At 34.4% G+C, this 144,179-nt stretch overlaps 13 protein-coding genes across 28 annotated transcripts; 6 read left to right on the top strand and 7 right to left on the bottom strand.

Annotated features, from left to right (window-relative positions):
• Positions 1 to 12,823: 12,823 nt before the first annotated feature.
• On the bottom strand, positions 12,824 to 14,351 carry LOC142505809 (uncharacterized). The gene is made up of 3 exons (XM_075618916.1): positions 13,790 to 14,351; positions 13,456 to 13,681; positions 12,824 to 13,308 (listed from the first exon to the last, which is right to left on the bottom strand). Exons 1-3 carry the CDS (start codon positions 14,312 to 14,314, stop codon positions 13,079 to 13,081), a joined length of 981 nt encoding a protein of 326 aa, XP_075475031.1. The 5' UTR covers positions 14,315 to 14,351; the 3' UTR covers positions 12,824 to 13,078.
• Positions 14,352 to 30,052: 15,701 nt separating this feature from the next.
• LOC142504745 (putative sulfate transporter 3.5) lies at positions 30,053 to 38,802 on the top strand. 3 transcript variants are annotated; one of them, XM_075617528.1, is made up of 13 exons: positions 30,053 to 30,304; positions 32,348 to 32,699; positions 33,407 to 33,614; positions 34,164 to 34,335; positions 34,500 to 34,565; positions 34,725 to 34,838; positions 35,681 to 35,797; positions 36,639 to 36,765; positions 37,216 to 37,502; positions 37,575 to 37,765; positions 37,836 to 37,918; positions 38,327 to 38,403; positions 38,491 to 38,802. In XM_075617528.1, the coding sequence occupies exons 2-13, from the start codon at positions 32,375 to 32,377 to the stop codon at positions 38,665 to 38,667; spliced, it is 1,944 nt and encodes a 647-aa protein (XP_075473643.1). In that variant the 5' UTR covers positions 30,053 to 30,304; positions 32,348 to 32,374; the 3' UTR covers positions 38,668 to 38,802. The 3 variants fall into 3 exon arrangements, with proteins under 3 accessions (XP_075473643.1, XP_075473645.1, XP_075473644.1); XM_075617530.1 differs by having other exon boundaries at positions 30,058 to 30,304; positions 32,366 to 32,699; XM_075617529.1 differs by having other exon boundaries at positions 30,058 to 30,304; positions 32,373 to 32,699.
• Positions 38,803 to 39,874: 1,072 nt separating this feature from the next.
• LOC142506247 (uncharacterized) lies at positions 39,875 to 53,073 on the top strand. 3 transcript variants are annotated; one of them, XM_075619443.1, is made up of 10 exons: positions 39,875 to 39,994; positions 40,309 to 40,370; positions 41,466 to 41,586; positions 48,019 to 48,055; positions 48,204 to 48,273; positions 49,398 to 49,502; positions 50,673 to 50,823; positions 50,902 to 50,984; positions 52,588 to 52,681; positions 52,756 to 53,073. In XM_075619443.1, the coding sequence occupies exons 2-10, from the start codon at positions 40,340 to 40,342 to the stop codon at positions 52,835 to 52,837; spliced, it is 774 nt and encodes a 257-aa protein (XP_075475558.1). In that variant the 5' UTR covers positions 39,875 to 39,994; positions 40,309 to 40,339; the 3' UTR covers positions 52,838 to 53,073. The 3 variants fall into 3 exon arrangements, with proteins under 3 accessions (XP_075475558.1, XP_075475559.1, XP_075475560.1); XM_075619444.1 differs by lacking the exon at positions 52,588 to 52,681; XM_075619445.1 differs by lacking the exons at positions 39,875 to 39,994; positions 40,309 to 40,370; positions 41,466 to 41,586 and adding an exon at positions 41,962 to 47,184.
• Positions 53,074 to 55,031: 1,958 nt separating this feature from the next.
• On the bottom strand, positions 55,032 to 61,090 carry LOC142504860 (uncharacterized). The gene is made up of 6 exons (XM_075617708.1): positions 60,887 to 61,090; positions 60,669 to 60,801; positions 58,670 to 58,773; positions 57,765 to 57,909; positions 57,527 to 57,667; positions 55,032 to 56,820 (listed from the first exon to the last, which is right to left on the bottom strand). Exons 1-6 carry the CDS (start codon positions 60,925 to 60,927, stop codon positions 55,336 to 55,338), a joined length of 2,049 nt encoding a protein of 682 aa, XP_075473823.1. The 5' UTR covers positions 60,928 to 61,090; the 3' UTR covers positions 55,032 to 55,335.
• A 1,457-nt stretch (positions 61,091 to 62,547) lies between these two features.
• LOC142505883 (uncharacterized) lies at positions 62,548 to 65,899 on the bottom strand. Of its 7 annotated transcripts, none has more exons than XM_075619020.1 (11): positions 65,804 to 65,885; positions 65,545 to 65,692; positions 65,380 to 65,451; positions 65,118 to 65,197; positions 63,816 to 63,948; positions 63,656 to 63,709; positions 63,443 to 63,520; positions 63,231 to 63,328; positions 63,101 to 63,158; positions 62,897 to 63,001; positions 62,548 to 62,793 (listed from the first exon to the last, which is right to left on the bottom strand). In XM_075619020.1, exons 2-11 carry the CDS (start codon positions 65,641 to 65,643, stop codon positions 62,593 to 62,595), a joined length of 978 nt encoding a protein of 325 aa, XP_075475135.1. In that variant the 5' UTR covers positions 65,644 to 65,692; positions 65,804 to 65,885; the 3' UTR covers positions 62,548 to 62,592. The 7 variants fall into 7 exon arrangements, with proteins under 7 accessions (XP_075475135.1, XP_075475134.1, XP_075475129.1 ...); XM_075619019.1 differs by having other exon boundaries at positions 65,761 to 65,866; XM_075619018.1 differs by having other exon boundaries at positions 62,549 to 62,793; positions 65,801 to 65,899.
• A 1,219-nt stretch (positions 65,900 to 67,118) lies between these two features.
• On the top strand, positions 67,119 to 68,747 carry LOC142504770 (uncharacterized). The gene is made up of 2 exons (XM_075617571.1): positions 67,119 to 67,467; positions 67,694 to 68,747. The coding sequence occupies exons 1-2, from the start codon at positions 67,333 to 67,335 to the stop codon at positions 68,339 to 68,341; spliced, it is 783 nt and encodes a 260-aa protein (XP_075473686.1). The 5' UTR covers positions 67,119 to 67,332; the 3' UTR covers positions 68,342 to 68,747.
• Positions 68,748 to 69,159: 412 nt separating this feature from the next.
• LOC142504769 (thioredoxin-like fold domain-containing protein MRL7L, chloroplastic) lies at positions 69,160 to 72,312 on the bottom strand. Of its 3 annotated transcripts, none has more exons than XM_075617570.1 (6): positions 72,090 to 72,312; positions 71,538 to 71,738; positions 70,926 to 71,449; positions 70,013 to 70,094; positions 69,828 to 69,939; positions 69,160 to 69,754 (listed from the first exon to the last, which is right to left on the bottom strand). In XM_075617570.1, the coding sequence occupies exons 2-6, from the start codon at positions 71,733 to 71,735 to the stop codon at positions 69,618 to 69,620; spliced, it is 1,053 nt and encodes a 350-aa protein (XP_075473685.1). In that variant the 5' UTR covers positions 71,736 to 71,738; positions 72,090 to 72,312; the 3' UTR covers positions 69,160 to 69,617. The 3 variants fall into 3 exon arrangements, with proteins under 3 accessions (XP_075473685.1, XP_075473683.1, XP_075473684.1); XM_075617568.1 differs by having other exon boundaries at positions 72,152 to 72,311; XM_075617569.1 differs by having other exon boundaries at positions 72,148 to 72,310.
• Positions 72,313 to 75,234: 2,922 nt separating this feature from the next.
• Positions 75,235 to 76,130, top strand: LOC142504772 (dehydration-responsive element-binding protein 3-like). The gene has a single exon (XM_075617572.1). It carries the CDS (start codon positions 75,389 to 75,391, stop codon positions 76,127 to 76,129), a length of 741 nt encoding a protein of 246 aa, XP_075473687.1. The 5' UTR covers positions 75,235 to 75,388; the 3' UTR covers position 76,130.
• Positions 76,131 to 92,542: 16,412 nt separating this feature from the next.
• Positions 92,543 to 96,415, top strand: LOC142505421 (putative glycosyltransferase At3g07620). 2 transcript variants are annotated; one of them, XM_075618403.1, is made up of 5 exons: positions 92,543 to 92,667; positions 92,976 to 93,883; positions 93,963 to 94,093; positions 94,863 to 95,211; positions 95,398 to 96,415. In XM_075618403.1, the coding sequence occupies exons 2-5, from the start codon at positions 93,029 to 93,031 to the stop codon at positions 96,064 to 96,066; spliced, it is 2,004 nt and encodes a 667-aa protein (XP_075474518.1). In that variant the 5' UTR covers positions 92,543 to 92,667; positions 92,976 to 93,028; the 3' UTR covers positions 96,067 to 96,415. The 2 variants fall into 2 exon arrangements, with proteins under 2 accessions (XP_075474518.1, XP_075474517.1); XM_075618402.1 differs by lacking the exon at positions 92,543 to 92,667 and having other exon boundaries at positions 92,691 to 93,883.
• A 5,500-nt stretch (positions 96,416 to 101,915) lies between these two features.
• Positions 101,916 to 104,683, top strand: LOC142505229 (sugar transport protein 14). Its single transcript, XM_075618118.1, has 4 exons — positions 101,916 to 102,282; positions 102,943 to 103,265; positions 103,345 to 103,974; positions 104,059 to 104,683. Exons 1-4 carry the CDS (start codon positions 102,141 to 102,143, stop codon positions 104,506 to 104,508), a joined length of 1,545 nt encoding a protein of 514 aa, XP_075474233.1. The 5' UTR covers positions 101,916 to 102,140; the 3' UTR covers positions 104,509 to 104,683.
• Positions 104,684 to 123,526: 18,843 nt separating this feature from the next.
• LOC142505511 (E3 ubiquitin-protein ligase ATL42-like) lies at positions 123,527 to 124,863 on the bottom strand. Its single transcript, XM_075618523.1, has one exon. The coding sequence runs from the start codon at positions 124,842 to 124,844 to the stop codon at positions 123,867 to 123,869; it is 978 nt and encodes a 325-aa protein (XP_075474638.1). The 5' UTR covers positions 124,845 to 124,863; the 3' UTR covers positions 123,527 to 123,866.
• Positions 124,864 to 127,232: 2,369 nt separating this feature from the next.
• On the bottom strand, positions 127,233 to 128,995 carry LOC142505319 (E3 ubiquitin-protein ligase ATL42-like). The gene has a single exon (XM_075618259.1). It carries the CDS (start codon positions 128,743 to 128,745, stop codon positions 127,531 to 127,533), a length of 1,215 nt encoding a protein of 404 aa, XP_075474374.1. The 5' UTR covers positions 128,746 to 128,995; the 3' UTR covers positions 127,233 to 127,530.
• A 9,978-nt stretch (positions 128,996 to 138,973) lies between these two features.
• LOC142504835 (ninja-family protein mc410-like) lies at positions 138,974 to 143,725 on the bottom strand. 3 transcript variants are annotated; one of them, XM_075617672.1, is made up of 3 exons: positions 143,605 to 143,725; positions 140,867 to 141,955; positions 138,974 to 139,723 (listed from the first exon to the last, which is right to left on the bottom strand). In XM_075617672.1, exons 2-3 carry the CDS (start codon positions 141,888 to 141,890, stop codon positions 139,224 to 139,226), a joined length of 1,524 nt encoding a protein of 507 aa, XP_075473787.1. In that variant the 5' UTR covers positions 141,891 to 141,955; positions 143,605 to 143,725; the 3' UTR covers positions 138,974 to 139,223. The 3 variants fall into 3 exon arrangements, with proteins under 3 accessions (XP_075473787.1, XP_075473788.1, XP_075473786.1); XM_075617673.1 differs by having other exon boundaries at positions 138,974 to 139,720; positions 140,867 to 142,000; XM_075617671.1 differs by having other exon boundaries at positions 140,867 to 142,000.
• Between the last annotated feature and the right edge of the window lie 454 nt (positions 143,726 to 144,179).

Consider the following 144,179-nt stretch of genomic DNA (forward strand, 5'->3'; position numbering starts at 1 on the left):
GTTGTCTTCCCCATTTAAGAACGAATCGGACTTTTTTCAGAAACCAGCACCTTGACAAACCAGTTGCGTAAATCTGGTTTTAGATTTGCGAGGATTATACATTTCTCTTCCAATGACCTGAATGTAAAGAGATAAGAAAAATAATGAGCATGAGTAAATACACATTAATATACGAAATTGACGATAACGTGTGAGCAACCAATAAAAATCATTACAACTTATGCCCTTGTTAAAATTTACACCGAAGTATAAATAAAATTTTTTTATTCTCCCCAAGGGTTAAATTCAAACAACAGGTTTGGATGGAGAGACAATTCTAATTTCAATCAACAAAAAACAAGTTTTTGTTGTCTTCCCCATTTCAAAAAACGAATCGGACTTTTTTCAGAAACCAGCACCTTGACAAACCAGTTGCGTAAATCTGGTTTTAGATTTGCGAGGATTATACATTTCTCTTCCAATGACCTGAATGTAAAGAAAAATAATGAGCATGAGTAAATACACACTAATATATGAAATTGACGATAACGTATGAGCAACCAATAAAAATCATTACAAGTTGTGCTCTTATTAAAATTTACACAGAAGTATAAATAAAAATTTTTTATTCTCCCCAAGGGTTAAATTCAAACAACAGGTTTGGATTGAGAGACAATTCTAATTTCAATCAACAAAAAACAAGTTTTTGTTGTCTTCCCCATTTAAGAAAACGAATCGGACTTTTTTCAGAAACCAGCACCTTGACAAACCAGTTGCGTAAATCTGGTTTTAGATTTGCAAGGATTATACATTTCTCTTCCAATGACCTGAATGTAAAGAGATAAGAAAAATAATGAGCATGAGTAATTTACACACTAATATACGAAATTGACGATAACGTGTGAGCAACTAATAAAAATTTACAAGTTGTGCCCTTGTTAAAATTTACACAGAAGTATAAATCAAATTTTTTTACTCTCCTCAAGGTTTAAATTCAAACAACAGGTTTGGATGGAGAGACAATTCTAATTTCATTCAACAAAAAACAAGTTTTTGTTGTCTTCCCCATTTCAGAAAACGAATCGGACTTTTTTCAGAAACCAGCACCTTGACAAACCAGTTGCGTAAATCTGGTTTTAGATTTGCGAGGATTATACATTTCTCTTCCAATGACCTGAATGTAAAGAAAAATAATGAGCATGAGTAAATACACACTAATATATGAAATTGACGATAACGTATGAGCAACCAATAAAAATCATTACAAGTTGTGCTCTTATTAAAATTTACACAGAAGTATAAATAAAAATTTTTTATTCTCCCCAAGGGTTAAATTCAAACAACAGGTTTGGATTGAGAGACAATTTTAATTTCAATCAACAAAAAAACAAGTTTTTGTTGTCTTCCCCATTTCAGAAAACGAATCGGACTTTTTTTGGAAACCAGCACCTTGACAAACCAGTTGCGTAAATTTGGTTTTAGATTTGCGAGGATTATACATTTCTCTTCCAATGACCGGAATGTAAAGAGATAAGAAAAATAATGAACATGAGTAATTTACACACTAATATACGAAATTGACGATAACATGTGAGCAATCAATAAAAATCATTATAAGTTGTGCCCTTGTTAAAATTTACACAGATTTATAAATCAAAATTTTTTATTCTCCCCGAGGGTTAAATTCAAACAGGTTTGGATGGAGAGACAATTCTAATTTCAAATCGTGCAACCTGTGTCAGAAACTTTTTTAAAGAGCTAATTACGATATCTAAACAAATAGTACAAGGTATACATAAAAATATTTAATTTACTTGTGTACGTAATTATTTTTTAGTAACAAGATAATCAAGATAAAAGTTATGTGCAGCGTCCAAAACCTCACGATATACTACGTTTTTTGTGTAGTTATTACTTTGAACTATTGGTGTTGATGGTCTAACAAGTACTTTTATTTGATCTATATTCTTAGCTCTTGATAATGCGAAGTACCTAGAAGGACACCGAAATCAGTAAGCTCAGCCACATCGTCACCACACGGACAAACAAACGTTAAAACCACGGGCGCCACATGTAATCGAAGACGGAAAACGAATCATGCGGGGAAAAATTCCGTACGAGGGTTTCAATTGCCCAAACAGTAGTGTGCCAAAATGTCTCTTTCGGTAGCTCAATAACTTAACAAAACAGAAGCGAGGTCCCTCAACAAACAGACGAAGAACACAGCCTTAAATTAATCCCAACCGCCCGAAACTTATCGAAACGCTAAATACAGCTGTAGGAAAACAGCAACATAAGTGGCACAACAGAATCGAACAAAACCATGGGGAAGACGCACCTAGTCGACGCTCTCGGAGGCGGAGGAGACAGCACAACGCGCAAAACGGTTGAGAGAGAAGTTGGTAAGCAGATAGAATCGGAAAGGAATGAGACGAAGGAGAAAACCGGATGTTGTAAACGTACACAAGCGCTCATTTTGTGACAGCACAAAGTCTTGGTATGTTGGAGAAAGCAATGTCATCCACGTGTATTTTACTTGACCTGCAACTGTATCAAAACTGGCTCATTACAACTTATCCGTGCTTTCATATGAGTAGATAGATAGATAGATATATAACATTTACACTATTACTTAATTTGATATATTTTTTTAAGCATAATTTTTAATAGTTCTTTATAATTTACTTATATTTTCTATTTAGATGAATATTTTAAAAATAAGATTTTAAAAAATAATCAAGAAGCATATTATATATTGGTGATCAAATTTTAAATCAATTTATATATATATATATATATTCTTTACAATATTTTAAACCAATGATATTGCTATGATACTTTGTTAGTGGTAGAATTTCGGAGTTTTTTAGTTATAAACTCTTTTAGTTATGGAAAAAAATTCTATGTAAGCATGCATATATTTAAAAAAAAACTTTATTGTTAAAATTTTCATTTTTTATTCTCATGTCATTTTCTAAAAAATGTTTATTTAAATATTGATGACATTTATTGCGAGGTATACAGATTACGTAATTAGTATTTATTGTGAGGTGTAAGATTACATAATAATTAGTAAATATGATATTGAAATTTATGAATTATTTAATTTTTCCTCGCTTTTGTTTTAGTAATCTATATCAAGGATTTGAAAATTTGAATTTTATATGCGTCAAATGAATAATACTGTTCGCACTTGGCATGAATTTTTATTAAAGAAAATATGGAATTGATGAATGTATAAAAAAAAAGAGTTGATTAAAAATAATTTTCTAAAATGTATATTATATCATAAAATTAACAAGTAAAATTAAGGACAAATTTTGTCAATCTTTAATGTTACAATCAAAGCAAAGTGTATTTAACCATTTATGAAGTGTAAATATCACAAGTGTATTGGATATATATACGAGTTTCGATATGATGAACACTCTTCATAGACATATATGTGAGCACCAGTGGACGAATTTCACATAGATACACATTATGTCTGCTCACCATATCAAACCTATATATATGCACATCTGTAGTTTATTTAAAGTTGGTTTTATATGATTAGTTTACACTTTACAATGAGAGAAAATATAAGCAGTAAGTTCTGTGGATAAAAAATGAGTATTTGTTATTACATTCTTTCAGTCGGATATATTAATGTGTGTATGTGTGAAGATTATTTTGACTCATTTGTGATAAAAGGGCTTAGATGGCACAAGGATGTGATGTACTCATCCAACGGTTGAGACTAAGGCTGCGTTTGGTTCAAGTGATAGGATTACTGAATGATTAGCACGTAAATGATAAGAAAAATGATTATTTACAGGTTTGTATGTTGTGCTCAACAAAGTGTTCTGTTTGGTTTGATTTTGAAGGGTGTGATAAACTAATGAATTAAGTTTTCAGTACCCAAAATACCCTTTCACATATTTTTTACATGATTAAATTAATACCCACTTTTTTGTCCTTCCCTCACACTTACATCGACCACGTTCATCCAGAAAATATCTTCCAAGACAACCCTAGGCCACATCACCGTAAAGAGGTCCGCATAGATCTAAGAATTCTTGCCCAAAATGTGTGGATCGTGATGCGTTCCAGGTGAATCACATCTCCGAAGGGTGCACATATCTCTTCCGCACGTTCATACTCCGTGTAAATCGAGAGAAAATTGTGGTCCGATAAATTATCTTGGTGAAGGAAATTCGATCTCCAACCTTTTCAGCGGCCGTTAATGTGAGTATTTTTGGGTGAATTGTAGTGTTTATGTGTTTCAGAAGCCTGTTATCATTTTCGTTCGGTTATGTGCAAGAATGTTGAATAAATATAGGTTTGCGTTAAAAAGCAACCTTAGTTTCGTCTTCTTTGCTTTCGTTTGGGAAATAATGTTCAGTTTATCTGTTTTATTTTGACAAAATATTACTAGTTATTTGTCATACGAAATTGGTTGTAGTTTCGAAAGGATTATTTATGTTATAACTCTTGTGCAAAGGCATGAGTGGAGCTATTTCACTAATTGTAAATTCTTTCAATTCGTCTATTCAATAGTTGGATTTGAAGACAACACCACAATGCGAGTGCGGGAATGGGTATATGATTTTACGTGAAGCTGGTCAATACTCAACCCGGCCGGGCCAATCTTACTTCATATGTCCTGCCGGTTTGAAACATCGGAACCGATTCATTTGGTACGATGAGTATAATGTTGAAAAAGTTTGTGGGAACAATGAACCATCATCTAAATATGAAAAGGGTTCAAAATCATCACCCACTCCCACTTTTCCTTCAACATTTCGTAGGCAAACACAAGCATACAATGTAGCTTGTTGTTCACAATCTTCTACTCTGAATAATGCCGATACAATTGACACGAAACAACAAGTTACGACGGAGTCGGTTATGGCATCGACCACATCCGGGATACCAAATAATGCAGTGGAACACACACCTTTATCCGTTGAACAAGTTTGTTGTTGTTTTGGATGCTTCTGCCTATTACTGTGTTTAATCATGTTTTTCATGCTAATTATTATTATGTCGAAGTAATTAATAGTAAGTTAGTGTTAATTGTTATGTAATATGTGTGTGCGAAATGGACAAGACCGTGATCTTAGATATCGTAAATGTGAGTTAGTTCTTGTTGTCGATGTTTTGTTATGGAATCTAAAATTATTCGGTTTCGTAATTTTTAGGCTGCTTTCATTGAAATAGTGTTTATCCTATATTTCATTTTAGTTTATATTATGATGTTCAATCTAATTTACAAACCACGATCATCATTCCATTCGGTTACTTACCTTCACCGACCGATGTAAATTGAGCACTAACCCCATCGACAGCATGCGTTGAAGCAAAGGTAAGATGATCGTAAGGAATCCTATTTTTTAATTTTCATATTTGTACATTTTTTCGAAATTTAACATATACTCATTTCACCAACTTTTTGTAGAGTATTTCCCGTAGGCAAGAGGACAATTAATAGGCAGGGATGACGGTGCAAGAATGTTCATGAGTTGTGCTTCTTTATTGCTATGCATTGTTGTAACAAGTGATGTAATCTGAAACATCAATCCTACTGCAGCCGAAGGTAAGTATTGAGATAAGCTTTGGATGCACTTGTGAAAAAAAATTCCTTATTTTCTCTCAACTTACGGCTGTCTGATTTTATAATTCACATATACACACTTGTAATGAATGTGTATGTGTAGTGGTTGACCTATGCTGCCTAAAACTTCCAATCACATAAATTCGCAATCTGAGATGATATGCAATTAGTTGTGGTAGATTGGTGTGTAATAAATACTTGTTGTTGTCTATTTAAGGCCGTGTGGTACCATTACTTGCTGCATCTGAAATGAACACTGCTCTCCTATTTGTAGGCCAACAAATGTGTCACTTTCCCTACCCACTCTGATGTTTCTGTTACGAGCAAGTACAAAGTACCAGTGGTATCCCTATTATCAGATGAAGAAATCGAAGGTGCTGATCATCCTCTACAAGCATCACCTACCCAGAAACGTGTTTCTATGTCTCCTACTATGTCGTTGAAGAAAACAGCTGCCCGCACAACGCGTTTTGACCCTGTGGCCGACTCCTACTACAAAGAAATAATGAAGCAACTCAATACCAAGAAACGTGGCTGTAATGCAGAGAGTACGTCGAGGAAGAAGCGTGTCGCAAATGATAAATCGGTGCCGGTTGTTATTATCGAAACATCGGAGGAGTCAAGTGGCTGAACATGTTACTTAGTTCCGTAAGTTAGCCGGTCCTGCAACCACCTTTTTGTGTATTTTGGGGTGTATTATAGTTGTATATGTGTAGCCCATGGTTAGGTTTGCAAGACTCGTTTGCTTTTGGGGTGTATCACAATGGGTTGTTTAATGATCTTATGATATTTTCTGATGTAGCACACTGAATCAATTTATATATATATATATATATTCTTTACAATATTTTAAACCAATGATATTGCTATGATACTTTGTTAGTGGTAGAATTTCGGAGTTTTTTAGTTATAAACTCTTTTAGTTATGGAAAAAAATTCTATGTAAGCATGCATATATTTAAAAAAAAACTTTATTGTTAAAATTTTCATTTTTTATTCTCATGTCATTTTCTAAAAAATGTTTATTTAAATATTGATGACATTTATTGCGAGGTATACAGATTACGTAATTAGTATTTATTGTGAGGTGTAAGATTACATAATAATTAGTAAATATGATATTGAAATTTATGAATTATTTAATTTTTCCTCGCTTTTGTTTTAGTAATCTATATCAAGGATTTGAAAATTTGAATTTTATATGCGTCAAATGAATAATACTGTTCGCACTTGGCATGAATTTTTATTAAAGAAAATATGGAATTGATGAATGTATAAAAAAAAAGAGTTGATTAAAAATAATTTTCTAAAATGTATATTATATCATAAAATTAACAAGTAAAATTAAGGACAAATTTTGTCAATCTTTAATGTTACAATCAAAGCAAAGTGTATTTAACCATTTATGAAGTGTAAATATCACAAGTGTATTGGATATATATACGAGTTTCGATATGATGAACACTCTTCATAGACATATATGTGAGCACCAGTGGACGAATTTCACATAGATACACATTATGTCTGCTCACCATATCAAACCTATTTATATGCACATCTGTAGTTTATTTAAAGTTGGTTTTATATGATTAGTTTACACTTTACAATGAGAGAAAATATAAGCAGTAAGTTCTGTGGATAAAAAATGAGTATTTGTTATTACATTCTTTCAGTCGGATATATTAATGTGTGTATGTGTGAAGATTATTTTGACTCATTTGTGATAAAAGGGCTTAGATGGCACAAGGATGTGATGTACTCATCCAACGGTTGAGACTAAGGCTGCGTTTGGTTCAAGTGATAGGATTACTGAATGATTAGCACGTAAATGATAAGAAAAATGATTATTTACAGGTTTGTATGTTGTGCTCAACAAAGTGTTCTGTTTGGTTTGATTTTGAAGGGTGTGATAAACTAATGAATTAAGTTTTCAGTACCCAAAATACCCTTTCACATATTTTTTACATGATTAAATTAATACCCACTTTTTTGTCCTTCCCTCACACTTACATCGACCACGTTCATCCAGAAAATATCTTCCAAGACAACCCTAGGCCACATCACCGTAAAGAGGTCCGCATAGATCTAAGAATTCTTGCCCAAAATGTGTGGATCGTGATGCGTTCCAGGTGAATCACATCTCCGAAGGGTGCACATATCTCTTCCGCACGTTCATACTCCGTGTAAATCGAGAGAAAATTGTGGTCCGATAAATTATCTTGGTGAAGGAAATTCGATCTCCAACCTTTTCAGCGGCCGTTAATGTGAGTATTTTTGGGTGAATTGTAGTGTTTATGTGTTTCAGAAGCCTGTTATCATTTTCGTTCGGTTATGTGCAAGAATGTTGAATAAATATAGGTTTGCGTTAAAAAGCAACCTTAGTTTCGTCTTCTTTGCTTTCGTTTGGGAAATAATGTTCAGTTTATCTGTTTTATTTTGACAAAATATTACTAGTTATTTGTCATACGAAATTGGTTGTAGTTTCGAAAGGATTATTTATGTTATAACTCTTGTGCAAAGGCATGAGTGGAGCTATTTCACTAATTGTAAATTCTTTCAATTCGTCTATTCAATAGTTGGATTTGAAGACAACACCACAATGCGAGTGCGGGAATGGGAATATGATTTTACGTGAAGCTGGTCAATACTCAACCCGGCCGGGCCAATCTTACTTCATATGTCCTGCCGGTTTGAAACATCGGAACCGATTCATTTGGTACGATGAGTATAATGTTGAAAAAGTTTGTGGGAACAATGAACCATCATCTAAATATGAAAAGGGTTCAAAATCATCACCCACTCCCACTTTTCCTTCAACATTTCGTAGGCAAACACAAGCATACAATGTAGCTTGTTGTTCACAATCTTCTACTCTGAATAATGCCGATACAATTGACACGAAACAACAAGTTACGACGGAGTCGGTTATGGCATCGACCACATCCGGGATACCAAATAATGCAGTGGAACACACACCTTTATCCGTTGAACAAGTTTGTTGTTGTTTTGGATGCTTCTGCCTATTACTGTGTTTAATCATGTTTTTCATGCTAATTATTATTATGTCGAAGTAATTAATAGTAAGTTAGTGTTAATTGTTATGTAATATGTGTGTGCGAAATGGACAAGACCGTGATCTTAGATATCGTAAATGTGAGTTAGTTCTTGTTGTCGATGTTTTGTTATGGAATCTAAAATTATTCGGTTTCGTAATTTTTAGGCTGCTTTCATTGAAATAGTGTTTATCCTATATTTCATTTTAGTTTATATTATGATGTTCAATCTAATTTACAAACCACGATCATCATTCCATTCGGTTACTTACCTTCACCGACCGATGTAAATTGAGCACTAACCCCATCGACAGCATGCGTTGAAGCAAAGGTAAGATGATCGTAAGGAATCCTATTTTTTAATTTTCATATTTGTACATTTTTTCGAAATTTAACATATACTCATTTCACCAACTTTTTGTAGAGTATTTCCCGTAGGCAAGAGGACAATTAATAGGCAGGGATGACGGTGCAAGAATGTTCATGAGTTGTGCTTCTTTATTGCTATGCATTGTTGTAACAAGTGATGTAATCTGAAACATCAATCCTACTGCAGCCGAAGGTAAGTATTGAGATAAGCTTTGGATGCACTTGTGAAAAAAAATTCCTTATTTTCTCTCAACTTACGGCTGTCTGATTTTATAATTCACATATACACACTTGTAATGAATGTGTATGTGTAGTGGTTGACCTATGCTGCCTAAAACTTCCAATCACATAAATTCGCAATCTGAGATGATATGCAATTAGTTGTGGTAGATTGGTGTGTAATAAATACTTGTTGTTGTCTATTTAAGGCCGTGTGGTACCATTACTTGCTGCATCTGAAATGAACACTGCTCTCCTATTTGTAGGCCAACAAATGTGTCACTTTCCCTACCCACTCTGATGTTTCTGTTACGAGCAAGTACAAAGTACCAGTGGTATCCCTATTATCAGATGAAGAAATCGAAGGTGCTGATCATCCTCTACAAGCATCACCTACCCAGAAACGTGTTTCTATGTCTCCTACTATGTCGTTGAAGAAAACAGCTGCCCGCACAACGCGTTTTGACCCTGTGGCCGACTCCTACTACAAAGAAATAATGAAGCAACTCAATACCAAGAAACGTGGCTGTAATGCAGAGAGTACGTCGAGGAAGAAGCGTGTCGCAAATGATAAATCGGTGCCGGTTGTTATTATCGAAACATCGGAGGAGTCAAGTGGCTGAACATGTTACTTAGTTCCGTAAGTTAGCCGGTCCTGCAACCACCTTTTTGTGTATTTTGGGGTGTATTATAGTTGTATATGTGTAGCCCATGGTTAGGTTTGCAAGACTCGTTTGCTTTTGGGGTGTATCACAATGGGTTGTTTAATGATCTTATGATATTTTCTGATGTAGCACACTGAATGAAGTTGCATCAATTTTTGTTCACTTATGCTGTTTAGATGTTTTTCCCTGTTAACAACCACGTAAAATGGTAGTAAAAAAAACAATCCTACACCACAAAAAAAAAAAATCTTGATTTGTTCACTTGCATCATAGTTCTTGATGTGTTCTGTCCGCATACATGGCAAAAAATTTCGAACTTATACACCACAACTTCGAACTTATACACCACAACTTGCTTGTCACACTAAGTTTGGTTGATACAATCCTACAAAAGCAATTGGTGGAGAGGAAAAATCTTATGCTTGTTGGCTTGAAAAAAAAGAAACTGTAATGTTTTGGTAGGGTGACAATATGTCAGACAGGGAAGGAGACGAGATTGGCTGTCAAATTTTGTGTCTAAATTTTTCCAAGACTCGGGCCGACATGTTCACAAATAATTGCAAATCTTAGTTGGCTTACGAATGCAAGTAAAATAAACCTGGATGTATTTTCTCGGATTCATGTACTATGTCTCGTTGTCCAACGTCTTTAAACCAACAACTCAAAATACATATATGTGGCCAATTGTGAAATTTTGAAGCCTTTAACAATGCATTCCTTGTCTAGGATACAAAATAAACCCAATATTTTTGTTTACAAGAAGCGACACATAGTAGTTTGGTTTAATTACTAAGAGCTGGCAAATTAAAATAATTTTACATTGAAAAAAAAACATAAAGAACTTAAAATTCCTTTCAATAAGTAGAGTCACACAGGTCCGGTGACCAAACCCCATCCATTCAGCAGCAACTTTCATGAATCATGGAGCTGTTCGATGGGGAATATCGTCCGATTCAGTAACAGCCTTGCCGATGCATCGTGCTGCTATTGCGGGCAAACGTTCGATCTAATTACATGAAACAAATCAATCATATTTGCGGCATTAAAAATACGCAACAATAGCAGGAAACTATTTTTTCCAATATTGGAAATATAGCATTGGTTTTGTATGATCTATTTGTATTACTTCTTCTTTAAACCGCACATTTATCCAACATAAATAATCGGCGTACCTTCATAACCTAAGTCAACAAATTATTTTCCTTAACACATTTGATATCATACCATGACAATTTTTTTAGTAGATGTTACAGAGCAATTGATGCAAGAAGTGATCGGATTCGCTACCACATTTCTGCTTGAACAGCGTCGGGGATAGATCCTGCAAGCCAAAACAACCCATATTCCGTCAGTATCAAAATGGAGAAGAAAAAATCACAATGCCATAACTAGTGGATCTCACCAAAACGAAGAACGAGCCATGTCCTCCAATGTCACCTGTTCAGGTGTATGACATGAAGTTTTGAAACTTGCATATACGAGATGGTTGCGGGCGACATAATGATCAACCGAAGATTTTTAAACTTAATTTTTCAATCTTCATGTCCAAATTTAAACTACATTAATTGTTAGTACACAACAACATTTGTGTCAACAAACTTCGTACAAAGTTGTAGACGCACACAATGTCATCAACTCCCAAAAAAGGAATGCGTGGAAACAAAACATTAACCCAAAAGAGCCGCAACTAAAGGCAGTCCTTCAACCACATTTTAGCAAACGTCGCGCTAAGCTCAATCTTCCAGCATCACCCAGACGCAGAAACAGTGATAACTTTGCAGGGTTGTCCACCAATCACTCAATAACAGTAACTTTCTCGTCTTCGCTCAACTCTGTAATTGTTTCCAAGACCTTCAACACATTGTCTTGTGCATTGCGCATCTTCTTATCTTCTACATCTTTCTCTTTCGCCAATTGTTTGATGAGGTCCGTCATTGTATTTTTCGTGATGATGGCGAAATTATTTATGGCTTCCACTATCGCATCATCATCATCATCCACCTGCTTCCTTTTTTTACCCTTCGACTTTGCATGTGATGTTGGTCGCGACGATGGTGTTACAGACACGGACATTGACTCAGCACCTCCCTCATCAACAGAAAACAATTCATCGAGACTCATACCTACATTGTTGGGTAGTTCAGGTGTCATTGTAAGGACCTCTTGGACTGCTGCTGCAAAATGTTCAGCTTTGTCACCGATAGCCGATCATTACCGAATATTTCACACCAATCATGGTAATACATCCACCTTTTGTGTCTCATTGATCGTGCATTGTTATCTGCCTACAAATATTTAAACAAATAAATTATGTGCACATTTTTCTGTGAAGAACATAATTGGAAAACTTGTCGAACCCAAAAAATACCTTAATCAGTGATTCTCATATGTCGTTCGAAGCTTCAATGTTCTTCTCTGTGTCGTTCCATCCGACACCACTCTTGGTTAATATTGTCACCAATGATCCATACAATTTCTTCCATACATGCACCTTCGAGTTAATATGTCGGTTGCCACGTAAGTTTGTGTTAGGGAATGCAACTTTCATACGATTCTCAAGAAAAGATAAATAGCCGGGCCGAAAACCATTGCCGCTCTTCCAACCTTCTGTGGTAGCCTCTTTCAGTGCTTGTATCAAACACTCTTCTTCACGTTCAGTCCAAGTACGTCTAGTCTTATCAGTTTTTTCGCTTTGCCGACAATACTTTCAGAAGTTGCTCCAATTTCCATAATTACGATGTTACCACTGCCGTCCTCGAAATCCTGCACATGGTACAGACCACCAGTGAAGCAGGTAAAAAGAAACACAATGAATGACAATCAGATTTCGGCAGTGAGAAGAAAATTACATATGACGCTTTAAAAATTCGAAACAAAATAACATAAAATGCAATCATGTTTTGAACATAAAAGCAATGAACGTCAAATGCGAAAAATACATCTCGTTAAAAGCTCGAACAACATAAGTACACTAATCCGAACGTTTTAGTTAAAATTGTTCCACATCGACATTGCGAGGTTCTCCCGCCACGTATCCCACTCATCCGATGATTCGAAGATGTTGATGAAATCATCTTGTGTGTCATTGGGCGGACTCAGTACATCGTCATTCAATTCCTCAATTGGATCATCGGGCATTTCAGACCTGATGAAGTTATGCAACAACATGCATGCCATTATTATTCTGTTTTGTGTCTTCAATGGATAGAACGACGGACTTCGAAGTATGGCCCATCTTTTTTCAGCAAACCGAAGGCTCTTTCTATTACATTACGGGCTTGCGCGTGTCTCCAGTTAAATAACTCCTTGTAATTCTGTGGGCCATTTGCACGGTTTCCCCAAGCATCCCTATGATATCTTACTCGCCTGTACGGAGTCAAGCATCCCTCGACATTGGCATATCCATTGTCACAAAGGTAATAACAACCTGGAAATAATAAATTAGTTATTACGTGTTTAACAATATGTAGTTGCGAAATTTAGGAATAAATAAATCACAATGGTTCCAACAAATCTACAAACACATGAAAACCAAACGTATCATTTAATAATGAAGAACCATAGTTACAAAAACCTCTTGGAATTCTCATTGTATCGTCACGAGTCAATGCATCTCTAAGAACTCTAGCATCTGCTGCATATCCCTCCCACCCCGTAAGTGCATATATGAACTTCATGTCTCGGTCGCAAGCACCAAGAACATTTACTGCAATAGTACCTTTTCTTGTTCTATATCGTGCCTTCTCCATGGCCGGTACATGTACACTTATATACGTTCCGTCCAAAGAACCAAGACATCCCTGAACAAGTTATGAATAATACGTTCATATTGTTTAGGTAAGTATCACCATTTATATACATGCTTACTGTTTACTTCGTACACGTACTTAACACGGGATTGAGCTCACCTTGAACCATTTCCAGGAATCGTTGCTGCAAGCATCATCGACAGGGGCTGGTTTCACCAGTAATATAGGATGTAACATGAGAATTGATCGGAGTACTTGGTGGAAATGGGTGCTGATTGTATGGCCACTACGTATGTAGTCATGACCAACTAGTCGGGTTTTCTTGTGATGCGCCAATATAGATAGAAACATTGTGACTTTCTCTTCAATACGAACGTAAGTAGAGTCAACTAGTCCTCCAACATTAGTTAACAAGTAACACAATCGTGCAAATGCATTCCTATTCATTCGCAAGTTCACCACACATTGAACATCTCCTATTTCAATGATACGGTGCAAATGGTTCAGTTGCAAATTTATTCTGTCTGACATGTTGTAGCTCACTGTTGTTGTCCGCGTATGGCGTACTCGTTTCGCACGTAACTTCATTCGTTGACGTCTCAGTAGTAACATTAACAAAAAGGAGCGACACATGATTTGGTGAAGCATCACAACAAGTAGAATGCGTCTACTCATAATGGTCATCGATTCAAGGTACTTCAAAAGAAATTACAATTTCAAATGTGTTTATAAATGCATATACAAAAGCACAATAGAATTTCATATAGTGTAAACGAAACCAATACAATATGGTCGACAACATAATTATCTTCTTGCTTTTTTTGCTGCCCAAAGAATTAGGAAAATATTACGCAATAAAATTTAATGCAGTAAAAACATAAGTTACTTCTTCAATGTCACCGAAATCACTGACCGTAAAGACTCGAGTCTTACACGCACATCTACGACACTGTCCGAAGTAACTAATTAGAAAATTATTAGTCAGTTCATGTTGCCGAATTTCTAAAAAAGTACTTACTTTATCGACTTCAAAATGAAGCCGAAGAGAAATAAAAAAAAAGGACAAATACTAGGGTTTCGTCAAAAGGGAAAAAAAACAGAAATCAGAATACGACTTGAAGTGAACTACGTGAACCAAAAGTAGTTAAAACAAGATTTTTGGCAGAGAAGCTAAACATAAAGCAAGCTCATTTACCGACACATCGAGTTTGTCTTCAGATTGGTGCAAAATTTTGCGAAGTACAACCAAAAATTTAACCTCAAAAAATTTAAACTCCACAACAGTTGATGCAAATTGAAGTCTGAATGAAAGAAATGTAAACATTACAGTTAACCTGATAACCGAAGATTTGAACGGGGAAAGAAAAAATCGCCGACAGACTCCTTCTTCCTTCGTACGTTGTGGCTCAGTTGGGGGGAGACTTTTTGGTTGGGCTTCTGGGATTGATGAAAGGGTATTGTAGGGAAAATACACGTTAGATACAAAGCAGGACTAATAATAATGGGCTATTGGAAGGGTTTATTTTAACTAGGCTACTACACTTTAGTCCATTGGACATGGGATTGGGTGGGGTTAATTAAAAATGAACCAAGCAGTTGATAGTGCTGGACAAAATTACACAAACCTATTTAATCAAGCCTACCAAACACAACGTAAGTCTTGAAAGTTAATGGATTAAATGAGAATAGAATGGTTAAAGGGGTTGGTTAACTCACTTAACAGGAAAAAGCTCTTTCTTCGTCTTCTTCCTGAAATTCTCTCTGTACACATAGCAAAGAAAACACTCTGATCCTTCTACTCTCCTGGGAATAATTCTTGAGCCAAGAATTGCTGTGATTCAGGGAGACCGAGCACTATACAAGCTTGGCACTCGAATATAGTTTGTATTGGGAACTCGGTTGTAGTGTGGCTTTGTGAGATCAGTAGAGAATTGTAATCGTATCAAACTTGTTCATTATAGTGAATTCTTTTGGGGTGTTCCCAGAACCTTGGATGTATGATTGATCTCAATCCGAACCAAGTAAATGCGTGTCGTTCTTCTTGCTCTAATTTCTTTCTTTGATCGTGCTTGCGGTTTATATTTTTCATTCTCAACAAACTGGTATCAGAGCCAGGTTCTTGCCCTACTCTTGGATCTTGACTGAAACAGGAAGCCGCCGTATTGACTGCTCGATCAAAGCTTTGTGTTGATTTCTTGTGGATAGTCTACTGGCCAGGGGCAAATCTTCAATATGTCAACATCAAGATTCGAGGTGGAGAAATTCGATGACAAGAACGACTTTAATTTGTGGAGGGAGAAAATGATTGCACACCTGGGAAACTTAGGGCTAGATGAGGCCCTAAACGGTGAATCAAAAATGCCCGACACAATACAAAACAAAGCCGAGATTCTCAAGAAAGCAAGAAATACGATCGTTCTGAGTCTGAGCGATCAAATTCTCAGAAAAGTTGTAAAAGAAAAGTCTGCTTCTGAGATGTGGACCAAATTGGAGCAACTATATATGACGAAAGCACTTCCCAACAGAATTTATCTGAAACAACGGTTCTATGGATTCAAGATGGAGGAGAATAAGTCCATAGATGAAAACATCGATGAGTTCACCAAGTTACTCTCCGATCTTGAAAACATAGAAGTAATGATTGATGAAGAAGATCAGGCTATTTTCTTGTTAAACTCCTTGCCGAAGCAGTACGATCAATTGAGAGATACTTTGAAGTATGGTAGAGATACTCTCACTCTTGAAGAAGTCACAGGTGCTGCTTACTCGAAGGAGCTGGATCTCAGGGCTGCAGGAAAACAATTCAAATCATTTGGTGAAGGCTTAAATGTAAGAGGCAGATCAGTTGAAAGAAGAAACTATGGGAATAAACAAAGACCTCAAACCAGATCGAGATCAAGAACCAAGAGGACTTGCTGGACCTGTAAGAAAGAAGGTCATTTCAGGAGAAATTGCCCTCAAAGGAAAGCCAATCAAATGACTGATCTAAGTCCAGGAACCGAAAGAAGTAAATGTACTCCAAGGATATCAAGATGCTGAGGTTCTAACCATATCAACTGATGATCCTAAAGAACAATGGATCATGGATTCAGGGTGCACCTACCACATGTCTCCAAGAAGAGAATGATTCTTTGACTTCGAGGAACTAGATTCTGGTCAAGTGATAATGGGAAACAATCAATCATGCAAAGTTCATGGTGTTGGCTCAATGAAACTTAAAATGTGGGATGGATCAATGAAAGTAATCACTGAATTTCGATTCATTCTCGACCTAAAGAGGAACCTAATCTCTTTAGGCACACTGGATCAAAAGGGCTTCAGTTACAAGGCTCAAGATGGTGTATTGATAGTTGCGAAAGGATCCCTGGTAATCATGAAAGGAATCCTGAAACTAGGATTGTATGTGTTGCGAGGTAACACCATTACTTCAGAAACAAATGTCATAGCACCTGCCAAGGATTTAACAGCCTTGTGGCACAAGAGACTAGGACATATGAGTCTAAAAGGACTTCATGAATTGAGCCAGCAAGGTTTTCTTAATCCAAGACAGATCAGCAACTTGGAATTTTGTGAGAGCTGCGCATTAGGAAAGGCTCATAGGCTGAAATTTAACACAACAACTCACAACACGAAATCAACTCTTGACTACATACACTCTGATCTATGGGGCTCATCTAAGGTACCACCCTCACTCTCTGATTCTCAGTATTTTATTTTTTTTATTGATGATTATTCTAGAAAGGTTTGGATTTATTTTCTGAAAACAAAGGCTGAAGCGTTTAATAAATTTGTTGAATGGAAAACCTTGATTGAAAATCAAACAGGGAGTAAAATAAAGAGATTAAGAACAGATATTGGACTAGAATTCTGTAATCAGCAATTTGATATCTTGTGTGAAAAATCTGGAATTGTTAGACGTCGAACATGCACATACACGCCACAACAAAATGGTGTGGCAGAACGCATGAATAGAACAATCATGGACAAAGTAAGATGCATGCTAAACGAGAGTGGTTTACCAATCAAATCCTGGGCAGAAGCTGCCTCAACAGCTTGCTATCTAATTAATAGGTCCCCATCCTCTGCAATTGAGTTCCTAGTTCCTGAATTGAAATGGTCTACAATAAAGCCTGAATATGATCACATTAGAACCTTTGGCTGTGTGGTATATGTTCATGTTAACCAAGGTAAACTCAATCCAAGAGGTAAAAAAGGAATTTTCCTTGGATATCCTAGTGGAGTTAAAGGTTACAAGGTATGGATATTGGATGAACATAAATGTGTGATTAGCAGAGATGTAATTTTCAATGAAAATGAGTTTTATAAAACTAATATGAGTATTCCAGAAAATGCCAGCTCTAAACAAGCTGAGCAAGATTTTCGAAACCAGGTGAACTCTCAAAATTTGGATGGGAACTCTCAAGCAGAACTTGAAGGTAGCCAAGATTCTGGTGGAAGTATTGATGCACAGCCTAAAAACATCCATGACATATTTCAGACTCAAGCTCAACCAGATTCTCACATCAATGATCAAGAAGCTCAGGGTGATGAGGAAGCTCAGAGTGATGGTGATAATACTCAAGGACTAGATGGCTATGTTCTGTCAAGAGACCGAATTAGAAGACAGATAAGAGTGTCACCAAGGTTTGCAAATGCAGATTTCATTGCATGTGCTTTGAATGTGGCAGATTTACTTGAACTTAAGGAACCAACTAGCTATAATGAAGCAAAAACAAGCAAGGACTGGCCTAAGTGGAAGAAAGCCATGAATGAAAAGATTGAGTCACTGGATAAAAATCGCACCTAGACCCTTGTTGATAGACCAATAGGAAAGATGGTCATTGGTTGTAAATGGGTATTCAAAAGAAAACTAGGAATTCAGGGGATAGAAGCAGCTAGATTTAAGGCCAGATTAGTGGCAAAAGGATTATCCCAAGTCGAAGGCGTGGACTATCATGAAATTTTCTCTCCTGTAGTTAAACACATCTCAATCAAAATCTTACTGTCAATCACTGCCACGTTTGACATGGAATTAGAGCAATTGGATGTCAAGACCGCCTTCTTGCATGGCAAATTAGAACATGAGATCTTAATGACACAACCCGAGGGCTTTGTACAACAAGCTGAGGCTGGAAAAGTCTGCCTGTTACAAAAATCACTCTATGGACTCAAGCAATCTCCGCGGCAATGGTATAGGCGGTTCGATGATTTTATACAGAGCCAAGGTTTCAAAAGATCAAAATATGATAGCTGTGTTTACTACTCCAGATTACAGGATAAGTCATACATATACCTACTAATCTATGTAGATGACATGCTTATTGCCTGTAAGGACTTGAAGAAAATACAGAGGTTAAAGGACCTACTCAATTCTGAATTCGAGATGAAGGATCTTGGGCCTAGCTAAGCGCATTTTAGGTATGGATATTATCAGGAATAGACCTCTAAGAACCTTGTACTTATCTCAAGAAGGATATATCAGCAAGTTATTAGATATCTTCGGTATGAAAGACGCTAAGAGTGTTAACACTCCTATTGGTGCACACTTCAAGCTAAAGGTTGTAATGCCTGAAGTAATATCACGAGTTGTTGATTTAGTAATATGAGATTACTAAATAATTAATGATTTTTAAAGAATAAAATATGACATATTTTGGTCATATAAAATCCAAATGATTTGAAATTTGGATATAACGTAGAAAACTCAAAGATATAGAAGTTTCATGTTTTGAGTTTTGGAAATTTTTATCGTTTGACTGGTCCAAATGGATATACCGATGTTAAATATTATATATTATATTATATTATATTAATAATATAATATAATATAATATTTTAAAAATAAAATAAAATAAAATGAGGATAAATTTGAAAAACTTGTTCGAGAACGAATGAATTTCATTCTTTTGACAGTGAGTTTACGGAGAGGTGAGAGAGAAATAAGAAATAAGAGTTTTCTGATTTTCTTTTCGATCGTGCGACTTATCGGTTTATCCAATCGACGAGCTGACTTCAGTTCTGGGATCGTTGACATGAGGTCTTCGATTTGAGGTATAAATTTTATAGTTTTGGTGATATTTGAAATTCGTCGATTTCTGGAATAAATCCGATAAATTGTTAAATTATACTGAAATTGAAGATTGCTGAATAGTGTATGATCTTGACGAAGTAGAAAAGATTATTGTGTTGTTGTTTTGAACTATTCCTAAATTATTATAATTAGGGATTTTTAATCGTTGAATTGAAATTGGTGAGTTGTTTGTCAGCTGTTATTAATTTTGATTATATATTCGGAGTCTACGAAGTATAGGATACACGTTGATATAAAGTTTTCGCAATTTGACGGATGTTGTAAAATAGCCTATTATTTGATGTTAAATTAATTAGGGTGTATTTGATGGTAGTATTGTGAATTAAATACACCAAAATATTAAATTATTGAGCGATAATAATTTATGATCGAGTTTTATATTTTGTTGAATTAATTGTTGTTGGGCTATTTGATGTTATATATTGAGGCTGTTATGATTGTGTTGATACGGTGACAATGATCTGATAATTATTGTTGAATTATTTAGATACATCACAAGCCTCAGGATCAAAAAAATAGCCAGATTGTATATATATTCGATTATCAGGTACGTGTTGACGTACGAGCATATGTTGTTATTGTTTAGTATTGATGAATACTATTGCGTTGAACGATGATAAATCACCGGAATTGGGTGATTTGGTATTATATTTGTTGTTGTTTATTATTGTTGATATTGTTGACTATCGTTGTTGGGAGACGTCTCGTTGATGTTGTTCGTTCAACGATATTGCTGTCGCCGGAGTTGGGATGCGACGTATCGTTGATGTTATTCGTTCGACGATATTGCTGTCGCCGGTGTTGGGGTGCGACGTATCGTCGATGTTGTTGTTCGTTCGACGATATTGCTGTCGCCGGAGTTGGGGTGCGACGTATCGTCGATGTTATTGTTGCAGTGTGATGTTGTTGAGGTTGTTGATGGTTGATTGTCCAGAAACGGCAAAGGGGGTATTTCTGTTATCATTTCAGTTATATCTTATGTTGTTGTTAATATAACTGTTATGTATTGCGATGATGATTGTTGTATATGCTCACCCTTTGAGGGCTGTTTCTGTTGGGCAGGTTACAGGACTATGCGTGAGACAGGATAGTGGTGAAGGACTAAGTGTGCCTAGTCAAACAGTCTTGTAGTTGATAGTAGATAGAGACAGTATAGCTTATTGTCTTATTTGAGTTGTATGTGTGTGTTTATTATACTGTTTCTGCTACACTGACGTAGATAGTGTGTTGATTGCACTATTTTGTCGTATATGCATTATATTATTACGTCGTCGAAAAGAAAAAAAATTTATGCATATGACGTCACATGTTGCATGATTATGTGGCGAGGTTTGGGGCGCCACATTTGGTGGTATCAGAGCATATGTTAGATGTCTGGGATGGTTAGGAGTTGGGTTTGTGATGAGGGAGTCTGATGACGATATTATCTGCGTGTGTCTATGCATTTGACTTGTTTTTGATGAGTTCTTGGTATGATTGATTGTTCTTTAGTTGCGTGTGCTTTCGTGCGAAAGGTGTGATGATGATTACTGGATTGTAATTGTTAAATGTTATGATTAACAATTTGATTTCCAGTAATGGCAGCTAGAGAACAGGTACATCCACACGAGGAAACAGAAGAGGTTGACAGTGGGTTTGGACAGATGAATCCATTGCCACCTCCTCCTATGGGACAGACACCTGCAGATCAGCCTTTATTGTCTGGTGAGTTGACTTTGGCACAGTTCAGCAGTTATCTTCCGCCGAGATTTGATAGTTCTGAGACTGGTGAGCGAGCTGAGGAGTGGATTGAGAGGATAGAACAGATATTTGTGACCGCTCCGTGTGCTAGGTCTGGTTGGTTATGATTGGCTACATTTCAGATTTCGAGGAATGCATTATTATGGTGGCAAACGACTGAGGCCGGATTGAGAGCACATGGTCGTACTGTTGATTGGGATGTGTTCTGATCTCGTTTTCTTGATAAATATTTTTCTATAGCAGCCAGACAAAAGAAAGAGAAAGAATTTGAGGATTTGAGACAGGGTAGTATGTCTGTTGCTGAGTATGAGACTCGATATTCTGCATTGTTGAAATATGTGCCACATATTGCTACGAATGTTCATGCTAAAATAAGGCATTTCTTGAAAGGGTTGAAGTTAGAATTATTTGATCGCGTGCAATCAAACAACCCGCTATCATTTGAGGATGCAGTGACGAGAGCTGAGATGGCTGAGTTAGTTATGCAGGAGTATGGGGCTCAGGGACGATTATCAGAGCCGACTAGAGAGTCATTGCGACCTCAGGGACAGTCTTTTAAATATCAGAAGGGTTCATCTTCTTCTTCAGCATCATCTGGGAAGCGTCGATTTGATTCACGACGTGTTGAGAATCATGGGGGCAGTTCTCAGTCTGTTCAGGGGCAGAGAGGAGAGTCCAGAGCAGTGAGATGTTATCGTTGTGGGGGACCTCATCTGATCAGAGAGTGTACACAGACCGAGATCACCTGTTTTGAGTGTGGCGGTGTTGGTCATCTGGCGAGACAGTGTCCTAGTCGTGAGGGACAGCGAGAGCCTAGGAGTGCTAGAGGTAGATCCTCAGAGAGAGAAGGACGACAGCCTCAGCAGTTTACACCACGACCTTCTGGAGGACAGCCACGTATGCAGGGAGCTGGTCCGCCTCAGGCACAGGTGTATGCTTTGACACGAGAGCAGGCAGAGGAGGCACGAGAGGAGATGATAGCGGGTAAGTGTTATTTATGTTCTTATCCTGCTTATATTCTTGTTGATACTGGTGCCTCGCATACTTTTATATCGAAGAGCTTTGTGGTTGAGCATCATATGCGCTCGTCTCCATTGTCTATGCCTCTTTCTGTTTCGACACCTTCTGGAGTTGATATATCAGTTGTATCTATGATATCAGATGGTATTATTTCTTATGAGGGCTATGAGCTGAGATCTGATATGATTATTCTAGAGATGACTGATTTTGATTGTATTGTGGGAATTAATGTGCTGAGGAGATATTGTGCGACAGTTGATTGTTATCAGCGGGTGGTATATTTTTATACAGATGAGAAAGAGCGTTGGACATTTTATGGGAAGGGTTCTCGTCCCCGTGTTCCGTTGGTATCTGCCATCCGGATGTCTCGGTTATTGGAGCATGGGCATGAGGGTTATCTTATTTATGTTGTAGATGTGACAGAAAAGAAGAAGGAGGTGGGAATAGAGGAGATACCTATAGTTGCTGAGTTTGCCGATATATTTCCTGATGAGATTCCAGGCTTCCCACCAGCCCGTGAGGTGGAGTTTGGGATCGAGTTGATGCCAGATACTTCCCCTATTTCTCGTACTCCTTACAGAATGGCACCAGCAGAGTTGAGAGAGTTGAAAGCCCAGTTGCAGGACTTGCTGGACAAGGGATACATTCGCCCTAGTGTATCGCCTTGGGGTGCACCAATCTTATTTGTGAGAAAGAAAGATGGAACTATGCGGCTTTGTATCGACTATCGACAGCTGAATAAGGTAACGATTAAGAATAAATATCCCCTCCCTCGTATTGATGATTTGTTTGATCAGTTACAGGGAACCTCAGTATATTAGAAGATTGATTTGAGGTCAGGATATCATCAGATACGAGTTAGAGAGGAGGAAATTCAGAAGACAGCATTCAGGACCAGATATGGGCATTACGAGTTTTTAGTTATGCCGTTTGGGTTGACGAATGCTCCAGATGTGTTCATGAGTTTGATGAATAGGGTATTTCAGCCTTATCTCGATCGATTTGTTATTGTGTTTATTGATGATATATTGATATATTCCAGGAGTGAGGCTGAGCATGCAGGGCACTTGCGTTCAGTGTTACAGGTGTTGCGAGATAGACAGTTGTATGCCAAACTCAGTAAGTGTGAGTTTTGGTTGGATCGAGTGGTCTTCTTGGGTCATGTTATATCGAGAGATGGGATTTCTGTTGATCCAACGAAGGTCGAAGCCGTGTTACAGTGGTCTGCACCTACATCTGTACCTGAGATTCGTAGTTTCTTGGGTTTAGCAGGTTATTATCGTCGATTAATCGAGGGATTTTCAAAGATTGCTAGGCCTTTGACACAGTTGACTCAGAAAGGTGTGCGATTTCAGTGGTCTGAAGCATGTGAGAGGAGTTTTCAGGAGTTAAAGCACCGAATGACGATTGCACCAGTGTTATCAATTCCTACAGAAAATGAGAGGTTTGTTGTTTATACTGATGCATCATTACATGGTTTGGGATGTGTTTTGATGCAGGATCGACATGTTGTGGCATATGCCTCGAGACAGCTGAAACCACACGAAACAAGGTACCATGTGCATGACTTGGAGTTGGCAGCCATTATCTTTGCCTTGAAGATATGGCGACACTATTTATATGGTACCTCGTTTACGATTTATACTGATCATAAGAGCTTGAGATTTTTGTTTACCCAGACAGAGTTGAATATGAGACAGAGACGATGGTTAGATTTGCTGAAGGATTATGATTGTGAGATTGAATATCATCCTGGTCGAGCCAATCTTACAGCTGATGCATTGAGCCGTAAAGTGAGTTGTACTGCAGAGGATGTGAGTCGTTTATCAGCTATGATGATGTCTTGTTGTTCCTTGGGATATGATTTTGATATCTCGATGACTCCTATCCAGGTATCTACCTTATTAGCTGAACCTGATATATATGGTTGTATTCGTGATGCACAGATGACAGACGAGAGAGTTCAGAGATGGAGGGAGTTAGTTTCTCAGAAACAAGATACTCGTTTTAGAGTGGCTGATGATGGCAGTTTGAGGATGAATGATAGATGGGTAGTTCCTGATATATCTGAGTTGCGCCAGGGCCTGTTGCGGCGTGCACATTGTAGTCGATATTCTATCCACCCTGGTGGCAAGAAGATGTATAAGGATCTACGCTTTCAGTTTTGGTGGAAGGGAATAAAACGTGATGTGATTGATTTTGTACGTCGATGTCTTAATTGTCAACAGATCAAAGCTGAGAGGAGAAGGCCGGGAGGTGAATTGAGGAGTTTAGAAGTGCCGACTTGGAAATGGGAGCACATATCGATGGATTTTGTAACTCATTTGCCAAGAAGGACTGGAACTATTGATGCTATTTGGATGATTGTTGATCGATTGACGAAAGTTGCACATTTTATACCCTATAGCATGAGTAATACGTACTTGACGATGGCACAGTTGTATATACGAGAGATTGTACGGTTGCATAGGATTCCAGTGTCTATTATTTCTGATAGAGATCCTTGATTTACTTCTCATTTTTGGGAAGGATTGCAGACTGCGATGGGGACAGAGTTGAGATTGAGTACGGCTTATCATCCCCAGACAGATGGTCAGACTGAGCGTACTATTCAAACGCTGGAGGATATGTTGTGTGCTTATGTTATGGATTTTAAATCTGTTTGGCAGTCATCTATTCCATTGGTAGAGTTTGCGTATAACAATAGTTATCAGAGTAGTATTCAGATGGCTCCATTTGAGGCATTCTACGGGAGACGTTGTAGATCTTCGTTATACTGGGATGATGTTGATCGAGCTGCAGTTACCGGTCCTGATATGATTCATGAGATGGAACATAAAGTAAAGTTGATACAGCAACGATTGAAAGCAGCTCAAGATAGACAGGCCACCTATGCCAATAAAAGACGAAGACCTTTAGAGTTTCAGCAGGGCGATCGAGTATTTTTGAAAGTTTCTCCTTTTCGTGGCACAGTGCGATTTGGCATGAAAGGAAAGTTGGCACCGAGGTATGTTGGCCCGTATGAGATATTGCAGCGGATAGGCACTTTGGCTTACCGATTGGCTCTACCTCCATCTTTATCTGGTATTCATGATGTGTTTCATGTATCGATGTTGCGGAAGTATGAGCCGGATCCTTCACATGTGTTGGATATTTCTGAGGTTCAGTTAGATCCTGACGTGTCTTATGTTGAGAGACCAGTTTGTATTTTAGATCGATCTGAACGGAAGCTTCGTAGTAAGCTTATACCGATGGTGAAGGTTCAGTGGGAACATAGAGGTGTCGAAGAGGCCATTTGGGAGACAGAGCGGCATATGAGGGAGCTCTACCCCTACTTATTCTGATGGTATGACGTATCTTTTATTTATGCATGTTATTACTGTTGTTGATTAATTTCGGGGTCGAATTCATTTAAGGGGGGTAGAAATGTAATGTCTGAAGTAATATCACGAGTTGTTGATTTAGTAATATGAGATTACTAAATAATTAATGATTTTTAAAGAATTAAATATGACATATTTCGGTCATATGAAGTCCAAATAATTTGAAATTTGGATATAACGTAGAAAACTCAAAGATATAGAAGTTTCATGTTTTGAGTTTTGGAAATTTTTATCGTTTGACTGGTCCAAATGGATATACCGATGTTAAATATTATATATTATATTATATTTATTATATTAATATAATATTTTAAAAATAAAATAAAATAAAATGAGGATAAATTTGAAAAACTTGTTCGAGAATGAATGAATTTCATTCTTTTGACAGTGAGTTTACGGAGAAGTGAGAGAGAAATAAGAAATAAGAGTTTTCTGATTTTCTTTTCGATCGTGCGACTTATCGGTTTATCCAATCGACGAACTGACTTCAGTTCTGGGATCGTTGACATGAGGTCTTCGATTTGAGGTATAAATTTTTATAGTTTTGGTTATATTTGAAATTCGTCGATTTCTGGAATAAATCCGATAAATTGTTAAATCATACTGAAATTGAAGATTGTTGAATAGTGTATGATCTTAACGAAGTAGAGAAGATTATTGTGTTGTTGTTTTGAACTATTCCTAAATTATTATAATTAGAGATTTTTAATCGTTGAATTGAAATTGGTGAGTTGTTTGCCAGCTGTTATTAATTCTGGTTATATATTCGGAGTCTACGAAGTATATGCTACACGTTGATATAAAGTTTTCGCAATTTGACGGATGTTGTAAAATAGCCTATTATTTGATGTTAAATTAATTAGGGTGTATTTGATGGTAGTATTGTGAATTAAATACACCAGAATATTAAATTATTGAGCGATAATAATTTATAATCGAGTTTTATATTTTGTTGAATTAATTGTTGTTGGGCTATTTGATGTTATATATTGAGGCTGTTATGATTGTGTTGATACGGTGACAATGATCTGATAATTATTGTTGAATTATTTAGATACATCACAAGCCTCAGGATCAAAAAAATAGCCAGATTGTATATATATTCGATTATCAGGTACGTGTTGACGTACGAGCATATGTTGTTATTGTTTAGTATTGATGAATACTATTGCGTTGAACGATGATAAATCACCGGAATTGGGTGATTTGGTATTATATTTGTTGTTGTTTATTATTGTTGATATTGTTGACTATCGTTGTTGGGAGACGTCTCGTTGATGTTGTTCGTTCAACGATATTGCTGTCGCCGGAGTTGGGGTGCGACGTATCGTTGATGTTATTCGTTCGACGATATTGCTGTCGCCGGTGTTGGGGTGCGACGTATCGTCGATGTTGTTGTTCGTTCGACGATATTGCTGTCGTCGGAGTTGGGGTGTGACGTATCGTCGATGTTATTGTTGCAGTGTGATGTTGTTGAGGTTGTTGATGGTTGATTGTCCAGAAACGGCAAAGGGGTATTTCTGTTATCATTTCAGTTATATCTTATGTTGTTGTTAATATAACTGTTATGTATTGCGATGATGATTGTTGTATATGTTCATCCTTTGAGGGCTGTTTCTGTTGGGCAGGTTACATGACTATGCGTGAGATAGGATAGTGGTGAAGGACTAAGTGTGCCTAGTCAAACAGTCTTGTAGTTGATAGTAGATAGAGACAGTATAGCTTATTGTCTTATTTGAGTTGTATGTGTGTATTTATTATACTGTTTCTGCTACACTGACGTAGATAGTGTGGTGATTGCACTATTTTGTCGTATATGCATTATATTATTACGTCGTCGAAAAGAAAAGAATTTATGCATATGATGTCACATGTTGCATGATTACGTGGCGAGGTTTGGGGCGCCACAAAGCTGTCAAGGAAGAAGACACTGAATTAGAGTGTGCTCACATGAAGGATGTACCATACTCAAATGCTGTAGGAAGCATTATGTTCTCCATGGTATCAACCAGACCAGATATCGCATATGGATTGGGTTTGATCAGCAGGTTTATGAGCAAGCCAAGTAAGGAACATTGGCAGGCAGTGAAGTGGTTGCTAAGATATTTGAAAGAGACGAAGAAGTTGAAATTGGTCTATTCCAGAGCTCAACAATCAACTTGTGAAGTCATAGGATATTGTGATTCTGATTATGCTGCTAACCGTGATAAAAGAAGGTCCCTGTCCGGGTATGTTTTTACGGTTGGAGGAAATGTTGTAAGCTGGAAATCAAGTTTACAGCATGTGATAGCCTTGTCAACAACCGAAGCAGAATATATTTCTCTTACGGAAGCTGTGAAGGAAGCCTTGTGGATTAAAGGCTTTGTTAATGAGTTAGGATATGAACAGAACTCGGCTACGGTTTTCTGTGATTCACAAAGTGCGATCCATCTTTCTAAGAATACGGTATTTCATGAAAGAACGAAGCACATCGATGTGAGACTACACTTTGTGAGGGAAATCATATCAAGGGAACTAGTAAGTATCAAGAAGATCAACACAAAGATTAACCCTGCGGATATGTTAACAAAAGTCATTGCAGTCAACAAGCTCAAGGATGCACTGGACTTGCTTAACATGAGGGAATAACTGTTAGGACTTGCATCTGGGAACACTTTCTCGAGAATCACTGAAATGAGCAAATAGGTGGAGAATTGTGAAGATTATTTTGACTCATTTGTGATCAAAGGGCTTAGATGGCACAAGGATGTGATGTACTCATCCAACGGTTGAGACTAAGTCTTGAAAGTCAATGGATTAAATGAGAATAGAATGATTAAAGGGGTTGGTTAACTCACTTAACAGGAAAAAGCTCTTTCTTCGTCTTCTTCCCGAAATTCTCTCTGTACACATAGCAAAGAAAACACTCTGATCCTTCTACTCTCCTGGGAATATTTCTTGAGCCAAGAATTGCTGTGATTCAGGGAGACCGAGCACTATACAAGCTTGGCACTCGAATATAGTTTGTATTGGGAACTCGGTTGTAGTGTGGCTTTGTGAGATCAGTAGAGAATTGTAATCGTATCAAACTTGTTCATTATAGTGAATTCTTTTGGTGTGTTCCCAGAACCTTGGATGTATGATTGATCTCAATCCGAACCAAGTAAATGCGTGTCGTTCTTCTTGCTCTAATTTCTTTCTTTGATCGTGCTTGCGGTTTATATTTTTCATTCTCAACAGTATGCAATCGTTTGCAGAATATTACTGTTTTCGTGGTACTTATATCTGTTTTTTTCGATTGTCCTAAACATGGGCGTATGAGAGAGCTAGCCTGGGCTAGAAGAAAGAAAATTATAGTCTAGTAGGGGTCTTGTTAATAAACTAGGGTGAAATTAAGAGAATGAATAAATTAATTAATTGGGATAAAACAGAAAGATATGCACTATATTTTGAATAAATTAAATAGGGGTAAAAAAGAAAGTTTGTATTTAACTTTGTTTTTCCAATGATTTTCTTAATCTGTATGGAAAAATAAATAAATCTATATATTTAAACCGAAGGGAATATTTTTTAAAAACTTGAAGAAATGGAGAAAAAAATAGAGATGAAAATATGAACGTCAGCTTCATAGAAATGTAGAATCAATAGCACAAGATTTTTTTTTTCTAAATAATAGTAAAAAAAATTAAATACAGCTGAAAGAGAAACATTAATTATTAATAAGAAAAAATGAGAGTTAAATGTGCAAGGTTGCATCCAATAATCCTCATCTATTCTCACATACGAGGTCCAGTGAAAGAATCACGTAATCCACGTGTAAGAATAAATGTGGATTGTTTGATATATATTTGTTGTAATATCGTAAGAGTGGTTTGAACTAAACCTACTACGGTCCATCTATAGATATAGACTTAATTATAATCACAAGATAAATAATTTTTTTTAAAAAAAAAAAAGAACAAATGGGATGCATGCATGGAAACATAATTAATCCTCGTCAGATACAAGGAAACTGTTCCAAAATAAATGCAGAATAATAATTGGAAGCACATATTTTGTTGCTCACATCTCCGAATTTAAAGCCATTGACTCTCCTATTCTCAAGTATCTGACTACCAATTAATTCTATCATAAAATAAACGGTGACAATTAATTTATCTGTTTTTACCATTTAAAATTGTTTATAACCACCATTTTCTTCTATTTTTCCTTTGGATTAGTTCGTCTGAACATATCCTTTATCTTCTATTCTAATTCTCTTTTCTTGCTTCTGTATATATATATACAAGTATTTTTATAAATAATTTTGTTGTGAATATATGTATATATATATTGGCAGCGGAAATATCTTGGTAAATTATTGTATTATCGATCGTGTTTGTGTGGGATAACTCCAAGATTTACCAGTCATTGGCCATGCGTTGTATATTTCTTTAACCCTTCATCGATCGACAATATCAGGTTCTTTTGTTAAGATTTTTGCTAATTTAATTTTCAATGAAATAATTGATTGTTATTATGTATCTTTTGTTTCTGGAATTGATCTAGTTTTTCTTCTTCATTCTCATAATTTGCATTTGATTGATTCCTTTGGAATCACGGATTCCAAATATTTCTTAGTAATTTAGATTTGCGATTAACCTAGCGAGTGTTTGCAACGTCTAAAAAAAGCATTTATTATATTTTTCTTTACGAATTTTTTTTATTTTTTATGTTCCCTCCGCTCTCCTCTTCTTTTAGATCAAATACTTCCTATTCAAACGCAGGCTTGTTGAAGTAGTTTAACACATTGCTATATGTCGAACAGATTGTGGTATTATCCGTGATATTTCTGTGAATTCTTAGAATGAGATCATGCCAGAAAAGATTTTTATCCACACATTAATTGGTCGTGTATTAGTCGATGATATAGGTGTATTGCTTCTATAAATCGAGGTATTGGGATTGGTTCATATTACATAAAAATAAAGTTTTCATAATCGGTTTGGTGATTAAACCTGTATACATTAAAAAAACATTTCAAACAGTCGTACCGACTCAATCGTGAGGTTCCAAAAAAATGTTATATTATATAAAATAATAATATAATATAATAAATCATATATTTTAAATTCTAAGGATCTTAAATGTGTATATAAATAATAATAATAAAAATATGTTTATCCAAGCTTAAGATCTAAACAACACAGTGACACACATATAATTAACTATAATTATATCTATATTTTTAAACAAAAAAATGTCTAATAATACTAAAAAAATATTTCTAATAAAGTTCAAAATCCAAACAATCATATATATATCGAAAAATTAAAATTTTAAGTATAAGAAATAATTTTTTTTTAAGGAACACAAGAAATAATAATTTTTTTCGAAAAAAATTAAAAAGATGAACTTGAAAAAACAACATGGTCCTTGTACAACCATTGCATGAACTTAAAAGCCTTTGTATCTCAATGTACAAATTTAGTTTAGATTTATCCGGTAAACTAATTGGAGCTCATGTAGCTCACGCCGGATTAATCATCTTTTGGGCCAGGGTAATGAACCTATTTGAAAGGGCTCATTTCGTTTCGTATAATTCGTCCAACACGAAAATAACTATGATGTCTTGAAGTTCTTCATAACATTGTAAAGACATTGGACAAGAGGCTTATTTGATGCTACTCTTATTTTTGTGTATGTCCAATTTTGAGTTTTGATCTATTAAATTTTTTATATTTAATTTTGATATTCTTACTTTTACTTTTCGGCTATTTTGACTCAATTGTTGACGTGACATCAGACAAATCAACAATTTTCGATGTCACATCAGAATTTTTTGATGTCATGTCAGCAGCATTTCAGCACTGCAGTGAAATATGATTGAAACCCAAAGAAATCAAAGTCTGTGCATCAGAACCAAACTTTAAAAACTTATTGGACCAAAATTCAAAATAAGAAATTTTAATGTACCAAAAAATATATTTATCTCTTTACTTTGGATAACTACAAATCCAATTCAATTATATTTAAAATCTTATAATAATTGAAATAGATTTCATATATCTCCCAAAAAAAAAAAGAAAAAAGTGTGATATGATATCCAAGTTTCAAAGTTTCTCTAAAAATCAAAACGAAAACTCAACCTCAACCTCATACATCCTTCATTAATTGTGATATACTTAAATCTAAAAATTCCAATCAAATACAATCCCATTTTCACATACCTTTACCAGTTATACCACATCGTATATTTACCATGATTTTCTTATCCACGATTTGTATGAATATGTCAAATTATCACAAAATACGATTATCCTTCGAGAAATCTCTCCTATTTTAAGAATTTTATATAAAATATCCCACTCCTGCGCACACAATAAAATTCAGCTAGTGCACGGAATTCTTCAATTTGAGATAATATAATATGAATTGTATCTAGAATTTTATTGTGATTCTTGTTTTTAAAAAAAATATATATACAAGATATTATATATATTTCTCCTCTTTCAAAAAATCCAGTTTCAAAGAGATCGGTAGTGTTCAGGCATGGCAGGGATTAGTGGTGGATCGTGTGATAATCTTCGTCGAGTGAACTTTGATGCCCCTCGAAGCTTCGGGACTGTGCTCAAATCAAAGCTAAAGGAAACCTTTATCCCCGACGACCCTTTTCGCCAATTCAAGAACGAGCCATTGAAAAGACGAACAATCAAGAAAATCCAATATTTCGTTCCTATTTTCGAATGGCTCCCCAAGTACAACTTTGGCTTGTTCAAGTATGATCTTCTCGCCGGTATCACCATCGCTAGCTTAGCGATCCCGCAAGGAATAAGCTACGCCAATCTCGCCAAACTTCCTCCTGTTATTGGATTGTGTAAGTCTTCATGATCACATTGTCATCTTTCTTGAAATTTATTTACGTAAATGTTATCAAGAAAATCGATTTTAGATAGCTTTTTCCAATTAACCAAATTTTTATAAATTAAAGTATCTTGGGGACTAAACATGTCTAAAATCCATAAATCGAGGGATCTTTTTAATGTATTGGAAATAAGAACTACGAAAACTATTTTGGAATTATTAAGGATGAAAGAATTATTAACCCAAAACTTTCAAACTCGTGTCTTTTCTTCTATAAAAAAAAAAGAGTCCCAAAATACTTAAATGATGAAATTTGAAACTTTTACGTATAAAATGGATAAAACTTACGATATTTAATTAATTTTTGTAATATCAAAACCTTAAATATATATGGGATTATCGATTGTAATATAATATTATCCGGGCAATCAAATTTTGCCATTAATTGACTTATATTAGGTAGTGAAAGAAACCAGGATTAATTGTCGGATATTAGTTATCAACAAGAGTATCAGAGTAGATAAAGATTAAAGAACTAATTAAAATATTCTGATATTTACAAAGATTAAAATAAATTTCTGCTCAATTTTTTTACGATCCGATCAATCCTTATTACATATTTGCTCAGTTAAATTTATATATATGGCCTCATTGATTTTCTAAATTAATATGCATGTGCATGCATGGCTTGAATAGTTGTTGCTGATCATGCATGTACAGATTCGAGTTTCGTTCCGCCTCTTATCTATGCAATATTTGGGAGCTCGAAGCATCTAGCAGTCGGAACAGTGGCGGCATGTTCATTGCTTATCGCCGAAACCATCGGAGAAAAAGTATCACCTGCCGATAACATACAATTGTACACAAGTTTAGTGTTCACGGCTACGCTTTTCTCTGGACTGTTTCAGACAGTTCTGGGCTTGTTAAGGTAACTACAATTAGGTCCGAATATATAAAATTTAGGAAAAAATGCAATATTTTTCTTGTAAATTTGTGGGATGACACCTATGCGACGTCTACATGACTCCGACATGACATTGATGTATGCAATGCACATCATCACTTCGATGGAATATCGAAAATTTTCAAATTGAAAAATACATAACTAAAACCCTACAAATAAACAAATATATAGCCGAAATTGCAGTTTTTCCTAAAATTTAAGAGGTACCCCTAACTGGCCGCTGGTACCTATCCACCCGTTTGAGTGGTGAGTAACTCGATTTATCTTGAAAAATGTCTCCGTTCGAGTTATGTGAATAGAGAAAAACCGTACTTTTTGGTCTCTCTATTGTTTCGGGGTCACGCCAGTTTGGATCATCTTGTTTTCAATACGCGAAAAGACTTAAAACTTATAAATTTTAAACGTTTTTGTTTTGTTAAAAACTGACATTTGTATGTCATATTTTTAATGAAATCGAATAAATTACTTGAAGCCTAGCTAAATGTATATTGCATTGTAAATGCATGGATGCAGACTGGGTATATTGGTGGATTTTCTATCGCATTCAACAATTCTTGGGTTCATGGGAGGGACAGCCCTACTCATAATCTTTCAGCAGATGAAGGGAATGCTGGGATTGAAGCACTTTACCACTAAAACTGGCTTAGTCTCTGTTGTTGAATCCATCTTCCACAACAGACAAGAGGTTTGTTTATCCTAATTCACCCCGAGTTCAGAATTTCAACCGGATATGTAGCATGTTTGATGTCGTATCAGTAATATCTTATGTCATGTCAACACTATGACGAAAATTAGACGAAATCGCAAAGAAATCAACTTAATGTGTTGAGATCAAATCTTTTTTTACAGTGGAAGTTGGAGTGCCTGATTATTGGTGTGATTTTCGTCGTTTGTCTCCAAATCACCAGATATGTGGTAGGTTGTTATGTATATTTTTCTATACGAAAAAAATTATATAAACTCTTAAATTAATTTCAATTTTTTAACTCGAATTTAAATATTATTTTATTTGAAAAAATTCATTATTATTTTTTTAGAGATCGTAAATCACGCATAATTTGTGATTCTTTGCAGAAGCAGAAGAAACCGAAGTTATTTTGGGTGTCAGCCATAGGTCCGATGACAGTAGTGGTCATCGGTTGCCTTTACACCTACTTTTCTCATGCGGAAAAACGTGGCATCCCAACTGTGAGTTGTCTGCTTAATTATCTTCTTTTTTTTCCCCAATAATTAAAAATAAATTTTGTTATAATTAAATCTCGAACTCGATATTTAAAATTTTATAGATCCTCTCATTTCAGTTATTTATTTCTCATGCACTGCAATGATCCCCAAATTTAAGAAATTAAAATGCCTTAATAAAATCATCGAAGTTACTGAATATGGAGACCAAAGTTTTAGTGGAATTGGTTTATCCTCTACCTAATTAATTCAATTAGTGGTTGAAATAAAAGTAAATATATGTCCTAAAAATATTTGTTTATCATTTTTTTTGTGTTGGGGGAGAGATTGTTATAATTGAGTCTCAAATTTAATATCTCGTCTCATATTTGCGATCTTGGTATTGGATGAGCTACAGGTTATCGACGATATTTGTTTATTGAAATAAAAGTAAATACGTGTCTTAAAAATATTTTTTTTTATTGATTTTGTTTTATTGAAATAAAAATATGTGTCTTACCAATATTTGTTTATTGTTTTTTTTAGTTGGGGGAGAAATTATTACAATTGAGTTTTGAATTCGAGATCTCGTCTCAAATTTGCGATCTTGATACCAAATGAAATAATAGTTATCGAGAATATTTGTTTATTGAAATAAAAGTAAATATGTGTCTTAATAATATTTGTTTATAGACATAAAAGTACATATGTGTAATATTAGTTTATTGATTTTTTTCGTTGGGGGAGAGATTGTTACAAATGGGTCTCGAATATGAGATATTATCTTAAATTCGATATTTTGATATCAGATGAGCTACAATTCATCGTCAACATATGTTTAATGATTTAATGATTATTAATATGTGAAGGTGGGTCATCTAAAAAGAGGAATAAATGAAATTTCCGTTCAACGTTTGAACTTTAGCTCCAAGTATGTAATGGCGCCTCTCAAAGCTGGAATTATCACTGGTATGATAGCACTCGCGGTAAGTACAATATCGCCATTAATTACACTTCATATTTAATTTTTCTATTTGTTCCCGTGGACGATCAGACACACACGTTGCGTGTTTTATAAATATGAAATGATAATTTAAAATATGTAATAGAGCTCAAAATTATCGATGAATTTTAGTCGTAAAATTTGGTGGATAAGTTCGATAATTCTTTGAAGATGTAAAATGTGGAAATCTGAAATAAGAGATTCTAATCTTTAGGAGAAAATGTGTAGATAATTTTTAATTTGGCAAATTAAAAGGATGTTTTTGTTATATCAAAATTACACGATGATACCAAATAATAATTATGTGGTGTTAATTTGTTCATTAGGTCTCTTGTGAGACGGTCTCACGTATCTTTATCTGTGAGACGCGTCAACCCTACCAATATTCACAATAAAAAGTAACGCTCTTAGCATAAAAAGTAATATTTTTTCATAGATGACCCAAATAAGAGATATGTCTCATAAAATACGACTCGTGAGACCGTCTCACACAAGTTTGTCTTTGTTCATGTGTATAATAGTATGTTATAAGATGGAAGATATTGTATTTTTATTAACTTTAAACTGTCTTGTTAAAGTTCTTGGCTATTTAACGATCGTATGAAATGTGTGTTAAGGAATTTATTTCGTAGAAAAAAGTTCATGAAATTCAATTAATAAGCATAAATTTACCCTACAAAATTATCTTCTCAACCAAATTAATCCCCGTTTCACCTTGTGCACAAAAGCATTCATTTTAAAAGGTCGAAAACTCAAATATTTTTTAAACATGTAAAAAAATTCATTCTGCAAATCAACAATATAAACTATGAAAGTTTTGACAGGAAGGGATAGCCATTGGCAGAAGTTTCGCGATCGCGAGAAACGAACAAATCGACGGTAACAAGGAGATGATAGCTTATGGATTGATGAACATCATCGGATCTTGCACCTCGTGCTACTTAACGACGGGTATATACATGAACGTTGACAAACACTTTTAAGATGTCTCAAATCGATTAGATAGAGTTTTTGAGAGTTGCATATATGGACTTAGACAATACTCTTCCAATGAGCTAACTTCTGGGTTGAGTTAGGTCCAAGTCTCAATATTAACATGGTTTCAGAGCCCAGATTTACCGTTATATGTTGGACTGTCCATAGTTGGACCGACCACCTTTAATGTCTCGATGCTCCAGTTAATGTTCATTCTTAGATGTGAAGGGTTTGTTAAGATGTCCCACATCGGTTGGACAGAGTTCTTGGGAGTTCTATATATGGACTTGAATGATTCTCCCCCATTTGAACTAGTTTTTGGGGTTGAGTTAGGTCTAAGTTTCAATCTTAACAAACACTTCAAATGTGTGTAATATCATAAGTTAATGATAAATTATATTAATGTGACATGGAACATTTTTGCAGGTCCATTTTCAAAAACAGCAGTGAATTTCAATGCTGGATGCAAGACACAAATGGCCAATGTAGTACAATCTGTTTGTATGCTATTAGTCCTCCTATTGTTGGCCCCTTCATTTAGCTACACTCCTCAGCTTGCTCTCTCGGCCATTATTATATCAGCAATGCTTGGCCTCATTAAGTATGAAAAATACTATCACCTCTATAAGACGGATAAATTCGATTTTGTTATATGCATGTCTGCGTTCCTCGGCGTTCCCTTCATAAGCATGGACATGGGACTCGTCATATCGGTAAATCAAGTTTGATATATTTTAAAAAAATTCGTATAATATAGGGAACGTGACGTTTTGGTTGGATCATAGGTTGGACTGTCCCTGGTCAGAGCGTTATTGTATATAGCAAGGCCTACGACATGTAAGCTGGTGAACATACCGGATTCGAATTTGTATCGGGATATAGAGCAGTATCCGCATGGGAGTACAATTCCAGGGGTTCTGGCTCTGCAGATTGGGTCACCTTTATATTTTGCAAATGCCAACTATATGAAAGAAAGGTATTTTTAATAATGCATTTATATGTGGTCTTTTTTTGGTATTGCTTTAATTTTCTGTGTGCATCTGCAGAATCATGAGATGGGTTCGAGATGAATTCGACTTGACAAAATCTTCACAAAATGACATTGAATACATCCTACTCGACTTTGGAGGTTAGTACATACCGCGAATCAAAACATTTCTTCTATATATGTGTGTGTGGACGTGCACGTTAGCTATATACTCTTTACAATGAATTCAACTATGAATAATTTTGTATTTGTTCCCACTTTTTGATTATAACATAATATAACTCTAAAATATTGTTACCCGAGTTGATTTAGTTCGGTTAGATCTGACCTATATGGCTAGATCCTAGTTATCCATACTAGCAGGAGGTAAGACTCACCTGCTGGCTGCTGCTAGCATGGAAAAAGGTCTGGTAAACTCCTTAACACTCCTCGGACAACAGGATTGCATGCACATTTCAGTCACTTGAGAATCCATACAGCAATATAAGTTGCTCCAACGTCGTGGTCGTCGAATAAACATATGAACTAACCGAACGATCACCGTTGCAGGTGTGACATCCATCGACCACACCGGAGTCGAAGCTCTGGTCGAAGTTCGCAAAAGCTTGGAGGTCAAAGGAATCAAGGTGGTTATTTTTAAAGATATATACAATCTTACTTCTTTTCTTTTCATTCAAAACAAATAAACTTACAATATTTCATTCATTTTGCAGATGATTTTAATAAATCCTAGACTTGATGTCATGGAAAAATTGACAGTTGCCCACTTCATCGACAAGATTGGCAAGGATTCTGTCTTCTTATCTATCGACGACGCCATCGGGACCTTAAGATTTTCCCTTAAAACTTCCAAGGGAGCTAGCAACGAAAGTAATTTGGAGACTGTATAGCCTGCAAATGATGTATTATTTTACAAGGGAGGCTACTCAACTAATATTGTATGGATTTTCTTTTTATACAATATAACTTTAAATAAGTAATTTGATGGTACAGATGCCAAATTTTAAAGGTAAAAACTTGTGTGAGACGGTCACATAAGTTGTATTTTGTGAGACGGATCTCTTATTTTGATCATTCATGAAAAAGTATTACCTTTTATGCTAAGAGTATTACTTTTTATTGTGAATATTGGTAAGGTTGACTCATCTCACAGATAAAGATTTGTGAGACCGTCTCACAAGAGACCGACTCAATTTTAAATATTAAAGTAAAATACTAAACTATAGATTGAATTTTGAAAAGATGAATGAATTATTAAATGCAAAAGTTGAAAATAAAATAAGTAAGAAAATCAAAAAAGTAACATATTGACAATAATTATTTAAATCAATGTATTTATTTTTCAATGAAATATTATATAATGGCGTGCAACTTCTTCAATAATATTTATTTAAATGATTTTTTTATATCATGAAATAGTAAAAGTAATTATCTTAATAACCCTATTATTATATTTAAATATTAAATTTATACTTAAATGATTTATATAAATAATTTATAAAACTTAGATTTTATGGATATTTATCGTTCATAAATAAGTATACATAAAAGTAATTATTTCATTCTCAAAAAAAAATTATTTCAATATTGAATAGGTCTTTTGTGAGACGGTCTCACGAATCTTTATCTGTGAGATCGGTCAACCCTACCGATATTAACAATAAAAAATAATATTTTTAGCATAAAAATTAATATTTTTTCATTGATGACACAAATAAGAAATATGTCTCACAAAATACGATTCGTGAGACCGTCTCACACAAATTTTTGTCTTCAATAATTTGTTAAACAATTATAATTGTATGATCGGTTGATTGTTATTTAACTAAAAATTACAGGTAATGGTAATGATGTAACAACAACCTTTTAATTCGTACAACAACCAAAATATATGTTTCAATTGCTCTCTTAATTGGAGCAATTATTGTATCCTAATTATAATACTTGAAATGATTATTTAAATATTCAGAAAAAATCAATAATATAATTTAAATATTTACTAAACAATTAAACTAATTAAAGTAAAAACTTAAATAAAAAATAAAATTAATATTTCTGAAATATTTTATGTAAAAAAATAATAATAAAAACAAGAAATAACAATTTTGCAAGTGGAAGTGCTCCCAAAGTCCCAAACAAGATATTCGACTACTCTAAAATTCGTTAATCTTCTCCACATTCTGATCCGCCCATCTCTACAAATTCCCTTTTCTCCAGGTAAATTGGTATCCGATCGTACTGATTGGCGTCGGTATTTTTATGTTGGAACCAATGTTTTTCCCTTGGTCTACGCTTTCACGTGCTGCTAAATTGATTTTGGGGTGTAATTTTTTTTTTTTATTACCATCTTTGTGCAGATTAGAGATTGGATTCTCAATAATCGTAACATTTTCTTGTGTGCTGCAGTTCGTTTTTTTATTTGATTTTTTTTAATTAATCCCGCCTGGGTTGCCTCTCAATCATTGGAAATTTGAATTAAATGATTATATTATCATCGACTGCATTTGAAGCTTGGAATATTGTGTTTGCAGATAAGTTGCAGTTGTATTTATTTGAAGGACAATGAGTTTTACTGGCCCTTCGGTCGGTTCTGGTTAGTGTTGATTGTTTTCCTGTTGTTTTGCTCCGTGCAGAACTAGTTTTCTGACTCCCAGTTAGGTTATGGTGTCATCCATTCATTCTCAAGTCTTAAATTTGATGTTACCAACTGAACTATCCTCTAATTTTTTTTCCTGACACTCATTTGGAATTTTATAGTGGAGTATATATGAAATTTTGTGGCTGTTTGCGCAAAGAATTTTTGGTCTAAAACGTGAGTTTTAGGTATTAATGTTTATGAAAGCTTAACAGAACTGATTGTAATAGTTATTTGAAATTTTCAACCACTTATCCATGAATAAGTTTACAGATTTCCTATTTGGATCACCAATCAAAAATTATTATTTTTTATGCTAAAAATATTACTTATTATTGTAAATATGGGTAGTTGGGGAAATACGATTATCAATGCATATAGCCAATCACGCAGAAATTGTTAGATATATTTTTTTCAAGTTCTTTTATCGAAACTATATTTTCATTCGACTTTCACATTCCCATATGCAATCATTTTTTTTTACTTTTTTCACTACTTACCAAAAATAATTCTTTATTTTATCATATTCTAACTTTGTTCAAAAAATCCACTTATTATTGAATAATTAAATAGATAATCTAACAAATTTTTTTTTAGGATATAAACAAACAAATTTTTATATGACATCTGCAGGAATAAAATTCCTCGAAAAAACATTCAAGCATACATAGATTTTTCAATTCATTATCTGAATAACATTTCCAGGAATTAATTTCTAGAAATACCTAGTTCATAACCAAACAAACCGAAACAGTTTGGCTTTATTTGTAGTTTCTAAAAAAGAAAATGCATTTTATTGCTTTGGTTCTGAGATTGACTTTACTGGCTTCAACTTACTAAAAACTAAAATTTTCTTGAATCTTTTACTTTCTGGCTTCATTTGGTAATTGAATAAACCTGTAACTTTAATGTGTTATTTTTTTAATATTTGTTTTGCATCTTCTCTTTGTACAAAATCGGAATGCTTTTCTGAAATGGATTTATGCTTAGATTTGGTGTCCGTGAGAGTAATTGTTTTCACTATCTGGCAAGCTTACAGTTAATTCAATGCAGCTGCTGCTGGTAGAGCTTTTAGGAGAACATTTGAGTTTGGACGAACATATGTAGTGAGACCGAAAGGCAAACACCAGGCTACTATTGTTTGGCTACACGGCCTTGGAGACAATGGGAATAGGTAATTTATGGTTATTTGTTAGGTTTGCTGGTTTCTAGGCACAAATTTAACAGAAGAAACTCCTTGCATATTTATATAAACTCATAGGAACTGGGATGAGCATTACAAACACGATGAAATACAATATTAATAGTTCAAGAGATGATTTCTTTATACAAAAGATAGTCTAACCATAGCAATGCTAGTTTCTCACCACAACCATTTAAAAATGATAACCCCTACAACTTCCCCTTCCCACCTTTTTATTTCCCGACTAACCAAAGTACGTTTTCTCCTAATGTATACATTTTTTATTATGGATTTTCATTCTCACTAATTGGGCCTTCAACTGTTGGGTCAACTCAACGCTGAATCTAGGAAACTGAACTGATAAATCAGCGACATCCTCCCGAGTAGCTTCTTCGGGTGGTTTTCCTTTCCATTGCACCAATACCTGAGGTCGCGGTTCTCTTCCTTTGTTTTTGATTCGTTCGATAAGAATTAGTTGTGGCTCATCCAAGCTTAGATCAGTGTCAGACCCCTTGGAAGACTCTGTTCCTGAGATAGATTTCCCACTGCTTTCTTAAGACAATAAGCATGAAAAATGGGGTGGATTCTAGTCCCCGGAGGCAACTGTAGATTATAAGCAATGTCCAATTTTTTGAACTATCTTGAAAAGGCCGTAGTATCGAGGTGCCAATTTTTTTACACCAAATTCTTGTCTATGCGGTCGAAGCTTCAAAAACACCATATCATTGACTTCAAATGAGACAACCCGATGATGGGTATTAGCATGTTTCATCATCCTTTGTTGAGCTCGATGTAAGTTGTATTTCAATTGTCGCAATAGTTCATCTCTATCTCTTAAATCCTGGCTCATGGCAGCCACTGCAGTTTCCCCTGGCAAATACCATACGAGGGTAGGAGGCTTCCTTCCGTACAGGGTCTCAAAAAGGGTCATCTTAACCGATGAGTGATACAAAGCATTATACCAAAACTCAGCCCAATGAAACCAATTTGCCCAACTTTTGGGCTGCTCCGCAGCAAAACATCTCAAATATGTCTCCAAACACTGATTTAAAACTTATGTTTGACCATCTTTTTCCGGGTGAAAAGAGGAACTTGTGCTTAACTTTGTATCTTGCAATCCGAAAAATTCATTCCAAAAATTACTCATGAAAATAGGATTTCGATCACTTACGATTGATTTAGGAAGCCAATGCAACTTCACCACCTCCTTTGTGAATGTTTCAACCATGCCTTTAGCTGTCAAGGAATGCTTTAACAAGACGAAATGGCCATATTTAGAAATCCGATCAACAACTACTATAACACATCATACCCTTTAGATTTTGTAAGCCCGTAATAAATTCCATAGCTATGTCTTCCCAAATAGCTTCAGGAATGGGAAGAGGTTGTAAAGGCCCGCTGGGCTCGTAACTTGGTATTTTTGCTTTTGGCATTAGTTACATTCATCAACATAAAGACTAGTAAGTTCTACTTCATTATCTTTTCTCGATAAAGCATCTGCTGCCCCGTTATTTTTTCCAGCTCGGTGCTTTATTTCGAACTCATCCCATTAGTTTAGTCATCCAATATTGCTGATCCGGGGTAGATATTACTGCTGTAATAAATTTTTTAATGGCTTGTGATCAGTTGGCACCAGAAACTGTCTCTCGTGTAAATAGGGCCTCCAATGTTGTACTGCCCTCACCAAAGCCATCAATTCTTTCCCATATGCCGATTTAATGCACGGCTAAAGAAAGCAATGGGTCGCCCTTCCTGCGATAATACTGCCTCCACACCTGTCCCAGACACATCAGACTCCACCACAAAGTCCATGTGAAAATCGGGCAGCCTCAATATTGGGGCAGTGAGAATAATCTGTTTTAGGGCATCAAAAGCCTTTTGTGCCTCCCCGTTTGATGTAACTTTCGTCCTGCTTTGAAATTCTTTGAATGCGTCCAATTTGTTTAACGACCAGAGCATACCCATAAACTCAATGTTTACCGTATTTGTTAAGGAACACAAAAAACAATTGATCTCATAAGCTTTGGATCACCTTGTAATGTCACTTCGTGATTATCAAGGTTAAACCGCGTATACATTTTGTTCCAATCCAAGATGACTTCTCCTAACATTCGCAACCTGTCAATGCCTAAAATTAAATCCACCCCACCCAATTAGAACAAGTAGCCAACAATGTTCAGCTGGCAGATTCGCAGATCTACTTGCAAAGAGTGACACGTTCCCTGACACGCAATGCAACAACCATCATCCAAAAAACCCGAAATTTGACTTGCTCGTCTGTCTCGAATCCCAATTGTTCAACTAATTTCCGAGAAACGAAGTTGTGACTGGCCCCACTATCGTCACCACTACCACGTCATATCTGTTATCCGACCTTGCATTTTTGTGGCATGTGGTTGATTGATACCTCCAACAGAATAAAGAGGAAGCTCAAGCATACTATATTCTGCTTCTGTAGCTTTAGTATGTTTACCCAATTGACATTCATCCGCCACAGTTTGCTCAACAATCGGCTCATTATCCTCGACTTCATCATCAGCCAAAATCGTCACCCGGATTGATTTATTTGCACACTTGTGAAGAGGAGCGAAGGGTTCCCCACATTTAAAACAAAGGCCTTTTTCTTTACGATGCAAATACTCTTGGTCAGAAAATATTATTCCATCACGATATTTCTGGAAAGTTCCTTGTTCGAGCCACTCTTATAGAATCCAACCGGAGGCGGCCGAATTAGTTGGAAAACTGATATTTGACGGTCGGCGATATGCTGTGTCGCTTATTCCACCGCTGCATGTTTGATTTACCTGCGTTGGATTGTATCTATGGCGATCCGGTGAAAATAATAGGCTCGAATAGATAGACCCGTAGAATATTCATGTTTTTTTCCAATCTTGGATGTCAAAGCAAATGGGCGGCTGAGAACCCATAAGGTGATCAAATAGTTCCTCCTCAACACTACGGGCCAGTACATTGCGCGGAGTATAGTACGCGGACCATGAGTGCGAACCCCGACATCGTACTTCATCACGTAAACCACTGAGAAAGTACCCCAAGAATTGCTCTTCAGGTAGGTCACCAACTTGAGCGAGAAGAACCTCAAATTGTTTGATGAAATATCAATTGAGTGATTCTTCTGTTTCAACCAAGCTTACAACTCAAAGGGATTTGATGATTTTCGTCCGCTATATATCTTTGTCAATTCCTCGGTAAATTGGTCCCAACCCATATAAGGAATTTTAAACCGCATCCAACGGAACCACTGGACGGACGATCCTTCCATACAGATATATGTGAGCTTTAGTCAATGGTTGGGAAGGGTGCCATGTAATTCAAAATATTGTTCAATTTTCCCGAGCCAACCCAAAGGGTCGGAACCATCAAAAGGTGGTCTGCGAACAGCTTCTGGTAGTCATTAGGGATACGAGAATGATCCTCCTTGTCAAATTCTTTTTGGGCAGGAATAGAACCGTCAGACGGATTAGATTGATTGCCAGCCTCTTTGAAGATGACAGTCGCCATACGTTGCACCAACTCTTTGATGGATGAGAACTCTTCAAGTTTATGGTTGACCGATTCCAAATTTTCTTGGAATAACACTGAACGCTCGATTTTGTTGTAGCCATGGCATGTCAGACCGATTGTTAGGTTGGTTGGTTCTAGCCACAATTTTAACATAAAAAATCCTTACAATAATTATATCAACACATAGGAACTAGAATGAAAATTACAAACACGATGAAATACAATATTAATACTCCCAGAGATGATTTCTCTATATAGTCTAACGAGTGTGTTGTGTCGGAATGACAGGGAGATGCGATATCATATGTTGATTCATTGTATATTTACGAGTGGGTTGTGGGCGAGAGCTTTAGAAGAACTAAGATTGGTTTGGATAGTGACGAAATCAACGCAAGATTTATTCGATATAGATCTTGGACAATTTCTTGGGGAAAGAAGCAGAATAATTTGGAAAGTGGTGGTTCATGGCATACGTTGGTCTGTGTGGATAGAGAGAAATAGAAAAACTTTTGACAACGTTGAATATACGAGTGAAGAATGCTAAGAAAATATCAAGATCAAAATATCTACTTGGATTGGATTTCATGTAGACTTTCAAAATGTCTCCATCTCAAATTTATCGAGAGATTGAGATCTTGTATATTATTGATATGGTTAGGATCTTGTCTAGTATTTTGTCGCAAGTGAATTATTTGACCGCTTATTGTAATTAAAAGTTATTAAATATTTAATAAATTATTGTCTCTTATAAAAAAAAGGATAGTTTGACCCTAGTAGCGCTAGTTTCACACAACAAATAAAAACGATAACCCGTACAAATTTCCCCTTCCCGCCTTTTTATTTCCCGACTAACCCATATGCGTTTCTCCTGACATTTTTTTATCATGGGCTTTTAATTCTCATTGATTGGGCCTTCTACTATTGGGTCCGTAACATTATCCCTTAACAAAGTGATAAATCTAGCCACTTTAGTCACTATCTTTTATTGATGTTTGGTTTAGGCCTTATCTTGTTTCCACTTCTGATTAAAAGAAAATGTGTTACATTGATTGTGTATTTTGTTCCAACAATTATTATAAATTGAAACGTGTAGAACTCAGTTGTTGAATGCTGGGAATTATATCCATATTGTAATGCTTCGAGTACAAATGAAGATGAACTTGATGTATTTGACAGAACTATTAGAAAGAAAATTCTGGAAAGGATGGGTCTATAGTTGGAGAATGATGATAGAATAACTTCTGTGAATGGAGCAAAACTGTGAGGCAAGGAGTCAGATAATTGAAAAACTTGACTTTCTATGTTAATATGAAAAATCTGCCTCTAATAAGATAATCAAATAGTTCGATGGTGATACCTGTGTGGAGTATTCATCCCATGAACGTGATGGAGGCATCAAGGAAGTTATGTATAAGGAAAAGCCAGAATTTGTTGCTTTGCTGTAAATTATGAAAGAAAAGATGGAAAAACTTTTATAGGTAGCACTGGAAAAATTTTCCATTCAGAAAGTGAGTTGTTAACTAAAATCTTGATAAAGGGCTTGAGGAGTGTTAGTTTTCTTGGATGGATGGCCTCTATGACATGCTGGAAGAGATGATTTTGGAGATTATTTGCTGCATTTTGTGAATTTTGTGCTTTTCAAAGGTGTCCGGAGGGAAATTTAGTGTTGTAAGATCCATAAAAGAAAAACGGAATAGCTACGGAGTCAAAAGAAACATGAGACTATTTGATAATTTTATTAGTGAACGAACACTCATGAACCTCTGGTTTGTAAGCCACAGTTGACACCGTCAAGTTTTACAGAGGATACCACTTGGTTCAAGCTCGACAGATAATTGTTGTCCACCAATGATATAAAGATGCGCAGTCTTGTATGTCATGAAAAGAATGGCAGGATGTTGCGCCATTGTGTTATTTACAAGTTGCATTAGCAGGATGTCTTTTCCTCATGCGTTCAGTTTTTCTTATAGTTTCTTAGCAAATAAATGAAGGGGAGAATATTCTTGAAGCTGCTCATTATATTCTTGCCTTTTGACACGAGGAAATCAACACAATCATGGGAAAATGGTATCGCTATAAAGCCAGCCTGAACTTTTATATGTGGATATAACTTTATTTTGTGGATCGATGCTAGCTGGATTCTTTCAAGTTGAAATAGTGTGCTCTCTTTCCCTGGCAGTAGATTGCTTGGGATACCATTTCCATTTTTTCAGCCTTAAGTTTTATGTGACCTTCACATCCCAGTAGACCATCACGATTTAGATTGTTGAGAGTACACGAGTGAAATCGAAAATCGGGTATTGTTATAAGTTTATAACTACCTTAGAAGGCAGTCTACACTTGGATTGTTTAATCATTAATGTGTGACATTTTTCCGAAAAATCCAAGAATACTTGTCGACATGTACAACTAGATACAACTTTAATACAATCAATGAAAATCTCTTCTTCTTCTTTTGTTATGCAATGAAGTGTCTATGGGGAATTGTATTCTCGTGCTTGATTATGATTTCATAATCTTTTTATGGGAAAAACTGTTGTCTCTTTTTAATTTTCTGATTTTAAAAAAGGAAAAGAGTAGGCCAGATTTTCTTTGATTTTATTAATTTCTTTTAAATGGGAGACACTGCTTCTTTCTTTGAAGAGTGATGTCTGATTTTCAAGAAGGCAAAAGGTATCCTGACTTCCAGATTGAGTCAAAATGTTTTTGCATGTGATGAAACCTACACAGTGAATAACTATGTTTGCTGTATTTTGTGCGTTGCTGAATTAATTGTCTTGTAAATTATTTATATGTTTGTCTTTCAGTTGCTTTATGCCGATTGGTGGATTTATGACCATCGTTTCCATTATTTCTCTGAATTTAATCCCCATCAGTGATCAGCTTCACGTTTCTTTGCAGCTGGTCCACTCTCTTGGAGACCCTTCCGCTTCCAAATGTAACACTAATCTAAATTCTTGCTGTTATGTTTGAAGTACTCACCTCTAATCAATGTTCAGACGTTATTGCTTTTAAGTTTGTGATTCTCAACATTCCTTTTTTTCCCTTATGGATCTGCATTTATGACATTTTATATGTATATGCAGATAAAATGGATCTGCCCGACTGCCCCTCAACAGCCAATAACTTTATTTGGCGGTTTTCCCTCAACTGCATGTAAGTTTGTTTGTTTGTTTATTATGGAATGGCACCATTTTTATGGTGCACACAGCACAATGTACACAGAATGTTATGGTGTAAGCAGGCAAAGGTTTGGTGCTTTGCTCGGACGTTTATCTAGTTTGTTCTTCAATGTTACATTCACCATTAAACTCGATAGAGTGGGGTCTTTAGCAGATTGACTTAAAATACAATGAACATAATCTGTCAAAGGTGTGAATGGTGTGATCTATGTTTTAGTGGCTTTATAAATTGCAAAGCTTACTTTCCAGAAGGAAAAACATACTGGTTTAATTTTCCAGTTATGGAGATTAGACAATCTTATTTGGCTTAAGGATGGTCACCATTGGCATACCAATTAAACAAGTGGTAGAACAATTGGTTTCTCAGTATTTATTTTTTTTGTTCGAGCTACAATACTGTCTGCGGGAAAAAAATGTAGTTGGTTTCTTGGAAAAAGTTTAAGGTAGAAGACAAAGCACAACCAAGTCTAAAATTAAATTAGGTTTTTAGGCATCACATTTCCTACAATGAATTGTGTTAAACTTTGATTAGAAAGCTGCGACAATCTGAACCACATTAAATTGATTTGCTTATAATGTAGCTTATGCATGTCACACATTTTTTTTGGGTCCTAGGGCTCTCTGCTGGAATTGAACTTTATTCAGGAAACGTGGAACTACTCTTTCTAAGACCTGAGATCAGAATCCTGGCATGGACCCAAAATTTGACTTGACCTTATAAAAATTTCACACTATTAAATTAAGTTTACAATATTATAAGATTGTTATCCAAGACACCTGACAACTAGTGGGAGCCTGGTTTAAGATTTTTCGGAGTAATCCTTGTTTATCTTATTCCTCACCTTATTTGTGCCCTACAAAACAGTACTCACACAGACATGCATTTAAATCAATCTATATGATAGCATTTAATATAACATATTAATATCGGAGTAGATTATTGTCAAAACTCGTTATGTGAAAAAATTATATTCAAAACCAAAATAGTTTATGTTCTTTCATATGCTACCATACCCCTGCAATTTTTATATCTTTATCATACACATTGTCAGATTTATGGATTTTTGTTGCTGGAATTACAGTTGTTCTCGCTTATAGGGTTTGACGTAAATGACCTTTCGGAAAATGCTAATGATGATTTAGAGGGTTTGGATGCTTCAGCTGCATATGTTGCGAGCGTATTGACTAATGAGCCCCCTAACAGTGAGTTTTCTTCTGTGATTTTTAATGGCATTCTGATTTCTGCGTATGTTTCTGTTTTCAGTTTGCAAAATGCGGTAACCTTATAACCCTGCCAAAAAGAAAGAAATGAAAAGAGAAAAGAAGCTTGAAGTGCAGAATATCAGAAATATACAAATGCTTTCCTCAAATCTTATTCTTTTGCTAGCTAATAATTGTATTGTTGACTCACCTTTTACTTATTCAGATGACTAATTTATGTATTTCTATCAGTAAACTTATGCCAAATCTGTTTTTCTCATTTTGATTGATGCACATTAGATAATTCAAATCAGTATCTAAGTTCTGGGGAACAAACTGTGCCACTTCTGGCTGGCTAGATTGTTTGGTTTTTAGCTTGTTGATATATGATTGAGCTCACTTACACATGATAATGTTTGGAAGAGGTTTTGAAATCAGTTCAGAGTTTCAAACAGCCAAAACATATGTGGAATTTCGTTTTTCCAAAATTCCAAGTATAGTTGTTTGTTAACATTATTTTCCAGTGTATTCCTTAGAAAACCATAATCAGGTCCAATAATCAGAACTAAAATTAACTTGGATTTGTTGTTGAGCTTTTATCATTAAGTTCCATGTCCTTTTACTGAAAGACATCCAAGAGCAACTAGAGATGTAGTTACTTCTTCCTACGTGATTTGTTCTTGCTACTTACAAACTGTGCAACTCCGTTACAAAGCTGTTATATTTGAATGTTTCCTTCTATTTTTGTCACAGCAAATTCCTGTGATTGAACACTTGAGCTAAGGACTCTCCTTGTGGTTTGTTTCTGTTGAATTATTCTCAGTATATTTTGGTTATTTATATTCTCATGTACAGATGTGCTTGCAGGTTGTACGTTTTTTAAAACTGTGATCACATTGTCACTTTGAATTATTGTAATTGTGGAGAGTATGGTAAAATATTTCTGTAATCGGTGAAACTCTATTCGCTCCAATGATGTGCTTGAAATAACCACTTTGGAATCTCTGGGAAATTAAGTTTGAAGATCACATTTTTATGGCAGCAAAATGGTCAATGAAAATTGAGTTTTGTCTGCAGTTTACTTGAATCATTGTTTACTTACGATCTCATGAATTTTTTAGTTAGGATAACAAGTGACGATCATATTATTTTAATAATTGGTATTTGTTAAAGTCAAGTTGGGTGTCGGAGGCTTCAGCATGGGTGCGGCGACCTCTCTCTACTCTGCAACTTGCTTTGCTCATGGAAAATATGGGAATGGCAACCAGTACTCAGCGAATTTGAGTGCTGTTGTTGGATTAAGTGGCTGGCTTCCCTGTGCAAAGTATGACTATTGACAATGGTTCAAAATAGTTGTCTCTTTATACATATGAGACAAATCATCGATGAACATTTTTTCCAGGAATCTGAGTTATAAAATTGACGGTGTGGAAGAGGCTGCAGGGCGTGCTGCCTCATTGCCTATTTTGCTTTGTCATGGTAGAGGTATGGCCCAGCGATAATTGTTTTACCAGACACTTTAATATCCTGTTTCTTTTTCCCGTCTGTTGGGTGATTACATGAAGGAATGCCATATGGTCAGTCTCAACTCTTGTGAAGGCTTTCTTTAATACTTTTTGTCTTTTTTGTTTCTGATAAGTAGGATAATATTCACAATTTTTGATAAAATAGTGCACAAGCCTCTAGTTCAAAAAGGTAATCAAGATCCCTCAAGTTTTTAGAAAGAATGTAACCACCTCTTCTCTAAACCTCAGAAAGCTAACATGACCTTGTATCTGAGTGGTATACCCTTCATTCATATTCTACCAAGATTTTACTAGTGTAAATATATTTATCCTGGGGTAGATGAGTGAATTTTAGTGAACTGGTTAACTACCAAGTTGTGACTGCTGAAACCTGAAAACATGGTTAATCCGATAGTGCGAGGGATTTTCTAGCACTAAATCCCCTCTTTATATTAAACCATAAAAGCCTTCTCTATCATTCTGCCCACCAGGGGTTTCACCATGTGCCCTTGCTTTTGTCATTTCAGTGTGTTGATGTGATTTTCTTTCCACTCATGTGAGACTTCAAAGAAAGGGGGGCTGATGAGCTATAAGAGGGAGTTAGAGAAGAAGCATTATCCTTGGAGTCCATTTGTTTGGCATTCTATTTTAATTTTAATAACTAGGCATTTAACCACTGGTTTGAATTGGTTCCGGTTTCAAATAATGTTGATCTGGTCCAATCCAGATTTGTACCAGATTGGACTAGTTACATTTTAACCGGCTGGTTACAGAAACAATGCCAATTCAATAACCGGTTACCATGAATATGCTATTAGCCAAAGCTGCCGACAGCTTATTGATGCTCTCTGAGCAGCCTATCAATGTTTCAGGCATCATGACTATCTTTTAAATAGATTGTCAGTTTTGAATTTTTTGAATCAACTGGTTTGTAGCTGGAACTCAATACGTGTAAATGTTTAGGCTTTACGAACTCATTGCTTCAGCCCATTTTTGGTTAAGATTTGTGGTTCTTGAATTTATTCAAGTTCTTAAATCAATGAAGGCTTCTTGGGATCTTGAGCACGTTCTTGGAATTGGCATGCTGCTTGATTCACATCCTTGCTGCATTTCTCATATCTTTAGAGTAGGCAATTCTGTAGCAGACGTTCTGGCACGAGAACTCACTCTCAATTGACTTTTAAATTTCTATCGCTCATGATGTTCCTAAGCAGATTTGTGGTTGTATCCAATTTGATAGAACTAGTTTACCTTATTTACGTTCACGTGTTACTTTGTCGTAATTGAGGAAGTCTCAGCCTACCTCCCCGGCCCTCCAAATGTTTTTCTAAAAAAAATGTATGATGTGCTTTCATTTAAACCGACATCACTGGGTGCAAGGATACTTGGAAACTCTCTTGGTTTCACCAATACATGCAACTTGCTATAATTACTTGGCTAAACTGGCATAAGCTCGTGTTTTTCATATTTTATTTTTTGCTGCTTTCTGACTTTAAAAGGGAAAAATAAGTGTTCTTTCTTGTACTTTAAAAATTTACGCTATCCTTCATACGCTGTAATAGTACTGGTTAACTATAATGCAGGAGATGATGTAGTTTCTCATAAATTTGGTGAGAATTCTTCAGAGAAGTTGTCTTCTTCTGGATTTCATAATGTGATATTTAAATCATATCCTGGGTACGTAACTCTTGTTGACGTGTAGCTATTCTGCATTGGTAAATTTGCAGTCTTTTCATTATTCCCTTTGACAGGCTTGGTCACTACACTATCCCGGAGGAAATGGAAGAAGTTTGTGCATGGCTAACTTCAAAACTCGAACTGGAGGGACAATAAATGATGAAGTGCAAGATGGATGGGACTGTAAAATGACAGATGCGGTTGCTATTGTTTCCGTGTTCAACGAGTGTACTGTTATTTTTAAAATAGTGTATGATATGTTGCCCACGTATAGTTATGCACATTTGTCCTCCCGTCTTCGGCATCATTTCTTCTGACATTTGAAGTTGATGGTATTCCTCCATTACATGAATGAGTGTTGAGATATATATTGCCAAGAAGCATTTAATTAATTCGGAAGCTTCAAATTTTTGGAGCTAAAAACCTTCTGTTTTTTTGTCAATATTTCCACCAGGAATTGTTCTCCGGGCCCCGACGTTCAACTTTTTGAAAAAAATAGTTCTTAGTGACAGAGCATTTTAATCAATGTTCAATTGACAAGTAACATTTTTCCCATCAAATTCTTGAAACATGGCGTCTACAATCTCAAGGGTTCTTGGTTATCTGAAAAATTTTCAGGCAAGATTCAATGCTATAGTACCAATCTGACATTCTGATTCTCTACTGAAGGTGTATTGATGGATCGGTTCTAACATTTGTCAAGGTGTTTCAAACACAATATTATCAATGAGTTGCAATAGCCTCTGTTTTAAAAATGTAAACACTGATAAAGTAAATCGAATTTGGTTTTAAACTTAACGAAAAATACTCGAAATAATTCTTCGTTAAGAAAGCTAACTAGTTTGAAAGCCTTCTAATTTGTGTAAATTGATTAACTGATATAAGAGGGATAGTTCGAGCTTGTATCAGTTCAGTTATGGTGAGAACTGAAATGATATCAGCTAAACTGATCAAATCAGTTTTAAAACGAAAATTATGCAGTTAAATACACAAGATATGTTTATGGATGTTCGGAGACTTTGACTGCTCCTACGTCATCCCTTCTACCACCTCGGGTAGGATCCACTAGAAGACTTTGATTTATACAACACCTTGTACAAACTCACTCAGCTTAGAACTTACACCACTGCCTAACTGAACTCCTAGTCTAGACTGAAGGCAGCACCTTCCAACCAACACTTATTTAACGTCTATGTGTTAAAGACTACATACACAAGTTTAACGTCTTTGGGCAAGACTCATTCAACTTATCAATACGCTCAATTTTCTGTATATGTGAGTGATTGTGTGTGAGAGCTGATCTATGAATACAATAGGAAAGTGTTCTCACACACTGAGGAAATCGTGCTTCTAATCTCTAAGCTAACGACACTTTGAAGTGTTCCCTCAAATCTGGGCTGATTGCTTCTTGTAAGCTGATATACGTCGAATGTGCCATTTTTCTCTTGATTTTCACACTTATTTGTTGATGGTCTTGATCTTATATTTATATAGACTTCGTGACCGTACATCAAGACTCATCAAATATGTTTGTTGCAGTTTGAATTTGTTCCTCGAAATTTGTCTTGCAATTTCCGACAGACATTCTGGAACATTTTGGCTTTAAGCTCTGCTGCAATGTTCATTATTGTAATTTGATCGTAGAATTGCTTTTATATCCTTGTGCACAGTTGGATTCCACTTAGATAAACATGTCGTGCTCTGCAAACTGATCGGCTTCTTACTGATGCTCTGAATTGGTCAGTTGAACTGGTCTTGAACTGGTGTGGTGAAATCAGTTGGCTCGTCAGCTAAACTGATTTCACTGCTTAAGTTGAACTGGTCAGTTGGACTCTTCATCAGCTGGCCGGGCTTCTGAAGGTCTTCTGCTGAACTACCTATCAGTCGGACAATCAGTTGAATTGGTCTTTAATATATCAGTTGTACTGGTTCAGTTCGGACAATCAGTTGGTACTTTCAGTTTGCATCTCGATAGCTTCAGTTTTGACTCGGTAACTTATCAGTTCGAAGCATACACTTAGGTAAATTCATTAGAAACAAAATAAAAAGTTTTGTTAACGTCAAAATCAAGATTGCGAACATGAAATGTTCCAACATGTATAAATATGTACCAAAATAGCGATGGTTTCAACATTCTCTTGGTCGATTTCCCAGCCACCTATAACCTCCATATACGAGATCAAATGGGGTTCGTGCCGTTGCTTGATAAATGAAAGTAGTTTGCCGAAACTAATCAATATTAGGTGTTTATATGAAAGTAGTTTGCCGAAGACATGTTATTAATAAACACTAGGTGCATAAAAACGTGAACGATAAAAAAAGTAGTAAATCACGAAAGTTGAGCCACGTATTAAAATTTAACAAGCTTTTACTATCACTAAAATAGAGTTGCGCACAAAAGGTTACAATCTTATATTATCATCAAGTTTATGCATGAATGGTTGCAATCTTACAACAAAGAACAATAATGCATGAATAAAGACAACAATCTCATACTATTGTAAGGTCTAAGGCTTCTGTATTCGAAAATTTAGAGAACACATGGATGTTGGCAATGTCATAAAAGCCAGAACCTCAACCATGCATCCGGATGTCCTTAAGCATTCTGGAACATGCAAACTGTGAACTACCTCCCCTAGCTTTGATGTTATCACTTATCTTCCTTTCATGGCAGCAAACCGCTCAGACAGATCATCATAGTCAGGTAGTTTAGGATGGACATGGGGTGCCTGATTATCTGGCTGGAAAGTATTTGAACGATTAAACGCCTTTTTCGGCTCTGGTGAAGTGATTGATTCGTGCGGTAGGGACATAGATCTGGCGGTGATTGGTGCCATTTTAGAAGCATCATGCACATCATGAGAGATTTGATGTGAAGATTGAACCTGCACCTTTTTCTTCAACTTTCCTCCATCGTAGCTGGATTGATTCTTGCAGTAACGAATTAACAGTTCATCTATAAGAATCTCCTCATTGTTTCTATGCTGCTCCTCATAAAAAATCATCTGCAAGCCTTTTCTTGAACGGTCCTTTCTTCTACTAGTTGATCTCCTCTTGGCATCACCATCTTCACTGCTACCCACATCATCATTACCTGATGCTGACTTATGGTGCTTCCTCCGAGTTGATCGAGGTTTTGATATGGAAACTTTATCATCCTGATGACCAAAATCTTTTTCATGGCGATAACTCTTCATTTTGTTGGTGGGTTCAATGAATGGTTCTCCATGAACATTTTCCTCTGGTTCAGTACAGGTCTGGCCTGCTGCATCACTTCTGTTGCAAGCGGACAAATTAATTGAATGCTCAATATCAGAAACCACATGATTAGAAACTCTACTTGCTCTGCGTTTAGCTTCTTTTGGTCTAGTATATGGAGGAGGGAGACCAATGACGTCTTTCGGTTTGACATATGGTGGAAGGAGAGCATATATAGTGCAAGATTTCAATCTATCAGATTCTTCCTCCAGTTCTCTATTTATTGATTCCAATGCTTTGGTTTGATTGAGACAACCATTGATAGTAAAGACTTCATCATTCTTTCCCAGATTTTCTCCAAAACTTGAGGCATATTCACCTCTTTCACGAGAAAATGCTTCTGAATTTTCTCCTTTTCTAGTGTGGCAGATTCCGTTGTTGTGTCCCATGTATCCAGTGTGCCCATTATCCATGTCTTTTCTGTGGGATGAATTGCTTAATCTTACATTCATGACTTCTGGGTCACTTTTCACAGCAGGGTAAGAATGCTTATTTCCAGTCAATGTTCCACAGTTTTCTCCTTTCCTTGAATTACTGACACCATTAATTTGTCTGACGCTTCCAACATCAATATTATTTTGCATTTTCCCAAGTAATGAATTTTCCGTTTTTACTTGCTTCAGTTCTTCATCATATCTCTTGATGATAGGAGAATGCTCGTCACGTGACGATGTTTGTCTTCCATGAAATAAAAAATCACCCCCTTGTGTACTGCTTTCTCCTTTCTTCAATGGATACTTGCGTGCCTGGTTAACCATTTCCTGATTATGGTCATTTGAGTTATCTCTTCTCGTAAAATTGTGTTCTGCAGAGCTCTGTATTCTGCTTTTTGCATCAAGAAGTTCATGCCTTTGTTTGCCGTCAGCTTTTTGTACTTCAACCTGGAGATCGAGAATTTTGAGATAATCAGAGGTCCGTCACACAAGAGTTCCATGCCAGTTAAGCAGGTAATCAAATGTTACCAATAGTAACAAGTGGTTAATCAAAGATGAGCATCAGGGAAGAGGGACAACAAGAATGAAACCTTTGATTTCAGCTTTAAGTTCTCCCAAAAGGCTAAAACTCTTACTGTTCTCTTTAATGCAGAACAAAGTCACCCCTTTACACAGAATAAAACTATCTCAGGGATACCAGATGATGGGGAAATGCTCTCGATAATAATCAAAATCAAATCACAGATTTATCACATCTCGACAATATAAATGTGATTCCAACAATTAAACTTATCTGAAACTTCCACTCAGGATGAAAACAAATATTGAGTGTTTAACATGAAACAAAAGGCTCTGCACTTCAAAATGTGGAAAGTCACTCGGGACATACCAAGTAGAAAAAGAAACGAAGCTACACATCATTGACAGTAACATGGTGCATGCCACACAAATCATTTTATCATGTTACTTGCACAAGTCCTAACATATCCTCTTAGGCTTAAGTATGATAACATTGTGTATCACTGATTTTTGCCCCTAGATATTAATTATCTATGACAAAATATAGGTCATAGGAATTATCGTTGATATTTATATGCTGCTTAGTAGAATCTTTCTAATCTGGCACAAAATCACAGGTGATTCAAATTTGTACCTGCACAAGTGCAGAAGGGGAGCCCATCCTTTGTTCAAAACCCTTTGAATCCCACTTTATTGAAAACTCCGAAGTTATGTCATGCAATACCTGGAGCCTCTTTGCTCGTGCAGGAGGTACCACAGATAGTTTCTCACAAAACTGACAACCACAAATCAAGTAAATAGAGAGTTTAAACAAGCTGCAATCATTAGTATAACCTTTTGTACAACTATTCTGAGATGCATAGGGACATCACCTTCTGATTAACAAAAGCCTCTAAACTATTTCCAAATCTCTGCTGAAATATATTCCTCAGATCTCGCAGTTCAGGAAAATCAGAAAACCTTGCAGCAGCAAACATCAGCGAAGCGACAGCCTCCCTACATTCTTCTGGGCATTCCCTATAAAGAAACCATTAAATTGAAGAGAAAGTATGTAGCCCATTTAAACAGCTTGAACTCTCAACAACCAGAGCAGCATCTTTATAATCTTAGAAACTATGCCTGCAATCTGACAAGGAGGATTCAGACTCCCCAAAAACCCCATGCAGATATAAGTCCATCACTTCTAAAACTGCCACCTCAAACAATTCATTTTCTACAGTTTCATGGTTTGGTCATTATCAAATTGGTGCCAGTCGTACCTACACTTCTGGTATCCCCCATTTTTCATATGGATTCCAAGTTCAGTTTGCCTCACAAAGACATGCCAATAATACCAGGTGTTGTGCTTTTGGGCCTTTGGCAAATAACTAAGATTTTTATTTCACTTGTCAACAATAGTAAAATATATCTGAACTCCTATGAAAATAATATTATGTATAGAAAATCCAGATGCATAGACATGGATGGGGAAACACGTGCATGGACCCAAAATTCGATGATTTTCTAAAACTTAGAATATGGTTTTAGAGTAGTCAGCAATTTATCACGCATGTATTGAAGTACTTCAATAACAAAAAAGCACATGAAATCAAGGAAATGTGAACAATAAACATGAAACATACTTAAAGAGATGTGACGAAAGAAATCAATGTGGTAACAGGAATTACACCACTATTTGGTGCTTGCCATGCAATTACATTGTGCTAGCTGAAAATGAAATGATACATTAAATAAATAAAAAAAAAACAAGCCATTCGGACATATGATTGGATCTTACCCTTGTTTCTCAATTCTGGAAAGCTGCTTTACTATATACTCACAAGTTTGCTCAATAAAATCATAGCACGACAGGAGATTCAATCCAGCAAGGAATTCTTCTGTCTGTCTTCCACATGAAAACAGAGAGAGCACATGTTAGAACTTCAAGCGTGTATTAAATTAAATTGTGGCTCTGGCGTTTCTAATACAAGGGAGAGTATAAAAAATTAGTTCTATTAATCATTTTAAATTAGATAAATAAAAAATCTTAAATTTTGGTAATTATCAGATAAAAATAAAAATGACATCTTACATTACCTCTTAGAATGTCTTAGGATCGTACATGTGGCCAACAAGATTTTGACTACTTTCAGAAAGCAATCTGTGCCTCTCAAGTAGTCTAGGGATCCTTTAGATCCTTGGAGTTTGTCTATACTTTCTAGTTGGACCAAAAATTGATTCGCTTCCACAACATTATTATTTGCACACACACTAATATCAGTTTACCTCCAACTGTCTACTTCACATGAGATAAGTTAGCTTGTCAGATAGGTATTATTATCAACTAGGTGACTTACCATGTCTCGATATTGAGCCCATCTCCAAAATGCTAGTGTGCCCAATACAATACAAAGTTTGTTAAGAGAAAATCTCATGCTTTTTAATATGATATTCTAAAATCAGAATTCATGTACTCGCCCAACCAATCACATCATGGGTGAAACATCATATCAACCCAATTTGATATTCGTCTTCTTCAAAAGAAATAAGAAAAACTACACCAAAGGCAACAAAAAAATCAACTTTATCTGTATCTACTATGTGTTAACTTGGAGTCATCACAAGTGCAAATCAAGTCCCTATTTTATCATATGATTCGGTGCTGAAAGTAACTAGCATTGGGTATTCTTTGTATAAGCGAGTTTTCTCTTCTTACTGGTGAAGAAGAGGAAGAAACCAACCTTGACGAAACTAATGAGCATAAGGAAGATACAATTATGAAACTTTTAGAGATGATGGTGTTGTAGTTGAGTAAGATGAAGATAAGTTTGGTGATTCATTTTTATGATATAAATATTTAATCTACATCATTGCTTAGTAGTTCGTAAAATATCATTGTTTAGTATATTGTAAAATATATATTTGGTGTTATGTAATATTGTAGTAAAATTCACTTTTATATGCATTTATAAAAAATCATGTCTAGTATGTATTACTTCAAGATGGCAATCAACCTGCCTTTCGCTCTGCGCTTAAGGCTTAAGAGCATTTGCGCCTTAAATAACTCTGATCAAGATACAAGTATCTAAAGAGTGCCAAATCAGTATTTATTTGACTTCCCATCAAACATGAATAATCCAAAATCATGGTGTTTGAAAATTGGTTTTAAGACTATTCATCATGTGTGACCACGATCTCGTATTATAGAAATCTCAGGCCCTAAAACATGCATAATACATTGCACAGTATAGATGAGTTCCTTACTATATTCAAATATTAAGATGGCAAAGGTCTCATAATACCAACAATTGCAGGGCCCTACACTAACGCTAATATCTTCTGAGTTGTGGTCCAAATATTTTTACTTTCTTAGTGATGTTGCAATATGCAAATAACTGTTTTCATTTGTCTTAATGGTATTATGCTTCTCGGTTTCCACCTGTCCAATGCATCTCTGAATTTGATCTATTTGGTGGTGCCTAATTTTAAGTTGTACGGCGTGACTCGAACTGTTTATCGCTGCAAAGCTTCTCGGCTTAATCTTTTCTTGCTAAGCTTGCAAAGAAACTTTAACGATCTGGAATCTTATCACTCCAGTGCAAAATATTCTAGTCCACGGAAGAATAGGTTTATCGCTAGATTCATCGCAGTGGCATACTGAATGTTAAATTCAATTAGCTATACAAAGAGGAACTCCAAAAAACATCTTCAACCAATCCATAAATCAACCCAAAGAGGCTACAAATCAGCTAGCTACACTGCAGCTAAAGAGACCATAAAAAGAGTGAAGCGTGTACCCTTCCAAAGGCGTTAATATCAAGACCATTCGAAAGCAGCTTAGTCAGATCTTCTTTGAGGAACCTCTGCTTCGCCTCCGCTCTCCTCCTCACCACCTCGATCCTCGCCCGTGTCGCTTTTATCATCGACTTGCTGCAAACTCATCAAAACACATCCAAATTCAACAACAAAAAATTAATTCACAAACAATTTAACACAAACAAGAAAGAAATCCGACCATTTGGAGCTAAATCCACGACCCAGCAGACCGTCGAGCATTTTGAATCTGTGTGTTCTCTCGAAAACAAAAAGATTCCAGATTTGAAACACAAAGTAAAGGTATTTAACTGAATCGGGAAAAGTTTATCTTCAGAATTTAATTAACAAGAGAGAGAGAGAGAGTAGCATGCAGCAGAGCACTGGACATTTTGTAATTTGTACGTTACAGTGAATGTGTTCTCTCTCTGTAAATAAATAAAATAATAATATTAAATTTTTTTATTTGAATTCAAATAAATATATCACGTAACTTTGAGATTTTTTATATTAAATTATAATAATCATCAAAAAATTATTTTTAGGTACAAATTTTTTTTAACAATTTTTATTTATAATTTTTTAAAAAAATATTTGTGTCAAATTATTTTAGACTGAGCTAGTCATTTCGATTTTGTATTTAGGGAAATTATTGGCATAAAAATAATTTCTTCCTACAAAAATGTATCAAACTGTGTCACTTCACACACAACAACTGTGCAGTATGTGTTGTGTGCTAATACAATTTAAATTAGGCAAAAACACGTGTGAGATGGTCTCACGGGTCGTATTTTGTGATACGGATATCTTATTTGGGTCATCCATGAAAAAATATTAATTTTTATGCTAAGAGTATTACTTTTTATTGTGAATATCGGTAGGGTTGACCCGTCTTACAGATAAAGATTCGTGAGACCGTCTCACAAGAGACCTAATCTTTAAATTATTACTTGAACATGATTTTTGTTATTTTTAAATTCTTATATTTTTTTTAGTCTAAATTTTTTAAAATATAGATAAATATATTATTGAATTTTAAAAATAAATAAAAATGTGATTGAAATATTTAAAAAATAAATGTTATTTTAGGAAAATTAAAAAAATGATCTATAAAATTATATGATTATGATTTTAGTAAATTAATTAAAAGTTAATTATATAGACCTCTACCTTAATAAGGTATAGTAAGATATATCGTGTTCTTTAAATTGTATCATGATAAAGATTGATTGATAATCAGATATAATAAATAGCTCAACGAATTTTGATTAGCAAAAAAAAAATTCGTATTAATTTCGATTATTTAAAATTGCAAAAATAAGTTTATTTCATAAGATAATCACAAGAACAATAGCGTGCGTATATCAAATTTTGATATAAAAAATATACTTGTACTAAGATTTTTATCTAGTACAATTGTATTGGAATATCTATTTTCGATCAAATTTTGTATTTGGTTTTTATTGTGTTATTTTTTTTTTTTACGGATAAATCTCACAAGAGACATACTAAATTAATAGTAAGGTTTTTGTGAGACGTTCTCACGAATCTTTATCTGTGAGACAAAACAACTCTACCAATATTCACAATAAAAAATAATAATTTTGCATGAATGACTCAAATAAAGATATGTCTCATAAAATACATCCGTGAGACCATCTCACACAAATTTTTGCCCTAAATTAAAATAATCTCGGTTAACTAAAAGAAATTTGATTGATGAGATTTGCTAATAAATAAACGAACCTCGAACAAAACATCACGGGAATGATTTGCAAGAATAGAATGTACAAAAATAATATTTTTTAAAAAAAAAAATAGACCTCGTAACCAAAAAAACATGTGGTGTATATATATTGCGTGTAAAGGTGGAATCAGATCTATTTAAAAAGAAAAAAAAATGTACGTCTATTCTTGCAAAGGGCTCAAATTTATGGTACATTTTTCCTTCAAATGAATTGTTACTGTTAGGTATTGAAGATGTGATGAAAAGTTGCACCCAGAATCCATTCCAACTGAGAAGTTGTCAAGTTTGCTCGTTGGGCGAGATAGCAAACTGCTTCTTTTGCTTCCTTGTAACCACACTCCGAGACAACGAAAGGAAAGTCGCTGTAAATGGTTAAAGCGTGGAAATGAGACTTTGATACGTCTGATGCATTATACTTATACTACACAAGAAGTGTTTCTCTAGATATAACTTGTACACGCATACCTTCCCCACATGACACGGTTGGCACCATAGGTGGAAACGAGTTTGGATAATATATCGGATAGATCTTTGTATGGGTATGGCTTTCTTGACACTCTGAATAGGCCACTGAATTTCACATAAACCTGTGTCACAAGATATATAATCCTTTTTCTTTAGGAAAGGAGTGGAAGATGGATGAATTAGACTCGATGATCATCAAGTTACCTGCGGAAACCTGGAGAGGTTCAGCAATTTAGAGAAAAGTTGGGCTTCGTTGTCATTTCTGATTAATGATGAAAAGGAGAGGATAAGTCACATGGAATGGACAGATTCGTGAAATACTAAAACATATTACGTTGGGGGTTTACAGAAAGTGACATGGTCGAGCAACACAACAGTAGAAGGGAATTCAGTGCACAGTTGCTCGATTTCCATAAGATGAAGATCAAGACCCTGAAAATTAATATTAATATTACAAGCAACCAAATTGAAGAATATATGAAGGAATCATAAGCAGTATAGGATTTGCAAAACAACATTGCATTTCGCCGATAAGATGAGAAGTACCTTCATGCACATGATACCAACCGGCACACCAAGCTCTCCTGCTTTGGAGAACATCGCTTTCCCAACTTCATTTGTCATCTGCAAGGCCATGACAGAATCATTCATTTATTGTAATAGTTGAGACACACACAAGACCAAGATGAAAGGACCGAGATAGATCACAAAAACATCTTGAATGATTTCTTTGCATAGAATTAAGAAGTGTTGGGTTACCAGTTGACCAGATGGCCACAAATATGGATTGAAGCGCACAGCACGATACCCATCCTATTGACCGAGCAGGACAGAAACACCACGTCGACATCATTTCTACGTATACATATATATAATGCGACTAATTGAGCATTGATGATGACATTGTTTGATGAGAAACCTTTGTAATCAGATTTTCGAGCTGTTTGATGCCTCCTCCATCTTCTGCTGGATTGGCAAGGCAACAACCAACAAATTTTGATGGATATTTTTCCAAAACACTGCTCAAGCATATATTCATCTGCATAAGCCATCTTATTTTCTAAAGAATTGACGGTCTGACTCTCATGTATCAAAAGTGCAACAATACATTAAACTATTCGTTGTTTAAAAGAACTTTTAAAATAAAAAAGCAAATCCTGAAATCAGTACACTTTTGACATCTACCATGAACTTGATTTTGAAAAGTTGGATTTATATGGGATGAAATTATGTCTTGAATCCCACAAGGATTGGAAAATGTTGCCATTTGACTATTCAATTTTATGATTGAATCTGATAAGAAATTCATGGAATTGACACTTCATCTCCATGGGTTTGTGGGTTTGTCATGTTTACAATAGTAGAAAAGTGCGTAGTTAATCATCATTAGTAGGAGAGTGGGTATAAAGCGATGAGTATGGAATTAGGGGAAGTAATATGAAGTCAATTTTCACAATTCACGTTCGATTCTTTTAGCATTCCTAGTTTAATTGTCTCTGAATTTACTACATTGCTTTTCTATTTCCGTTCTGTTCATTCAACAGTGTTTTTCACCTTTTCCAGATTGGATTTGGTAAAATGAAACATGATTTTGTTCTCTCCTGAACCAAAGCCAAAGTCTCCCCAGCAAGGACTGGATTTAGTTCTCTGCTAATTTTTCTTCTAACAGTAGATATTTAATAAGTCCTCAAGACTAAGAGGAATTCTTTTTCCTGCTTGACTGAAACTCAACCGGCTAACTTATTACTGGATTAACCGATCCCACCATCAGATTCGCCAACTCTTCGAGCTGATTACTTGGTATGCCACTTGACCACCGGTTAACTTGGTGTACTGACAGTTGTGGGACTTAGCTGCTCAGCTACTCACTGTTCAATTGATTTATTTTATTTGCACAACTTTTCAATCGATATGGTTGTGATAACTACATCACAAATTTATGAACACTTAAAACAAACAACTACTCGAAAAGAATTATCGGGCAGGACATGGAAAACTTGAGACTATCCAACAATTGCCACCAAAGCCGTGCAATCAAACTTGTGGTGCTTCTAACTATTATGATTTTGTATGTGTGTTTCCACTTGGAGTCATGCTATTGTAAACTATTTTATAACTTTATTACAAGGGTATGGGAGAAACTATTTATTGTTGGAAAAAAGCATAATTTAGTTGAATGATCAACATAATTAAAGTATTTTAATGAAATCAAGAAACTAACCTGGTCACATAAGAATGATCAAACTTATGGTTAATGGGCTGTACTACGAGTGCACCATCCACACCAGCTTCAGCCATGTTCTGAAGAAAACCAGATTGATATGAAGACTAAAACTTGCTCATCTATTCTATGTATAGAATTGAATTACAATGGCGATACCTCTTCAATGTAGACAATTATCAACACATACATACGAAATAACCAAGTAGAAGATGAAGATTACACTTTTATCACACCCATCATTCTAGTTGATCACACACACCTCAAGCAAGAAATCCACATGACCGGTTAAAGTGGGCTCCTGCCCAGGAAAATATGGATACTTTTCTGCAGCCTGAAAAGAATTCAATGAAAACAAAATACCCTACATTTCATTGAATGAAAAAAATAAGGAAAAGGCTGGCTATACATGAAATGTTCAAACAACCTGTTGTGGTGATGCCCAAACGTGCAAATGTGAGTCAATTACTTTGGGTGGACGTTGGGCATCGGTATCGGCATCGGCATCGGCGGCACCGGTTTTCATACGGGCTGCCTCACAAACTCTAATTCTTGAATTGTAACGCGCGAAAGACCTGAAAGGAGTTGGTGAAGAACTTAGTTTGGCTGGTAAAGGCTGCAGAAAACTGCAAACTCTCCCTACCATCATTCACTCCTCTAATTCTCACTACTCTCAAACTCACCTTCTTCTCTGGTAAACAAGGGCCCAAAAGAATCCCCTTTGAATTTAGGGATGGTAATTTTAACCACCGGTTTGTGAACCTCAAATGTGGATTTTTTATTTTTTTAGGTTCGTGCTTGGATATCTAGATTTTTTAAAATCATCGAAATAATTCAGGACAAATATGAGATATCATCTTCATCTTCGAACTCATCCGAAAATAATATTAATAATAAAAATAATACTAATATTATCACTAATAATAAATTTTAGGTTCGCATTCTCTCTCATCTTATCTCATTAATATTTTTGAAACGAAAATAAGGACTTATCACCGTAGTTTCGTTTGAGGAATCGAGGATCGGAGAGGTTATCAGGATAGGGATAGAATTCGAAGACGATAATGGAGATGTCATTGCCATCCCTAGGATCGATCGAAATTTTTAGGTCCTCCACCACTTATTATTATTATTTTATTGTGCATTATAATTGAGCATCGAGCTTGAAATATCGAATAAATCTTAATGATATATAAGATATAATTATGGACAATCCATCACTTAATTTTACTAGCAAGAGATGATGATGGTTTTTTTTCTCATTCTCCCTTTTGGATTCCTGTTTTTGTAAACATGTGAAACAAACACAATATATTACAAAGAGGTTGAATATCATCTTACGCAATCAATTTACTTATTCTATACATATGTAACCTTTTATATATCATATTATTTTGTTTTGATGTAATGAAATTTTTACTTAAAATTTTAGATAAAATATGGATATATCCAATAATAAATGTTAGAAGATTTTGACAAATGGGATTGTGGTTTGTAAAAAAAACTTATTAGGAAATAGTTTTTTAATAAATATTAAAATGAAATTTATCAATTTTCGAAACTAAATCAAAATGACATGATAGAAAAAAAAAAACGACAAAGAGAAATATAAAATATAGGGTGACTAAAGGGTATTTTGGAATTATAAAAAAATCTCACATGATAATATTTATTTATTTTGAGTTTGATTTTAATTAATAATATATATTTATATTATATTATATTATATATTATGATTAGACTATATTCTGATTGAGTCTAATAAACATGATATATTATATTATATATTATGATTGAGTCTAATAAACATGAATTAGTAGTACTTATATGTATTTTAGAATCCCCAAAAACCCCATATTTCTTTTTTGAAAAAAACATGAAAATTTTAATTATGTAAACAAAATTAATAAAATAACTTATTAAAAATCAGATTTAAATATTTTAAATTTAATTTATATTTTAGAGCGAGAGTCTAACCCCAAGCATTCGGGGTAAGTCAAGTCATTTAGTTGAGATTGAGATTGAATACAAGAATGGACCGTTTTAGAGAACCAATCACATAATGCGTGGAAGCCGTCCAGTGGTCTTCGTTTTTCTTGGGAGTCGATAATCTTCTGGAATCTGCACATTCATCACATACTATAAATATACCAACAGATTTTGAAGCTGCAGGATTTTAGTTATTATCATCGAACAGGAAGAAGAAGAAGAAAGAATGGATAAATGTCATATGGAGTCATTCGATAAGGTGGAGATAGCAAAGCAAGCAATTAAAGAGAGAATGGAGGAGCATCAAGTCTCCGAGCACAAACCCACTGCCAAAGAACTTCTCGTCCAGCTGCTTTCTCAGGTGCCGACTCTATATAATCTCTCTCTTTTCATGTTATTATCTTTGTAAGACATTTATGGCTTTCTTGAGTTCAGATCTTAGCTTAAATCTATTGGTATAGCAAGAACTTGAATCATTTACCAGGACGCCATATTGGTGTTCTGCCGCTTTTTTTGCATTATTTACAAACATCTGTTAAAGAATTATTCGTTTTATGAATTTGTTGTTGCCAAAAAAAAACACACAGTTAGCTTCATTGCAAGAAGAAGGTGTTGAGAAATTGTGTCCAGAAGTGGATGGAACAGGAGAGAAGCCAAAAGAACAGTGGGATTCATTGCAAGAAGATGATGATGAGTGGGATCCTTTGCAAGAAGAAGGTTTTGAGAAATGGTGTCCAGAAGTGGATGAAACAGGAGATAAGCCAAAAGAACAGTTGGATTCATCGCAAGAAGAATATGTCGAGAGATTGAGTCCAGGAGTGGATAAAGCAAAAGAGGAAGAGAAGCGAAATGAACAGTTGGATTCATTGCAAGAAGAGGGTGTCGTGAAATCGAGTCCGGAAGTGGATAAAACAGAAGAGATAATCAAAGAGGTGAGGAATGTAAAGAGGCAGAATCTGATCACACACTGCCTTGTGTCAACCATGATACTGCTCACTGTGGCTTGGCAAATATCAGAGGTGTCTCTGCTATTGAAAGTCAAAAGTGGATTGAAGAACCCTTTTAATTTCTTTAGTGGAATCGTAAAAGGTACAATCTTGAAAGGGGCCAGAACCGAAGGCGACGGCGAACAGTCGTCTGAAAAGCAAAAACCTGTTAGCAAACCCCCCTTGATCAAGCTTCCTGATCTTCACCTCTTGGATTTGCCAATTTTCGATTCTAGTGATGGAGAATGAGGCCATTTCCGCTGCTATCCAACCCACAAGTATACAAACATAGAGGAACCTAAAAGTCTTCCATGGGTTCGAGAGACTGGTTCCGTCACCCCGGATTTTGTTGGCTTGTAATATTTGGACAAAACCATCTTTCTTAGTATAGATGTTTTTTAGTTAGTTCATCTTTTGTTCAAGCAAATTTGTGCACGTCTGATCCATAACTTCAAATCAGCAGCAGAAGGATATCAGAAGATTTGTTGCACCATTTAGCTACTTATTAGTTGGATGTCTTGGCAGATTCTGATTCATCTCACAAAGTTGTAGAATTGGGAACTACCTAATGCTAGCAAGAACTCAACTTTGAATTGACACGTGAATCTGTTAGAAAAAGAAAATTGCTGTTTGTTTACATTGTAGGTTTTTTTTAGTGCATAGCTGTTGGGAATATTCAATGCATTAGGTATTGAGTCCATCCATATATTTTCAGGGAGAAAAAGAATAACTTCTCATAATAGGACGATCTATGAACCGAAGGGATATTGAGATTTGAAGACGAGTAATCCATATGAACTCATCTCAACTAATCTTGTAGCCGCCCTCGAAACAGAAATACCAAAGTTCGATATCGAGAAGGTAGTTATTTATGTGGATCTCAGGTAGAAGGGACAGCTTAGATATAAAACTTTAATTAAGGTCAACACACTCAAAATTTGAAGAATTGGTAGCCGCTGGGTTCAGTAATTCAGGTGAAGCAAAATGGCTGCGGCGCCATTCAATGGATAGTATGGTCAGATGGTAATGTCGCAAGCATGGCAAATATGCTACTTCAGCCCAAAAAAAAAGAGAAGCTACTTTGACAGAAACGATTTTGCCATTTACATATTTCATATTTTTCATAAACTAGATATAAAGGAAATATGGAAGACCTTAAAACTCTCCAGAATTAAGAATTACTCGTATCTAACAATAACAAACTATATAATGTGCCTGTTCTAACACAGAGAGACTCAAATCTGGCATCGTCAATGGATCTTCTTGCAGTCATAATTCCACCCACGGCCACACCGGTAACATAACTCTTTTTTGCATAGCACTCGAAGCAGGGAAAAGATTGGTACTTTCAACTCTTCTGACGGCTAATATAGGAGAAAGTTGCCTTCTAACAGGTTTCGGCAAAACTTGTATCAATGAAATTTCAAGAGATCGAGAACATAGTTCATAAGTACCACTAACAAATCATTTCACCATATTGAACAGAAACAATAGTCAAGATAGTATCAGATGTCCGTGTGGTTTTTCAACTGGATTCACAAGACGCTCGAACAGAAGGAATGGCTTCTTCAGTGTTCACAATGCTGGTCAGACAAGATGGTTTGGCCGCTCCAAAATAGAAGAATGCCATTATCTTTGATAACTCATCAGCTGCTCGGATTGCTGTAGAAAAATGGAAGATTAACGTTCAGGCCATAGCAAAAAGCATGCAACTGCTAGATTACGGAAGATTTACCTTTCTCGCGGTACAAAATTTTTCCTGCTTTTGTGAAAATGAGTTCTGGGAAGATAGAGACTCGTAATGCAGAGACCAAGTCAAGTTCCACAACAGCATCGATTGCAACACACTGTTTTCTAATGCTGATTAGTAGCTGGCAGAGAGGAAGATCGAAATGTTGATCAATGGAAAAGCTCACTTACTCTAGGTGATGGTAGCCGGCAGTTCCATATGATGTGCACTGCTTTTTCTAATTCATCTCGGATCCTTTCATTATCCTTCGGGCTGCAGATATTTTTTTACAATAATTAGTGAAAATATAGAATTGCACAAGGATAAAGCAATCTGTCATATAAGAACTAATAGATTTAAACTGACGATGAAGTGATCTGTCATATAAGAACTAATAGATTTAAACTGACATCCAACTTGCATCACTAATCATCACTTATTAAATTTAAACTAACACAGATTGACATCCAACTAATAAGTAGCTAAATGGGATCACTTTAGGCCACATTCGCATAAATGGTTCGGAAATAGTGGATTTCAAATTCAAACCTCATATCCATTATATACATTTGGGTAAAGAGTTCACATAGGCATTTCAAATTCCACTTCTTTGTCAGCCATATTTTCACACTTTAAAAGATCAAAATTGCTCAACTACATGTCATTTCAAATCAATTGATTTTCAAAAATATTAATTTCAAAATTTCTTTCAAATCCAATGTAACATGCTTCCGAATGCAGCTTAAAGATAAATGCCTTGTTGTCAGACTGCATCTCAACACTTAATATTGTCTCATGGTAGCATTTACTTCCTCTTGTTCCTCTGAAAATGCACTCTTCCTCCTTTCCAAGCTTGCAAATAATTGTCTATACCACTGACTTTCAAAATTTTCTAAATTTTTCCTCTATGGCAATCACATATTCAGTTTCCATGACATCTAACTTTTCTTTTGGAATAAAGTTTTACTTCACCCAACTAATATTGGATATCAGCTTTTCTTGTGCGTCCTAAAAATCAATTCTACTAAAAAGTCAAAAACAAGAGAGCAAGACCAAGCGTGTGCTAGAAAAAGTTTAAATTGTTAAGCGAGTATAAGAGCAAACCTTTTGTACCGATTATGGACAAGAACGACCAAAGGACTGATGTCCTTGAAAACAGCTTCTTCCCATTCTGCAGTGGTAATGTCTTTTATAGGACGAATATAATCATCATCTTGCCATACCATTTCGTTTTCACTATCATAATTCTCATCATCATCCTTTTTGACATTCTTGATGCTGATCTTGTTGAAGAATTGATCTAAATTAAAGCCCCACCCATCAGCATCCTCTGGCCAGTCTGGATCATCCTCCTCAACAACAAGTGGATATTCAGCCAAAAGTTTTTGCATCTTCTTCCTCTTCTCCACAAGATCTGTCTCTTCTTCCACATCAGGGATCCTACCAATGACTTCTCTAATCTTTCGCCTCCATTCTTTCCGCTCGTCTTCATCCATAGCAAAGGAATCATCATTTACATCCTCTTCACTCCCACTAGATTCATCCCCTTCCTCTTCTTGCCCTCCACCGAGCCTAAGCAATTCTTCAATTTTTGAAACTTCAATGCCACTTCTTTTTCTGCCATCACCCTGTGCTCACAATCCAAAACACAGTCCATGTATGTTTATAGGTAGAATAGGGGGAAAACTAACGACGGAAAGGGAGGAAAAAAGATACCCTTCTAGGTGAACACAGAAGCTTTTTTGTTATTAAGCCTCCAAAAGGCTTCATTCTAAGGTAGGAAACTACATTGTTTATTTGCCTTTTCCTTGACCTAAGAGGAGCGCGGAAAACCGAAGGAGAATTCATCTCATGCACTTCTTTCACAGAAGTGGCGAAAGCTTGTGGCCTTGAAGCACAATGAAGCAATTCCATTTCCTAGATATTAAATCAAACTGAAACTCTAAGGCCCCCGTGCATCATGAATTATTCTGGAAAAATATTGTATCAAGTGCTAATTCAATCTAAAAGAAAAAAGATATGGCCTTTTCAGCAAAAAATTTACCCCCAACTATGTTTCTACCATTTCCAAATTCCTATTTACTCGCGAGGACCCTTTCAGTATCACAATAGCCAGTGATGTTCTCACTCAATTACATTACTCTTTATCACAAGTAGCATCAATTACACAAAAGTTATAGTTAAAACGAATATCCATTTCAGAATTCAACCGAAAGAAACAAATCCAATTATCAAACATTAAAGATGCATCAGCAACAAGACCCATACACGAATCAGTTAGCACGCGTCAAATAAAGCTCTTTCCTAAAGTGGTAAGATTAAGGACCCGCAGGCGTCGCGCAAGAACTCCGCCACCAAGGCCGCCAATAAATCAACACCTGATACTCGCCATTTCTGTCATAGAACCGCCTCCCTTCCGCAAGTAGCTTCAGGACTCGGCGAGGTTTATTTAGAAGAGGCAGCGTGCAATGGGATAAGGTTTCGATCAGCCACATAATTACCCCAAAAGCAATTTTTTTCTATTTCGTAAATGGACATAAATGACATTTCGTTACATACAATAATTTGCTGTGAAATATTATTTTTTATGTTTAAAATATTATTTTTAAATTATTAATATATATTGTTTAATATATATTGATTTGAATTGTAAAGTTTCTGATATATGAAAAATTTATTTTTTATATCAAAAGTATTATTTTCATTACAAAAGTATCATTTTTTTGTTAGTTATGAAATGAAAAAATATTGTGTAATATATAATGATTCGAGCGAAAAGTATTCGACTTTTGAAAAATATTTTTTTAATGTTCAAATTATACTACTGTAATATCATTTTTTTGTTAGTTATATTTTAAAAAATATATGTTGATTTTAGTGAAAAGTATCGTTTTTATGTGAAAAATATTTTGTTATAATATATGTTGATACGAGCGAAAATATTATATCAAAAATATGTTGTTAATTTCTAAAAACTTTTAGAAATTAATGGAAGCATGCTTTCTTTTAAAAGTTGTACATTTATACACGGTATTTAAAAATCAATGAAAAAGTAATAGAAATATTTAGTGTTTGGAAAATGAATTCAAACACCCATATTTCTCAAAGTAATGAGTTATTTTAAATAAATTAATGTTAATAGAAAATTAATGTTAAAATAGTAGAAACCAAATAAACGTTTTCTAAATTAATGAGATTCAATTTCTATTCCACGATCTACTTTATATATTCAATATTATTAAATAGGTAAAAACTTGTGTGAGATGGTCTCACGGGTTGTATTTTATGAGACGAATATCTTATTTGGGGCATCGATGAAAAAATATTACTTTTTATGCTAAGAGTATTACTTTTTATTGTGAATATCGATAAGTTTGACATGTCTCACAGATAAAGATTCGTGAGACCGTCTCACAAGAGATCTACTCAAATAAATATCATCTAGTTTAATAAATAACTTTGATCTTTTTAAATAACATGCATTATAATAGTTATAAAAATTTATAATCCACCTATAAAATATTCTATAATCTCCCTTCCAAAATTTTCGAAATTACTAATATATCTTTGCCAAAAAAAATACTAATATATATCTTTATCTTTACCGATATTTCTGAATTTATAAAAATATATGTTATATTATTTATTAATTTACGCATAATTAATTAAAAATGTTAAAATTAATTAATTACTAGTGTAGTGTTGCGTACTTGTACAATATTTTTTATAATTTATTTGGTTTATATTTAAATGATGAGTAAAAAATATAATTATAAGAAATAGTGAGGGACTCTCAATATTTTGAAAATATGACCAATACTGACTGTTTTACCTTATTCATTCTAATTTCGACATTTTCAATTGCTGGTAATGCACACATATTCTGAGCATCGTGATTCATTCCTCGGGAGAAAAACGCGGCGTTCTCGGAAGAGAACAATATGCAATTTGGAAGGCGTCCAATTAAGGTGGGTTTGAAGACAAATGATGCTCGTTTGGTGAAGTCTACTTAATGTATGTCATTAAAAGAGTGAGAGTCTTTTATTTGAATAATTTTTGTATGATTGTAATTATTAATATTTAGTAGATTTACTTGATAACTAGGCGTGCTCTTATGGATGAAGATTGGTTGTACCGAACCACGTTAAAATTACACATGTTCTTATTTTGCTTTCATTTTCATATTCTTTAATTGGGCTAATTATGATAACTAAGCAAAATAAGAGAAAATTGGATCAACATGGTACAACTCAATTTTTTTAATTGTATAAAAGCTCAATTACCACGGTTCAATCGCTCTCCTAGCATGGACAATTATTGCACTCCAGCAATCCTACTCTCAATAATTTTACTACTTTCAAATCAATGGGAATCAAACTCATAACTTTGGCTCTAATATCAATTAAAGAACTGAATGCTTGTCGTTTTACTAAAAACTACAACGGGTGGTAACAATGCAATTCAAATATTTTAAACTGTATAACAGTCAAAGTATCATGGTTTGAAAAGCTTTATAGTTTTGCAAAATATTTTAAAAAAGTTCATTACCCCCGTGTAAACTATTTTATGATCCCAACAAGTGTTATGAGAGTCAAGATCATGAGTTCGATTCTCATTGATTGCAATTGATATAATTTTTGTGATGAAGATTGTTAAGTGAAATAGTTGTTCCTACTGGTAGAGCAATAGAAACGTGACGGTTGAACTGTTCTACTGTTTAAAAGATTTGATTTGCATCATTATTATCAGTTATAACTTTTGGTAAAACATCAAATATTTAGTCCTATAAAGTTTTTTTAACAATACACTCACATATATATATATGGAAAAATTACAATTTTAGAAATTTAAATTGACATATTTTGAGTTTTAATCTTGTAACTTGTCGATATTTGGTTTTATCTAATAACTTCAATATTTTTTGTTTTAATTTTTTTTTTCAGAAGTCACGAAACTCATCGATTATTGTTTATTTAAAATTGATGTTTTTTTAACATTGTGCTGATATAATTTTGAGAAACTTTGTTTCAACTTATGACTTCGGGGTCGGGGATATTCATAAATAGTAAAAATCGAGTCGAAATACAATCTCAATATGATCAACTCCTCTTTAAATCTCCTTAATTTGCAAAATTGTATATAGTTGTTAATGGAAAACATTATTCATGACATATAATTTTATAAACCGGGAGAAAAAAAATTAAAAGCCTCGGTCGATAGTGAGAGACCTCTCCTTTCTCCTTTACATGCACCTAGTTTTATCTTAAATACTAAATATAAAATGAAATCGGGGACAAACGAAAAGAAACCAGCTGTCTCGTCTTAATTTTCCTCGGGCCTCACTCGATTCGTACGATATATACCCACACGTACGAACGCGAAATCTCACATATAAATACCCCTAAACCTACCATTCATGTAATATATAATTTTTACGCTATTATATTATTTCTTCTGCACACTTGTCAGTTTAGTTGATTTGCTTCAGCGTTGATGATCAATATTGGTCATCGTATACTGACTCGAGCTAACATTCATTTTGAGCTATTTATAGTGACCGATTCTGGATGGCGAATCGACACTGGGATTCGTTCGGGCTTGAGCAAAGCTCTCACCAACTGCAGTCGAGTGCTGTGAAGAGAAACAGAGAGATTGATGGGAGCTCGGAGCAGCTGGGAGGGGGAAGAAAGAGTGCCAGCAAGCATCCTGTGTATAGAGGTGTGAGAATGCGGGCCTGGGGGAAGTGGGTTTCGGAAATCCGGCAGCCGAAGAAGAGGTCTCGAATCTGGTTGGGGACCTTCGCCAGCCCGGAAATGGCAGCACGTGCCCACGACGTTGCTGCCCTGGCTATCAAGGGGGATTCCGCCATCCTCAACTTCCCGGAGACAGCTCACATGTTACCCCGCCCGGTCACTCGCTCCCCGTCGGACGTACAGGCCGCGGCTACCAAGGCTGCTCATATGGAGAACCTCCACCTCCACCTGCACCACTGCCATAGCCGTAGCGAGGAGCGGTCTTTGGCGTCGTCTTCATCGACTACGTCGTTGATGACGCTGTCCTCGACGTCGGAGGAGCTAGGCGAGATAGTGGAGCTGCCGATTCTTGGCACGGGCTTGGAGTACTCGGTGGAGACTGCGGGTGACTTCGTGTTGGCGGATGATTTGGAGTGGGATTTTTACAGCAACCCATCCCTGCAGAGTTTTGGAGACCGTGGGGGTTTCTTCGGAGAAAATAATAATAATTTGATGGAAAATTATGACAAGATGTCCCTCAATTTTGACGACTTGTTATGGAATCATTGTCGGTGAACTGATTTAATTGTGGTTTTTTTTAAAAAAAAATGAAGAAGGAATATTTCTCGTTAATCGATTCAATTGTATGTTTTTGTGATGGAAGAATGAATATTTTTCGTTAATAATAATTATATATATTAATAAAATGTTAAAAGTTTAATGCAAGTTATATATAGTTTAGCGGATAGAGTCGTTGTTTATTGAAGTTTAGGTTATATGTTCAATTCTTATTGAGATTATTTTTTTTATTTTTTTATTTTTTAATTTATATATCAAAATTACAGTGTAGTCCCTCACTATTTCTTATAGTTATATTTTGATCCTTATTTAAATATAAATCAAATTAATTATAAAAAATATTATACAAGCATGCAACGCGTGCGTCGGTGCACTAGTATATCTTATTAAGGTTGAGGACATGATAGTAACCACCTAAGAAGGACATCAACTTTTTTTCCAACTTTATCCTTACATGATACTAATATTATATTTTTGTTTTTTGTTTTTTAAATTTAAATACACACTTTTATTTTTATTTAAAAAATTCAAATATCATTTATAAAATCTAATATTAACTAATTAGATTACCGGAATTGAATTTAAAGCTACAATGTTTGTTTGTGCCTCTTCTACAGAAGATCGAATTTTTTTTTTTTTTTTTCCCCTAATGCACTTTGCACTTTTCCCATTTTGAATTTGAAACTTTTTGGAAAATAGTAAAATAATTTGTGATCTTATCTATATATATGTGGAGTGTCCAATTGGAGAAACTGTTGAAATAGTATATCTACAATTAATGCATATTAAATAAAAACAAGTTGTACGTATGTTTGGTACGACAACAAGAATGACACCAGTCTAACTTACTTTTATTATATATATATATATATATATATATAATGTCAAATCAATATTTTCAAAAAAATATTAAAATTTATAAAATCAAAATATATATGACTAAAATTAAAATTTAATAATATTCATGAACAAAATTGAAAGATGAAAACATATAGGATCATAAATGAAATTTTCCCCTTAAATAAAATTGTATTAACTAATAATATATTTTTTATGACGACGAAATCCGCAACTATTATCCTTGATTGCGCACAAGATTATTTGTTTTCTTTGCTATTATTTATTATAATTGCAACGTTTATATTTCTTTTATAATTTACGTTATAGCTGAAATAAAATGAAGTGGGTGAAAGCATTCAAACACGAGTACTAAAAGTCACGTATTTGCGAGCGACGTGAATTAATTTGAAATTTATTTTCATTTCAACATTTCAAATTATCACGAGGTTGAGAAAAAAAGTGAGCAAATAAATGGCAACTCCGTCCATCCAATAGACTAATTATTTTGCTATTAGGTTTTTTTTGAGACAGTCTAAAAATTTATATTCATAAGATTAGTCAACTTGCTCCATATTTAGAGTGAAATGATACTCTATATCATAAAAATAATATTTTTTCATTTGTGGGATCGAGTAAGAGACTCGTATCACAAATTGATTCGTCAGATAATTTCATATGAGTTTCCGTTCGAGCATCGATTGATTAATTTTTGTAATATACATAATACACTTGATTAAAATATAAATACTCTTTGGTCAAAAACAAAATTATACATACACAAAATATAATTTTTTTGCCATCAACATAAAATAATTCTATAATTAGGATACTATAGATTATATCACTAAATTAATTTTTAGTTTTATATGCATTTAGGACATAACAATCTACTCTATTTATGATCACAAAACTTGGTACTTTTGTCATGAATTTAAAAATAAATTCCCAATGCATCACAAGTTAAATCTCGTATGTTTTAATTTTAAAACATTTCAAAGTGTATTTTATCACCCTTAAAATATCACTAACATTTTAATTCGACCCCTTTTGAAATATCACAAATTAATTTAAATACTCAATCTCATGACTTGTTTCATTTGATAATTATTATCTAAAACCATACAAACAATAAGTTATACTTTCTAATTTTTTAAAAGCAAAAACTTGTGTGAGACGGTCTCACGGGTCGTATTTTGTGAGACATATATCTTATTTAGATCATTCATGAAAAAATAATACTTTTTATGCTAAGAGTATTACTTTTTATTGTGAATATCGGTAAAATTGACACGTCTCACAGTTAAAGATTCGTGAGACCGTCTCATAAGAGACATACTCTTTCTTAAAACTAGTAGAATGTATATCTTATCTAGCATCAAAGTCTAAAATTTAAAACGAAATCATAAATTTGAAAATCAATTATAACAAACACATTCGTTAGCGCAAATTTTTTTCCTCAAACTTATCTATGCTATTTTGCTTTGGGGCTCAAAGAACTTTCTATTTTTGGTAAACCCAGATGACCGATAATAACCGTTCGATCCCTCGTTGAGAGTGGCCCCACGAGAATCCAAGGGTTGTGCTGCAACATAAGTCTGCCTCTATGCTACTAGATACGTGTTTCTCATTTCACTTGCAAATATCCATGAATAAAGTGAAACTATCATAAAACTCGTAGCCTTAAAATATAATTTATAAACTAGTGAAGCAACACGTATACGGTAAGATCGAATGTTTGTCGTATTATCAAAATTTATAAATAGCGATAATAGTGTAAATTATGTATTTTTTAAATCGTACAATATGGCATCCAAACGTTATGTATTGACGGCTCTTTTAACATAAACAATTATTCAATTCCCAACACATATCAAATTAAAAATTTTAAACCATTTAATTTTTAAAATTATTCAATATTTCACAAAATTATTTGATCAATTTTTTTAAAAAAATAATTAATTCAATTTAACATAATATTTTTTATGTTACATGTTCATATTATTTTTATTTATTTATTTTTTGAAATTGAATCTGCATCCATTATCTTTCGAGTGCACGTTGTATAAACCCTCATGCTTAACACAATAGCTATAATACTATGTCAGCCAGATAAATTGCACTAAACAAACCTTATGTCATGTATTCAACCCAAAAAAAATATGAAAACGGAGAATTAAACTCATGATCATTTGACTCCGTCTTTTAAACGCTTAATCAACTAAGACATCTTGTGTAGGCTATTATTATTTATTATTTTTATCATGCTAATGATAAATAGTAGAGATACAATCCCCGAATATTAAAGTCATTCAATGTCTTCTGTCGGCCGAAAGCCACGAAATGGGAGTTAGACCTACTTGTCTCCCTAGTTTGCTAGGCTTTTTAGTACATCAACGAAAAACATTGTCAATTAACATATATTAATATATTAGTAATAAATTTTAAATCATGGGTAAAAATAAAAACACTTTTAATACTTCAATTTCGTATTGAAATAATTAAAAATTCCTAAAATCATGTGAGAAGGATTTATCCATATGTCATAGTCTCATTTACATCCCCTATGACATGAATAAATCTTTGTTTTTTGCTCAAAAAACATATAGAATATCATGAGTTACGTAAAAATGAAAAAAATTGTCACATATATTCAACTTGCAAGTTGATCTCATTGTAATTCCGCTCCTTCATTTAGTAACAAATCAATTTCGGTATGATATTTTATTTTTATTTTTGCAATTTTAGTTAGTTTTTTTATAGTCGGATAATCGACTAACACCTGATATTACCAAATAATTAGGATTATTGCGAGAATATTACTTAAATGGATTGGAGTAGTTGGATTTTACGTTTAGTGCAGAAATTACAATATTTTTGTACGAATTCAATTAGGAGATGGTCCCGATCGATGATACACATATGGGAGTAGGTCTCTTGTGAGACGGTCTCACGAATTTTTATCTGTGAGACGGATCAACCCTACCGATATTTACAATAAAAAGTAATACTCTTAGAATAAAAAGTAATACTTTTTCATGGATGACCCAAATAAGATATCTGTCTCACAAAATACGACCCGTGAGCCCGTCTCACACATGTTTTTGCCCACATATGGTGCAACAGAATTGAAGTGGTAAAAAAGCGATTGAGTTAGTTGATTAAAGAAAGTAAAATATTTTATCCTATCTAATATTGTCCCCTCCATTTTGTATTTAGTGACGGATGGGAAATTCGTCTCCTTCCACCTTCTTGCACCTTTTTTTTCCCCCACAAACTAATATTTGTATTATTCATGTGTATAATTAAAGAGTGCCATACAAAAAGGCTTATTGTGTCCCTTACTTTGAATGCCAAATTTCTCTTCAAATTTGTTATTTCTAAGATTAATTGCAAGCCATGAATTTGTTGTTCTTCACACAAATAGTAAATTTTCATACATAAACTATGCTAATTAAGTCAATCAGCATGCAATTTATGATGAGAAAGGGATGATTTTTTTATGGATTATAATTAGTAAAATTATTAGTATATAATTGATACTATAAAAAATCAAGATACTATAAATAAAATTGATTACCCTACACCTCTTGATCATAAAGAGAAAGAGGATTACATAACTATTTTTTAATTTCAATTATTCGTAAAACTCGAGTCAAACACAGGATAGTATATATACTTTTTCGTGACAAATTATTCCCCAATAAATTAGTAAAACTCGTAAAAGGGCATATTTTGGTGTTATGTGATCCAGCTACACTTTAGTCCAAGTAATTATTAAACTTTTGAGATGGAATTTTTCCACAATTATTACAAACTCTTCAAGATTTGCGGCTCTCAAAAGTTTTTGAGAAAATATAGTTGAACTTTGAATAAAACCCAGCATAAGGGGCCATCACATAATTCATCGACATCATTGAAATTTGTAATTTTTCAACATGTATATTTGTCTCTATGTAATTTTTATTTTCTATGTCATATCGTACACTTAAGCGACGAATCAACTTCAAGTCAGCGTCACAATAGCATCATATATACAAACACAAGATAAATGAATAAGATTGAAATTTGACAGCTATAGATGATTAAAATTGTAAACAAGCAAATATACACTACAATAATCGCAATTTTCTTATTATGATGTATTACGAAGGCTTAATATGAGTATATACGAAGCCAAGGAGAGGGCGGGTGGGTGCCCGCTCCCCTCAATTTTTAAAATTCATTGATTAGATGTCTAAAATCAATCATATTTTTTTCACAACCCCTCTTAAATTTGGTCTATGCCATCAATTTGTCGGCAAATAGTTTGAAAGAGAAATTCTCATGTTTTCAACCTGTCACTAAATAGTTTCAACAGATATGTCAATTTTATATATATATATTTTTATTACAACTCAAGCGAGGAGGAGCGATCGAACCCGATAAACCGATTAATCCGACAAGGGGTGAGATCATTGAGCTACAAGCCCGGTCTCTGTCAAATTTATATTCAAGGAAACTATGAAAAGATATATTTCAGAATGTTATAATTTCATACTGTAGTAATAGGGATATATATAAAATAATTTTAATTATAATGTTAATATCCTACATTAAATATATATTTAATTTCCCAAATTGATGGTTTTCATTTACTTTATTGTCACATCATTTAGTTATTTATTTTTCTCCTTACTCGTAATTTGGTTTTTTATGACGGAGGAAGAGGAAGATCATATTTCTAATTGGAAAGACGCAATAATTAGAGGTCGTTGCCATATGTGTGAAAACCCAACTAGGCAAATTTAAGTTTGATGAGTTACAAATTTTAGGTGTATATATTTTAAGTGGGATTATTTTTTTATAACATTTTGGATATACAAATATTTAATATGCAAAGGATTATTTTGTGATACTTTGAAAATACAATTTTCTATATCCCTACTCATGAATATGTATATTTTCGAAAATATGTAAGGAAATTTACAAGATTTGGAATAGCATGCAATTTAGATGGAATAAGGCATACACAATTCTAACAAATTTCGAAAATAACAAGAAAGGAAGCAAATCCTCCCCTCCTTTCACCTCATTTTCGAGCCATTAGATTAGGATTGTGGGGAACTCGTTTTGGTAGAAAAATCAGCACCCATGGAAGGATTTTGGAGCCAAAAATGTGAGATTTAGGCCAATTTTGGGCATGATTTGAGTGCCATAATTAACTCCCTTCTACTCTCCTATAAATACAACATCAAGCCTAGCATTCCCTACACCCTAAATTTCGAAATTTCTTGTTGAAAGTCACGAAATTCAGCAGCTTCTCCATTGCCAAACTCTGCTCGAAATTCGTCCCAAGGTCGTCCAAGAATTCAAGCCGAAGTGCTGCCCGATCTAAAAACAAGAAGTGATCCAAGTCTAGCATCGTGCTCTCGACGTTTTTAGCAATTAAAAATACGATGAGTGGGCTGTTTTAAATATTAAACTTCCAGAGTATGCATGTGTTCGTTTTGTTGTTTTAAAAATACGGTCGAGCACCGTCGTTCTGTTCATGCGTTTTTTTATATTGGTACGTGTATGTGTTGGCACTGTGAGGATTCCCCGAAAATGGGTGGAATTCCAACATATGGCCATTCACGGTGGGATAGAACCATTTATAGCCTCGCCCCCTTAGAGGATTAAAACTTAGGGACTGATATCAGTAAATCATAGAAGGTGGAAAAATCGCAGTGCTGTTATGATATGAATATGATGTTACGATTATGAAAAGCATGATGTAACTATGTGTTATTTTCGAAAATGTTGTAAAATTTTTATGTTGTGCTCGATACGCCACCACTTGCTGAGTATTCCCAAATACTCACCCCCCTTACAACCCTTCCCAAATAAGCTTGAAGAAGAACTCAAGGAGGAAGAGTCTGAACAATTCTGGGAATGATGAATGTTCGAGAATTAGATTAAGTTTAAGTTTATTATTATTGTTCACTTTTTACGTTTCCGCATTAAATTCTGTTGTTTTTGAGATTTTGGGTTTGTAAAGACAATGTTATTATCGTTTAAATTATGATCTATAAACTGGTTTCGGTTTACACTGTACTACAAAGGCTTGTTGTTTCGATTGTGTGATTGTTAAACAACGCCGGTGTCAATCCCGAGTCACGGGGCATGACATTTAAGTCTGTGTTTGGAGTTATAAAAATAGTAAATTATCTTAATAATAGTTAAATTATTGCATGTGGATTTTTTAAAATTCTAAACTTAAACATCTTATATCATTTGTTATATAGTTTATTTTTATTTTTGAAAAAAATCTGCCATACATTACTATACAATCCCAATAAATTACTTTTAAATAAATAATAAAATTTCTAACAATAATATATTTTATATTAATTTTATCAGTTGCGACCGAGCTTATAGAAAATTTGATTTTTCAATCAAATGAATAATGATTGAATGGATGATAGCTCATTTTCTATGTAGAGACAAATATTTCTAACCGTTGATAATAAAACTATTGTGGAAAATTTTCTAAATATGAAGACTCGAAAAGACCAATTGTAAGATACTTTTTATGGTTCTTAATAGTTTTTTCTATAATATATTTTTTGATTTATTAATTATCATATATTATTGTCTGAACCAAGATGTTAGATTTTCCCCTGATTGCATATTATAATTTTTGCACTCGATAAAAGAGCTAAGTGCAAATACAATAAATACAAGATGGATGAATGCAAATTTCCACTATTGATATAACAATTGGAAATAATACTAATAAAACACAAGAAACACACAAGATTTATAGTAGTTCGTCCTAAACATGATAGTTGTCTTGGATTGTTGCGAATTTCCAATATTATGAAACCGATATTACAAAACGAATTACAAGAACTCATCCTCTTAAAAAAAATTCTTATTTTTTTCTCTTAATCGTACACACAATTAAGTGATTGTTGGCAACAAAACATGTATGCCAAAAACCTAAAAATACTCTCATGGCCTCACATAAAAGACAAAAACTTCTGCGGGACGATCTCACAGGTCGTATTTTGTGAGACAATATCTTATTTGGGTCATCCATAAAAAATATTACTTTTTATGCTAAGAGTATTACTTTTTAATATGAATATCGATAGGGTTGACCTGTCTCACAGATAAATATTCATAAGACCGTCTCACAAGAGACCTACTCCACATAAAATTATCAGGCTCCACACAATATGTTAAAAGAAAATACTAAAAAAATGACAGACAATCATTTTAATATTTTATCTTTGCTTGAAAATGATTTTAGTTAAGTACTTGAGAATTAAGATTTTAAGAAAAATATAGGATATGTTATTGATTTTTTTATAATATGATCTAATAAATCTTAATAGAAGCTATTATTTACAAATAGATGAAACAAAGAAGACAAGTACATTGATTTTAAAAGCCATGCATTTGCTTATAAAAATAAAGAAAAAAATAAATACAATTTTATATAAAAATCAAAGGAAATCATATAAGGCCTAATTTTGTCCATTTAAGAGGGAATAATTAAACTATAGGTTTTTTTAGTGGCATCTATGTACATATAATGTGTGGTAAATGTGATATCCCTATGGGCCTATCCCAAATGAATTAAAAAGCAAGGTATAAATTGGTTAATATTGGCTAAAGTTATAACCATAACATTCTATATTTGGATTTATGAAACGAGGCTTCACAAGTGAGGAAAGGATCTTAGCCATTGGTGACAGGCTCAATGAGCACTTTTGGGCAGTGCTTTCTTGATCAACCATCTAGCTTAAAGGAAGACATCAAACCATCATTTCTTCTTCTCTAAAGGATGTAAAACAGCAGCACCAACAGATAGACACGTAAGAGTGTCTCGTAGTTAGCTATTTTCGTAAGATTAATAAAGATTAAGGTTGTTAAACGAATCTATTATACAGTCGTATTTATATATGCATGGACCCATGACAAGACATTAAAAATAAAATATATATTAAAATAAATGGGTATACTATGAATGTGACCTAAAATAGTTAAGTTCAAGGAAGAATGTATTATTGGGTACTAAGAATATATTTGTAGGGCACACATTTTTAGGGCGGTGGATATCATATGTGCGGTGGCCTTGAGGAGTATTGGCCTGTTGGGGCCTTCGCGGCGGACATGACTTTTTGTCCAATTTTCATTTAATTTTTCACGTTGCACTTTGAGTCAATTCACGTGCCATCCCACAAAAAATTGAGTAATTGAATTTATTTTTTGATTATCCGATGAATTCGTAACAATTCCGATCATCCATCATGCAAGGACCATAAAAAAAATTTTTTCCGAGCGGAGAAGATTTTATATAATTCCGGATCCGAGTCGCGTAGAGTATATCTGAGAAGTCGGGAAATTTCAGGAGTTGCCGTGAGAAGTTCTAAGGGGTCCGTAGATTCCTGAAACTAAGTCTGATAATTTTTATCATTGATCTAAATATGTACAATATTAAGTTAAAACGCTAATAACTATTATATTTTAGGCAAAAATTTGTGTGAGACGGTCTCACAGGTCGTATTTTGTGAGACTGTTATCTTATTTGGGTCATCCATGAAAAAATATTATTTTTTATGCTAAGATTATTACTTTTTATTATGAATATCGGTATGATTGACCCGTCTCACAGATAAAGATTCGTAAAATCGTCTCACAAGAGAACTACTTTACATTTTATTACAATCAAATAAATATTAGTTAATTCTTTTGTTTAGCCAATAATAATTGATCTTCATAAGAACTAAATTAATTGAAATTTGAGCTGGGAAACATAAAAGACAACCACTATTGTGACGGTATATATGCTCAAGAAAATATTTAATTTTGGAGTTTAATTAATATTCCCTTTGTTACAAAATAATGGCCCAACTTTATTTATTTATTATTATTACATTGTTTAATCTAATAATAAAACGTTAATTATTTGTTATTTAATTAAAAAAGTACAAAGTTTAAATTTGATTCATTTAAAATTTTATGAGATTTTAAATAATTTTTTACTTGATTAATTGATGTCAATACATTAATGAATAACATTAAAAAAAAAAAAGGAGGGAGACTAGAGAAACGTGGAGAATAATTGTTGGTCAAATAATGTATTACGAGGGTCCAAATGGACATGACAATTGGCAATATCCGTACTATGATGTAATGAAAAGATATACCAAGTCTTTTTCCAAACTATCCCGTCAAATTATAAGAGCCCGATTCTTAAAAATTGAGAAAAAGAATCGTAGGATCGAGTGCTTATCGTTTTATCAAAAGTTATAGTTAGTAGTAATGTTGCAACTCAAATCTTTTAAACCGCACATCAGCTCAAACACCACGGTTCGATCGCTCTACCAAACAAGGACAATTATTGCACCCAACAAGATTATTGATAATATACAACAAAAAACGACTTACATTTTATTGGGAGAATTATAAACACTACCTTAGAAGACACCAAAATATTTAATTCCATAATTACTCTTCTTACTCTATTAATTAAAAACCTTCTCAAGTCACTCAATATTTTACATAAAAAAAAATCTAAACAAAATTTCCCTTTTAAATCGAACAACTCTTCTAAATTGAAAATAATTTCGTGTTAATTGTTTAATATTATTTAATCAAATTTAAAATAATAATAAAATAAATAATTTCGTGTTAATTGTTTAATATTATTTAATCAATTTTAAAATAATAATAAAATATGTAACGCGTGTGTATTTTTTACTAGTACATGTAAATCTCGGCCGCTGCTTCTTCGGTGAAATGAACTTAACTGAGTTTGGTTGGCCATAAATTTAACACATTTTAGAAAATATCGTGTGTCAAGTCCAAATCACCGAGTATATAAAGGGAATAAATTCGTTTAACCACGTAAAAATAAGTGATTGAGTTGTCAATATTTCGACCATTAAAATGACATACCGGCTCATCTCTCCTTGAATAATGGAGAGATTTCAGCTGGCCCGTCCTGCCAATAGGTAAGATGGGAGGGGTCAACCTAGATAATTTTGTGAATAACCCAAAAATCTATCTTCGTGTCAGTTAAGCATTTAACTATATTGAAGAAAGCGTGAATGTGTGAGAGTAATACTAAAGATACGTGACCTTTTGAGAAGTTTTCGTGCGTTAAGCTATTGACGTTGCATTTGATCTGGTTGGATAGGTGGACTATAAAAAATGATGTCAGATCTTAAAAAGCAGTATGGTCTCTGTTGAGGACAGGACCGACGGTAGGAAAAGGAAAATTATGAGACATAATTAGTAGATAGACACGCACCTCTTCGGACTCATGAGCCTAACAGTCAGACCTATTAGCACCCAAGTAGGTGCACTTTGTGTTGCCTCGAATGTAAAAAAAATAAAGTTGTGTCTTGGCTAACCGTTATAGCTTTTGGTTTAGTAGTAAATATTTGATTATAACAATTAGTATCATAGCAAGGTCATGAATTCAAATATCTCAATGATTATATTTTATACTTTTTGGGAGATGTTGGGTTAAATGTGCATGAGCGAGAATGGTAGTAAGATGAGCGGCTTTCTGGGAAATTCTCGTACGTCAAGCTGCTCAAGTTGTCTCATGAGTATGATCTAGCCCACAATGATGATCTAGCCAACCATGACGTAGGGGTAAGAATTTATATATTTATATGGGTACGGAAATTCTCGTACTCATGGTTGGCTAGATGGGTACGAGCTGCTCAAGTTGTATCGCTTCATTTAGATGGGTATGGATAATACTCTCTTTACTGAAGATATGTTCAGTGGTAAGAAAATGGTAAGATCGGTCTTTAAGAAATATGAGACAACACTAGTAGATAGACACCAACATCCCCGTACTCATGAGCATAACATCTAATCTATTTGCATCCAAATAGGTGTACTCTATGTTGCCATTAATTAAGGAAAAAAATTACTTCTTGATTAATAGATGTAATTTTCGATCTAGTGGTAAATGCTTGATCTTACCACACTAGTTTCAATGTTTGAGTTTGTGACCCCAATTCTTTTGAGTTTGACCCCAAACACTCGGACTACAACATAAACTATAGTTTTTATCATTGGAAATTCTTATAGATGAAAATTTGTTTTAATGGTTATCCATATATATCAAATCTTAAAGTGTAAATGTTTGGAAGTGAGAAAATGGCCGACTGAAATAAAAATTGAATAGAGATTTTTTTTAATAAAAAACTAGTCGAGAATTTATATATTTATGAAGAATAAACATAAACTAAATGAATATACAATTTCATCCCCAACACTTTAAAAATATAGCATTCACATAGATTATACACCTAATAAAACTCAATTATTTTATAAGCAACCCATTTTCTACCTCATTATCTTTTCTTTATTATCGTTTATATATAAACATTTCCACATTTCAGATGCTCTTTTTAATGAGAACATAGCTGAAAAAAAATCGAAACATATATATTCACTAAATGAGTGTTATCTCAACGATGAACACAAAGATGAGTACAATTGATGAACAACATATCAAAACTGTACAATGATTATCCACAAACTTCATAGGCGTCAATAATGTATTGGGCTTTAAATCCTCGCTGACCCGCAACCCAAGGCCCAGCTTAATGGTTTTGTTGTTATCGCAGCCCATAAAGTAAGAGATCCAAATCCAATCCAAGTTTTTTTTTGTTTTATTTTTTATATTAACAGTAAAAAGTTATCAAAAAATGGTGTCTCGAATAAAAAAATCCACACATTTCTTTATGAAATCAACTAAATACTAATATTAGATACAATTATAGTTTTCAATAATTATATTTAACGATTGAGTTGGTTAAATAGTTTGTAATTGTATACTTGAAATAACGTAGGAAACTCAAAATATGAAATCAAGAAATAAATTCGAGCAATGGAAAAAGTTGAAACATAATTTTGAAAATTCACAGCAACCATTTGTCATAGGGCAAAAACTTATGTGAGACGGTCTCACGGGTTGTATTTTGTGAGACGGATCTCTTATTTGAGTCTTCCATGAAAAATTATTACTTTTTATGCTAAGAGTATTACTTTTTATTGTGAATGTCGGTAGGGTTGACATGTCTCACAGATAAAGATCCGTGAGACCGTCTCACAAGAGACCTACTTTTATCATAGTATCGAGATAGAGCACCGAAAAATAGTGATAGCTAGGTTTTTCGTCATAAAGAGAAAAAAATATAGAACAATGATTGCATCTCACGTGATATTCAAGTCGGTGGAATAGGTGAGTTTGATAGCTCAAATGGTCACCAAATTTAAAATATTTTCACACATTCGCACGAAAATTTAATACAAATTTTGAATTTAATAATAGAACTAAAGAAATAAGTTCACCTCAAATATTCCTAATCCTGGGAAGCCTTAATTAGAACTGGACATTTGTGAGCCAAAAATTATGGGAAAAGCATTTTTGACAAAAACTTGTGTAAGACGATCTCACGGGTTGTATTTTATGAGACATATATCTTATTTGAGTCATCAATGAAAAAACATTACTTTTTATGCTAAGAGTACTACTTTTTATTGTGAATATCGGGAGGGTTGACTCGTCTCACAGTTAAAAATTCGTGAGACCGTCTCATAAGAGACCTACTCAAAACTTTTTACGAGATGATATAGAATATCTCGCAGAAACTAAAAAATACGAGAAACCGCACGTGTTTTAAAATTCCGTCATAAAACTCTTTACAAATAAGATAAATATATGCTTGTGTTTTTTCAACACGTGGATTAATGTTCTTGATTTCTGAAAAATGAAAAATATATAATTTTTTTTTAGACTTTTTAGAGAGAGTTCTGATGTAATTAACCCCAATTATTTATACTGAAGACAGGGTTCATTGGGTATTAAATTCTGTTTTATTTCCTCAATTATTCCCATATATAATAATTTGGCAGTTATGGGGAGACAATAAATCCTATGTTTATAGCTATTAATTCCTTTAATAATGCTAATTAATGACATCCATAATATCTCAACATAATGTTAGCACATAGGAAAATTTAATATTTAAATTAAAATAAAAAATAATTTTAATTTTTTAGGGATGAGTAAAGATTTTGTTGGATTAATTAGGTTTTGTTGATTTAACAAATTAAGTCAAATTAAACTGATAATAAGCTAAACTGAGCTGAACATAAGCTAAATTGAAAGTATTATAAGACAAAATCTGTTTGAAGCTTAACTAATATCAAAGTCTATCGAACTGATAGTTGAAGACCAACTAAACTAAAAATAGTTGAATAAATGAAGAAACATTCTTTGAAGAATTAGTTATACTACTCATAGTTACAAAATCGAAATATTGGATGAAGTCTTTCGTACCAACAATCTCTGAATTTTCAGAAATCCTCGAACACTACCTACAATGTACGAATTATCAGAAAAGACAGTGACTTGAAATCAGCGGAGACGGTTATTTTATTTAAGTTCTACTAAGATCAAGATTCTGTTTGAGGGAATTTTAGTATAAATCTACTTATTATAATTATAAATATAATGTAATATTCATAAGTTTCATCTATCAATACTTGAATAAGTTTTAAAGTAAATTATCAAAATTGAAAAAAATAAATATATTATAATTATAATTAGTAACATTTACAAGTCTATTCACTTAATAAACATAATAAATTTTCTACAATGCTCATATGCTCAATACTATGGTGTTAATTATAAGAAAACACCGTATAAGTCTTGGACTTTAGAGCATAAATTCAATTAATACTAAAATTTAAAAAGATTGCTAAAGCACGTTATAAATATAATATCTAATAATTTGTATGTTATATTAAAATATTTATGTTAAATACATAAATTATTACAATAGTTTTTCAAGTGACATTTGAATGATCGAAAATAATTATATATATATATGTGTGTGTGTGTGTGTGTGTTGGGTGCAATTATTGTCTATACTAGGTAGAACAATCGAAACATGATACTTGAGTTGATGTACAGTTTAAAATATTTGAATTGCATCGTTATCACTAGTTATAATTTTTTGATAAATCGACAAACACTCGAACATGCAATCAGTATCAGAGTCAATGTCATGAGTTCGATTATCATTGATTGCAATGAGTGTAATTATTGAGAGAAAATTATTGGTGCAATAATTCTCTCTGTTAGGTCGAACAATCGAAACATGATGCTTGAATTGTTGTACAGTTTAAAAGATTTGAGTTGTACTGCTACCACCAATAATAGTTTTTTTGTACGCTCCGTTCTAATATATATATATAAAAACATCTATTACATTTCACATGTTATTTTCAATTGAGTGTTAAAAAATATAATCTCACACTTGTTGTGATGCGTAGATTTTTAGATTGTAAGAATATGTCATCATTAATTATAATCATAACTAAATTTAGTCATTTTACACATATCATTATATTAATAAAAGTTGTTTTTTTTAAGAAAATTAATTTTTTTGTCCATTAACTTGTCTATTTTTTAGTTTGATTTTGGTACATAAATTTTAATTTTCGATTATTTTTATCCAATCGTTGACGTGACAGCTTGAAAAGTCGGCATTTTTTCAAAGCCATGTCATCATTTTTCGTTTAAAACTATACTATAGGATCGAGCGCTTATCACTTTACCAAAAACTATAATTGGTGGCAACAATGTAACTCATTTTTTTTAACCGTACAACAGCTCAAACACCACGTTCTACTCAGCATAGAAAATTATTGCATCCAAGAATCTCCCTCCAAATTATTGCACTCATTGCAATTAATGAGAATCGAACCCGTGATCTTGGCTCTGATATCAATTTGACATGATCGATTGGGGGACAATCATTGAACTATAATAGTTCGATTTTTGAAATATTGAACACAAAGAAATTAAATCCAGTTTAGTTTTCAAACCAAGCGAAATACACTCAAAATAATCGTAAAAATTGATTAAATATTTTGAAAAGTATTTAAAAGATATCCAAATTGAATGAGTAAAAACGTTTTGTTTGAAACATCTTATAAACACTTTGTATACAATATTTTGATATTTGAAAAACACATAAAATGCTTCAATAATATATATAAAAAATGTAGTACTTGTAAGTAAATGTGATAAATAAATATACACGAATTTGTTTATAGATGCTCGGAGATTAACACGTCACCTCTTCTTCCGTTTAATATGAATTCACTAGAAGAATTTAATTAATACAACTCTTTATACAAACCTACTTCAAATTAAGACTTATCTATTTTTTAATTGAAACTTCTAGCACACTCATAATTTTAGGCTGTAACATCACAATCCATATCATATTTAATATTTCTTTTGTCAAGACTGTAAACATAATTTTTAATGTCTTTGTATGACTCATTCATCTGAATTATAAAACTCAACTATCATATGTATATATATATGTGTGTGTGAACTTCAATATTTAGACAAGTGAATTTTCAGGTAAAGATATTAAAAATAATTATAATTTGATTTTCATATAAATAATATAAAATAAAAACTAAAGATTAAAATTCACTTGAAAAAATTATTTTTATGTTTTTTGGGTAGTTTTAAATATAATTTAGTTGCAAGTGGGAGATGATGTTGAGCTCAAGCTTTTCCTTTTCCTTTTCAGCACCGACAATTTGATAAATTCTTGCTTCCGAATCTACTGATGTGCGTTCTTTAACCAATTTCCTCGTCTCCTACATACTGAGTAAGCTTTTTGTTTCCCATTTTCACTTAATGTCTGAAAAAATGTGTATTTAATGCCCAAACATATATAAATGATGCTGGATGGCTTTTGCTGACTTGAAATTTTGGAATTCAGTTGACATTCTTGTAGCTTTTATTCTTCTCCATTTGTCTGTTATTTTGAGTATGTGAAGATTAACAGAATTATTTTGCAGTGATTAAGATTCCTGGGATATTGTTTAAGATCCGAATTGGTTGGAATTTCTTTCATTTTGACTGTGATTGAAGAATATTTTAAGCCCGTGAATTATTTGGTTTTCATGAATTCAGGGTTTGTGAGCTGCGGACTGAGGATCCGTGAAGTTATTGCGCATTACTTATTGATGGATAGTTCAATTAAAATATCAACACTGCTTCAATTTGAGAAAAGGAGATGGCTTTTCTTGGTGGGTTTGGTTGCTTTAACTCATTTATTTTGTCAGTCTTTGATGCTACCATATGGGAATGCTCTTCTTTCGCTGTTTCCGGATGCTAAGAATAATGAAGTTGTGAATGAAAGTGAATCATCTAAGCAATCTTCTGTTAATATGGGGATTGTGAATGACTATAAAGAGGTTGACACCCGAAACTTGTATAATGAATCTCAGTTGGTGACAAAAGGGGGGACTAGTAACGGTTATAAGGCGGGCGGAGATATCGAGGAGGAAAATGGGCCGAAGGAAAAAGACCAGGAAATGAAGATAAAACTTGCTTTAGATGATGCTGACATGGATGACGATTTTGATTTTGAGGATGAAACTTTAGATGATGAAAATATAGACACCGAAGAGTTCATGATGCAGAATGATACACTTCTACAAATAGGGCTAGGTGAATCTAGGCATAACTTATCTCTTGCTCGGGTTAAGAAAGGAAGTTCAGGGAGTATTACAGTTGATGCTGATACTACAAAGATAGAAGAAACAACTTCAAATGATGGTTCTACTAATTTGTCACTTGTATTACTCACGCCAGCTACAGTTTTGTTGAATAATTCCATAGTTTCAAAGAATATGGAATTTGACGGTAGGAAAGCCAATGGTTCTGCCCTAGATGTATCATCTGATAGAACTGGGAAAGTATTAATAAGTAAGCCTGTTAAGAAGAAGCTGAGGTGTGATATGCCACCTAAAACAGTGACAACACTAGATGAGATGCAAAGCATACTACTTCGCAATCGTGCCCGTTCGCGGGCCAGTGTAAGTCTCTTGCTAAAATGTAAAACCTAAGTCTTGTTTCACCGGGTATGAAGTATAACATTTTACCACTCAATTTCAGAAGCCAAGATGGTCATCTGAGCGTGACCAGGAAATTTTGGCAGCAAAGTCGGGAATTGAAAATGCACCAGCTTTCAAGAATGATAGGGAGCTTTATGCTCCTCTATTTCGAAACATTTCTATGTTCAGAAGGTTAGTGTCCATAATACTTCAGTTTAAGGGAATTAATACAGTTTGTTTTTGGTATAATATATTTCCACACAATACTATTTGGTATTTTCTTTGATTTAGATTTCTGTTTCTGCCTATGACTTTTTGCTTTCAGTTCCAAAGACTCTCTAACATGCGCTGAACTAAAAATGGGAATTAATATGCTCATTTATGTCTTCAGTGATCATATTTTATTTGAATCCATCTGAATATATTTGATTTTTTTTTGCCCTTGTTTAAATTGTGTGTAAATCAAGAACACAATGACCTGCGTTTATGATTCTATCATAATTTTCCCTTGTTTCTGTCATTGTTATACGCTTGAATCAGTGATGAATGAAAGAAAATTATTATCTTTTAGTTGAGCTTAATTCTTGAGTTCTCGTGAGTCACAGAAAAGTTAAGAGTGGGTTTTTGTGCAATTTTTGGCACCCTTTCATGCATAAACACGAGTCTTTGTTCCAGGCCATTAGCATGTGGACTATATAAAGGGACTCACACCGGTCTCCGTTAAACATATCAATTGTTGTGTAAATGCAATTTTGCTCGGCTACCACTGGTTTCTTAGACAGCACATTTTATTGAATAGAGAAGCAATTTTTTTTTTCGTATGGCAACATCTTGTTGCTGCTCATGAAAATTTTAAAATCCATCAATAATGTTATTATATGCTCACAATATGTGTGATGTGAAACTTTTAGATGCTTTCTTGTTCATGGTATTTATTAAGTCAAGCAATTTCCTATGGCAGGAGCTATGAACTCATGGAACGCGTACTCAAAGTATATGTATACAAGGAAGGTGAAAAACCAATCTTTCATCAACCAATACTTAAAGGATTGTACGCATCTGAGGGATGGTTCATGAAACTGATGGAAGGAAATAAGAATTTTGCTGTGAAAGATCCAAGAAAAGCTCATCTTTTCTATATGCCATTCAGTACACGGATGCTAGAACATTCACTTTATGTGCGAAATTCCCATAACCGAACAAACCTTCGTCAATATTTGAAGAATTATTCTGAAAAAATTGCTGCAAAATACCGTTTTTGGAACAGAACTGGTGGAGCAGACCATTTTCTTGTTGCCTGCCATGATTGGGTAATGCTCTACTTCTGTTTGGCACACGAACTTAGCCACTCATAAATTTTTCCCACGCTCTTCAATAAGAAGTTTTCAAGGAAAAGTAGAGCGCGTTATTGATTGATGGTGTAAACTAGCATTACAACATTTCTGCAACATTTTCTTTGAAGAAGCTAATCTTACTAATGCTATATAACCGTTTAGGCTCCATATGAGACAAGGCACCACATGGAATACTGCATTAAAGCCCTATGTAATTCCGATGTAACAACAGGCTTCAAAATAGGAAGGGATGTCTCTCTTCCAGAAACATACGTCCGTTCAGCCAGAAATCCACTTCGAGATCTTGGAGGAAAGCCACCATCTCAGAGGACCACTCTTGCCTTTTATGCTGGAAATATGCACGGGTATCTGCGTCCTATCTTACTCGAGTACTGGAAAGATAAGGAGTCTGATATGAAAATATTTGATCCCATGCCACCAGGTGTGGAGAGCAAAATTAATTATATACATCATATGAAAAGCAGCAAATACTGCATTTGCCCGAAAGGTTATGAAGTCAACAGCCCAAGAGTGGTTGAAGCCATCTTCTACGAGTGTGTACCTGTCATCATATCTGATAATTTTGTCCCGCCTTTCTTTGGAGTTTTGAATTGGGATGCATTTTCAGTCATTCTCGCAGAAAAAGATATCCCGAATTTGAGAAACATACTAGTTTCCATACCGGAAAACAAGTTTCTTGAGTTGCAACTTGGTGTCCGTAGAGTTCAACAACACTTTCTGTGGCACCCTAAGCCTCTGAAGTACGATTTATTCCACATGACCCTCCATTCAATCTGGTATAATCGAGTTTTTCAAATGAAATTGAGATAACAAAACTTGGAGTTCCAAGAAACCGAGCCAAAAGTACCATGTGAAAATGAAGTAGAAGCAAAATTCCCTGTCTCCCACAATGTTGCAAAAGATACCCTTTTCTTCAAAGATTTAGGAGGTCTTTTGTGGCATTCTGAAAACTCGTGGATTTTTGCGCCTATTGTATCTGTGTTTTTTACCTTTTCAGTAGTTAAATGTACTTCACTCCCAAGAAACAAGTGGAAGGTACAAGAAAATGGATCTAAAGGCCAACAGCAAAAGAGGTGAATGGAGGGGACAACTATAGAGCATGGTATGTTAACTTTGAAGCCTATTGCTGAATGAGCCACACCAATTCGTGTTTGATTAATTTGCCTGGAAGTTGCTTTTTGAACAAAAGCTAGAGCAAGAATTCATTCTCTGGAAATACCAGCAATATTACCATTCATTCATGTGCTGAATCTGGAGATCTCCCTGGATTGGTCAGATTACTTGTCAGCAACCCTTTGCTCATTAATACATTTATATATATATATCTCTCTCTGTAATATGGAGTGATTTAGTGCATTATTTTTTCTTTTCAGATCGTTTGTACTTGTGGATTAATCATAATTTCGGTACTGTTAAGATCAATTAATGGAAGGATGTAGCTTGCAAATTGATCATGATGGCAAAAAAAAATGGGCAAGGTGGACATCAAGTTCAAGAGATCGTGGTTATATCTTTGTGATGTGCAGTGCAATGACTGATAGTGGAAATTATATTGTTTATCTTTATTGATAATATAGAAATGGGTATTAATTCTTACAACTTGTTTTGTTAGTGTTCATGGAAAGTTCTATTTCTTTAGTCCTTGTAGAGGGAACGACCTTAGCACAAACGACTAGGTGTTGCTTTGAAAATGAGTTCGACGAATGTCCAATCTGTAACTTTATTAATGTTTCACGGTTGTAGTTGTGCAAGAAATCAGACACTGGCATTGTCTTTCGGGCCAATCTTCTTTTTACTGAGGACTTGATAGGAATCTCGGTCTAGTTCGGATGCACTAAGGAGTATATTATACATGTCGTACTCATTGAGTCATTTCAGAACAGTTGGCGCTGCTGGGGAGATCTGTTTCTCGTGTAACAAACACCATAAAATGCATTAGAACATGTGCCGGTCCATTCAAAAGTCGTTCGGAACCTATATACCGTATGATGCGATCCGGGTGAAATAGATGAGCCGGATCGGATGCTCCGCCGGATATGCTATCAATATAATGAGGGAAATAAGAGTAAAACGTCTGGATCACGAGCTTTTCTCCTGGGACATGCGGAAAGATCTGCAAGTACGAAGATAACCACGTGAATGGGCGCCGGAGGGGTATCCGGCGTGGCAACTCCGATGCTTAAGTCAGTGAAGGATTCAAGCAAGAAACCAATATAACCAGGTGATGGTTGTGATATTGGTGTAGGCAATAAATGAGTAATAAATGTGTGTATTTAATATCTGAATAGAGAGTAAATGTAAAGAGAAAACCTGATATTTATAGTAGGAGATGAAATGATGATCTCGTTTTTTGTGTTATCTACTAATTATAGTAGGGCGGCTGATTATACCCTACATTCTGACATGTCAAATCTCCTAAAGTCACATCCAGCCTACCTGATTTTGTCAACCACTTAGTGTCAGAGATAGGACGGTCGCCCGCACCCTACCCTACTGGGGTACTCGAGTGCGGCGCTCATATCGAAGTGTCCCGGGAAGAAAGCTTCCCAGGAATTTGCTTAAGGGCCCGAGCATCCAATAGCTCGGGGAGAAGACGTCCCGGATGTTCAATAGCCCGGCTTTCTGATGAACACTTTCCGTAAATTCTCCCTGGCGAGTTATCCATCCAATATCCCGGTCACTCGAGATCCGAGCTTATATGCACATCCCCGCCCTATCGCTCCGGGTCATTCATGACCCGGGAATAATCCATATCCCTGACCTGGGCACTATCCTTGGCCCGGGACGTCCCGGGGTATCACCGTATAAGAGTATATCTTCTGGTGTATGTAGCAAGTTCAATACCATTTTGCATGATATGCTGCTTTGGCACAGCAAATGCTTTAGACCTGATCATCAGGATATTTAAATTGAAGAATCAATTTCTGGTCATTTTTTGGAATTTCACTTTAAATGACATGTTTCATATCATTTTTATTTTGTGGGATGGATGGAGGCAGATGTTACAGACACCTTTGCATGCATGCCTCTGCTGGTCTCAACGGATATGAGATAGTGAAGTATCTGTCGGAATGGAGAGGATCAGTGAACGTAGAGCTGGAAGCTACGTACAAATGTTGTATGTATAGCATCTTTATCTATTTGTAATGCCCCGTCCCTAATCCATTTGTCAGAAGAATTTTCCAACAATTACTTAAGGAATACATCTTTATAAGAACAAGAATGGATACGAATTAGTTGGGATCATAGCTCGTTGACTGCAGTATGGTGAGACTCCATTACACTTTGCGGCTAAAAATGGGTGTGTCGATCTGACTTGACCCACGAAAAAATATTATTTTTTATATCAAAATTATTATTTTTCGCTCCAAATATGAATCAGATTGACATGTCTCATGGATATAAATATGTACATCGTCTCACATGAGACTTACTCCTAAAAAAATGGAACTCCAAATCCCTGGATTAAAAAATCAAATTCAATTCCAAATCTCATTTTTTACTTAACCCTGGTCTAAACATAAAGCACATTTGGATTAATGAATATGAAGTTAAAGATTTCAAATTCATTATAACAAATTAATTGGTCAGTTTAGGTAAATACACGAAACAATGAATTTCTAATACAGAGTTAGAATAATTTATTTTGTGTTATCTAGACTCTACTTAATGTGTAAAATATATGTCAAATTTATTCACAAATGAAGTGCAGATAACAAGAAATGAAGTATACATATCAACTCTATTTCAAAAATCCAACCACTTTGTTTTTTAATAATTAGGATGTATTTATAATTCATTTCAATACGTAGTCATTTTAAAATTTTCATTCAAACAAATAACCAAATTCAAAATTTTCAATCTAAACACAACCTAACTTCAAATCTTTCGATCCAATCTCATTTACTTGAACTCATCCAAGGAGAGACGTAAAAATCATGGGCAAAGAAAATTAAGGAGATAAAATAAAATATGCAAATACTATAATGTCTAAATCAACACAAAATTCATGTGAGACAGACTCATTGGTCAATTTTATGAGACGAAAATTCTATTTGGATCATCCATGAAAAATTATTATTTTTATGCAAAAAATATTAATTTTTATTGTAAAAATTAACAAATTTGACTCGTCTCATAAATAAAGATCCGTGATATCGTTTCACAAAGAAATCTACTCCGAAATCAAATACTTCTTTCTCTTTAAGACCATCTTAATTCACCTCTAACATCGAACTCGACGGGTCTACAACTTATCTTTCGGAGTGTACTTCTATAATCCATGAGGTTGCATCTTGATTAAATGATTTGGATTTGGAAAAATATTTGAACGAATGATTTAAAATAACTCATAAATACATCACAAAGATTTAAAAAAATAACAAGTTGATGATTTGAAATTCATTGTCAAACTGATCTATCAAACAATCCAATAAATTTATAATAAATTTAAAATTCATAATTTCAAAGTCAGCATTCAAACACAAATTACAGTATTCGTAGTCAAGCCAAGAAGTATTGAAACATTAATCAGTTAGCCTTTTTTTTATGAAGCGAATTATTTAGCGTATTTTTAAGGGTAAAGACTTTGATTTTTGGAGTGTAGGATTTTTTTTTATATGAAAATTTAATGAATGGGTTTTTAATATATTTTTTATTTCACTGATATTGAAATAAAAAATTTTATATAGTGATTTTTTTTGTATATTTTTTCTACATAGATTTTATCAAAGATACGTTTCTTATGTTGTAATTGGTAGGAATAGGTCTTTTGTGAGACGGTCTCACAAATCTTTTGTTTGTGAGACAGGTCAACCCTACCGATATTCACAATAAAAAGTAATACTCTTAGTATAAAAAGTTTTTCATGGATGACCCAAATAAGATATGTGTCTTACAATATATGATCCGTGAGATCGTCTCACACAAATTTTGTCAAGTGGATGGCTGTTTATTTATGTTAGTACGTGTTCATGAATATTTTATTTAATAATAATTTATTTTTATCATATGAACAAAACAAAACCAATGAGAAATACGAGACTTTTTTTTCAAAACATGTACGTATCACGATGCAGAAGTTAAATAAAAAACCATTTTGTTGACTATAGCAAGCAGCACTCGTCACACTTGGTCCACTAAACTTTAATTATTTTTTTACTCATATTTCACATTTATAGAAATAAATAAAAATAATAATTAAAAGGCAACAATTTCATATATTAATTTCGTGAAATAAATCAATAACACGACCAAACTTATAAAAAATAACTTTTCATGATTCAGATCGACTCGTTTCATAGATATAGATTCTTGATATCATCTTACTAGAGACCAAGTAAAAAATAATATATCGGATTTTGAAATCACATATTTCATTTATTGTACCATAAATTATGTAATAGAAGATAAGATTCAATTCTTCAAGGAAAAAAAAGAATTGAAGATAAGATTTCAAATTACATATAATTCTCTTTTTCAAAAACAAGCTGCCCATTATTAATGTTCACAATCTTGTTCATCCTTGTCAAATTCGTCATATAATAAAAAAAATTGGAACTTATTTATCGATTCACTTTTTCAAAATTTCATTATCAAGTATCAACTAATTACATTTAAAAAATTATCTAATCAAATAATAAATTAATGGTTACCTAATGATTCCAACGACCACCGATGTATATTCATAGGATATTTTCACATTCTTGTAATATCCCATCATTAAAAACTCATCAATGAGGTGATACAAAATTAAATTTACGATTGATTCGACTGTTCTATTTTCAAGCAATTCAATCCGATTTAACGTCTATATATATATAGACGGTCTCACAAATCTTTATTTGTGAGACGGATAAACTCTACCGATATTCAGAATAAAAAGTAATATTTTTTTCATGAATGACCCAAATAAGATATATGTATCACAAAATACGACCCGTAAAACATTCTCACACAAGTTTTTGCCTTAATTAAATTATAATTGATTTGGAAATTTAAATTATTATTATACAATCACCATATAACTTTATTAATAAATTTTTTTATATTTTCCTAAAACAACTTTCGTTTTAAATTTTTTTTATCGTATCTTTATCTATATGTAGAAATTCAATCATATCTTTATCTATATTTTAAATTTTTATATAATCTATAGTTTTTTAATAAAAAAAATGAAAAAATCTCTAATTTTAAAATACAAAAAATCATCATTTTTAGAAAATTATTTAAATTATATATGGCAAAAACTTGTGTTAGACGATTTCACGGATCGTATTTATGAGACATATCTCTTATTTGAGTCATCTATGAAAAAATATTATATTATTTTTTATTGTGAATATCGGTAGGGTTGATCCGTCTCACAAATAAAAATTCGTTATATCATCTCACAAAAAACCTATTCATTATATAAATACGCAACGCGTTCAAACGAGAAACTGATACTGGAATGCATAAGATATCGATAAGGTATCACCATCAATAATTTTGGATTACACTAAAAATTAATTAATGATAAAAAATAATTGAGAATAAAAAAGGATAATACGTCAAAAATAGGGAAAACTAATAGTCAAAGTTAGCCAAGTTGGATGAATAAACAAACCAATGATAGAGCATAAAGTTGACCAAATTCAGTATGCAATGGTCTCCAGATATATATATATATATTTTGAAACTTACTCCAGATAAAATTTCAAGTCCGAAGAATTCGTGCTACGGAGTTATCCGCTTAACGAAAAGATTTTTTTTTTCAAACAAATCACGATATGAATAATAATTTGAGGAATTAAACTTGATTCCCCGTCTATAAATCTGAGCGCTTGTGTTTTGTTCCTCAATCTGTATCTCCATTTTCTTGAAGGGTAGGGAAAGAAGTAGCCATGGCTGGCGGAGGGGTTATGGATTCCAGTACCGGAGCAAGAGCTCATCTCTATGAATACAGAATCACGTCTTATTTCATTTTTGCTTGCATTGTTGGGTCTATGGGGGGTTCTTTGTTTGGCTATGATCTTGGCGTTTCTGGTGAGCTTTTTGTCTCTATCTGTGAAATTTTTATTCTTTTTTGTTATTTCGAATGTTGGGAATCTTAAAGTTGTCTTTTTTTTTTTCCCATTTACTTTCTTTACCTTTACTGGGTTTTCTGGGATAATTCATTGTGTTTCATGATTCTTGGATCGTCGTGTGTTTTTTTGGAGGTTTTTACTGTGTTAGATTAGAATTCTTGTTTTTGCTCAAATGGATCTGTTGAAATGGTTGTTTGTGTTGAGAACACAGTGGAGAAAGAATGATTAAGATTTGATCAAAAGGGTAACTGCAAGAATGTGAATCCTTGAATTGATTTTTTGATAATACGTATATATGTTTTGGCTTACTGGTGGGATCATAACCTGTTGATTTTTTAGCCGTTTGGTGTTGTTTTTTTAGTTTTTTTTTTTTTAGATTTGTGTATATTTGTATGCTATACATCTGCAAAAAGTTTTGGGATTTTAGTTTAGTCCATTCTTCTAAACTTTTGGATTGCTGCTGTTTTTGAGTAAACCATATACAGTAGTTTCTTCCTTATATTTTGACCTTGTGTGTTTTTTTAATTAAAATAATAATATTTGGAGAATTATTTAAAAGTTAAATTTTGTAGGGATATATGACTATTTGAAAGTTGAAATTTTTTGAGGTATATAACAGGTGGAGTGACTTCCATGGATGATTTTCTCAAGGAATTTTTCCCGCATGTATATATAAGAAAACAAGAACATCTTACAGAAACAGATTACTGTAAATATGATAATCAGATATTGACTCTCTTTACATCATCTCTCTACATCGCGGCATTGATTTCCACCTTCGGAGCATCCTATGTGACCCGAAGCAAAGGTAGACGAATTAGTATCATTTGTGGATCCATTAGTTTTTTTGCAGGAGCAATCCTAAATGCTTCAGCACAAAACATCTTAATGCTGATCATCGGTAGGTTACTTCTTGGTGTCGGCATTGGATTTGGCAACCAAGTAAGCAAAAGTATTAATGCTCTACATGAAAAAACAGGATGAAAAAATAAGTGTATTTGATATTTTGATTCTTGAACAGGCCGTCCCTTTGTATCTTTCGGAAATGGCTCCAGCTAAGATCCGTGGAGCTGTTAACCAGCTGTTTCAACTTACAACTTGTTTGGGAATTTGGATAGCTAATTTTGTTAATTATGGGGTTGAAAGAATCCATCCATGGGGCTGGCGATTGTCACTCGGTTTAGCTGCAGTCCCGGCTACACTCATGTTTGTTGGTGGGCTTTTCTTGCCTGAAACCCCAAATAGTCTCGTTGAACAGGGAAAATTGGAAGAAGGGAGGAAAGTCTTGGAGAGAGTTAGAGGAACCCCGAAAGTCGATGCCGAGTTTCAAGACCTTATTGATGCTAGTCGAGCTGCCAAAGCCATAAAGCATCCATTTAGGAATCTTTTGCTGCGAAAAAACCGACCCCAATTGGTGCTTGGCGCTCTAGGAATTCCGGCATTCCAGCAACTTACTGGCATGAACTCGATTCTCTTCTATGCCCCAGTCTTTTTCCAGACCTTGGGATTCGGCTCAGGCACATCCCTGTACTCTTCAGTGATTACTAGTTCAGCTCTGGTTGTGGCTACACTGATATCTATGTTTCTGGTCGACAAATTCGGCAGACGAAAATTCTTTCTGGAAGCGGGCTGCGAACTGTTTCTTTGCTCGGTAATTACTTCAAATCTTCTAGAACTTGTTTATTTTAAATCATAAACCACGAATGCTGATAAAAATTCTTGACTACACACACAGGTTGCCACTGCCATAACTTTGGCTCTAGAGTTTGGACAAGGCAAAATGCTGCCTAAAGGAACCGGTATCTTCCTCGTGATCGTGATATGCATATTCGTGCTCGCTTACGGGAGATCTTGGGGACCTTTGGGCTGGTTAGTCCCGAGCGAACTCTTTCCACTCGAGACAAGATCGGCTGGACAAAGCATGGTCGTCTGTGTTAACATGATCTTCACCGCATTGATCGCGCAGTGTTTCCTTGCTGCTTTGTGCCACCTCAAATATGGGATCTTCCTAGTATTCGCAGGCTTGATTTTTATCATGAGCAGCTTCATTTACTTCCTATTGCCCGAAACGAAGCAGGTTCCCATTGAGGAGATTCATTTGCTGTATCAGAGTCACTGGTTCTGGAAGAGATTCTGTGAACCGGAGGGGAGGGCAGCAGCTGAGTTGCCTGGACAGAGTGTTTAGAATCCTCTAAATTTCTAATTTCTTTTTCATGCCACAGGCAATAGGATTTCAAAGTTGATATTAAGTTTGTTTTTGGAGTGGAACTTTGTTATAATATTTATTATCCATTTGTGACTTTCTCTCCCTATTCTGGATAATTTTATTACTGAATGTATGAAATTCAGTGGCTTTTGCAGATGAAGCTCTCAAGTCTCCTCTTCTTGAACTCGAAAAGGGTCCATCTTTTTTATATATATAAAAAAATCAAACCTAAACCGAAAATGTTTAATATATAAAAGAATTCACAAAAACTTTTCTGAGAAAATTTCATGTGTTAGTTTTGTCAGATGTATATTTTTTTTGGATTGTCCATAAAAAATATTATTGTTTATGTACAAAATATTAAATTTTATTGTAAAACGAGCATGATTAACTCGTTTCACGAATCATGATATTCACAATAGATCTACTCGAGAGAATTTTAGTCACGAGTTTCTAGGTCTAGTGGTATATTAGATGTTCGAACCCTGAGACAACATAAACTTCCTTCCCCCAATCATAACTAAAATATATATATATATATATATATATATTCTCCTCCGAATTCGATTTAGTAGGCTCTACATGACATTTTTACAAGTTTTAATTTAATATAACACAAAAACTCTCGTGGTCAAAGTTAATTTCATGTGACAAATTTTCAACCCGACCCAATTATTAATGAAAAAATATGTCAAAAGTATTATTTTTAATACTAATTATGGATAAGTTCGACTCATGTCACGAGTGTATAATCATACATTTGTCTTCCAAAACAAAATATGATATAATTTTACCAAGTGGAAGTCTTGCCCCGGCGTTGACCTTATATACATATCAAATCAGGGTGGTCCCAATTAGTCCCTCTTTCAAATAATGCAGATATTGACGTGAGGATTGCGAAACTGGAACGGTTCAAACATGATCGATCTCGAGTTTTATAAAAGAGCAAGTTTTTTGTTAAACAGTCTTATGAACTTTTATCTGTGAAACGGGTTAATCATACTGATATTCACAATAAAAAATAATATTCTTAGTATAAAAAGTAATATCTTTTCATGGATGACCCAAATAAAAGATTCGACCCACGAAATTGATCCGTGAGACCGTCTCACAAAAATTTTTGTGTTTATAAAATAGTAGAGATATAAGTTGGGTTTATTTTAAATTATATCGTGATTATTAAAGTAATTAGATAAGATTTTAGAATAATGATATTTAATCATTATGATTATGATTAAATTAAAATTAAATTATGATTTCTAATTTAGTCTTTACAATTATACTTTGTATAATAAAATTAAATGATAATATAGTTGAGAATTATTGTTTTCACATTTTATATTATATATTTAATTTCTTTGTTTTAAATAGTTTATGATTAAAATATTTCATCATGTTCATTTTTAAAAATAATAATTTTAATTCAAAATAAATAGATATGATTTTTTTTAAAAGTGCTTAATATATTTTATAATTTAATGTAGGTCTGAGCATTTATCGCTTTAACAAAAGTTATAGTAGATGATAATAGTGCAATCCAAATCATTTAAACTACACAGCAACCCAAGCTCCATGTTTCTATCGCTCTTTTCAGAAGGGACATTATTGTACATCGGCAATATCTCTTCTAATAATTGCACTACTTGCAACAAATGAAAATCGAACTCATGACCTTGGCTCTGATATCAATTATAGGACCGAGCACTTGCCGTTTTACCAAAAGCTATAGCTGGTGGTAATGGTACAACTCATATCTTTTAATCGCACAACAATCTTGTGGGGCCCAGGGTCCGACATCTAATATTAATAATTATAAATATAACAAACCCAACGATTGAGTAAAACACATAATCTATGGTTCACAAACCGACATAAACATCGTCAAAATAATTTAAAGGTCACAAATGTTTGAAATATAAATTTTAATCTGCCAAAATAAAGTAGTGAACCAAAGTAATCCAAACATCATCAAATAGCTCCTAAGACCCGAGAATCTCACTATAACTCGTATCTCCTCGCCTGGAACTGGACTCTGGCATCCCAAGCCTCGGTTCACTTACCGTCAAGCACATGAAAACTAGAGGTAGCCGACGTGCCGGTGAGTATAAACCCAGTATGATACAATCAATAACATATGAGAATTAAAATTTCACATAGTTCATATAAATTCATAAAGATACAATATAATGCAATGTATGCTCAAAAGCAGTGGGCTATCAATAAATCTCATGATCAAGTGAATCATCTGGTCATAGGGTATCCAAGGGAAGAGAATCCCCCAGCAACATCCACCGACTCATCCGCTCGAGGTGGGGTGCTGTGTTCCACAATCCCATGACTATGTTGCGCCTATAGAGAGTGTTCAGGCCATAACAACGACCTCCGCATACACTATGCCAACTCAACTATAGCCACATACGTCCAACAAATCAATAAATCAAGGTGACCTCCGCCATATCAAATCTGAATCGAAAAGTGGCTCAATATGAAATGTAATGATGCAAATCAATATCATCATCTCAATATCACAATAAACTCATCTCAAGAAAACAATTATCATCAAATCACAAGTAATTCATCGAGCCATAGAATTTTCAATTTAAAATAAAAATGATACTTTTACCTCGTATGTTACCGACCGTAACATACCTTTCAAATATTACTAAAAGAAGATCGAAATATGTAGTTGAGAAGTCTTGAACCTCTGAATTTTACTATAACTCAAGAACTTTGATCATCTATCAAAACAGAGTAGTTTCTGTACAAAATTCATAATTAATCCAATACGACTTCAAATCAAGATCTATAAATTGGATATGCAAGAAAACTCAATGCCCAACAATTCTTCTTCACAAACTTTTGTCAAATCAAGTCTCACTCAGTCGTTCATAATCTGAAACATTCAACATAATTTTCGAAATTCTGCATCAGTACAAATCTGGCAGTGTTTAGTATTTGGAGCATAACTCCATCAATACTCAATGGAATCAAGCCAATTTGGTACCATTTCGAAGATAAGACAATGTTCTATAACTTTTATTTGAACACAAAATCCAGAATTCTAACCAATAAATCCCAGAATTCGGATAAATAGAAGGCACGTACACAAATCTGCACTAACTCGGATTTCCAGACCAGTTATAGTAAACATAGCATATCTCTTTCATTTCTTCATGGAATTGGGTGATTCAAGAACCAAATCGAAGCTAACTTGATGCTATATAAGTTTGATGAAGACCATAACATCAAAATCCAATTAGAATCATCCCATATTCATGAAATACAGTAGGCATAAAAACTGATCTTGCACAGAAACAAGAAATCATGCTCATATCCATTTTAAATTCAAACCAACTCAAATACAACATCTTCAACATCTTAATATCTTAAATATCAACTCAAATACAAATTTTAAACATCAACCCATTTCTAAACTTGAATAAAATTGAGAAATACTTACATCCTCGTGAAGCTCGTGATGAGAGGATCACAAATCTAACTTCATTTCATAATTTTCTTGAACAAATCTCCCGTAGATTGAAAAAGAAATGTAGAAAATGGAAAGAGATGGATGAGGATTTGCGTGGAGGAGAAGGAAAATGATCGAGAATGAGTGGTGGAAGTCAAAGTGAGCTTAAAAAATCAATTTTTGCATCTGTTAGCACCACAGCGCCAAAAATCCCGAACTGCTAGCGCCGCAGTGCTTGAAATAGTAACTCGATGAACAGTAATTTTTTTTTTCAAATTCGGTCATTACAAACCTAAACGTCATGGTTCGATCGCTCTACCCAGTAGAGACTGTTATTACACCTCAGCAATAATATAGAATAATAATGCAATATAAATATACGACCATATGTTTGGATCAACTGTTTAGCACTAGGCCAAAAGCTATAGCTGTTAGCCATGGCGTAATTTTATTTCATTATACTTTTGGCAGCGCAGAGTGCACCTACTTGAGTGCTAATAGGTCGGGCTGTTAGGTCCATGTGTCCAGGGAGGTGTGTGTATATCTGCTGGTGCTGTCTCATATCCCTTAGATTTTTCAGTCTTACCCTTTCCCTGTCGTCAGCCCTGTCCCCAGCAGAGACAATATTACCTGTTAAGATCTTGTGTCACTCTTTTACTGTCCACTTAGCCAACCAGATCAAGCGGCGCAATGTCAGCAACTTGACGCATGAGAATTTCCTAGGAGGTCACCCATCCCAGTATTAATCTCACTCATGCACGCTTAATCTAACATTCCTCCCCAAGAAGTATAGAAAATATGATTCTTGGGATAATTGAACTCATGACCTCGCTCTGATACCAATTGTTTGGGTCAAGCACTTACCACTAGGCCAAAAGCTATAGCTATTAGTAAAGGTGCAACTTTATTTCCTTATACTTGTGGCAGCGCAGAGTGCATTTATTTGGGTGCTAATGGGTCGGGCTGTTAGGCCAATGAGTCCGGAGAGGTGAGTGTCTATCTGCTAGTGCTGTCTCATATCCCTTAGAGATCAGACTGACCATTTTCCTACCGTCGGCTCTGTCCCCAACAACGACATTATTGTCCGTTAAAATCTGGTGCCACTCTTTTACTGTTCACTTAGCCAACCAGATCAAGCAACACAACGTCAGCAGTTTGACACATTAGAACTTCCCAGGAGGTCACCCATCCTAATATTAATCTCACTCATGCACGCTTAACCTAACACCATAAATTTTTAGTTAGTAACATCTAAAACTTTTAAATTTTAATTTTGTTATTATTCTATTTATTCTAATTATTATAAAAAAAATTATTGTAACTATTTCTTTTCACACTTCAAAAATTATAAATGTCACTATTTTAATTTGGTTAAATGTAAATTATAACTATACTGCCAAAAATAATATTTAATAATACTGCATTATAAATATAAGACCATAAATTTTTAGTTAGTAATATTTAAAACTTTTATATTTTCATTGTGTTATTATTCTATTTATTCAAATTTTTATTAACAAAATATTGTAACTCTTTCTTTTCACACTTCAAAAATTATTAATGTATCTATTTTAATATGGTTAATTGTATCATTCAGTAAATAATTTATATTAATATATGAAGTCTATAATACTTGATATGAAATAAAATAATCATAGATGAGATGGATAATTTTGGTAGTTTGGGTTAAATTAGATGGTCGGATGAAAAATCACAATCGAAAGGAATTGAAAATAATTCATTAATAATACTTGAAACGTGCCCCTATATTTATTATGTTTGATTTGATAAAATTTCTAATAGCACTTGATAGAGTATGGTAATTAATTATCCAACTATAATCAAGTTAATAAACACAGTCATATAGAATTGAGCTTGTGAGCAACTATATGAGCACCACACATCTATATATATTAGATATACAGTTGCATCATATCTAAGACAAAAACTTGTGTGAGACGGTCTCACGGGTCGTATTTTGTGAGATGGATCTTTTATTTAGATCATCCATGAAAAAGTACTGTTTTTTATGCTAAGATTATTACTTTTTACTATGAATATCAATAGGGCTGACCCGCTTCACAGATAAAGATTCGTGAGACCATCTCACAAGAGACATACTCCACATCTAATATTTTACGTTATTTCAGCGGTGCTCATATAAATGCACACAATGAGTCTCACGCTTAATAAATAGTATGTATATCTCATTAGTAATGGATTCAGATATTTTAAATATATTGAGTAAAATTTTATTTGTGTAAGATTTGTATCTTTATGTTTTGAAGAAAAATAAGTCAGATAATTATTTGAAAATCAGAAAATAACTATCATGGATTCAGAACATTCGTGATGCGACTCCGGATCATATCGTTTGGTCCATTAATTTATTTATGTTATTGTCCGTGAAATTTTCGAAATGTACGTTGAATTTTAATGTTCGTCTATTTTGGTCTGATTGTTGATATGACATCAGACAAGTCAACAATTTTCGATGTCATATTAGTTTTTATGATGTAATATCAATACTTTTCGGTGTCACGTCAATATTACAGCGAAATATGACAGAAAGTCAAAAAAACCAAAGTTTATATGATAAGACCAAACTTTAAAACTTGGTTGACCAAAACTACAAATAAAAAAAAAAAAACTAGTAGATCAAAAAAGTTCTTTTCCCGAATAAAATGCGATCATTTATCATGCTAATTAAGATATCCTTATTTTATTTGTTGACAGATAGATATATACTTCTGATTAAGCGAACAGAAACATTACTTATATCCGTCGTATATCAACCAACGTCATGTGATTAACGATCTGTCACACAAAAAAATTTAAAAATTTTCAAATCGACATTGGAATCTATTTTTAAATTTATGTGAACTCAAGTCCAAATAGTTTTATTTTTATGATTGGACCAAAAAAATATTGACATTAATAAATAAACACATTTGAAAATTGATTTATGTATGAAATAAAATTGTTAGATGCAATAATTATTTTTATTGAGTAGAACAATCGAAATATGACACTTGAGCTGTCATACGATTTAAATATTTGAGTAGCAACGTTAGCATCATATATAAATTTTGGTAAAACAGAAAGCGTTCGATCGTAAAATCGATTTCAGAGTCAATATTACGTGTTCGATTCTCATTGATAGCAAAAACTGAACTTATCAAGAGAAAGATTGTTGAGTGCAACAATTGTCTCTGTTGGGTAAAACAACGAAACGTGAAACTTGAAATATTGTATGGTTTAAAAGATTTAAGTAAATGTGATGCTTGAGCAGCTGTATAATTTAAAATATTTGAGTTATATAGGTATATCAATTAGAGTTTTTAGTAACGTGAATAACATTTAGTGCTACCTGACCGACGATTTCAGTTGGGAATAAATCTAGCAAGCGGACTAGGTCAAGTAATAGTATTTGGAGATGAGTCCAGGTATCGTACCTACAGAGATCGACGTTTAATTACTAGAATATGAATTATTTTTCCTAATTTATGCTAATAAAGTCAATTGAGGGGAGATAAATTAATTAAAACTAAATAACACGATTTAAATAAATTAACTAAAGCAAAACTAATCCAAACCATTAATTTAGACGAAAATTCAAATTATTTAAAAACGACTAAGGCGCACAACGGTACCGAGACAAACTTATAATCTACGTGTCAAATTTAAATTCAATAAATTAATTATTTAATTCACGACGGAATTCCCAAAATTATTTATTAAACGATTCCTCGAATTAATAAACCTAATTAAATCTAACCGTCCAATTATTCCTAACTGAATTTAATTAGATTCAACCGCATTAGATCGCTGTGAAATTCCAATTTTTCAACCTAAAGTCGCACACTGAAATCGAATACTATTTCTAGTCAATTTAACCATGTGTTGATTGATGTGTGAAGCAAATATTAATCTATCGCCTTTCGGTTTTAGATTAACCAACAAATATTCTATTTAATTGGTCAGATTAAAAGAACACGTGATAAACGACATCAATCAATGAATAAAATAAATAATCTAATTGAATCAAACTCAAAACATCAAAAAATAATATGTCTCGGTCCTATCATGGCCTTAGTCTATAAAAATCTACTCCATAAACTTAAAACAAAATTGCAATTCACTGTTTAAATTCAATGCAGAAAACATGATTAACAAGGAATGGAAAGAGATTCTCTGTAATTTGTAGCGTGTGAGGAATTCCTCGCTGGTTTTGCCTTCCTTCTTCCTCCCCTTTTTTCTTCTTCCGCGTTGTTCTCCTATTCCGTCTTCTTCAGTACTTCTGTTCTCGGCTGCCTTTCTTCTCTTGTACGCTTCTGCCCTTTTATTCTCCTCAATGGGCCTCTCTTTTTTTTCTTTTTAAGCCCATATCAAGTAAAGAAAGTGTAGATAAGATATTTGTCAAGATTTACATAGATTTCTCCAAAAATTCAATATCATTAAGGAATAAGAATATTTTATTTCCTTTGAAATCTAGCAAATTTATTTTATCTCCTAATTTAAACACTTTTCACTTTTTATTCAAATCTACAATTATTAATTAAATTAAGCACATAATTAGGATAAAAAGTCTAGATAAGGGCAAATATTATCAAATCAAATCCCTAAAATCTTTGTAAGATTTGGCCTTATCAATCCCCCCACACTTAAGCCTTTGTTCGTCCTCGAGCAAATTAGAGAATAAAAATATAACCGAAGAATATTCAATGATTCAACACAACAAATGACACAATCAACACTTTTCAACCTACCAAACTCCGTCAAACTCAATCAAAAGATTACACTTCGAAAATCGTAAAATTCACTTTCGTTGCAACTTTAAAACTCAAGCATTCACTAGAAAAGATCAAGATAATGAGACGTGTGTAGTGTGGAAGTCAAAACTCATATTCCTCAAAGGTGTTTTAGTTCAAGGAATGCTCATATTTTCTGGATTTTTTTTTAAATAAAGAAACTCTCCATAAGTTTATCTTTCATATCTTTCTCCATTAAATGTTGGAGGAATATGACCCAGTCAATAGGTCTTTTTAAGCTTATAACGTTAGGCCACGGCTCACGGCTACAATAAATGTAGGGAGATTCAAAATGAGAGAAAATAAACAATTTAATCATACAGCGCACTCCTTCATCTCTTATCTTCCTTTCCTTATGGAATTTCACCATTCATCCACCTAACTTTTTCATCTTCCTTGTACTTTCATTCATATTCCCCCATATTTTCTTTCTCTTCCTCCAGTTTTTTTTTTCGATCTTCAACAACATTTCCTTTTAGGTTTTTCATTCATCACATCAATATTCCTCCTTCCTTTCTTTTTCATTATGTATCTTTTCATCAATCCCTTTCTCATTCTTCATGATTTTTTTCAAACTCCTCCAATTTTTCTTATCAATTATCAACACATGAGAGATAGAAAATTTTAAAGCGCTAAAGGGGTTTATTTCTCTCAAAATTAAGGTAGAGGAATATTGTATATGCTAAAATTGGGTAGTTGATGTGGGATTTTGAAAGAATACGAATGGTGGCTAATTGTATGTCTTTGACACACTCCATTCGATTTTTTATAGGCTCAAAATGGGGTACTAGGGATATAAATGATGCATTGGGTAGGCTCGAAAGGCTCAAACGGTCCAAAGATCGCCTAAATCATCCCTAAGTCATTCTCCTCCGTATTTTCGCCTCGAAAGATAATTAGACAAGTTCTAGATTGTTTCTTTTCTTTCTCTTTTTTTTTCAATTTTTTTTTTATGAGCTCACCTTTTACTAATTCACGATTAATTCATATAAGTATGCCCTAAAGTGCATAGATTATGTCTCAAATATGATACAAAACTAGTTTGTGCTCAAATCCTTCGGCTACAACTACAGCTCATCTCAATCAATTCTAGGTGTGATGTAATTTCTTGAGTGTTCAAAAATCTAGAAAGTCAATTAGTGTGTCATGTAATCACAAGTGCAGTTTCTCAAAGAATAACCAAAAAAAAAAATTTTTCATGCTCGAGGATTAAACATTGAAGCACATGCTAAGTGTGGTGACGTGAAACAAACACAAATCAAATCTCCCCCCCCCCCCCCCCCCCCCACACTTTAGATTTACACTGCCCTCAGTGTCATGCCATTCAAAAAGAATATAAAAGTTGGGTGCAGAATAGCAAGAGAACACTTCCCTAACATTGTTGCGTTAAATTCCATGGACTGTTACATGGGGATGGTAGAATTCCTCAGTGCTGAAAATCTTTTATTTCAACAGTTTAGCTTTTTCAGAATCTAAATCATATTCCTTCATTCCAATATTCCCTCATTCCAATATTCCATACACACACCAAAATCACAGAGAATTAACCTAATAGAATGAAAAAGTAAAAAAATAAAAAAAATAAAATGAAACGAAATAAAATAAATCACTGGGTTGCCTCCCAGCAAGCACTAAATTTCTTGTCTATAGCTAGACAACTCCCTTTATAGATTAGGTTGGATCGTGCAAAGGAGTACTCGGCTCCTCTTGCTCCACAATTCCTTCATGAAAAATTTTCAGTCGATGTCCATTCACCTTAAAGGGATTTCCAGAATCTCCACGGATTTCTACAACACCAAAGGGAAAAACTTCAGTAACAGTAAAAGGCCCAAACCATTTGGAGCGAAGTTTACCTGGCATGAGTTTCAAACGAGAGTTATAAAGAAGAACTTTTTGTCCAGACTCAAATTCCCTGTGCACGATCCTTGCATCATGCCACTTCTTTGTCTTTTTTCTGTAGATTTTCGCATTCTCATATGCATCAAGACGAAATTTTTCCAGCTCATTGAGTTGTAGAAGACGATGATAACCTGTAGCTTGCACATCAAAGTTCAAAAATTTTGTAGCCCATAATGCCCTATGCTCTAGTTCAACAGGGAGGTGACAAGCTTTTCCATAGACCAAACGAAAAGGGGAAGTTCCTATAGGGGTTTTAAATGCTGTTCTATATGCCTATAATGCATCATCCAATTTACTAGCCCATTCTTTCCTCGAAGATCCAACGGTCTTTTCAAGAATTTTCTTAATCTCCCTATTTGACACTTCTACTTGACCACTAGTTTGAGGATGATAAGGTGTTGTCACCTTGTGCGTGACCCCATACTTAGTTAACAGAGACTCAAAATAACGATTACAAAAGTGTTTTCCACCATCGCTAATAATGGCTCTAGGTGTGCCAAATCTTGCAAAAATATTTTTCTTTAAAAATTGGATCACAACCTTAGAGTCATTGGTTCTACAAGCACTTGATTCCACCCACTTGGATACGTAATCCACAGCCACCAAAATATATTTATTTCCTAAGGAATTTGGAAATGGCCCCATGAAATCAATTCCCCACACATCAAACAATTCACAGACTAAAATATTATTCAATGGCATTTCGTGTCTCCTTGAAATATTACCAACACGTTGGCATTCATTGCAATTCAAAACATAAGTGTGTGCATCCTTGAACAGTGTAAGCCAGTAGAATCCAGCTTGAAGGATTTTTGTGGCCGTTTTACTTGCCCCAAAATGTCCTCCAGTTGGACCACTATGACAATGAGAAAGTATAGAACTTACCTCTTCCGCTGGAATACACCTACGGATAATGCCATCTACATAAATTCTAAACAAAAGAGGATCTTCCCAAAGATAATATTTTAAATCTGAAAAGAACTTCTTTTTCTGCTGATATGTAAGATGAGAAGGAATAAATTTGCATGACAAATAATTGACAAAATCAGCATACCATGGTAAATTAGAGATGCCATAAAGTTTCTCGTCAGGGAATTCATCTCTAATTACATACTTACCTTCCTTGGGCTTCTCCAATCTCGATAGATGATCAGCAACTTGGTTTTCAGTCCCCTTGCGATCCACGATCTCTATGTCAAATTCTTGCAGTAGAAGGATCCATCTTATCAATCTTGGCTTGGCATCCTTCTTGTTTAAGAGATACTTCAAAGCTGAATGATCCGTGTGGACTATCACTTTACTCCCTACAAGGTATGGCCGAAACTTGTCCAAAGAAAAAAAAACAGCCAGCAACTCTTTTTCTGTGGTGGAGTAGTTCAATTGAGCTCCTGAAAGTGTCATGCTTGCATAGTAGATTACATGCAAGAATTTGTCTCTCTTTTGCCCCAAAACAGCCCCTAAAGCAATATCACTTGCGTCACACATGAGTTCAAAAGGTAGATTCCAATCTGGTGCGACAATGATTGGCGTGGTGGTCAACTTTTGCTTTAATACCTGAAAAGCTTGTAAACAATCCTCAGAAAAAACAAAAGGAACATCTTTCATTAGCAAATTAGTTAAAGGCTTAGTAATACTCGAGAAATCCTTGATAAATCGCCTATAAAAACCTGCATGCCCAATAAAGCTACGAATTCCTTTGACATTAGTGGGAGGAGGAAGCTTTTCTATGATCTCTACCTTAGCTCTATCCACTTCAATACCTTTTTCAGAAATTTTGTGACCAAGGACAATTCCTTCCTTTACCATGAAATGACATTTCTCCCAGTTAAGTACAAGATTCGTTTCTTCACATCTCTTTAGCACTTTTGACAAATTAATCAAACAAGAGTCGAAGGAAGAACCAAAAACAGAAAAGTCATCCATGAAGACCTCAATATACTTTTCAACCATATCATGAAAAATCGACATCATACAACGTTGAAAAGTAGCGGGAGCATTACACAAACCAAATGACATTCTTTTATAAGCAAATGTACCATAGGGACAAGTAAAAGTGGTCTTATCTTGATCTTCGGGGTCTATGGGGATTTGCATATATCCAGAATAACCATCTAAAAAACAATAGAAAGCATGACCTGCCAAACGCTCTAACATTTGATCAACAAAAGGTAAGGGGAAGTGATCGTTTCTTGTGGCATCATTCAATTTGCGATAATCAATACAAACACGCCACCCAGTCACAGTTCTAGTGGGGATTAATTCGTTATTTTCATTTTCAACAACAGTGATTCCCCCTTTCTTAGGAACAACATGCACAAGACTTACCCACTTGCTATCGGATATAGGAAAGATCATACCTGCATCAAGGAGTTTGATTACCTCCTTTTTGACGACCTCTTGCATAGCTGGATTCAATCTCCTTTGAGGTTGAGTGGTGGGAGAGTGCTCCTTGACCATTAAAATTTTGTGCATGCACATGGATGGATTTATTCCCTTGATGTCAGCTATGCTCCATCCAAAGGCATATATGTGATCCTTCAGCACTCTCAAGAGCTTATCTTCCTCATCACCTGTCAAGGAAGAAGAAACAATTACTGGCAGTTTATCTTCTTCCTTAAAAAATAAATATTTTAAATGAGGAGGAAGTGGTTTGAGTTCGAGGAATGGGGCTTCTTCTATGGAAGGTTTAAGTGATTTTGGAATATGTCCAAGCTCCCCAATCTTCGAATTCACCGATCTTGGCAAAGGCTTTGATCTCTCTAAGTAGTTCATACATTCCTCCACTTCTTCTCTGCTGGATTCCGTGGACTTTGGGCTAACCAAAAGCTTTTCCAGTGGGTCTTCAATCAAAGTATCCTGCACACTACACTCAACAATATCATCAATAACATCTATTCTATAACAATCAGAAGATCCAGAATATTTCATACTATGAAAAACATTAAAAGTTACCTTCTCATCATTCAACCTCAAAACTAACTCACCTTTTTGCACATCTATGAGAGCTCTTCCAGTAGCTAAGAAAGGACGACCTAAAATTAGGGGGATCTCATGATCCTCCTCCATGTCTAGCACAACAAAGTCAACTGGAAATATAAATTTATCAACCTTAACCAAAACATCCTCTATTACCCCTCTAGGATATTTAATAGATCTATCAGCAAGTTGAAGGGAAATAGTGGTTGGTTTAACTTCTCCAATCCCCAATTTCTCAAAACAAGAATAAGACATAAGATTTATGCTAGCACCAAGATCACACAATGCCTTGTTAAAATTAGAATTTCCTATAGTGCAAGGAATAGAGAAACTACCTGGATCCTTAAGCTTCGGAGGTAATTTATTTTGCAAAATAGCTGAACATTCCTCAGAAAGCTTAACAGTTTCAAAATCAACAAGTTTCCTCTTTTTAGTCAAAATATCTTTCAAGAATTTAGCATAAGAAGGCATTTGAGCCAAAGCCTCTACAAAAGGAATATTTATGTGCAATTTCTTAAAAACTTCAAGAAATTTTGAAAATTGTTGATCCAATTGTAGTTGCCTTGCTCTTTGAGAAAAAGGAAGTGTATTAATATCAATATTATCATTAGAATCAAACTCCTTACCTTTCTTACCTGTCTTCCGTGTAGTCTGAGTGTTCTGTTCCTTAGCATCTTCCATTTTTGGTTTCGTTCCTCCATCATTCTTTGCCTCCATATCTGTAGAATTCTGCCTCTTTGGTTCCTCTTCCTCGGCCTTGATCACTGTACTCACTGCATTCACTCCTTTCGGATTTTTCTCAGTATCACTTGGTAGTGTTCCAAGGGGTCGATTTGCTAATTGATTGGCTATTTGACCCATTTGAGAATCCAACCTTCGTAAGATAGCATCATGATTCTGCAGTCTCGTCTCCATTCCCACAACATGTTTCATCATAAAATCCTCATAAATTGGTCTTTGATCTTCTTGCTTGAATCCTGGAGGTGCTGCAGGTACCAATAATCCTTGTTGTCTCACTTGTTGAGGAATGGGCAGTGGAGGAATATGTGTTGGATTAAGGGAATTCTCCGTATTCTTCCAAGATAAATTAGGGTGATTCCTCCATCCTGGATTATACGTGGAACTGTATGGATTTGATTGTTGTCTCCATTGATTCCTCACAAAATTCACTGCTTCTTCATCAAAAATGGGTTGTTCCTCGATGACTATTCCTTGGACCTGATTTGCTTGATTTGATTTCAGCTGAGAGAATTGATGGGCCAACCCATCAATCTTAGCAGTAAGTGCATTCAACACATCCATTTCAAGAACTCCAGCCTTCTTTTCTCGTTTAATATCTGTCCAACCCGCACTATTTTCAGCCATATTTGAAATTATTTCAAGTGCAACTCGTGGAGTCTTCCTGTATAAGCTACCATTGGCTGCCGCATCTAGCATGGAACGCACAGAAGGATCTACTCCGTTATAGAAAATCTGAACTTGTTCAGATGAAGAGAAACCATGTTGAGGACACCTCCTCAACATCTTTCTAAATCTTCCCCAAGCTGTATGTAATGTCTCCCCATCCTTCTGGCGAAAAGATGATATATCCATACGCAGTTGTGCTAGCTTGGTGGGTGGAAAATATTGATTCATGAACATATTCACCAAACCATTCCATGTAGTAATAGAACCAGCTGGTAGATCTCTAAGCCATTCTGCTGCTTCACCATGCAAAGAGAAGGGGAATAGTCTTAATCTTATGGCATCCGTGCTCACTCCATTGAACTTGATTGTGTCACAGATAGATAGAAATCCCTCCAGATGTGCATTAGGATCCTCGGTCTGCGATCCTCCAAATCTCACTTGATATTGTATCATTTGAATGATGGATGGCTTCAACTCAAAATTATTTGCTTCCACAGTAGGGCGAGTGATGCTAGAACCATAACCTCCAGTGGTTTGTCTAGTGAGATCATAGACAGTGCGATCATCTTCCTCGTTTTCCATTACTTCCATCCCTGCTGTTTCAACCTCGTCCTCTGGTTTTAACTGTTCTTCCACGTCAAAGTCTGAGGATTTCTCCCTTTGTGCTCTACGTCTCCGTCGAAAAGTATTCTCAATCTCTGGATCAAATGGCTCCAATTCTGTCCTTCCTTTAGCACGGCTCATGCACAGTAAGATAATCCCTGAAAATAAATAACAAACTTCAAACGTACTAATATGCATAGAATCGACAAAATAAAATAAAAACCTAATCTCAAGAAAATAATAAATCCTAATATTAAACAATTCAATCCCCGGCAACGGCGCCAAAAACTTGACCGACGATTTCGGTTGGTAATAAATCTAGCAAGCGGATTAGGTCAAGTAATAGTATTTGGAGATGAGTCCAGGTATCGTACCCACAGAGATCGACGTTTAATTACTAGAATATGAATTATTTTTCCTAATTTAGGCTAATAAAGTCAATTGAGGGGAGATAAATTAATTAAAACTAAATAATGACGATTTAAATAAATTAACTAAAGCAAAACTAATCCAAACCATTAATTTAGACGAAAATTCAAATTATTTAAAAACGATTAAGGCGCACAACGGTACCGAGACAAACTTATAATCTACGTGTCAAATTTAAATTCAATAAATTAATTATTTAATTCACGACGGAATTCCCAAAATTATTTATTAAACGATTCCTCGAATTAATAAACCTAATTAAATCTAACAGTCCAATTATTCCTAACTGAATTTAATTAGATTCAACCGCATTAGATCGCTGTGAAATTCCAGTTTTTCAACCTAAAGTCGCACACTGAAATCGAATACTATTTCTAGTCAATTTAACCATGTGTTGATTGATGTGTGAAGCAAATATTAATCTATCGCCTTCCGGTTTTAGATTAACCAACAAATATTCTATTTAATTGGCCATATTAAAAGAACACGTGATAAACGACATCAATCAATGAATAAAATAAATAATCTAATTGAATCAAACTCAAAACATCAAAAAATAATATGTCTCGGCCCTATCATGGCCTTAGTCTATAAAAATCTACTCCATAAACTTAAAACAAAATTGCAATTCACTGTTTAAATTCAATGCAGAAAACATGATTAAGAAGGAATGGAAAGAGATTCTCTGTAATTTGTAGCGTGTGAGGAATTCCTCGCTGGTTTTGCCTTCCTTCTTCCTCCCCTTTTTTCTTCTTCCGCGCTGTTCTCCTATTCCGTCTCCTTCAGTACTTCTGTTCTCGGCTGCCTTTCTTCTCTTGTACGCTTCTGCCCTTTTATTCTCCTCAATGGGCCTCTCCTTTTTTTCTTTTTAAGCCCATATCAAGTAAAGAAAGTGTAGATAAGATATTTGTCAAGATTTACATAGATTTCTCCAAAAATTCAATATCATCAAGGAATAAGAATATTTTATTTCCGTTGAAATCTAGCAAATTTATTTTATCTCCTAATTTAAACACTTTTCACTTTTTATTCAAATCTACAATTATTAATTAAATTAAGCACATAATTAGGATAAAAAGTCTAGATAAGGGCAAATATTATCAAATCAAATCCCTAAAATCTTTGTAAGATTTAGCTTTATCACTACCGAACCAATTTATTTTGATTCACTTCCTTAGTTGGTCGGTGGCGATTCCCTTAAAAAAATGATGACAAATAATTAAATACTAAAAAAAATCAATCTATAAAATCAAAGTACAAAAACAGATTTAGCACACGTACACAAAAATTAAAAAGTAATTTTTTTTTTAAAGTTTTGAAATTGGAATCATAATTCAAAACATATATAAAAAGTATTTACTAAATTGTGAGTTTTCAAAACTTTTTGCCCAAAATTTGAAATAATATTTTCATTAAAAAAAATATTCCTCCTATGCAACACATTTACGATACTTTATATCACTGTGTCCTCACCATATTAGTGTTGCATTCAATATTTTTTTTCTCAATATTTGGATACATCACTTACCATTTCCGACACATATTCTTGTTGTGTCCTTATCATATCCGTGTTTTTTTTTCCAATCTTAATCTTTGGATACATCACGTAACATATTCGACATGTATCTTTGTCATGTCATATGTTATTTTTTTCGTCTTAAACTAATATTTAGATACATCACGTAGTCGTGTCCTTACCATATATGTGATATTTTTCGGTCTTAATCTTCTGATACATCACATAGAGTGTTCGACACGTAACTATATTGGGTCATTACTATATATGTGTTATTTTTTCCGTCTTAATCTTTGGATACATTACGTAGCGTGTCTGATACGTATCTATGTCGTATCCTTATCATAACTGTGTTAATTTTTCTGTATTAATCTTTGGATACAATATGTAACGTATGCGACACATATCCCTATATGTCTTTACCATATCTTAGTTATTTTTTTTTTAATCTTTAGACACATCACATAGCATGTCTGACACGTATCTCTGTCGTGTTTTCACCACATTTGTGTTATTTTTTCATTTTTAATCTTTGGATGCATCACGTAACGTATCTGACACATATATCTGTCGCGTTCTTACGATATTTGTGTTATTTTTGTCTTAATATTCCGATACATCATGTAACATGTACTACATTCAGAGTTTTTTTTTTTAAAAAAAATTATTTATTATAAAAAAAATTAAATACAGGTATACTGTGTAATATTTAATCATAAAATACTCGTAATAATAATATTTACTATATTTGATATATATTTAAAAAAAATTTCTAAAACAGTCTTATTTTAAAAATAATTTTCTTTTAAAAAAAACTATTGATTTAAAATAAATTATCTAAAAAATAGAAATAATTGACTGTAAGTGTTTCCAATATTCATTTATAACAAATTCTATAGCAATCAAATCTACAGAAGAAAACAAACAAAAAAAAACATTTTAATCTTTGAAAAACAATAGTTATTTATAAATTTAGAATTGGAAAAGATAATATAAAACTATTATCGATTTACTGGTTTATTATTGCATTTAGATCTTTTGAATTGTACTCGCCTTTTCTTCGTAACTTCAAAAACACATCAACAACGGAGTCAATAAAAAGAAAGATACTTCTTTCAATACATTTCGTAATGTGTCCAACACGTATCATCGGATGTCCTTACCATGTTTTAGTTATTTTTCGTTTTAACCTTTAGATACATAACATAGTGTGTACGATACGTATCTCTGTCATGTCCTTACCATATCTATGTTATTTTTTCCATATTAATATTCGGATACCTTTGTCTGACACGTACATATTTGTGCTATTTTTTCTGTCATAGTCTTTAAATACATTATGTAGCGTGTCCGACACGTATTTCTATATGTTCTGACCATATTTTGATTATTTTTCATTTTAATCTTTAAATATATCACATAGCGTGTACAACACGTATCCTTCTCGTGTCCAAAACGTGTTTGGCACTCACATAACCGTGTCTATGCGGTTTTCACCATGTTTTCACATATTCAATATCTTATTTTTATTAATATCATGATATATCACATGGTATGTCTGATATGTATCATAGTCGTATCATTGTTATATTCGTAATTTCTGTAAATGCAACACAACATGAATAATTTTTTTCTGAATATTGTTCAAGCACCGTATATAACCAAATCCTCTGACAAATTACCGTATAATTGTTTATCATGACTTGCAACTGAAGTGTACAAAAAGTTGACAAGCCAATATTAAAGAGCAATAACAGATCCTACTCTTCAATTTATATATTACTAGCTGGAACCATGAAAATTACAAGTTTTTAATGTACAAACCTAGCTATTATCCAGACTGGTTTAATTCTCTTTGATTATGGTATGAGAATCAACACGACTAAACTGGTGTTCTAGAGGTGAAAAAACCCTTAAAGATTCGAGTCATCCAACTACCCGATGGCCGAATCCGGATTGATGAACACTATGTTGTTTCATGTTTGTATTCATCATAGATTTGCTGGCCCTGAGGATCTGGGGGCCTTGATTCTCTACTTGTAAACCACTGCACTGTCTTCCTTGCAATCGGTATCCAAAGCCTCCTTATTCTTTCAGACTCGCTATTTTCGACAAGAAATGAATCTGTATTATCCTCAAACTCTGTGAATCTCGGATGGACTAGTATCTCGGACATGGATCTCTTGTCAATGTGATAGGGACAGTTTGATCCGAACTCTAGATTCTTCTAAGAATCCGAGGTTGTAGGAAGGCCTGGAAATTTCAAGAAAGTGTGTCCAGCTGTTTGGTTGATAGTACTCATCATCTGATCATTTTCCTTCTGAATTTCCTCAACTTCCATGGAGTTGTCACTCATAAATCTTGCACTTGATGCATCTTTAAGAAACTCCGAATTCAACAATAGGAGGTCGGAAGAGCTCACGTTGCTCCAACGATTCTTGAAAATAACATCAGAATAACCATCAACCCTGTGGTTGAATCTGTGGAACCTTTTCTTGAATTGATCCGAATCGACACTTTGTTGTGCTGGTAATTCGCCTTCTTTTGCACCTCTATTAGAGAACCACCTTAAGCTCCTACCAATGCTAAATCTTGAAGATCCAAGGCCGCTTTCTTCTCTCTGAACATAGATCTCCAAATTGGATTCATCTATAACCTCACCAGATTGGCCCCTCAAAAACCTTAGACTATTCGAATATGGAAACTCGGAAACGTCTTCTGGACTAATCTTTCGCCTGCAAATGGGGCAGGTCGAGTGCTTTTCGAGCCACTGGTCGATACAATCAATATGAAAAGCATGCTTACACTTTGGCAGCAATCGAAGGATCTCAACGTCTTCGAATTTCGACAAACAAACTGAGCATTCCAGCCCGTCCCGCGATCCCCTTAGAGAGGAAAACCTGAAGAAAGGGAGTGATTCTACCACTGCTTTCTCGACCCCGGATGCACTAGACCTCGACCGGAACAGCCCATCTCGGACTCGAACCCGTAGGTTCGCGTTCGGAACATTCACCCCACGGTGGCAGAATTTGGCATAGAGAAGGAGAAGAAATGTTAAAAAGAACGTGGCGGACAGAAAACCGGTCACAAGAGCTACACTTGGCTTAAAATTGCTTGATTCTCGTGAATTCTGTAGTACTTGTGCTCTAACATCGATCATGAAAATCAAGAAAATGAGATGGAGAAGGAGAAATAATTTGATCATGTTCAAATACTAGATTTACTCACAAGATTTACCAAAATATGATTTCTTCGACCCTTTTATCCTAAATTTGCAACAACAGAAAAACCCTCGTGCCCAACATATGCATGACACTCCACATAGCCGTGTCCTCACAACATTACTGTCGTGTCCAATTATATTTTCTACCATATGACACATCACATAGCGTATCCGACACGTATTCCTGTCGTGTCTTTACCATTTCTGTGTTATATTGATCCGACTGACACACTTCAAGTCATTTTTTGGAGTGACGATGTTTAGTAACGTAATTAATATCATCTCATTTTAGCATTATGTAGTCACAATAGCATAGAATTTGTTTACCATGACTTGCAACTTTGCTGTACAAAAAGTCAATTAACAACCCTGTACAAAAGAGTATGTATAGTTCCTATGTATTATTAATTATAATACAAAGAAATTAATTTGGGAGTTTTTATACAAGCACGTACACCAGGTATGAACTCTCGGTGTAACATAGACTCAATCACCTTAAAAAACCTTCGAAGTTCGACCCGATTGTAGTTAAGAATACATTATCAAAAGGTAATATCCACTTCAATGATATTATATATATGCACAATGAGACTTGAAAAGAATTAAGAAATACGTATTATTGAGGGTTTAACTAAAAAGTTTTCATGTCACGAAAAAAGTACAGATTATAATTATGGCAAAAACTTGTGTGAGACAGTCTTACGAGTCGTATTTTATGAGACGGATATCTTATTTGGGTCATCCATGAAAAAATATTATGCTAACAATATTACTTTTTATCGTGAATATCGGTAAGATTGATTCGTGATTTAGCATTAATTGGTTGTGATTCAGGATTAATTTTTTTTAGTTTAATTATTGATTTTTTTTATGCATGGGCAAGTCAGAAAAGTTGGCTCGTGCTGTGTTTGGATATGCGGAATTAAGGCAAAAATGGTTGAGTTCTTACTACCACGAGACTCGAGAAGTCTGCTGTTTCACCGATCTTCGTATCATAAACGGAAATTGCTTTGGTGATGAAGCAAAATCAAGAAATTAAATTAAATGTTGTTTTTGTTTCATTGTTGCTTTAATATTTTTTCGAGAATCTTGTATGGTGGTGATAGTGAAGAGGGTGTGGCTTCTGCTACGGTAGGCACACCAACGTGGCTAGAGTAGTGATTTTTTCAAGTATTCGGGGAAAATTCGACTGTATTCGTGCATACACTATCATACGAACTAGAATCTTGATGTGTGTTAAGATCATGTTTGATTCTTTGATTTTGAGTCTGAGCAGGATCTTGACATGTATAAAAAAATTACACATATCAAGATCATGGTATGTGTAGACAGTGTCTGCACGGTTAAGATCGAACAAACTGGTATTTGGCGAGTTGATGGCTGGTGTGATAGTACAAGAAGGTAAAATATTAACTCTTTACTTAACAAATTGGGGAAAAAGGATATTTGCTTTGGGTTTAAATCTTCTCGCAAATGAACGAGATCGGTAAGGTCACATGGAAATTTGGCGAATTTGATTATAAATAGGATATGTTTTCAGCAAGCAGTGCCTTGGATATGTTTTCAAAACGACAACGTAGTGGTTATTAAATTTTAAGGGTAAAATAGTCATGAGTAGGTCTCTTTTGAGACGATCTCATGAATCTTTAACTGTGAGACGGGTCAACCCTACCGATATTCACAATAAAAAGTAATACTTTTTCATGGATGACCCAAATAAGAGATCCGTCTTACAAAATACGACTCGTGAGATCGTCTCACACAAGTTTTTGCCAATGATCATTTAATAATTACAACGTGAGCCATTTTTAGAAAAATGGGCTAGTCAGCCCATTAAAATTTTTTAGGGGTTCCATGCTCATAGGACTGAGGATATGGCAATAGCTATCCGTTTAGGTTTGGCTTGCCATTTTTTTTTCAAAAAATTGATTTGTTGCTCGTCTAACCCGCAACTCATGACGGGTCGAGTTGAGTTGAAGTTTTCTCAATCCGCAAAAATAGTGGTCCGCCTCATTTGACTACTCTAGATATATTTTGGACATGTATTAACTATATTTTAATCATGTTTCCACAAGTTTACTTTTTTCTCGTCTTAATCTTTGGACAAAGGCATATGTGTGTCATGTCCTTTTCCGTATCCATAATTTCAAAAGGGTAGGCATCTTGTGAGACGCTCTCACGAATCTTTATCTGTGAGACGGTCAACCCTACTGATATTCACAATAAAAAGTAATATTTTTTTATGGATGATCCAAATAAGATATCCGTCTCACAAAATACGATCCGTAAGACCGTCTCACACAAATTTTTGCCATTTCAAAATATGCAACACAACACTAGTCAAGTTTTTTGATTGAACATTCACCATAAAACCTAATCCTCTTTCAATTTAACATATAATGGTTTATCAAAACTTGAAACTAAAGTGTACAAAAAGGCCAATAAAAAGGCTAAGTACAGATCCTACTCTTCAATGTGTTTCAGAAAACTGGAAGTTATTAATGTACAATCCCCCTCATACAAGAATCAAAGATAATTAAATAAGTATGGATCCCAAAAAATATCAATCAACACAACAAAATTGGGTGAAGATACTCTTGAAGATTCGAAGCCCGAAATCGAATTGATGCTATATGTTGTTTCATGTTTTGTATTAGTAATCATAAATTTACTGGCCTTGAGGATTTGGAGGCCTTGATTCTCTATTTGTAAACCACTGCACTGTCTTTCTTGCAATCGGTATCCAAAGCCTCCTTACTCTTTCTGAGTCGCTGTTTTCGACAAGAAATGAATCTGTATTATCCTTGAACTCTTTGTATCTTGGATAAACTACTATCTCGGACATGGATCTCTTGTCAATGGGATAGGGAAAGTTTGATCCGGAACCTAAATCCTTCGACGAGTACGAGGTTGTAGGGAGGCCTGGAAATTTCAAGAAACTGTGTCCGGCTGTTTGGTTGATTGTACTCATCATGTGATCATTTTCCTTCTGAATTTCCTCGACTTCCAGGGACTTCTTACTCATAAATCTTACACTCGATGCATCGTTAAGAAACTCCGAATTCAAGAACACGAGGTCGGACGAGCTCAGGTTGCTCCAACGATTCTTGAAAACAACATGTGAATAACCGACAACCCTGTGGTTGAATCTGTGGAACCTTTTCTTGAATTGATCCGAATCGACACTTTGTTGTGCTGGTAATTCGCCTTCTTTTGCACCTCTATTAGAGAACCACCTTAAGCTCCTACCAATGCTAAATCTTGAAGATCCAAGGCCGCTTTCTTCTCTCTGAACATAGATCTCCAAATTGGATTCATCTATAACCTCACCAGATTGGCCCCTCAAAAACCTTAGACTATTCGAATATGGAAACTCGGAAACGTCTTCTGGACTAATCTTTCGCCTGCAAATGGGGCAGGTCGAGTGCTTTTCGAGCCACTGGTCGATACAATCAATATGAAAAGCATGCTTACACTTTGGCAGCAATCGAAGGATCTCAACGTCTTCGAATTTCGACAAACAAACTGAGCATTCCAGCCCGTCCCGCGATCCCCTTAGAGAGGAAAACCTGAAGAAAGGGAGTGATTCTACCACTGCTTTCTCGACCCCGGATGCACTAGACCTCGACCGGAACAGCCCATCTCGAATCCGCAGGCTCGCGCTCCGAACATTCGGCCCCCCGTGGCAGAATTTGGCATAAAGAAGGAGAAGAAATGTTAGAACAAACATGATGGACAGAAAAGCCATTACAAGTGGCAGACTTGGCCGGAAGTTGTTTGAATCTGGTGGACTTTGTGGCACTTGTGCTTTAACATCAATTATGAAGATCAAGAAAATGAAATGGAGGAGGAGAAGAAAGTTGATCATGATCAATTGATTCATGTAGAAACTAAGATCTCCAAATTTCAGAAAAATATGGCTAACTCATTAAATAAATTACATTTCTTTATATGAAAAATGAAAATAACATTTTTTTCAAAAACTTAGTTTGACTGAAATCATTATTTAAAATTTTCCTCTAAAAAAATGGCCAAGAAATTCCAAATATTATATGTGGGTATACATACATGTTTTTGTGTGGAAACTTTCAGAAAGTGTATATATCTTATTGATTTGTCAGTTTCCTTGATTTCTTCCCTCACTTGTCCTAATGTCTTTATTGTCCAATTTTTTTAATATAAAATGTTAATGTAGGGTTAGGATTTTCTCATTTTATTATCTGAGAAAACTTTTAGGGAGATTTGTCAAAAAATCCCTATACCTATTCTTAACTTTCTCTTTACTCCCTATCATACTAAAACTTTGTTTCGACTCCCCATTTCTTTTAAATTTCCAAATTTACCCTTATATCTTTATTTTAAATAATTGATTTTTCTTTTGTAAATAATGGCTCATCATGCTTCCGAAAATAAACTAAATCTTTTACCTCTTTGACCGGAGTACCACCGGGTTATATCCACCGTATTTTACGAACTGCTCCTCACAGTCCAACCACACGATCGCAACCGATGGTTACTGACGCAGATTCCTTCAGCAGCACTTGTCACAACCCTAATTCGTTTCCTACCTTAGGGTGTACAATAAAAGATAAAATTTTGAAAATAATACATGAGAGGGGCTAGAGCAAAGATTTCTTTTATTTAAACACAAACATTTTATTAATACATAGTAACCTCCTGTAGAGGAGGAGAAACTTGTTTAGCTACTAATAGTAGCTGAACTCACTACACACATAAACTTGAAAGAGAATTATTACAAATGTTTTGAAGAAAAACGAAGAGGTTGATCGATGTCTTCATCTTCCTTCTGCTTCCTTATTTATAGAAGGCTCCTTCGGATTTGAAACTTCGGACTTCAAATCTTCATAAACCTTTACAGCTTGCACGTGGACCATGTAGTGGTTGAGTAGTCCATTAGGTTGGTCCCTCCATCTTTCTTGATTTTTTCTAGATTATTAATCTAGAAACCGCCCCTTCTTGGATTTTTATCTGCCTGCATAAATCGTATATATGCGTTTGGATCAGATCAGCTTGTATCTCATTTTCTTCTTTTTTGAGCTGTTTATAATAATCTTTGGAAATTTTCAGCTCTTTTCTTGTTGCCTTAATCCTTATTCTGGAAACTCTGAGATAGTTGAAATACATTTTCTTTTGTTTCCAGTTTTGGTTTAAGTCTGGTATGGTTTACTGGTTCCTTTACTTTTATTTATAGTGTAAAGTTTGGGTCCAGTTTTCTTTATTGGATTCCCTTTTAAAATAAAGAATCCAATGTTCTTTCGTCTTTTACCACTGATTATTAGTGGTCCTATTGTCCTTGTCCACCGATTATTGGTGGTTCTGTCTTTCCACTTACATGGTGGGTTTTCTTTTTGTTAGTGGACTAGTCATATGTCCACTTTCAATTTTGTCGAGGAATCTTTGGCTTTCGGTTTCCTCGAGGAAAACGTGAATGTGGTCCATCTCCACTTGTGCTTGTGTCGGTAAAGTGTTTCCGATCAGATCTCGGTTTGAATCCTTTACCGAATTCAGGTTCCTTCTGGTTTTGGCATTCAAGGCAGATGTTTTCTGACCATCTTCCTATATGTGCCATGTTACAGAATTTTCGGCGAGTTTCTTTACTGGCCGGCAGCTTGCTATTCCACAAAAGATTTCTCTTTTTCTCGAATAAATCTTCTGCAAAACTTGTGGTTTTTCCTGTCATGGTGTTTAACAGAAATGATCCGTTCACTAAATGATTATAAAATTTGAACGGAAACTTGACTTTATCCATCTCAGTGAGACAGACCCATAGACCCCAAGCTCTTCTGGTAGACATATCATCTTCAGAAATTGAAGCAACCAGGGGTGTTTCTTCTGTTGGAGGGTCTTTGATAAATTTTTGGATATTTGTATCCGGCCTCCTTAATTTGATGAAATGAAAGGCTTCGTGAGAACCTTTCCCTGCTGGTTCTGGTGCTGCACTAAAAAAATATAGCTCCAAAACATCTCCTCTGGACAAATAATCATTATTCGCCCAAGTTTCATGAACAGCTTCCTGGATCCACTTTGGTAATCCTGAAATTTCCGGAAAGCTGGGTGATGTAGTATAAACTGAGGCAAGAGCCCCGAATTCATACCATGCTTTAACCTCCTTTGGATATGAATTTGGTTTCATCCATACCCTTGGATATTTTCCTGAGACATCAACCCTGTTAGTGGCTGGGTTGATTCCAATTCTTGTTTTCAATTTCTCCCAATTCTGTTGATAAACCTGAAATTGAGAAATTATTGCTTCGTTAGTACCAACCTTAGATTTGCCTTTGTCAATACGAGGCCTAAGGTTGATCTCTCCCTCTTCAATCTCCGAGGTGAAGGGTTGACTTGAATACTCAAGATAAGGATCAGGAGTCTCAATTTTTGTTTCAGCCGACTCATCTGGTGATGATCCCGACTTAACACTTGTGCAAGGGGTATTTGAATCCCCTGCTACAGGTATAGAGTCCTGTACTCGAAAACTCTCCATTTGGGAAACCAATGGCTTCTCAATGCCTTGGAGGATAAGCCTTTGCATTACAGACCATAACTGAGTATATGCCTGTAAACATCCTGTAATTCGATCAGAGACAACTCTCTTATCGGCTTGTTGTAGTCTTCCCGCAACTTCTGCGTTTACGACTAGCTTGTTAAACTCGTTTTGAAGCATTTCAAGGTGTTCCCTCAAATGCCTCTGCATCTTGATGATGGAATTGATATCACTACTGTCCATCTCTTGTTAAAAAATCTGCAAGAATATTTTCATGAGATTTTATTATCACAATATCAATTCTATTCCTTAAGAACGCTTTTACCTGTGTATTATCAACTTTCAAAGTAAATTTCTTTGCAAGTAGAAATAATGGCCATTTTTCAAAAGCTCTTTTTACTGCATAAAATTCCTTTTCATTGATATGTCATCTAATGGCTTCTGCATCTTAGAATAACCCACTACAATATCTGCATGGTTGTTCTCCATCTGGTGTAAGCTTAGTAAGAACTGCTGCCCACCAATGATCACTGACATCGGTATATAATACCAGATCATCTTCGTCTTGAGGAATCGCCATTTTTGGAAGATTTTTACAAACCTTCTTTAAATGGATAAGTCCTTCTGTGTGTTCTTTTCTCCATATAAATCTTGCATCTTTTTTCAATAATGGACTGAACACCTTCCTGTGTTTTGCTAGGTTTTTTATAAACATCCCAGCAAAATTAACAACTCCTAAAAAGCTTTGAAGTTGTTTCTTGTCTTTGAGATTTTCTGGAAAATTCTGCACCTTTTCAACTATGTGGTCTTGCAGAATTATTCCTGACTCATCGATTTCAATTCCGATGAATTCAATCTTTCTTGTAGCAATGACTGCTTTCTTTTCAGATAAAACCAGTCCTTCTTTCTTGCAAATATTAGAGAAAATCTTCAAATGCTTAACATGTTCATTCATATCTTTAGATGCTATTAAAACATCATCAATATAAACAAACATAAATTTAAAATAATCCTTAAAAAGATTATTCATTTTCCTTTGAAATATCTGGGGTGAATTGGCCAATCCCATTGGTAATACTTCCCAAATATAATGTCCTTGAGGTGTGGAGAAAGCTGTGAATTTCTTGCTTCCTTCCTCCATCCTAATCTGATAAAATCCAGACTTACAATCGAATTTAGAGAATATCTTGGTGTTGCGTATACAACTAATCAAGTGTTCTCTACTAGGTATAAAATACCCATCAAATTCCAGAATTTTATTAATTTTTTGATAATTAATAACAAGTCTGGGTTTTCCTCGTTTTATCTCACCATGATTTCTTATCAGGAAACCTGGACTGCTATATGGTGACATACCTGCTTTGATTAAACCAAGGTCTAAATGTTCCTTGATTATAATCTGCATATCCCTTTGATCAATGATATTCATTGGAATAGGCTTACAACGGACAAATTCATACTCTTTGCCCTCCTTAATCTTAAGACAAGCTTTGAGTTGATTTCTGTCCCACCATGCCAAGGGATCCTCATTATAATTTTCTCTGATCCTTTTCTTGACATCTTCCAATGATACCTTAGCTTCAAACTCTACTTCATTTGTTTGTAGAGTTATCTTAAGGCATTCTATATCTTCTTGTTGGAGTTCTTTATCAGCTCTTAACTGGAGCATTGTTTCTCCAAATCGTCTTGAATCCTTCATTTTTGGGTTCAGAAGTTTTCCTGAATCACCATGCCTGCTGCGAAACTGGATCGGCACTTTTCTATAAAATGCTTCTCTTAGTCTCTGGACTATGATTTTGTGATCACATGGTGTTGTGAACACTAATCTTCTAGTCTCATTTTCTTGAGTATAGGATTTGAACATTTGTAGTAAATTATTTCCTAATAATATATCAGCTCCTGTATCATGAAAATAAATTGGTGGTGTCTTTACCTTGTACCAAGGTGTTTGTCCAACACCGCCAATCATAATTTCAGTCATCTTAATCCCTTTACATAAGATTAAGATTCGTCTGGAAAAATCTCTTCCAGCAATCTTTGGTAGTTCTTCTTCCAAATTATTTGGAAAAACTCCTCGTTTTGCTGTACATATTCCAGCTCCTGAATCAATATATGCAGCAAAGTATTCTGCCTTATATTGTTCATACAACATTCCTACTGGAATGTATATGGAGAATGGGCTTGTGGTTATTGGATTTTCCATATCTTATCATTTGCCATAAACTCCATTCCATACTCTAGACGTTTTCAAGGTTTGTGTTCCTCGAGAGACTCTAATCCAAGAATCATTCGATCTGATTCTTTCCCTGGAATTCTTTGAATGTGAACTTCCAGTTCTCCGATATTAATCAGTCCTTGGTAAGTTCCTATCATCGGTTGTTCCAAATAGTATATTGAATTACAAGGAAATTGATTCCTTTGTTTTGTAATATCAAATACTATTTCTACTTCCTTCCAACCTTCTGGGTATCTAAGTTTTCCCATTGTAGAAAAACTTTTTGGCTCCTCTTGGTTTTCTATGACATGCGTTTTTCCCCATCTGTAACTCGTAATTCTATTTCCTTGAAAAGATAGTCTTCTTGATTCCAATTTAAGACTTTGATTTCTTTGTAGAATCGGTTTGTCTTGTATTTGGATATCTGTTTCCTGTATCAAAGGAAACTCTACTCTTTCTGGATAAACTGCCTGAGCAACTTTTCCGAATATTTCAGGGATTTCAATAAACTCATTTCTAATAAACAGTTCAGAATGATGTGTATTAGACAGAGCATATGAAATTTGATAGGTAATAGAATATGGCCTATTACCTTCTTTCATCAGCCTTTTTTCCTTGAAGTTTTGGTGCAAAGTCAAGGCTCGGCTGAAATCTCGATCTGCCAAGTTGTAGGCTATCCTTGGATAGATCACTCCTACAATCTTTCCCGCACAGAGATTTCCTGAGATTGTTCCCAGTACTGAATCTTGAAGATTCCCCATTCTTTTATCGCATATAGCAATATCAATAGGTGAATCTATTGCTTCTTTAAAAGTAGCTTTTATCATAATTTGGATTGCTCCAATATGAATCCAAGACATAGTCCTTGCTACTTCTATCTTTAGTTTTTGTAATTCTTCCTTAATTTCTTCGGAAGGAATTAACTGCATCTCCATTCTATTTCCTGTAAGTTCCATCGAGATTGCCATTTCCCTTCTAGATACTTTATAAATTAGATGATGCTTTCTGTTTCTTAGGCCAAGACTTCCTAAGAATTTTTCTATCTGTCCTGCAGAGAAACCTTGATATCTCTGTAGACTCGGATTTTCTCTCATAATTCTTTGAATCATGTTATGAGATATTGTTGTCTGGCTGAAAAACCCAGACAGATCTTCATGTGTTTCGTGTCGAAACACCTCTTCTTCAGTCAGATTCCGATTATGTTCCATCAGATTCTTCCTGACTTAAGACTTCTTCTTCTTCATATATACTTTCATCTGAGACGATGTCCTCAAATCGGTATACTTGAATAAGATCTTGATAATAAACTGCTTCTTCAATATCCGGAGTAGGATCAAAGCGTTTAATTCCTCTTTTTTCATTTTCTGGACTGTTGGTCGAAATATGACCTCTTGCTCCACATGTCCAGCAATTACAGTCCTTGAAACTTTCATTAGCCCGAGTATGAGCTCTTCTGAAAGTTTTCTTAGTAGGTGTTCTTCCTGTGCTTCGAGATGTACTCGATGCTTGGGATGATATCCTACTTCTCGATGGTCCGCTTCTTTGTCCAGATTTATAAGATCTGGATTTCTGTCTAGACCATACAGTTCTTGGTTTCCAAGAACTTCTCCCACTTCGGGCATAAGGACGAGTCCTGAAACTTTTCCTCTTATGCTTCTGTGGTTTACTTCCAATAATTGTTGGAAGATCATTTTCCTTACAACACAAAGGAGTTCTTTTGTTGATACCCCTTAAGCGTTTATAATTCTTTTGTAATGCTGCCATATGGCACCATTCTGCCATTTTCCTTTGAGGAAAGAGGCTCTTCTTGCCAGCGTATCTGGATTACCAGGTACGTATTCCCTTATGAGCATCTCTCTCCAAGGGCTTGGCATTTTTGCGAAGAAAAGCTGCATAGCTATATCTTATTCGACTCCTGAATTCCATCTATATTTAGTGAATAACATAATATATTCATCCACCAAACATATATCATGTAATTCAAGACTATATAGAGCCTGAGTATATTTATACCTCTTCTTTGTATCTTGACTATTAAAATAGTCCACCCCTATAAATTGTGCTTTAAATAGGGTAGCCATGTTCCTGCTGCGATTCTCATAGCAGATGTTCAATCATCTATGAGATCTTCTCTGTTTTTGAAATCTAATACATCAAGGTTAAGCATAACCCCATAAATTTATAGGATTTAAAACAGTCTTCCCGTAGGGTGTTTGGTGCAAGGGAATTTGACTTCTCCTTGTCCTTGTACCCGCTGGGTGTGATCCTCCACCAGTATGGAAATTTGATTGGGATTCTCTCATGTTAACATTATGAGATCCAATGCTTTCCCTTGGTGGTTCATGAGTAGATGACCAGGTTATAGCAGGTACTTCACTCCCTGCTGTATTCATCTTTAGATCTACAACTTTGAGATTTGCGAAAGATTCCGCAAGTTCTTGTAGATCCTCTAAACCAATCCTTTCTAAAGTTGTCATCCGATCAATTTCTTTTCTGAGACAGACTTGATTAGATTGATCATCTTTTCTTCTTCAGTCAAAGGTTTTGACACCACTCTGGTCTTCCCTTGTTGGTGTAACAAAGGTTCAGTACCAAAGGATGGTGGTAACCAACCTCTTGAAGTTCGTTTACTAGAACTGGGTTGTTGTTCCAGTTTCTGAATTCTTGTTTGAATATCTTTTAATATTCCAAGAATTTCTTCCTGGGTTTCAAGGATTTTCTCAACTCGTTGTGGTACAAAATATAGCATATTGCCATAATTTTGTACTGTCTTCTGAATTTCTCTAAGATCTGAAGAGAGCTTAGAGGAATCTGGAACTATCTCCAAAAACTTATTTGTTTGAATCATAAGTTTTCCTAAGATTTTACCTGAGAGTGCAGTAGCTTCCCTTGCTGTTTCTGATATCTAACAATAGTTAGATGCACTTGTTTATATTCCAAAATATTGGAATATTTCTTGTGAATTATTTTTCTCGAACCGTAGTTCGGATTCATAATTTTTTCAAAATTCTCCTTCTCATACAATTAGTTACTTAGTAAAAATAAAATTTGTGTTTAAATAAATCCACCTAAGGCTCTGATACCATTTTGAAAGCGTGAGGATCAATTGAAATTAAAATAGGAATAAGGGTATTTTTGTCCATTTTAAGGTATTAGGGAGTTAAAAGAAAGGTTTTGAGGTGTAGGGAGTTTGGATAAAGTTGAGTTTGGGTTTGGGGATTTATGAGCAATTTACCCAAACTTTTATCGTACAGTTGTTCATTGAAGTCAACTTTCAAAACGAAATTTATTTGAGTAATTGATCTAAATTAATAAAATTGATCAAAATTTGCAAAAATCGAACTAAGTGAATTGATATTTTCAAATAATCAAACTAATAAAAAAACAAACTAATCAAGCTGAATATAACCGAAATAATTATCTATGTAAACGGATTTATCGAACGAAAATACTAATAAAAAGTATCCTCGAAATCCTATTCATTAGGCTTGTTCTTGTACGATCGAGATTCTGTCATTTTACCAAATATTATAACTTATGATAACGATGTAACTCCAATCTTTTAAACCGTACAACAGTACAAACGTTACGTTTCGATCGTTTTCCTAGCAAAAATAACTATTGCATCATCATAGTTCGGTTTTGCAGGATAATCTTAGAAAAATTAACCAAACTAATTATCATAATTAGAAGAGTAATGTTGTATGTACAACAAAATTTATACAACAATTCTTACAACATAAAAAATTCAATACAAAAATCTCATTTATCAAAATCTAATTATGAATTCATTACAAAATCTCACGATATATTTGTTGTCTAATTGTAAATTCAATACAAAATCTAACTGTATAAATCTCACGATATAATTATGATAAATATTGTTGTATGATATATTTGTTGTATTTTTAACATTATTCTTATCATAATACTATTTTATCATTCAATATTTAATCGATATTTTTTAGTTGTTTCTAGTAATCGTTTCAATACAATTTTGAAAACACTAGGGGACCGTTTTTGACGAATATCCTCACACGTGATTACCATTTTATTTTAGTTTCTACCATAATTTTAATTTTTAAATCCTTACTATTTTTTTATTTTTTTGAGGTAGCCTCTTTTTTAATAGACATTATAAGTTAATTAATTTAGTCCTTAAAGAATTTAGTAAAGTTTGGTTTGGTTAATTAAACTCTAATGAAAATTGGGGTATGCCATCCAATAAATAATATGATCAAAAGTCAAATTTTGATACATCACAAGCCTACAAATTGATGTATTACTGCTCCCCAGCATAGCATCTTGAGTTATCAATAAATGTTAAACTGTGTGGTAGCAAATTAGTCAATATTTTATGTATCCTTAGGCCACGTAACCACGTATCTAATTATAGCTTAATTAATTTCAATTGATGTAATTAATGATTTAAAAAAACTGATATATAATCTGTTTCTTTGGAAATAATTGCATAGCGATCATATCACGTATCAATTTTGTGAGACGGATCACATACATAACTCGACCCATGAAATATTATTATTATTTATTTATGATTGGTTGAGCTTCTCAACTTCTTTTGTTTTCGAGCCTTCAAGGAAAAATTATGGATCCTAATTAACAGTGTTCTAAAAAGCCAACTTAAACCTCGTTTAAGCGCGTTTAAGCTTGAAGCTCGACAAAAACGCCCCACTTCGGAGAAAAGCAGAAAAAAACGGTTAAACGGTAGTTTGACGTAATTAAGACGTTTAGTTAAGTGTGTTTAAGCACAATTAATCGCATCTATCTATTTTTAAATTTTTTATTTTGAATGTATGTCTTTTTATTTTAAAATAATAAATTAGATTTATAATTTAGATATTTATTTTTAAATTTTAATTATTAAGCATATCTGATAATGATCTGACAAATATTTAACATTTTTTATTGTGGTCTAGTTGCAAAAACAAATAAAGATTGTAATTTTGAGATTTTTATGCTTTTATAAATATGAGAATTAATGCATCAGACTTAAATTATCATATTTATGTATTATTTTATCTATTTATTGGTTTGAGATAATTACAATTACACTAAAGATAAAAAAAGTTTTTCCACGTTTAAGCCTGTTCTAATTTTGCTTAAGCTTGAAAAACTTGGAGCTCAACATCCGCACTTCGGGACGCTTCACGCTTTTTAGAAGCTTGCTAATTAGAGAATCTCAAACTTAGAACTCTCGGAACTTCTGTTTCAGAAAACAAAAACTAATTTTTAAACCACGTTCAACTATAAAGCTGCGTAATTTTGTTGGAAACTTCGCTATATAAATAAACATTACTATCAAGAACATCCTTGAATGTTCCATACCTGCCCAAAACTACTACGTCCGTGGGCACTGCTAAATCCATACAAAGCTTGAACAAAATTTATTACCAAATGCTACATCATAAATAATATGCAATAGCTGAGAAATATGCTTTTGAATTATTACACGACACTCATACCTTCTATAAACAGTAAGACGTACAAACGAGACCGAGCAGGAAGCTGATATACGAAAGATGTCGAATCGCATATCCAGAAGATGCCAATGCTTTTAGACACCCTCGTGATACAAAAAGGAAAGGAAAGAAAAGAATACCGTTCAGGATCTTCACATTCACAATCAACTACGTGCCGAGGCAGCTGGATTGCTATTCGGTAATGATGCTAAACCAGCTCCAGATTCTTGAGTAGTACTGTTCCCTTCGACAGCATGCCGTATAAATTCTTCGGGAGACATGTGGGAGCCATGGCAAGCACACACTATCCTTATTTGAGTAGGACTGTATCGGTACGTCACGCCAGATATTGTCCTTCCATTGGGGCTCGGGTCGGTGGTAGATATCCAAGGAAGGTTCGGATATGTACCACGGCCTCCAAATTTCAGGTCTGCAGCAATCCCTGGTCTTATAGCAGGATATTCCAAAGGAAATGATTCAGCTCTGGGCTGATCAGATGTTTCCCTCACATGATGGGTTATGTTGTTTCCTGTGAGATCACCTTCGTGAGAAATAGAGCCTTCTTCCAGAACATGGTGTTTTCCATTACTTTTCCCATGTTCAATTGCTCTACCATCATACTGTGTAGATTCAAAGGACTCGTGAACATTCAAAGGTGTGGCTCCTACACCGAGAATACAAAGTATTAAGAAAGTCAATTGCATTTCCATCGGCCAACTGACAGATATCGCGAATTAAAAACAATTAGACCCAAAGTTTTGTACAAACTTAATGATAAGGTGAAAAGAACAAGAATAATGGTGAAACCAATTGATATATTTAGTCAAGTGTCGTGGCTGCGCAAAAATGCTGCGTGTAAAGACGATAGATGAATAGTATGAGCTTTAGAAGAAAATTATTTAAAAACATTTAGGGAAATGTCAAAAGTAATCTTACTGGACACAAATTTACGATCTGCTCTAAAATTGCACATCAGCATATCTATAATTGCATCTTACTTCAACCTAGGAAATCAAACAGCATCATAGGTGTTCTTTTTCTGGGATTAGGAGTGAATAATACAAATTATAAAACGAACCGAAAGATGAATAAACATTCACATGCAACTAGGGCCGCAAATCTATTGTTTTCACAAACATGATCGAACTATTGTTTTCCATTATGAATCAAGTCAACATCTCATAAAATAATTATTTAAGAAGCAATTAAAACAGTACTTGCATTAGCATTGATACAAAAGCAATGTCTGCAACTGAGAAATAAGCATGAACTACAAGTTAGTGCTCAAAAGAAGTTAAAAATTATGTTGTAAGCATATTTACTTCTGTAACAGTAAACAAAAAGATCCAAAAAAACTCTCAGATTGCACGCACTGAAAATAACGTCAAATTGATAACATGCTTTGAATTGAAGCATGGAGCTAAAGTTCTCCATTTTATACAAACTGCTCATGAGGTTAAAATATTTTATAACAATGGTTTAATTCTTAAGAGATTTACAAACCAACCAAAGGACATTTTGTTATGAGGAAACAGCAATCAACTCAAAAAGGCAAATTTTGTGATAACTGAAATTCAATGTAATTATGGTATAAACTTATAATAATAAGAGAGGAGACCAGTATCAGAAGATAAGTGCAAGTCATGATCATGTCTCAACCACCACTCATTTCCAATATGACGCAATAATCTAGTCGATCGTTGGTTGAACATCACAAACTCTTGAGCTCTAAGATTAGCCTTTCAGCTTGTACTATATTTTACTTAAAATAACATGAAAAAGATATAATGAACAATGAAAGTGTGACCTTGATTAAGCTTTCTACTGTCATTTTGCATGTCTGAGTTTGTGGGATTCTTTCCCAAAAACCCAGAGCGGATCTGTTGATGATGAGAATCAATGCCTCGAGAATTCTCCTTGTCCAACACCGGAATCTGAACAGAAGGGTATCCAAACATCAAAGGAAAATTGGGAGGTACACCCGTCTGGATAGAAGATCGCTCACTATTCCCGCTAGTCATACCATGGATCACTACAGGCAATGGATAGGTAGAAAGGCTAGGCACACCAGAGAGATTAGAATCCTTCACAGATTGTGAGTAAGTCATGTTCGCTAGGTTCGTCGGTTGAGATGGAAAAGGAACACTATAGGAACTTGGCAAGTTCGATATATCGAACTCCTTTTCTGATGGAACGGCAAATCTCTTTGAACCTAAATGTTCTGTGCCGCTTGGATCGCCAAATGCATGAAGCTCCTTTCGTGTACCAGATAGGCTTCCACTTTCTACGACACTTTTTGAGACATAATCATATCGGGAAACTTGCCTTGATGTCGCACCATCCACTTCTGAATCTGCTACATCTTCATTTTCGGCAGCTGTCCCATCACATGTGTTTATGGAAATGTGAGACGTCCTACTTTTATCAGACAAATCAGGGTGATTATTTTCTCTCTCACGCCTCTTCTGATGGCACATCTCATTAAATGGGCATTTTCTCTTTTCACCAACACCTGATCTCTTTTCTTCTTCTTCGACTTCAGTCAACCTCCTCTCATTTGTCGCCCATGTTTCCCCAGTTATCGAATTCTTGGAAGTTTCTGAATCCACAGATGCTTTGCTGAAGTTTTCATAGAAGTTATCTTCGGATTTTAGGGGATGTTGTTGGTTTCCACCTTCTAGAAAATTCTTGAACTCGTTAATCAATTTGCTACCCCTGTCACCTTCGTCTGTTCTGACGTCTGATGAGCTCCCATATTTACCTTTCAGTGAATTGTTACTTCCACCACAAGGTAAAGCCAAACTCAGATCAAGTCCTTTCTCATCTTCCATAACCAATAAAATAAAATACCTCACACGTTTAACCCTCTAACCACCTCGTCGAGTCGCAAAAAAGCCTTCAAAACAGTAATACGTGACTAAAAACAATCTGGCTGAAATATCTGTATCAAAACATATTTGACTAGAGGACATAAGAGGGTACCAAAGAGTGCGATAGTATGGAAAAGGCAAGGCAATAAAATATTCATTTCACAGCATAGACTAAATACTAAAACATTTAACAAAAGTGAAAACCTTAGAGCAACCACAATGGGTGTTAAATGAGTGTTATAACACCCATTTAACACCCTTTCTCCATTGTGAGTGGGCGTAGAGAGAAAGGGGGGCGTTCATATGTTTGAACGCTCCTCTGTCTGCTTATTTTTTAAAAAAAATTTGACATTTAGCGACGGTTTTTTATTTACGACGGATTTTCAGAAACCGTCGCTGAACGCGGGCCCCACACACGTGATGATGTTTCCTTATTTAATGTCATTTAATGTATAGGTTTAAATTTCAAATTTTCATTTTTTAAAAATAAATTCGGATATTAAAATAAATTAAAAATAATGTTCAATTAAAAACTAACGGTTGTTTTTATTTATAAAATTAAAAAAAAAATTTAACGGCTAATTAACGTCTAGTTTAATAAAAAAATAATATATTCATCTATAAATATTCACACACTACACAAATTATTTCAAACATCAAAACATATTATTCTTCACTCAAAAAATCTTGTTTCTTCTTTTTATTTACTCCAAAATGTCTCAATATTCAAGTAGTTCAACCTCTAGCTCGACAAGTGAAAACGAAGTCCAAGCTGAAGTTGATGACGAAGATTATGATCCGGGGAAAAAGCTAATGTCATTGATACTTCAACAAAGTCGACAAATAGTTGAAGCATATCAAAGCATAAAATTAAATTATTTTACGTACTAAATATATAAAAACATATTATTATTAATATAAATTAATAATAATTTAAATTTCTTAAAAAATTTGAAATTGAATTTATTTAATTTAAAGTAAGAATAAGATGAATGAGTGGACAGCGGGACCTACAAATAATGAGTGTGAATGTTAAAATGAATGTGAGAGAATAGATGTGTTAATGTAATGTGTATGTGGCATGTGGACCATACGATTTTTGATGAGGTGGTGGGTATTATAACAATAACGAATGCGGGTGCCCTTATAGATCAAGTTTAGTAACATATACATGGAAATTGAACCAAAATTCATTAAATTCAACCATAAAACCCACTAATGAAAAAGAACAAACTAAACGTTCCAAACAGGAAATCTCGCATCTAAGCTGAGTTAATGTGATCAATAACACAAAATCTTGAACTTGATCAGCGTTTCTGATCTTTTCTCTATCTTTCTATGCCATAACTTACCGCTTATTACTCATGTAACGCTGACCAACAAAACAATATCGTCAAACAACACTTTTTTCTCAACTTAACAGAAGATACAAATTTAAGAAACCAACCAAATCAAGCAACTTCCACTTTTTAGATCTGACCAAATAAACAGACAAAACTAATTTTACATTAATAAGTTAACAAAAAAGAGCCGTAGAATTATGCGAAAAACCCAAAAATAATTATCCTCCAAAATAAGCAGAAACCCACAAAAGTTAAAACACAGTTGCGAATAAATGCTACTCTATTGAAAGGAGAAACTAAAAAAGCACAAAAAAAGGAACAAATACCCATACCTGAGGAAGAAGAAAATTCCGCGAGCAAGGTGTTTACTCTAGCAGACAACGAGGTAAATTCGTGGAGGCGAGTCCCGGAAATGTGAGCCAGCGGTATCTAAGCCAGGAGACCTCACTTTAATATTATTCTTATGAAGCACGTGCTATTTTATTTATTTATTTATTTTTAACCATCCGGTTTGATAATTAATTGCTCATCCTAAGATTAAGAGTAGCAGTTGTAAATAATAATTAAGCAATTATATCAAATATATAACTTGTAGAGTTAAAATGTGAATATTTTAATTTTTTAAAGCGTTTGATATATGTTAGTAATGAGTAAATTTACTAACATAAGTTTTTATGATTTTTTAATTATTAAATAAAAAATATTACTTTTATATATTGACAAGTGGAATTTTTTTTTAAAAAAATTATGGTGACATAGAGCTAGATAAATAAAAAGTGAGTAGGTCTCTTGTGAGACGATCTCAAGAATCTTTATATATGAGACGGGTCAATCCTACCGATATTCACAATAAAAAGTAATATTTTTTCATGGATAATCCAAATAAGAGATCTGTCCCAGATAATGT

Source organism: Primulina tabacum, chromosome 10 (genome assembly GCF_025594145.1).
Source record: "Primulina tabacum isolate GXHZ01 chromosome 10, ASM2559414v2, whole genome shotgun sequence".
Taxonomy (NCBI): Eukaryota; Viridiplantae; Streptophyta; class Magnoliopsida; order Lamiales; family Gesneriaceae; genus Primulina; species Primulina tabacum.

Bases quoted from the DNA above. Each gene is read 5' to 3' on its own strand.
- LOC142504770 (XM_075617571.1), top strand. From the start codon at position 67,333: ATGGATAAATGTCATATGGAGTCATTCGATAAGGTGGAGATAGCAAAG. The intron at 67,468-67,693 runs GTGCCGACTCTA...AAAAACACACAG, and splicing joins TCGTCCAGCTGCTTTCTCAG to TTAGCTTCATTGCAAGAAGA.
- LOC142504772 (XM_075617572.1), top strand. From the start codon at position 75,389: ATGGCGAATCGACACTGGGATTCGTTCGGGCTTGAGCAAAGCTCTCAC.
- LOC142505229 (XM_075618118.1), top strand. From the start codon at position 102,141: ATGGCTGGCGGAGGGGTTATGGATTCCAGTACCGGAGCAAGAGCTCAT. The intron at 102,283-102,942 runs GTGAGCTTTTTG...GGTATATAACAG, and splicing joins CTATGATCTTGGCGTTTCTG to GTGGAGTGACTTCCATGGAT. The intron at 103,975-104,058 runs GTAATTACTTCA...CTACACACACAG, and splicing joins GCGAACTGTTTCTTTGCTCG to GTTGCCACTGCCATAACTTT.
- LOC142506247 (XM_075619443.1), top strand. From the start codon at position 40,340: ATGAGTTTTACTGGCCCTTCGGTCGGTTCTG. The intron at 49,503-50,672 runs GTGAGTTTTCTT...TATTTGTTAAAG, and splicing joins GACTAATGAGCCCCCTAACA to TCAAGTTGGGTGTCGGAGGC. The intron at 50,985-52,587 runs GTATGGCCCAGC...ACTATAATGCAG, and splicing joins TTTGCTTTGTCATGGTAGAG to GAGATGATGTAGTTTCTCAT.
- LOC142504769 (XM_075617570.1), bottom strand. From the start codon at position 71,735: ATGGAATTGCTTCATTGTGCTTCAAGGCCACAAGCTTTCGCCACTTCT. The intron at 69,940-70,012 runs GTAAGTGAGCTT...ATTAGAAAACAG, and splicing joins GCCGGCTACCATCACCTAGA to TGTGTTGCAATCGATGCTGT. The intron at 69,755-69,827 runs GTAAATCTTCCG...ATTTTTCTACAG, and splicing joins AATTTTGTACCGCGAGAAAG to CAATCCGAGCAGCTGATGAG.
- LOC142505319 (XM_075618259.1), bottom strand. From the start codon at position 128,745: ATGAATCAATTGATCATGATCAACTTTCTTCTCCTCCTCCATTTCATT.
- LOC142504745 (XM_075617528.1), top strand. From the start codon at position 32,375: ATGGCAGGGATTAGTGGTGGATCGTGTGATAATCTTCGTCGAGTGAAC. The intron at 37,766-37,835 runs GTATTTTTAATA...GTGCATCTGCAG, and splicing joins GCCAACTATATGAAAGAAAG to AATCATGAGATGGGTTCGAG. The intron at 38,404-38,490 runs GTGGTTATTTTT...TTCATTTTGCAG, and splicing joins TGGAGGTCAAAGGAATCAAG to ATGATTTTAATAAATCCTAG.
- LOC142505421 (XM_075618402.1), top strand. From the start codon at position 92,966: ATGAATTCAGGGTTTGTGAGCTGCGGACTGAGGATCCGTGAAGTTATT. The intron at 94,094-94,862 runs GTTAGTGTCCAT...TTCCTATGGCAG, and splicing joins AACATTTCTATGTTCAGAAG to GAGCTATGAACTCATGGAAC. The intron at 95,212-95,397 runs GTAATGCTCTAC...ATAACCGTTTAG, and splicing joins TTGTTGCCTGCCATGATTGG to GCTCCATATGAGACAAGGCA.
- LOC142505511 (XM_075618523.1), bottom strand. From the start codon at position 124,844: ATGATCAAATTATTTCTCCTTCTCCATCTCATTTTCTTGATTTTCATG.
- LOC142504860 (XM_075617708.1), bottom strand. From the start codon at position 60,927: ATGCTCGACGGTCTGCTGGGTCGTGGATTTAGCTCCAAATG. The intron at 58,774-60,668 runs GTACACGCTTCA...TGTGGAAGACAG, and splicing joins ATATTAACGCCTTTGGAAGG to ACAGAAGAATTCCTTGCTGG. The intron at 57,910-58,669 runs GTAAGATCCAAT...GTTTCTTTATAG, and splicing joins TCCAGAATTGAGAAACAAGG to GGAATGCCCAGAAGAATGTA.
- LOC142505883 (XM_075619014.1), bottom strand. From the start codon at position 65,766: ATGATGGTAGGGAGAGTTTGCAGTTTTCTGCAGCCTTTACCAGCCAAA. The intron at 65,198-65,379 runs GTGTGTGTGATC...GGTTTTCTTCAG, and splicing joins ATGTGGATTTCTTGCTTGAG to AACATGGCTGAAGCTGGTGT. The intron at 62,794-62,896 runs GTATGCGTGTAC...AACCATTTACAG, and splicing joins AACCGTGTCATGTGGGGAAG to CGACTTTCCTTTCGTTGTCT.
- LOC142504835 (XM_075617672.1), bottom strand. From the start codon at position 141,890: ATGGAAGATGAGAAAGGACTTGATCTGAGTTTGGCTTTACCTTGTGGT. The intron at 139,724-140,866 runs GTCACACTTTCA...TTCTCGGTGTAG, and splicing joins CAGTAGAAAGCTTAATCAAG to GAGCCACACCTTTGAATGTT.
- LOC142505809 (XM_075618916.1), bottom strand. From the start codon at position 14,314: ATGACCATTATGAGTAGACGCATTCTACTTGTTGTGATGCTTCACCAA. The intron at 13,682-13,789 runs GTGAGCTCAATC...TAACTTGTTCAG, and splicing joins ATTCCTGGAAATGGTTCAAG to GGATGTCTTGGTTCTTTGGA. The intron at 13,309-13,455 runs GTTTTTGTAACT...TATTATTTCCAG, and splicing joins TACAATGAGAATTCCAAGAG to GTTGTTATTACCTTTGTGAC.